At 45.2% G+C, this 121,694-nt stretch overlaps 4 protein-coding genes and 1 pseudogene across 8 annotated transcripts; 2 read left to right on the top strand and 3 right to left on the bottom strand.

The window, feature by feature from the left end:
• Window positions 1–4,985: 4,985 nt before the first annotated feature.
• Alg11 (ALG11 alpha-1,2-mannosyltransferase) lies at window positions 4,986–13,598 on the bottom strand. Of its 2 annotated transcripts, none has more exons than XM_036166746.1 (4): window positions 13,555–13,598; window positions 12,038–12,268; window positions 8,090–9,021; window positions 4,986–5,922 (listed from the first exon to the last, which is right to left on the bottom strand). In XM_036166746.1, exons 1-4 carry the CDS (start codon window positions 13,596–13,598, stop codon window positions 5,651–5,653), a joined length of 1,479 nt encoding a protein of 492 aa, XP_036022639.1. In that variant the 3' UTR covers window positions 4,986–5,650. The 2 variants fall into 2 exon arrangements, with proteins under 2 accessions (XP_036022639.1, XP_036022640.1); XM_036166747.1 differs by having other exon boundaries at window positions 4,986–5,919.
• Window positions 13,599–13,833: 235 nt separating this feature from the next.
• On the top strand, window positions 13,834–93,346 carry Atp7b (ATPase copper transporting beta). Of its 3 annotated transcripts, XM_036166835.1 has the most exons (22): window positions 13,834–14,151; window positions 14,244–14,340; window positions 58,264–59,512; window positions 65,313–65,570; window positions 67,015–67,178; window positions 70,986–71,147; window positions 73,249–73,325; window positions 74,921–75,095; window positions 75,329–75,562; window positions 76,196–76,287; window positions 77,062–77,189; window positions 77,299–77,453; window positions 77,903–78,037; window positions 80,513–80,707; window positions 82,136–82,318; window positions 83,372–83,525; window positions 86,299–86,442; window positions 88,232–88,374; window positions 88,955–89,158; window positions 89,239–89,356; window positions 90,545–90,647; window positions 91,265–93,346. In XM_036166835.1, exons 2-22 carry the CDS (start codon window positions 14,263–14,265, stop codon window positions 91,539–91,541), a joined length of 4,428 nt encoding a protein of 1,475 aa, XP_036022728.1. In that variant the 5' UTR covers window positions 13,834–14,151; window positions 14,244–14,262; the 3' UTR covers window positions 91,542–93,346. The 3 variants fall into 3 exon arrangements, with proteins under 3 accessions (XP_036022728.1, XP_036022726.1, XP_036022729.1); XM_036166833.1 differs by having other exon boundaries at window positions 13,834–14,340; XM_036166836.1 differs by lacking the exon at window positions 77,903–78,037 and having other exon boundaries at window positions 13,834–14,340.
• LOC118569124 lies at window positions 20,435–22,671 on the top strand (annotated as a pseudogene).
• Window positions 93,347–102,504: 9,158 nt separating the features above from the next.
• Window positions 102,505–103,889, bottom strand: LOC118569175 (tubulin alpha chain-like). The gene is given in 4 exon segments (XM_036166901.1): window positions 102,505–102,621; window positions 103,111–103,296; window positions 103,298–103,498; window positions 103,875–103,889. Coding segments are annotated over 4 exon segments (519 nt in total).
• Window positions 103,890–113,237: 9,348 nt separating this feature from the next.
• Ccdc70 (coiled-coil domain containing 70) lies at window positions 113,238–117,025 on the bottom strand. Of its 2 annotated transcripts, none has more exons than XM_036209349.1 (2): window positions 116,965–117,025; window positions 113,238–114,174 (listed from the first exon to the last, which is right to left on the bottom strand). In XM_036209349.1, exon 2 carries the CDS (start codon window positions 114,094–114,096, stop codon window positions 113,425–113,427), a length of 672 nt encoding a protein of 223 aa, XP_036065242.1. In that variant the 5' UTR covers window positions 114,097–114,174; window positions 116,965–117,025; the 3' UTR covers window positions 113,238–113,424. The 2 variants fall into 2 exon arrangements, with proteins under 2 accessions (XP_036065242.1, XP_036065243.1); XM_036209350.1 differs by lacking the exon at window positions 116,965–117,025 and adding an exon at window positions 116,139–116,271.
• Window positions 117,026–121,694: the final 4,669 nt, after the last annotated feature.

Raw genomic sequence — 121,694 nt, 5'->3', positions numbered from 1 at the left:
AATACTCTGGAAATTATTAAAATAGGGTATATGGGGACTGATAGTATAGCTCAGAGGTTAGCATGCACAAGAACTTGGGTTTGATTCCCAACACCAAAACCAAGTATATGAGCTATAACTATTTCTAACTCACTTAAAGCATGTATAAAGGGCTAAAGAAGGTTTGACTGCTAAAAAGACTTGTCTTCCAGAGGATTCAGGACAATGTTCTCCCCTCCCCCAAGAGCCATAGGCTAGCCAACAAAATCCCCAGTACCAGGCTTCAGAAACCTCCTTTTGAGTTGTTGGTCACAGGAGATCAAGAGACTCCCAAAACAATATAGGGTATTGCTATTGCCCTTGTTGCCTTGCAGAGTTGAAGGGAAGTCTCTGTTGCTGAAGACATCACACACTTTGGACACAAGACTTGCAGGTTCAGGGTGATCTGACTGGAAAGCTTCTTCCTTGAGAACTAGATTTCATAATACTAGAAAGTGCTTTGCCAGCTGCCAATGGAGGATAGCAATCATCAGTCCTGCCCACCTGTGATGCCTCCAAGCCACAAGCTGTCTCTAAAGGTGCAACAGTGGTACTTATATACTGGTGGTAACCAAAAGCTGCCAAATTGAATGCAAAGCCAACTCAACAAAAGGGAAATCATGCCTGGCTAGTGAGGTCATGGATTTTGGAGAAGGTATTACTGCCACTTTCATAAACCAGTGTAATTCCGAACTGCATTCTAAATACTTGTATTTAAACCCACAGATAAGGGTAGTTTTCTTCTCTGATCAAAGCAGCTTCCTTTTACAGAAGATGAAGACTATTACAGGAAGCTACATCTGGTCAAAATGTACAGAACAACCATCTGTGGGGTGCCCAGTCCCAATTGATACATCTTATACAACCCTTACACCTAAGGTTCAGTGAACATTGCAGAAGAGAGGGGCAGAAAGATTTTAAGAGCTAGAGGACCAGGTAGTCAGTTGTAGTATTCTTATCTTCTAGATATGACAGGGAATCTACACCCATAAAATCTCAACAATATGCCTAAACAAGACCTGAACAATGACCACACCAGTTGATAGGGATGAGGAAATCTTACATGGCTCAACCCCTAGATCAGTGGTTTTCAATCTTCCTAATGTTGTCACCCTTTAATATAGTTCCTCATGTTGTGGTGACCACCAACCATAAAATTATTTCATTGCTATGACATAACTGTGATTTTACTACTGTTATGAATCATAATGTAAGTATCTGATATGCAGGATATCTGAGATGTGACCCCCAAAGGGGTCTCGACCCACAGATCGAAAGCCTCTTCCCTAGATGAAGAGCTATAGATGACTGCTGAGAGAGAATTAGTCCTCCCCAGGGACTCTAATTGGTTATCCAATATCAAGTAGTCATCCCTAAAAACAAATACAAGCAACACCAAAGGGACCCAGCAGTTGTATTTATGTATTTATTTGCATACACATGGAGCAATAATAATTAAAGAAAAAGAGACCATGAATTCCAGAGGTGGGAGAGTCTGAGGGGAAAGAGGAAGTGGAAAAATAATGTAAATATTTTAATTAAAGAAATCACCCATCAGATTTAGATACAAGTGTATTTTGTATCAATAGCTCTACATCACAATTAGTTATAAATATATTATACAAAGGCCATGTAACACATACTTCATAGTTATGATCACTCACTGTAAATAGGAATGTGAATCCCCACTGCTGTGGACTCAAACTGGAATGCTTGGACCACTGAAAAACCGTAATTGTAGAGGATTTAACGACCACTCAGAAGTTTCCTAGAAACAGTTAAAGATGAGTCTCGACATTTTGCACAGTACCTGAAATCTAGTAAAAAAATAAATATCTGTAGTACCTTGTTAGGAACACTGGAAAATAATATACATGTAAACCATATTTTATGCTTTTGATACATGAAAATAATTTGGAAAAGTTGTTAAGAAATCGAGAATCCTTTCTTCTTCCATCACATCCTCTATGTTTTCTTCATTCTAATTTCTTTTCTTTTTGTTCTTTTCAAGACAGGGTTTCTCTGTATAGTTTTGGTGGCTGTCCTGGATCTCGCTCTATAGACCAGGCTGGCCTTGAACTCAGAGATCTGCCTGGCTCTGCCTCCCCAGTGCTGGGATTAAAGGCGTGCGCCACCACTGCCCACCTCATTCCAACTTTTATAATCTTTTAATTTTGTTTACTAGGTATGCAGTGTTCTGTCTCCAGGCTAGAAGAGGGCACCAGATCTCATTACAGATGGTTGTGAGCCACCATGTAGGTGCTGGGACTTGAACTCAGGACCTCTGGAAGAGCAGTCAGTGCTCTTAACCTCTGAGCCATCTCTCCAGCCCAACTTTTATAGTCCTCAGCTTCAACAAAACAAAACAAAACAAAAAAACAGAGTGGGCTGAGGGTCAGAACAGCAGGTCACAATCCTGATTCTGTCATTAAACAGCTTTGTGATAATAAAGAAATCTACTCGGTTCTTTTTTTTTTTTTTGAGCTGAGGATCGAACCCAGGGCCTTGCGCTTGCTAGGCAGGTGCTCTACCACTGAGCTAAATCCCCAACCCTCTAATTGGTTCTTTAAATTGTTTTTGTCTATAAAGTTGAAAATAAAAGACAATGTATAAGGTTCCTTCTACCTCCAGACTCTAAAAGTGAATTATCTCCAACTCAAGCTCTGTTGGTGTGCCACACTGGGGACTGTCTGTTTTCCCGCTTTCCCACTGTAGTGAGTCAACAATATAATTGGGAGTAGATAATGAAGCTAGCCAGATCAAAACAAACAAACAAAAATAAAAACACTGGAGGAGACAGCAAGGAACAATGAGCCTCTTTTTTATGGCCTAACACAAATGTCAGACAAACTGTGTGGGCAATTCCTTTAACTAGAAGGAACGCTGTATGTACAAAGTGACAAATACCATCATTACAGTCCTATCTGTGCACACATAATCACTTGTTGCTGTGCTGTGGCTCAAGCTTGCCTCACACACATTACAGCCAGCTACTTAGAGTCACATCCCCAGCCTCCACATACTTGCTAGTTATTCAGAATAGAAGCTGGATGAAATTTATACTGATTCCCAGCTACTGGCTAAGAAACCAAAAGCTACAGAGTTGTAAACACATCTTTAATTTAGAAGTACAGAAAACCTTTACTACTGGTTGTTACTTCTTTAAAAAAAAGTTTTAAAATTTGCTTGTATAGTGTTAAATTACTTGGTAAACAGCCAACAGGGGAATACATTCTGACCTCTATGTCAGGTGTTAGGGACCATATCTGTCTCACTCAGTAAGATTTCCAGAGGCCTAGGAGTGTCCGTGGTGAGGTGCATATTCAGAGGGAGAAAATTAGTAAGTTGGCACTAGAGTTTGTAGGCCATACTCGAAGAACTATACTTTAAGTTAGTGGTTGTTTATCAGTACTTAGTTAGCTAGGTTTCCAGAACCATGTTCTCCCTCTAGCCCAGCTGGTCTCAGTCCAGTTTAAGAGCTGTTGGTTACTGTTAAGTATGCGGTGCCACTACTACTGCACTCTTAAGGTTTTCTTGCCATGCTGGTTTTTATGTGGTTCATAGGTAGCATAGCTGGGTAGGGCTGTTGGTGGCCTCCCTCCTTCAGAAGCTTTCATGGCGCCTTCTTGTACCATGAAAGTTAGTTCTGGGTCAGCAATCAGGTTGCGTGTGTGTGAGCTCACGTGTGCATGCTCTTCAAGTTAGTTCTAGCTTAAGGGTTTCTTGGCCCTGTTTCTGAAGCATATGGGACTCCAGCAATTGGAACTTATTTTCTACTTCTAGACGGTAACCAAGGACAAAAGCAATAGGTTTTATGGTTTAGGAGTCTCTTGGACAGACCTGGCCAACAACTCAAAAGAGGCTTTTCATGTCTGGTATTGGGTTTTTTTGTTAGGTGGTCTTTGGCTCTTGGAGGAAGGATCGTCAGCCCAGATAAGAAAAGTTCATTAAAAATTAAAAGTATTTTTATACATAGAATTACAGGTAGTACAGTTCTTTTTGTTATTTAGTAATTAACAGTATGACTCCTTATGGTTTCTTTTAGATATCCTAATTTTATTTTACCAGCCACCCTCCTTTATTCACCTCCTTCCCCGTTCCTTTAAAAGCCATCCCCAACATACACACCACTTCCCCTATCGGGTCACTGGGATCTTCGGTTGTTAACGTTTACTAAAGCAATACTTAATTTTCAGAGTAGCTTCATATGCTTCACATCTTGTACCACAATTCTGAAAGGTATTAACAGCTTGATTTCAGATGAAACACCCAAGAATCAAAAAAATAAAGGTACAGCTTTAGTGTATGTCAGGTATTTGTAAAAGATGAAGCGAGGTCCAGCCCAGTATGCTAACTACCACCTGACACTTTTTTCAAAATGCCATCTCACTGTTTGTGAATTATGATATGACATGGTCAGTTTCAGAAAAGCAACTTAGCTTGAATATCTTCACTGTGGGGAGAAACCCATAGAAACAAACTGTGGTAGTCTCTAAACAAAACCCAACTTCTACACACACCTAGTTGTGGGAAAGATTGTTGCCTGTGTTTTGACTTCAACGTCTGTACACACCCATGAAGAAATCAGTCCATTCCATCTCTTGACTGATGCTTTGGAATAGGATTAGAGATGCCTATCTGAAGTTTCTTTTTCCTTTAAGAAAATTATTAGGTATACTTAAAAGGGTTATTCATGCTGTTGTTTCCCAGGACTCCTGGGGTTGGGGTAAAGCTCTCACTGGTTAGAACACTTGTGTACATGAGCATGACTCTAGGTTCAATCTCTAACTCTAAACCCACCCCTCAAACATTTTTTTTCCCCAAAATATAAAACTAAACTGTAAAGTGCCAGCTGATTATCCGCTATCTGTTTCTCTCAGCACACCCTTTTCCTCTGGAGGGAAGTGGTGGCTGAGGCTGGTTCAGTGCGTTCTGTGGTACTAGGAATCAAATGACCCTGCTCCTGCTTTACACTCCGAGTCTCCACATTTTATTGCTAGCATCATAAAACAAAGAAAAACCCAGCAAGTTTTATGTTTTCTAAAATACAGTGATTTGAAAACAGGATTTGGGGCTTAGGATGCAGCCCAGTTGGCAGAGTTCTTGTCCAACCTCCGTTAGGCTCTGGGTTCCATCCCTAGCACTGCATACACTGGACTTGTTAGTGCATTACTATGATCATAGCATTCTGGGAGGTGGAGGCAGGGACATTCAAGGATTAAAATAAGGAAAGGAAAAGATAAAGTTAAAATACGAGTATGTAAAAATCTGATTGGTAATTTTTTTGAGATTTGTATTGTTCATATTTTGAGGCCAAATACTAATGTAAAATCTGTACATTAAGGTACACGAGATTACTTTTCCCATTTAGGTAATTTTGCCATTTTGTTACATACTACCTTGTCTACATATACAATGCTGAGAATATTGCTCAGGCTGCCTTTATTACAATAGAGAATGAATTTAGAAAATATTTACATGTGAAGGTGTTTCCAAGTGAAGCATTTTCTTTGACTTTTTGGATGCTGGGATGGAATGCAGGACCTTGCACACACCGAGCACAGGCTCTACCACTGACCCACACCCCAGCTCCACTTTGTAGAAAATATCTAGAATGTGCACACATTTGGCATTACGTAAGTAACTTCTCCACAGAAGACAGGAATGATACTTCAAACTCCTGGTCAGAAAATCTGCTTACAGACGCTCTAGCAGTTTTCCTGATCTGAAGTCTCTTTTCTGAAGACAGAGAAAGAATATGAGCCATGGTTTCAGCATAGCCTTCTTCACTCTCAGCCAGAAATCCAGTTATTTGTCCTTCATGAGGAATGACAATGTCAAGCTTTGGGCCTCCTGAATTGTGAGCAAGGATAATTGTGCCAGCTGCCATACACTCGACAACTCCTGAGAAAGAAAACAACAACAACTAAACATACAGACCTTTACGTTTTTGATGAACACAAACTTTAAAAAATCATGAGACCCAGGAACATTTGATTAAATATGTGCAAGTCTGGAAATTTGCTTATTTAACACGATACAAAATAAAACAACTTAAGGGTTTTTTGTGTGTGCATGCCTGTGAAGGTACCAGTGCAAGCCAGCGGTTGACTTCAGCTTACTCTAGTGTTCTCCACTGATTGTCCAGACACTCCCTGATTTTGGAGCTCACTGTTTTGTCTAGATTGTCCAGCCAGTGAGCTAAATAAAGATCCATTAGACCAGCGGTTCTTAACCTGTGGGTTGAACTCCTTTTAGGAGATGGAGGTTGAACAACCATATCACAGGGGTCACCTAAGACCATTGGAAAGCATAGATACTTACCATTTCTAACAGTAGCAAAATTACAGTTATGAAGTAGCAATGAGAAGAATTTTATGGCTGGGGGTTACCACAACATGAGGAACTATATTAAAGGGTTGCAGCATTAGGAAGGTTGAGACCCACTGCATTAGACTCTCCACCACTACCACCAGTGGTGGGATTATAGGCATGCTGCCACACTTGCCTTTTTCATGGGTGCTGGGGATTTGACCTAGGTCCTAATGCTTACACAGTGAGTAGTACACTCAGTGGGTTACTTTCCCAGCACCCATGCCTTTAAGTCTTTTAGTCTACAAAGTGTCATAATAATGCTGCTTCATTCTTGATTAAAACAGACAAGTAGATGGAGGTCTATAGAAATCTTCTATAAAGAAATACATTCAGACTGAGGCTGTAGCTCAGTGGGTAGAATGCTTGTCTAGCACACATGAAACCCTGGGTTTGAACCCTAGCACCACAAAACAAAACAAACAAACAAACCAAAAAACAACATAAGATGGTGCACATCTATATACCATTGGGAGGTAGATGGAGAAAGATGAAGAGTTCAAGGTCATCCCTAGTTACACAGCAAGCTCCAGGCCAGGCTGGGCTATGTGAGACCCTGTCTCAAAGGAAAAATAAAGAATATACTACACAAGGTATAAGACCACACAATATTGCCAAGATGGTAAAAGATGAACAAGTATCAGACAGAAAGAAAACACCAAAAGTAAAGTTTTAAGAGGTTCAGTAACATCAGAGGATGAAAGTGTAAACAACCTTAGAGAACTAGAGTGTGCTACTGCTCACAAAACATACAGTTGCCTGTGCTCAGCAGCAAGGTGGAGTTGGGTAAGCTGGTTATTGCCTGTCACACGATGTACCTAAAGGTACAAATTACTCTATCCAGCCTTTCCTAGTTGCACTCTTCCTCCATTTCCTTTCCTAAACAGACCTCGCAATGATGCTGTCTGTACTCAGACTCCGTCGGAGTCACCTGGGCTTCCTGTTCTCTTCACACTCATCTTTCCCCAGGTCACTGGTGGCCTCTTCCTTTCCCCAGTGTGCAGCCTTTTCTTTTCGTCACTAACCACCAGTTCGTTGTCTGTGAAGCACAGTCCACGACCATCTCTGCAGCCCCCCCTCTTCTGTCTGCTCACCTGCTCCTGCTCGGCTCTTTACTGAGGCTCCTCTTGCTCTTAGACTTTCCCCTGGCCATCTCTGCCACATCTGCTGCTGTCTGTGTCACTCTGTATTAGTCATGGTTCTCTAAGGGAACGGAACTCATAGACTGAGTACATATATTAAAGGATTTATTAGAGTGACTTACAGCCTTAGTCGAGGCTTCTAGAACAATCAAAGGAACTGTGGTGGTTGGAAGGAGAATGTTCTCCATAAGCCCATATGTTTGAATATGTGGTTCCCAGGGGGTGGAACTGTTTGAGAAGGATTAGGAGGTGTGGCCTTGCTGGAGGAGAGGTCATTGGGGATGGGCTTTGACATTTCAAAAGATTCACACCATTCTCTGTGCATCTCTCTTCGACTCCAATTTGTGATCAAGATGTAGGCTTTCAGTTGTTTTCTGCCACCAGGACTTTGTGCTGCTAATATGGATTCTAATCCTGAAACCATGAGCTCCCAATTTTTCTTTTATAAGTTGCTTGGTCATGGTATTTGTCACAGCAATAGAAAAGTAATTAAGATAAGGACTTTAATGCATATCTTGTAGTATCAAACAACTTGTTTGAAAGGAAAGAAAACTCACCAATCCCAAAATGCTCATTCCACATGGTATGTAGACCAATTGTTGCTTCAGACAGGTAGTTCTTCAATTCATCAAATGAGATGTTTATTTTAAATTCCACATTCTCTTGAACTCCCAAATTCTCAGAGAGTTTTCTCAGTTGGTTTACTCGAAGCTCATCCTCTTTGTTTCGACACCCTCCAATAAGGGCAAGTTTAAGTGAAGGGCGTGACTCAGCTGCCTTCTCATTTAGCAATTTAGCAAAGGCTTTGATCTGCAAAGCATGATTCTTTTCAGGCCTGAACTGGCCAATGGAAACCAGCAAATGTCCAGGGGTCACCCTTTTCTCATGTAAGGGGATGTTCAGAAATGTCTGCACATCACAAGGTGGATAAACAATGTTAGTGCAATGCCTAACTTTCCACAGTGAGAGAATATGGTTTAGTGTCCAAGAAGAATTCACCATGACTACATCACTGCATGAACCAACAAGGCCATAAATAAAAGCAAATAAACAGTAGTAGATGAGCTTTGCTTTGCTGAGAAAAGCATTTCTGCTAATGAAAGCTGCATTATTAAATCCAGTGTTTTGATTCTTCACTACAGAGAGCATGTCAGTGCTGATAGTAGGATAATGAACATAGCTTCCAACTCGGCAACCCCCTACATATTTAAACAGAGGGAGTGTGAAAGCATATCCCATTGAATCGATGTAAACATCAGGAACACGCTGCATCAGAGCTTCCCAGCCAAGAAGAATGGATCCAAGACTTTGGCCTAGTAATGTGAAGTGGGGATACTGAGAATCTTCCACAAGGTAGCGTTTCCTTAAGAAAACAAACTCCACTGGGTGAACTAACTTGATGTTAAATCTTCTGAAAGCACCTTCTAGTATCTGCTGACCACTGACATTAATGTCACCAGTATACACAACATAAACTGCTTCAGGATACCTGAAACAAAATGTTATTAATTTGGGTTAAAATGAAGCCAAATGGTACAATTTCCTCATAATCACAAGCAATTTTTTTTTTCTTCCGAGACAGGGTTTCTCTGTGTAGTTTTGGTGCCTGTCCTGGATTTTGCTCTGTAGACCAGGCTGGCATCGAACTCACAGAGATCCTCCTGGCTCTGCATCCTGAGTGCTGGAATTAAAGACACATACCACCACTGCCTGGAGCAAGCTTATTTTTATACTAAATGTTTTCTACCCTTTTTCATTGATTGCATTTAAACTGCTGACTTCACCCTTCCTTGAGGTTTTTACTCTTAATTTTCCAAATGAGACCATGGGCTGTGGTTTGACCATCACCTGCAAATTCTGCAGTTGCAATATAGTCTCTAGTCAAGTGGCATGAAAAGCAAAGGGATGCATAATGAGGTTAACAAGGACTGTGCCTTTTTAAATTGACTTTTTGCTGCTGAAGACTGAATTCAGGGCCTTGTGCACGTGTAATACACACTTTACCCCTAAGCAACACTCAGCCTGTGGAGTGTAAGTGGATTAAAGGAGTCTGTTCACTCCATCACAACATGAAGATTCAGTAAGCAGTGGTTATCTACCGAGTGAGTCACATCCCTGGGCTCTGGATTGTGGGTTTCCCAACCTCTGGTATTATGAGCAATACATTTTTCTTGTTTATAAACTATCCAGTCGAAGATATTATGTTGCAGTCATCTGATGAGACTAAGATATCATGTCTTCTAATTATCTGCCATTCCTTCTACTATGGGTTTTAAATAGAACAAATTCCAACAGAAATTTCTGACATATCAATGAGAGGTTTTCACTTTTAGGAATTATTAAAAAAATTATTTTAAGTAGCTTAGCTGTAGTGCACTTGCCCATCTGCACAAGGTCCTGAGTTCAACCTTTAGTGACACAAACAAAATGACAAAGTGTAGGAGGCGACACACCCTCACTGTACATGGGTTTTTGTATAAAGCAGTAACGAAATACACAGAAAACAACTAAGATTCACTAAAGCTGTCTTGAGACATGATCAATTCTTTAAGATTTATTTTTGTTTATGTGTATTGTATGTGAATGTGTGAGTATATGCCATGTGTATGTAGGTACTTAGGAGACCAGAAAGCGTTAGATCCCTCAGGGTTAGAGTTACAGGCAGTTATAAACCACCTGATTTGGATGCTTGGAATTGACTTAAGGTCCTCTGGAAGAGCAACAAGCACTCTTAGCATTACTTAGTATTTTCCCCCCTCATCTATAATTACCTTCCCCCAAATATGTAAATCTACATGATGAAGTGTAACTGGCTGGGGACAGTTAATCACATTCCTTTAAGCACTTAATTCCTGGTTCTGGTGACATGTCTCAGTGGTTAAGAGTACTTGCTGTTCATACAAATGACCTGGGTTTGGTTCCCAGTGCCCACATGGTGGCTCATAAGGATCCAATGCCCTCTCCTCTGTGGGCAGTATATGCATATTGTGAACTTTCACACATGCAGGTAATAATAAGCATAAAATAAAAATAACTAAATAAAATCTTAAAAAAATTAATTCCCTTATTTTAAAGTAGTTACAAATATATCGTTCCCTTTTTTTGGTACCCCAATTTTCAGACAGACTTCCTCAGCTACTTAACTAATTCTAATGTAACAAATTCTCTTAACACATTATAAGTAACATACATACATAATACATAAATTATATCCTGATTAAAATATAATATTAAAACTATAGACTTGGGCCAAGGAGATGGCTCAGTGGATAAAGCACATGCCACACAAGTGTGAGGACCAGTGTTTGCAAACCCTGAACCCACATACAAGTGGTAACCATGAGTAATCCCAGCTCTCTGGAAGGCAGAGACAAGACGATTGGCAGGAATCCTGAGGTCTAGGTTCAGATAGAGATGCTACCTCAATAAAAAGTGGAGAGCAACTGAGTACGACACGCAACATCAATTCTGGGCCTTCATATGAATGAGCACACATGTACACACAAATGCTCCCCTAAACTATATACTTATTTATTTCATTTTCTTGTAAAGACTGTAAATCTTTCTCAGTTAAAAAGCATGCCAACTAAGGAAGAGGTTACGGCATTAAAGATAATTTGGGATGTTCTTCTAAGGGGATTTGGGGCTATGGTCTCTACTGGAGAGGTTTCATACAAACCCCAGAGATTTATATATTTTTAGACACTTGGAAAAGATTATTTTCAGCCAGACATATTGGTGCATTCTTTTAATCCCAGAACTTGGGAGGCAAAGGCAGGCAGATCTCTGTGGGTTTGAGGTCAGCCTGGTTTACATAGTGTATGCGTTCCAAGACAGCCAGAGCTACATGGTAAAACCCTGCCTCAATAAAACCAAGTATCAATGAATAAAATTATTTTCTACAATGTTACTATACACACAGAGAGATCGCATCCCTTGTCCCTATATCTTGTCATCTTCCCTGTCCCAACTGATCTCTTCTTCCTAGAAAATCTTTTTCCTACCTTCATGTCTTATCCTGGTGGGTGGGCATTTAATTAGGGGTGCCTCTGTGAGCACAGGTGGAGAGTTATTTACTTAAATAAGGGCAACTTACTTTGTGCTACAGCACAAAGGACTATAACTCCCCCACCTCCAGCAAGCAATAATTGCCTTTAGCTTCTCAGGAATGGGTGGGGCCTTCAGAGGCCCTCTGCATCTATGATGGAATGTGGAAGGGTCTAGTCTCATATAGGTTTTATTCATGTAGCTTAGTGTTTTTATCTGAGAAATGAGAGCATGTTTTAAGAGCTAGCTTTTTTTTTTTCCTTTTGAGAGGTTGCCCAGGCTGGCTTATGTTGCCCAGGCTGGCTTATGTTAACTCCAGGGCTCAAATGATCTTCCCACTTTAGCTGCTAGAGAAGGTGAAACGACCGCTGTGTAACACTGTGCTGAACCTGAAATTCAGTATGATCTTAGGAGGCAAGCAGCAACATAGCATATAGCTAAGAAAGATGCATACCTACTTTTTCTGCAGGGCTTTCAAGGCACACCATAGAACCCTCTCTCCTCCACCGCCCGCATTGCAGTAAGGATGAAAAAATGCAACCACCGTTTGAACTTTTCCATTTTTGCTGGTTGAAACTGACTTTTTCTTTCTCTGTAGATGTCGCCTGAGTATCCAAAGGACAATGACCAAATATACACACAAAACTCCACATATAATTAGTCCAGGGAAGAACAGTGAATAAAAAAATCTGAAATAAACAAAAGGTAAAAAATCAATCTGTTGTCAGTTTAAAAACAAGGCTACAAATTAAAGTTTACTTTTACACATTTGCTTAATAGCTTATCAGAGAGAATTTCTGTAGCTTATAAGTCTGATAACAAAATATCCAATTATTTTTTAATACTTTCCCTGCCCTCTCTAGTAATGGTGATTGAATTCAGGATCTCATACCAGGCAAACATTTAATCCCTAGCCAATATTTACCCATATTTAAGCAAAAGGCTTTAAAGAAAGGTAACTATAATCCAAGTTATGGATTACTCATCACCATTATAATGCAGAAAGTTAGCCATTATTACATACACAGTACAGTGCTGGAGGCATTCTCTATAGGAGGAAGAAACAAGAATGTGCTAGAACAAACTAGCCTATATATATATATATATATATATATATATATATATATATATATATATATATATTTTTTTTTTTAATGTGGAGCTGAGGATCGAACCCAGGGCCTTGCACTTGCGAGGCAAGCGCTCTACCACTGAGCTAAATCCCCAACCCTCCTATTCATATTTTTAACAATAACTTCAGAACTTGAAGCAGAAAGTAGAAAAATGAAGACGTAATACAAACTTTGGCAAGAACGCTGGTATTCACTGTTCTTCAGAACGCTATTATACTGCTCTAAATTTTCTTTCTCTCTCTCTCTCTCTCTTTTTTTTTTATCCGAGTCAGGGTTTCTCTGTGTAGCCTTGGCTGTCCTGGAACTCACTCAGTAGCCCAGGCTGGCCTTGAACTCACAGAGATCCGCCTGGCTCTGCCTCCTGAGTGCTGGGATCAAATGCATGTGCCACCACCGCCCGGCTGCTAGCTCTAAATTTTCAACGTGAACAAAAGTACGTAGGTGTTGAAGGAACTTAGGTAGGCCTTCCTAAGTCAGGAACATCTTGTGAAATCTAGAACTATTTCAACAGTGGTAATCACCAGGGGGCTAGCATTCTTACTGATTACTTCTATTTCCGAATTTTTACATAGGAAACGATATTTATCTTTAAAACAAAAATATATTTATAATGTAAACATCAACCAGGAAAAATAAGCAAATCAACCGATGGTCAAGAAGCAGAGAGAAGCGGCAATAACCGGTAAGGAAACAGCTGCTCAGCCCGGAGTGAGGCATGCGTAACAGCTGCGGTAAACTGAGGCATGACGAAGAAGGCTCTTCTGCAGCCTCGAGCTGGGCTGCCCCAAGTACCTCCACCAAGGAGGGGACGCCTCGTGAGCTCAGGCCACCAAGCTCCTCACCTCAGCAGCGCGAACAAGCCACAGCTCCCCGTGTCCGCCGCCATCTTACCCCCACCCCCAACCTCGCAGCCCGGAAGCGCTTGGCTGTTCCTCTACCCTATTGGCTCCCGAGGAAGCGTGCGTTGCTGGCCACGCCCCTCCTGCCTACACGCCTTCCTACGGGCTGCCAATAGCCGCTTCCCGCAGGCGGGGCGCACACGGGCCCGCCCACTTGGGCCGCACCACAGGAGTGGTGGGCGTGGGGAGCCGGAGGGCGTGGCCTAAGATGGACAGCGGGTTCTCCGGACCTCGACCCCGCCCCCCCCGCCGCCCCTAGTCTGGAAGCCCCTTCGCGGGCGTCCAGCCCCGCCCCCACCGCGGAACTAGCGGTCGGTTGGGACCCAATGGGAGGTCCCGGCGGGCGGCGAGCTGATCTTGCAGGACAGAGTCCACTCTTTCAGAGGTGGCCGCGGGTCCCTGGCGGCCGCAGGAGCCGGACGCGGGGTGTTGAGGGGCTGCGCAGGAGCGGGCGTCCTGCGGCTGTGACCCCGGGTTGCATCTCCTCTCCAGCACACCCGGGACCTCGCTGCACCGAGTCCGCAGCACCGGGGCTCCGAGGTCAGAGCCGTGTGTTCCCCAGGAACCACAGATGCGCGCCTTCGCGCCTCCTCTCCCCGGCTTGCAAAGTCGCTCTTTCCTCCCCTGACCAGGTGACCTTTGGGCTCCGGGATGGATCCCAGGAAGAAGTTGGCGTTTGTGGGGACGGTCCCTGAGCAGGAGGTCCCAGCCAAAGAGGCCACTCAGAAAGTAAGTTTCCTTCCCCAGACCGCGGGTGTGCACACCTGCTTGAAGCGCTTTCGTCCTCGGTTCCTCCAGGACTCGTGACTGAGGACACGTAACCCCCAGAGCCCAGCTCAAGGGGTGGTTTGGGAGGAAAGCCCTCTAGATCGAGTGTGCCTCTGGTCCTTTGGTGTTCAGCCGTTTCGACCCCAGCACTTTTCTGGGCTCTGAGCGTGGGGTTGCTGTGTAAAAGCTCTAGTTGTTCAAAACTAGTTCCCTGGGGGTGGATTAGTTGAAATCTGTATGGCTTCTTACACGGTCTACATTCAAGTCCTGTAGCTTAAAGCCATTCATTTTAACAATACAAGTAGTTAATTAATGCAATCTCTTAAAATGCAAACAGTACAGAAATATTTAACAAGAAAAGCAGATCTGTCTGTTTTCCAGTTCTTCACATATGTCTCCGGTAAGCAAATATTACTGAAACTTGTAGGTCTCAGGCATATGAACAATTCTTGAAGATTTGTGTGTTTGTGTGTTGTTTTAAAATATTTTGTCTTGCCTAATAGAAATCACGTTTTATATTCTCCAACTTTTTTTTTTTTTTTTTTTCAGTTGACTGTATTTTGATTTTGGAAACTGTTTCACAAAGTGCTATAGGTGTCCTCATAGTATGCTGATGATGATTCCTTTGTGGGTGGTCATACTGGTTGCTTTCTTTCTTTCCCTATTTCAAAGTTGACATGATCTTTGCACTTGAATCGCTTAAATGTGTGTGTGTGTGTGTGTGTGTGTGTGTGTGTGTGTGTGTGTGTGTTATGGAGGTCAGGGGCAACTTGCTGGAGGTAATTCTTTTCCACCATGTGTGTCCTGGGGACTGAACTCAGGTCATCAGGCTTAAAGGCAGGTAGGTGCCTTTACCCAGTGAGTCATCTTGCCTTATTTGTACTTGAATAAAAAAATACGTTTATTTATTTTATGTATGTATGAGGGAGAGAGAGAGAGAGATGGGGAAATCAGACTTGGTGGTAGGTTCCTTCACCCACAGAACCATTCAGCTTGTCCTATGCTTGATTTTTAATATATATACTTGAGTATTTCTTTAGGTCTGGGTGACTGGACTGGAGAGTAACTTGCTCCTTTTGTGCAGGTCTCTGAAATGAATTAATCCAGCAGTTTTATTGAGTGTCCCATTAGTGAAATTTATTAAACTCTGGTGTATAGAAATGAAAGAGAACAGGTTAATGGATGGGCAGAGAGAGGGGGTGGTGAGTAGGTTATTCGTAATTCTTACATTGTGAAAACGGCATTTAATGACTGAAGAGAGCACACACTGGGGAGGGGTGGCCAGAGCAGAGGAGGAGACATCGCCTATCTTTTGCAGTGTCCCCAGGAGAGAGCAAAGTCTTTATCTAACCAGATGAAAGTCAAGACCTGTGCCTCTCCTTGGAGCAGTTGGTTAACTGCTCTGGCCCATGTTGACCTCACCCTCTTGTGAATTACACCGATAACAGCTTTAGACAAAGTCACAGAGCTCACCATGGGCTAGATGTTGTGTTACCTTGTATTTCTCTGTGTTCACTCTCATTTAATTTTCACATCCCATGCCCCATGTCTTTATTCTGTTATTGCTGAAAATCAAATCCATGGTCTTGGGCTCATGAATCCTTTGATAGAGGTTTATAGGTTTTGAGTACGGTGTCAGAAATACTAAGGTCTGAGGATCCAGCTATGACCTAAGACCCTTTAGGGAATCGATAGGATGGTGATTGTAAACAACAGGGTAGGTTGTTTACAACCTACTTACAGAGAAGCACCAAGAAAACCAGGAATGTTAATGAAGCAGGGGTGACACCTCAGGGGGAAAATGAAATAAAATATCTGGAAAAAAAATATATACACATTCCATCCAGAAAGCTGAGAGTGGATATTGCTAAGGACCTTTTTGCTATCTGTGGAGGCAGACCTCACTCACTTTTATAGAGGCAGACCTCTCCCAAATTCCTCAGAATGATTATCCTAATTTTTTCCTTCCCTAGACCACTATCTTTAGCTCTCAGTAGAACCCACCCTTAAGGGGAATGTCACATGTATTTTATGGCCTGCTGACCTCTATGCTCTCTCAGTCAGAGACCACATTAGATTCCAGGCTGTTTGGCTCTAGAACCCACCCTAGTGGTCACATGTACGTTGTAAAGGAGTTTCTATGTAGTCATACCTTCAGCTTTATTGTGTACTTGGATTGAAATGATTGTTGCCTGGAAACCTTTTCCCAAATTGTGTTTTAAATATGCTGACAATGAACTGCCTGGCATTAGACTCCCTGAAGTCTGACCTGTAGGGTCCCCCTCAGGTAGTGGAGTGGGGAAGGATAAGGACAAAGAAGATTGTCTTTTAGTAGATGATCAGATAAGACTTCCAGGAGAAGTTCCAATGGAATCGAGATCCATGTGATTCACATTTCAGGCAAGTGTTCTGTGCTGAAGCCAGGAAGTGTCCCAAGTTCTTAGGCAGAAGTGTGATAATAGGAAATGAATATTTGCTCTTTGTCCTGGGTTCCTGATTGGAGCCAAACTCTTGGGATTTCTTCAGCGAGAGTGATAGGAGCATGTTTTATTGTTCACAAGGAGAGCCCGTCAAAGTCAGTGAGGTCTGTTAAGAAGCAGACCTTGCTGGGCGGTGGTGGTGCAGGCCTTTAATCCCAGCACTCAGGAGGCAGAGCCGGGCGGATCTCTGTGAGTTCAGAGGCCAGCCTGGTCTACAAAGTGAGTTCCAGGAAAGGCGCAGAACTACACAGAGAAACCCTTTTTCGAAAAACAAAAACAAAAACAAAAACAAAAACAAAAACAAAAGAAGCAGACCTTGATGTGTTTTTAGGTGGCTTTAGAACTGGAACTGGGTCTGGTCCCCAGAGAAACCAGCCATGTGGTTCAGGTGTTAGAACATACCCCCCAGCCCCCCACCCCCCAGGAGGTAAGAACTGAAGATTAGTTTAGTCACAAATGACTAATGATTTTTATCAACCCCACCTATGAAATGGAACCTCATAAAACTCCTAAATGATGAGTTTGGGGAGCTTCCAGAAGGTAAACCTTGTGAAGATTCTGGGTGTGTGGGTGGCCTGTCTGCAGAAGGCATGGAACCTCTGGGAACCCATCCCCTCCCCCTTGCTGCATGCATCTCCTCCACTAGGCTGTTTTTTTGGTTTTTGGAGACAGGGTTTCTCTGTGTAGCTTTGGAGCCTGTCCTGGAACTCACTTTGGAGACCAGGCTGGCCTCGAACTCACAGAGATCCATCTGGCTCTGCCTCCCGAGTGCTGGGATTAAAGGCATGCGCCACCACCACCCGGCCCACTAGGCTGTTTTTGTGCTGTGCCCTTTGTTAGGTCCTGTGAACTGCTGTAGTGAACTACCCATCCTAAAGTTGGGCAAGACCCTGCCGTGTAGCTGCTCACTCAGATGTTCAGGTGCCCCATGTACAGTAACACTCACTAGAATTAGAGACTCTGATGTGACCAGCCCTTGCCCCATGGGATCTGTGCTAACTTCAGGCATGCATAGAACTGCAAAAGGCATCCACGCCTTGTCAAGGGAAACTGAGGCAGCAGTTAAAGAGCTAGCTAGCTCAAGGAAGCTTGCTAACAAGAGCAAATTTAGTATTTGGTCCTAGGTCAGCCTGACCAGCTTCCTCAAAAACACACTGTCATTGGGACTTCATGATACTTGATCATACCGTCTGGTGTCACTGAACTATGATTTGGCTTAACTTTGCAACTCTGAGATGCTTAAACACAGGGCCCAGCATTTAAAGCATATCCTCCCCAGTATGTATGCTTTCCCAGCACAGAGTAGGTCGTTTACCCCCTACTCCAGAGGCCTAACAGCAATTTAGGTTGTAGTTATCTCTTAAGTGTATGGCTAATGTTGAAGGAAGTGAGAGTATTTAATACTATAGTTCTTTTCCTGAGATGGGCATCTTGCTATGGAGCGCTGGCTGGCCTTCTACTTACAACATCCTCCTACCCAGTGCTGGAATTGCAGGCATGCGTCACCACAGTGGGCTTCCTCCTTCTCTATAGTTTGTGAAGGTGCTCTTCAGTTGTTCAAGAACCAGTGAGTTATAACATTATTTCACCCATTGTGTTTTTCTTCAGGGGCCTCTCTATGGGGCAGTGACCACTGGGTGATGTAGTTCCTTCTGTGCCTGGATTACAGGTGTACACTCCCAAGCCTGGCTTTTTATTTTGTTTTTATTGTTTCCTTTGTAGCTTTAGTTGTTGTTGTTGTTGTTTTTAAACAGCTTTCTTTTATTTATTTTTATGTGTATGAGTATTTTTGCCTGCATATATATCTGTGCACCATGTTAGTGCCCGGTGTCCAGAAGGGAGTGGTGGATCCCCTGGAACAGGAGTTGAAGAGGGTTGTGAGCTGCCAGCTGGGTGCTGGGTGTCAAATCTGGGTCCTCTGGAAGAGCAGCCAGAGCACTTCACTGCTGAGCCAACTCTGAAGCCGGATTTTAGTAGCGGGTTTTAAATGCTTTACTGACAGTCGTTCCAGTTTGAGTCAGAGGGTGGCCACCGTGGCCACATGGTTGCTGCTCGCTGATAACCACAGCACAGGCAGGTATGAAGGAAGTATCCTGGGTCAAGTGGCGCCATGTTGTTTCTTTCAATCTAAGTGAGAAAAAAAAATGTTACCAGGTGAAATTCTGAAAATGCCTGTTAATGTTTGTTTGTTTGTTTGTCATGATGTTGGGGATGGAGGCCTTATACGTGCTAGCTGCAGCCTAACCCTTTGTTCTTTAGACTACATTACAGAAGAAAACAGCAGTTCAAAGGTGGACGCAATAGAGCAGAACAGAATGGCTTTGTTTTTCTTTGTGTGGCTAGGGGTGTGGCTAGTGTTGTGATAAACCGTGACCAAAAAGCAACTTGGGGAGGAAGGATTGATTCAGTTTACAGTCCCACATCACAGTCCATCACTGAGGGCAGTCAGGACAGGAACTCAAATGGGGCAGGAACCTGGAGGCAGGAGCCGATGCAGAAGCCACGGAGGGTGCTGCTTACTGGCTGGCCCATCATGGCTTGCTTTCTCATATCATCCAGGGTCTCCCACCCGCTATGGGATGGGCCCAACCACATCAATCATTGTTTAAGAAAGTGCCCCTCAGGCTTGCTGTAATTGAGGTTTCCTCTTCCAGAAGGTCTCCAGCCTGTTGTCAAGTTGACATAAAAACTAACCAGGGCGAGATGGAAGTCAGGGCTTTGTGCTTATACACAGAGCTAACCCCCAAGGTCGATGACCAGAAATTGTGAAATCTGCCCTTTCAGAATGTAAGTTTTGCTGGTGCCAAAAAGTCAGGCAACTGTGTAGCTGCTTCTGCTAGCAGTTTGTTTCTTATCTCGGTGTGCCTTTGACTGGCCCTTTATCTGTCTGGTTATGACCTTACAGACTGTCACCATTGTAGGAGAGACCCTTGGCTCAACCTTGTCTCTCCCTCTCAACAAGTGACCTCCGTTTTTACTTTAAGGAAATTGGTACCCTTGGGTGTTCTTCCTTTAACTTTTCCTCCTGGTTCGACACACCCCCTCCCCCTGCTGAGTTTTGTTTAGAGCTACAACTTGCGCCCCACCCCCACCCCTTCCTTTTTCTTTGAGGCCAGGTCCTGTAGCCTAGGCTAGCCTTAAACTTACACTCCTCCTGCTTTCTCCCCCTCCATGTCACCATGACACAAACTACTTTTTCTCCTTTTCTGTAGAGTGAGGACAGTTCAGCCTTCTTTTCAAGGTCCCGCTCTACCTTTGACCCTTCTTTCGACCTGTCTGGAATTTTGAGGACCTAGCCTCTCTTCACCTCCACCTCCCTCTGCCCATGAGGCTGTGGATTGTGCTTTTTATTCTGAAGTCTGTCACCTTATGCCCTCCTGTAGCTATTGTACTTACTTCCCTTGCTAGAAAGAGTCCTCTGCATGTCCTTGTTTTCATTCGCTGACCACTCTGCATTTTTCTCAGTATTTTGTCAGTCTGTTGGCTATGAAATACATACAAACATCTGTATCCAGTTATAAAAGGTCATGCTGTAGGTTATGCCTCTGCACCTCACTTGGCCTACGAATAAGAACATGGGGGCTGAGGAGATGGTTTGATGGGTAGGAGCCTTCGTGCAAGCGTGAGGACCTGAATTTGAATCTCCGCACCCACGTAGAAAGCATGGACACGATTGCCCGTTGACCCAGCACTGTGGGAGGTAGGGACAGAAACAGACCAATAGGACCTGGCTGACCAGCCAGTCTAGCTCAAATGGCTAGCTTCCATTTGAGTGAGAGAGCCTGCCTTAAGGGAGAAGGTGGAGAGTGACAGTGGAAAGCAGCCTGTGTCCTCCCCTTGCATGCATGCACCACATTCACGACACATACACTTTTATCCCCTGTGTCAGTCGGGGCTCTCTAGAGAATCAGAACTGATAGAACGACCCCCCAAATAGGATTTATTAGAGTGGGTTACAGACTGTGGTCCTACTATTCCCACCGTGGCTGCCTCCCAATGGAAAGTTCAAGAACCCAAGAGTTGTTCTGTCCACAAGACTGGGTGTCTTAGGTCTTCAGTGTACACCAGGATCCTGAAGAAGTTGGCCCTAATATTAGTGAAGGAGTGAACTTGTCATCGAGAGTGAGGGCAAGCAGGCAAAGAGCAAGTACTTCCTTCTTCCATGTCCTCTGTGTCTTCTGGCTGCCACCAGAAGCTGTGGCCCAGGTGTAGGGTGGGACTTCCCACCTCGAGTGATCCCATCAGGAAAAATCCCTCACAGGTGTACCCAGCAGCTTGGGTTTTAGTTGATTGCAGATGTAGTGAAATTGACAATCCAGGATAGCCCCCCCCCAAAGAAGAATATTAGCTAGTAATATGTCTGCCCTTTTTTCTTCTCCCCCTTTTTTGTTTCTCCCACTGGTCTGTGTCCCTAGCCTGCTGTCCTCATCTGTTTTTGCACCATCTATAGAAGTATCCACTGTAGAGGTCAACTGCGGGGTGACTGCCCACCAACCCCACAGCTCCCCAGAGTTTTCTTGAGTGTGAGCAGCAGGAAATATTAGATAGAAGGATTTATAGTGCAGAGACAAACAGATAGAAAATACAGAATAGCCTTGAGAGAGCCTGGAACCTATTCCAACAGGCCCAACTGTCTCTGCTCCAGGGTATTTATAGGTCTTTTGCTCCCCCCCCCCCCCCCAGCACAGCCAAGTGCAGACCATCTCAGACACCTGCGCTCAGGCCTGTGGTCCAATCACCCTCTCTAGAGTAAAGCCACGAGGAACCTGAAAACGGGCTCCCACGGGCAACTGCCTTTCTCTGTTTCGTGTTTGTTAGAACCCAGGTTGTATTGCTTTGGATTTGAACGCAGAGCTACAGGTACACCAAGCACATACTCCACCACCGAGCTATATCCGCAGCCCCTGTAATTCAGCCTTTTGCGTTTCAAAAATGTTTCATGTGTATATGGGTAGAACAGTATGTTATCTAGTTTTGCTACTGTCTAAGATTTAGAAAACAAATAATACCATTGTGGTTAGTGTTTTTCACTAGACATGGCAGCTTGAAGATTTACCCCTGGGTAATAAGCCTTTGGGGGAATTGGCAGGTAGCGGTAGTCTGTGGTTTTACCGTCATGAGCAGGTCTGCTCCCGGTCTTCATTGTACCTGCTGACTGCAGGCAGCAATCCTAACCCTGCTTTTCTGAGCTCTCTGCTTTTGCCTTCATTACTGTCCTGAAACCTCTCCTCCCTCTACCTTTCATGAATGCCAGGGCACGTCGGTCCCAGTGTTTATTTCAATGTCCTTAAATTCATGTTGAAATATAATCCCAGTGCAACCATACTAAGGGCCATGGCCTTTAGGAGGTGACTGAGCCGTGAGGGTTGAGTCCTCGTGAAATTGGGATCAGGTGCCTGTGTGAAAAGTCTTCATGGAAAGTGTTTGCTCCCTGCCTCCTCTCCCTTTCTGCCCCATCTACCAAGGACAGTGCAGCAGTAAGGCACCGTCTTGAATAAAATGGAACCCTGGTAAGTCCGGGCAGCTGAAGAGAGTGGTTAGCAAGATAAACAAAGATGCGCAGATGAGGGCAGCAATTAACCGAAGTTAATCGAAACCGGAGAAAGAGCTCCTCAAAGAGTGTGGCTGGAAGGATCAGTTGAAGGCACACTGTAAAGAGGTAAGTAAAGAAAAAGGACTAGAACACGTTACGGTGGATGACTTGGTGGCTGAAATCACTCCAAAAGGTGGAGCCCTGGTACCACCTGACAGTGTAAAGAAGGAGCTCCTACAAAGAATATGAACAGTCCTTGCTCAGCATGCCAGTCTTTAGGGGTGAACTAGAATGTGGTGTTCTGTGGGTTTAGTTCTGAAAGTAAAACTTGCCATAAATTAGAGGTGGATTTCCCAAAATAAAGTCCTTTTTTGTATGATGGTAAACAGTTTTCAGTAATGATGTATACATTGTATTGATTTTTTCCCTAAATGTGTTATTTTAATAACTAAATCTCATGAATGAGTTTCAAGAAAAAAACAAAACAAAACATAACTCTGACTAGAGACTGATCTAATGGCTTTGATCTTGGATTTCTTGCCTTCCTTAATGCTGAGATACATAATTCTGTTCTTTATAAATCAATGTTTTGTTAGTGGCCCAGATAGACGAAGAGACAGATGTTGAGGAGAGTGTTGTAACAAACACCTGGAATTGGGAAGTAGGGTGAGGCTGGAAGAGTTTGGAAGATCAGGCCAGAAAAACCATAGATTGTTCTAAACAAAGTGTTGAGAGTGATTCTGGTGAGGTCTCAGAAGGGAGCAGTATGTGGACAAAGCTGGGATCTTCTTGGAGACATTTGAGTGGTTGATCGGAGCGTTGGTAGAATATGAGCAGAGAGTGGGTTGGGGATTTAGTTCAGTGGTAGAGTGCTTGGCGCAAGGCCCTGGGTTCGATCCTCAGCTCCACATTTAAAAAAAAAAAAAAAAAAGAATATGGGCAGAGAGAGCCATTGTCATGAGACGACAGGTAGCCATGGTAAGAGTCTTACTGGGAACTGGAGGGAAGGCCAACCTTATTACAGTGTGGCAAAGAACCTAGGTAAACTGTGGCCAGAGCCTGATGCTTGTGGGAAGTAGATCCAGAGAGCAGTGAGCCTAGATACTTGGTGGAAACAGAACAAAACAAACAAACAAACAAACAAAACCACCAAACAAAGTGTATGGAGTGCTGCAGGGTTTCTCTTGATCTCCCAGAGTAAACACAAGAGAATGCACCCAGGCTAGACACTGTTGTGAAAGGGGAAGCAGAACTGAGGTGGAAAATTCTCAGCCTACCTGCACAGTAAAGAATAATGGGGCGCTGGTGCGAAGGCAGTGGGGTGCAGCCAAGCAAACACTCCATGGTGAGATTAACATGGGTGGAAGGAAGCCAGACATTTCAGACAATGGAAGAATGATCTTGAAGGCATTCCAGAGATCTACTTAAATTCGATCATAAAAGTGTTTGTATATTGAACCAAACCCAACTCGCTGCCCTTGCAAAAAATGTGTCTTCATTTGTTCTAAGCCATCAGGATTTTTTCCAGAGACCTTTGATTTTTTTTTGAATTATTATTTTTTTTTATCAGCTGATGCAAAACTCAATGATCACTTCAAAAGGGATACAAGATGGTTTATTCTGGGGCCAAGTCTGAGCGGCAATGGCCCAGAAACACAGACACCCTAGATACCGTACTCCGCCACGGTACTGGTTTCCTAATGCCTGCATAGAGACAGGACAGTGGGGATTATAAATCCATTACGGGAACGCCAGGGAGGTGGATGGCAGCAAAGGAGGGAGTCATCTACTCCGCGCCACAGATGCTGTCTCATGATATTCTCAGCCTTCCATTGGGAGAACTTACAGGTCCCTACATTCCAAAAGGATTTACCTGGTAGGCACAAGGTGAGATGTTAGATCAAGCAATTGTTATGAAGAAGGCTAACGATAACCCAAGACAATAGAGTTGACTCAAGACCAGCAGTGTTTCAGTTCTCTACAATCACAGAAGTTCATTCATGCAGTCAACAAATGTTGGGAAACTAAGCTCAGCAGTGTTTGAATACTAGGAATACATCAGGCATCAGAACAAATTGACAAAGGATTCCTGCCCCGTGGAACTGAAGTCCTACATATATATATTTGCTGACAGCCAACAAGTCAGTAATCACTGTGGCATGTGCTGACTGACTTCCGTGGGGGAGGAAACTATGGCCGAGAAGGTTGCTAGGGAGTTGGGAATATGTGTACTCTAAATGAAGTCGTTTTGGGGGAACTGATTTATGAGGCAACATGTGAGTGAGGATCTCTAAGGGGATGTAAAGAGGATCTGCATGTGAAATGTTGGTAGGATGAGTTTCTACACCGAGGAAGCAGGTAGTTCTAAGTCCCTCTAAGGAACAGAAACATGAGAATGGTCAGCAGAGTGAAGGACTAGTCTGGGAGTATGAGACCCCAAGACCAGGGAGAGTGCAGTCTGCTTTCTTACAGGTCGTTGTAAGGATTTTAGGTTCTACTTGTGAATGTAAGGAACAGCCTGGAATCCTCTCAGAGGAGTAATACCTTCCTATTAAAGGGCTTCTGACTTTTTGTTGACAAGCCAGAGGTCACTTAGGAAATTTTCTTTTTTCTGCCTTTTAAGACAGGGACCTGTTAGTTGCCTTTGCTGGTCTCGTACTTGCTATGCAGCCCAGGCTAGCCTTGAACTTAGGGCAGTCTTCCTGCTGCCTGAGTGCTGGGATGATGGGCACACCCTTCCAAGACCACTTTAGAAGTCTTTGAAAGACTACCAGTGAGATGGGCTGGCTCCAGGCTGGATCGTGCTGGAGAGATGGATGGCTCAGCTGTGAAGAACACTGGCTGTTCTTCCAAACGAACTGTGTTTGATTCTCAGCCCGGCACCTGCAATGGTCCATAACTCCAGTACCTGGAGATCTGGCATCCTTTTCGGGCTACTGAGGAGATCAAGCCTGTAAGTGGTCCACAGACATACAAGTAAGCAAAACACCCGTGCACATAAAACTATTTTTTCTTTCTTTCTTTCTTTTTTTTTTTTGGTTTTTCAAGTCAGGGTTTCTCTGTGTAGCTTTGAACCTTTCCTGGAACTCGCTTGGTAGCCTAGGCTGGCCTCGAACTCACAGAGCCTGCCTCTGCCTCCCGAGTGCTGGGCTTAAAGGCGTGCGCCACCACGGCCCAGCATAAAACTATCTTTTTAAGTGCTCAGGTGGTTGATCCTGGCTGTCTTTCGAAGGTGAGACTGACAGGACTTGCTGGGCTTTTACCTCTAGATTTGAGAGGAGATACTTCTCTCTCAGTGGTGAATCCTGGGCCATAGCCAGGAGGAATCTCATCTACTGACGAAGACTTCAGAAGGAGCAGGCAAGGGGAGAGTCCTGGGAACTCAGTTGTGGAAAAGCTAACTTTGTGGAGCTTAGTAAACATCCAAGGGAGATGGCGACAAGGCATTTGGGTTCCTAAGTGTGCCAGGGAACGAATTTGTGTCTTCTCCAGAGTCCTGTATTGGAGTCAGGTCTTTGGAAGCAATTAGCTCAGGAGGACAGACCTAATGGGATTGGTGTCCTTATAAAAGAGGCTTGAAAAGGGAAAGGAGGGATGATGTATTATGTCTAAACTCAGAAAGTTATCAATTTAGAAGAGAGGCTGGAAGGAGTGACTTCCTTAGCTCTTCTGCCATATGATGATGCAACTAAGATGTGCCTCTCCGAAATGGGGAGCAGTGCCCAACACACACTTTATCTGCTCTCCTTGATCTTAGACTCCTGACCTATGCTTTGAGAAGTCCATTGTCGTCATTTACAAAAGACCCGGCCTGAGGTGCTTTGTTATACAGCCTGATCAGACTAAGAAAGGTGTATTTCCATGGGACTGGATCAGATTAGCAAAGGATGTATACATTCGAAGAAGAGATCTATAGGATAAGCTGGGGGAAGGGAAGTGGCCAGAGAGTACGAGGGGATTCGGGCGGCAGTCCAGCATTTAGCACTTTGGGGCCTACAAGGCTCTAATGTAGGGCTCAGAGTGGAATAGAATAGGAGAAATCCCAGGAGTATGGGGTCTCCTGGAGGCTGACTGTGGCGGCCCAAATGGGTTATTCTGAGCTATGAGAAGAAAGCAATCTGGTGGGTGGTGGAGTCTAAGAATGCCCATGGTTTTTTTTTTTTTTTTTTTTTTTTTTTTTTTTGGTTGTTTCCCTGTTATTTCAGGAAGAGGGCCTGTTGGCTGGGACAGGGAATCTTAACAAGGAAGAGTGTCCTGTGGTGGGCAGAGTGAGTGGATTGGGAGGTAGTTGGGCCTCCAGGTGGCACCAGAGACCTCTCCAGGTTCCTGGTGGAGCTTGAGAGCGTAGACAGCGCCTGGACCGGGAGTTTTATCTCACCACTACTCAGCAGACTTGTGTGCACCCGCTGGAATTTACAGCAGGCTGGAGTTGTTTAGGTGGATCCAGGCGAGGCGAGTAGCCAGGGAGGAGACTGTACACACAGTGACCTGTGAAATAGAAGCTGTTCCTTTGATAGTCGAAGTTTTTCTCATTTTGGCCCTATCTGGTCCTCCTATAATGTAACTACTGTTATTTTTCCACTCCAGGCTGTTTCGCCAAATAGAACTTTAAGAACACTCTCCAGTGAGCGTGCCTGTGGTTGGCTGGCTTGTTTCCATCTCCTATTCAGACCCTAGTGTAAAAGTCCGACTGAGCTAGCTGTTCCATCTTGGAAACCACAAGTTTCCTTGTGCAGCGGTGTGGGACCGTGGGGGAACTCTGACCTGGCCTTGCTCCACCCAGGTGCCTGAAGATTCAATGAATATTTTCATCCCCGAATGCTGCCCTCTACTGTTCTAAGGGCAAATGTTTCTTATGCTCTGGTAGAGATGTTTTGTTTTAGTATTCTTCCTTCCTTCCTTCCTTCCTTCCTTCCTTCCTTCCTTCCTTCCTTCCTTTCTTTTTTTTTTGAGATTTTAATATACTTACATCATTTTCCCCTTTTGTCTTAGTGTTTGTCTGTTGCTGTGATAAAACACCATGACCAAAAGCAAGTAGGGGGAGGAAAGGGTTTATTTTGCTTATACTTTCACATCATTGTTTATCATTCAAAGAAAGTCAGGGCAGGAAGTCAGTCAGGGCAGGAACTTGCAGGCAGGAGCTGAGGCAGAGGCCATGAAGGGGTGCTGCTGACATAACCCACGATCACCAGCCATGTGGTGGCCCCATCCATCCACAATGGGTTTTGCCCTTCCACATCAATCACAGTTTTAAAAATGCCCTACAGGCTTGCCTAAGCATAATCTGATAGAGGCATTTTTTTTTTTTTCTTCAACTGGGGTTTCATCATCTCAGAGGACTATAGATTGAGTCAAGATAACGTAAAAACTATCTACCATACTTTTGTGTCTTCAAACCCTCCCATATCACCCTCCTTGAGCTCTTTCAAATTTGTAGCTTCTTTTTTCATTACTGTTCCATGCACATATGTTTATACGTATATTCCTAAATATATAAATGCACTCTGCCCAGTCTGCATAATGTGATTTGGATATGTGTTTTCAGGGCTGACCATTTGGTATCCGTAACCAATGGGGGCGCTCTTCTCTGGGGAAGACTATTCCTCCTGCTCTCAGCATTTTTTAGTTGACCGTAGATCTTCATGTAGGGTTGAGGACTTCTGTGCTTCCTCCCAGCCCTTCATCCACTTTAGAGTGTCTGTTATTTTTCTTGTTCAGCTCATGTTTATGCACTCATGTTGTTGAGACTTTATGGGGGTAGCTTCGGACATTCTAAGAGACGCAATCTCACAGCAAACTCCCCAATCCTTCAGTTCTTACAGTCTGTGGGAGCCCATTTAGGTTTCCTAGTGCCTTTACCCAGCAGGTCTGCATAAAGAGAGTGATTGGACCACAGGCCTGAGAGCAGTGTCTGGGGTGGTCTGCACTTGGCTGTGCTGGGGGGAAGTCTTTTGCTTCACTCCTTGGCATTCCTTTAAAAACTCTTTGGCAGAGACAGTCAGGGTCTGGTGGATTAAAGGTGGATCCAGGCCCTCCTGAGGCTATCCTGTATTTTCTATCTGTTACTCTCCCCTCTATACTTCTAATATTTCCTGCTGCTTCTACTCAAGAGTACCCTGGGTACAAGTGGGGATGAGATGGCCACCACAACAGTCCCCCTGCTCCCCTTCTCTTTTGCTATATTCTCTGAGCGTTAGGTGCTGGAGTTGTTTTGTGGATATATCCATTGGGACTGGGCTTCACAACTCGGCATTTTGATTGGTTGTGTTTTTCTGTAATGTTCTCCATCTGTTGCAAAGAGAAGTTTTCTGGTGAGGAATCAGGACTATACTTATCTGTGGGTCTAAGGACAAATATTTAGAATGTAGTTAGGAATTACACTGGATTAGAAAAGTGGAAGTTATAGATTCTCCTTCAAGATCCATGACTTCACCAGCCTTGGGTAGTTGGCTATGTACTGGCATGATTTCTCTTTTGTTGAGTCCAATTAGAAAACTATTGGTTACTGCCAAGGTATTTATACCACTAGTGTACCCCAAGGGTTATCTTGCCATGCTGGTCTTGTTGTGATTCATAGCTTACGTGATGCCTTCTGGTACCATGAAAGCTACCCCTCAAGGAGGAAGCTTTCAGATCAGTTTCCATTTTGGGGCCTCTGGGTCTGAAGCTTGGTATCTTCAGCAGTAGCGGCTTACCTTCTACCTCTGGGGGCTGTCAAGGGCAGTAACAAGAGCCTGTAATGTTTTGGGAGTCTCTTGGACAACCCAGACCAACAGCTCAAAGGAGGGTTTCTCATACCTGGTGTTGGGGTTTTGTTAAATAAACTTTGGGTCTTGTAGGGAGCATTGTCAGCCTGGATGGAAAAAAAAAATTCATTTACACTACGTATATAGTGTAGGCTTATGTGTACCATAGTTTTTTTTTTCTTTTAAAGGTAGTTAAAAGTCTAATTCTTTACGACTTCTTAGTCATCCTTACTGTGATTTTTACCCTCCTCTTGGTCTTTTATATCTATCTTCTTCCCTTCTACCTAATTAGAGCCCCCCCTTTCCATTTCTCCAATCAGATCCCTGTGCCCTGCTATTCCCTTCTCTACCGCTCCCTAACACTTCTATCCCAACTTTGATCTGTTTTTACTTTCCTGGTTTCTGCAGTTACTCTAGGATATGAACTCACAGCTGAAGATTTGGGGGCTAGGAGTCTCCGATGAGAGAGAACATGTGTTCTGGGTCTGGGTTACCTCATTCAATGTCATCTTTTCTAGTATTCTACAGTGTATACGTACCACAGTTTCTTGATCAGTCCTTCTACTGAAGGACATTGAGGTTGTTTCCGTGTCCTAGCTATTGTGAATGGAGCAGCGATGAACATGGCCGAGCACACAGCTGTAGAGCAGGATGGTGAGTCCTTTGGGCATGCGCCAAGGAGTGGTATAGCTGGGTGGTATGGTATGGTAGATTTCTTTTTAGCTTTTTGAGAGTTCTCCACGCTGGTTTTCAGAGTGGCTACCAGTTTGCAATCCCACCGACAGTGAGGGAGCGTTTCCCTTTCTCCACACTCTCCACAGCAATTGTCCATTATTTCTTCTGTTCGGTGGGCTGCCTCTTCACCTGCTTGGTTGTTTCTTTAGCTGTGCACAAGCTTCTTGTCAACTGTTGGCATTAATTCTCTTTTTTTAATTTAATTTTTTATTTAATAAATTTTTTATTCATTTTACATACTAACCACAGATCCCCCTCTCATGCCTCCTCCCACTCTCCCCCCCAATCCTTCCCACAGACCCCTCCCCCAACCTACTCCTCCAAAAGGGTAAGGCCTCCCATGGGAATTCAGCAAAGCCAAGCCCCTCTCCCTGCATCTACAATGAGCAAGGTGTCCCACCATAGGTAATGGGCTCCAGGAAGCCAGCTCAGTTGGCATTAATTCTTTTTTTTTTTTTCCCCCTGAGACAGGGTTTCTCTGTGCAGCTTTGCGCCTTTCCTGGAACTCACACTGTAAACCAGGCTGTCCTGGAACTCTCTTTGGAAACCAGGCTGGCCTGGAACTCACAGAGATCCGCCTGCCTCTGCCTCCCGAGTGCTGGGATTAAAGGTGTGCGCCACCACCGCCCGGTGGCATTAATTCTTAGACAAATGGAGTCCTCTTCAGAAAGTCCTTTCCTCCACCTGTGTTCTGGAGAATACTGACTATGTTTTCTTCTAGTAGTTTTGGTGTCGCAGGTTTCACATTGAGGTCTTTGATCCATTTGGAGTTAGTTTTCATGCAGGGTGATAGATACGGGTCTAATTTCTTGGACATATGGACAGCCAGGTTTCCCAGCACCATTTGCTGAAGATGCTTTTTTTTTTTTCTCCAGCATATACTTTTGTCATTTTTGTCAAATATTAAATTGCTAAAGTTAAGTGTACTTTATGTTTTAGTCTTCGGTTTTCTTCCATTGGTCTACATGTCTGTTTTCCCTCATCTGTGCCTCTAATTCAAAGTTTTTTTTTAAATGCTGTCCCACATTTTATTTATGTTCCTTACCTTTCCTTTTTTTTTTTTTTTTCCCCTTTTGAATGATTTATTTGTATTCCTTGCTTATTTGGTCTAGATTGTCTACTTTATCTTCAAGTCCTAATGTTCTGTCTTCTCTTGATCAATTCTACCTGTGCCTTAGGTTTTCTAGTCAGGTTTTCCAGTTTCATCTTCATTTTGGCTGGTCTTCCTCCATGTTTATGGATCTTTATTGCATTTGCTCCTCTAGCCCAGGATGTCTTCATCATTTCCATCAGCCTCTTGTTTATCTGTGCTTTCTCCCCCACCCTTTCCTGTCCTTTTTTCTTTTCCTTTTTCTTCTTCTCCTTTCTGACAAAATCTCAGATCTCAGGACAGCCTGGACTGTCCTGGAACTTACTATTAGGCCAGGCTGGCCTTGAACTCACAGAGATCTGTCTACCTCTACATCCGAGTGCGCCACGCCTGTCCATTCACTGTTTGTTGATCATCACTCAGAAGTCTGTGTCTGATATGGACAGGGCAGCTTGGGGCAGAAGGGAGCACATGTGAGCATGTTGGACCTAGAAGAGAGCATATGTGAGCGTGTTGGAAATGGCTTAGGTGGAATGAAGTCAGATGGACAGATAGGGCTGGGTTAATGTATAGTACGCATGCCCCAGTTCCCAGTTCCAGTCTGGAGTCAGATATGGCTGGGTGCAGAGGTTTTGTGTGGTATGGAATGAACTTGTGAGTTAGGGGATAGGCAGAGCAGGTCATGACAGAAACCTAGAAACTGGTTGTGATGTAGGTAGAGGTGGCCAGACTAGGCTGGGACACTAGATGTGGGACCTGGGTTAGATCTGGCAAGTTTTCGAGCGTACATAGACGAGAGGGTCAGGCAAGATTTACAGGGCTAGACCCCAGAGAAAGAATTTTGGGATCTTATGCTCTGTGTACACTTAACAGTTGGCTTTCAGTCATACTGATCTGTGTTCTGACATGCAGGGCGGATGAGCTGTGGGCCTGTAGCTGTGGTGAATGTGGTGTTTGTACTGACCATATATTCTCAGTGTGGGAAACTTCCAGGCCTCTGTGTCCAGCTTAGTGTCAGATTCTGCCTTCCTGTCCTGTCATAGAATCTGAGACTCTTCTTGTTCCTTAGAGGGCTGGCCTGGCCCGCCCCAGGGTCTTTCTTGGAGGCTCCACTGGGTTGAGCTGGTAATCTTTTTGAGTGCTGAAATGTTTTCTTCGCCAGATGTCCCTCCCCCGAACAGGGCCCTTTTGTCCTAGGGACTCATGGAAACATGAGCTGCCCATCTGCCTTTGGGGCCCAGGCTTCTCAGCTTGCAAAATAGTTGCTTGGGACAGCAAAGGGTGTGTGTGTGTGTGTGTGTGTGTGTGTGTGTGTGTGTGTGTGTGTGTGTGTGAATTTTGTTTTAGGGAACAGCAAAGTTTGCACATGTGGGAGTCAAAATACATGGGTGCAGGAAGACACTTTGAAGACCAGTTGTTCTAGAAGGAATGAATAAGAGAACAATGGAGTTTGCCCTTGGATTTGTATAAAGGGGACAGAAAAGCACTATGTAATTCTAGGTAGAACTTATAGGCATAGTGAGACATGTCTATAATACTGGCACTGGGAAAGCAGAGGCAGGAGGATTGTCACAAGTTTGAGGCCAGGCTGCTCCACGTGGTAAGTTTAAGGCCAGCAGGGGCTATAGTAAGACCCTATCAAAAAGAAAAACAGAACCAAAACCCCTAAAGAATTCTCGGTAAGAAAGCACACTCTTCTCTGTACATACAGCCCAACTCACTTATTTAAATATATTGAAACTGACTTACCTAACACTGATGTTTGTTCATTACCATAGATGGAAGAGCCTCATGTTCCAGCGCTTAGCCATTTCTCAGAACTGAGCACCCGCTAGGCAGGAGAAGCAAGAGTGGAGAATCAGTTTGCAGAGTTAGTGGACAAAGGGCACTGGGCTTCTTGGAAAGATAATAATGGACAGGAGATGATGAGACTATTTATATAATTACAGAAATCTCTAATAAAACTCAATTATTACTCTGTTATAATAGCTTCCTACAAATCTTTGCCTAGTAACCAGAGGGTTATGTAGAAGTAGACTGAGTTGGTTCTACTGAAGTGTGCTGATTTCTGCCTGCTTGTTGAGACCCCTATACTTCTTTTGCTGGGAAAAAGAAACACTACCCTGGAGGAGTAATTCCCACAGCTATCTCAGTAAAGGTCACATTGCAGATCCTATTTGCTGAGAAAGATGTCCTTGTACCTGCCAAAGTTTGTATGCCCTAATAACTACTAATGTTATTGAACTGGGGGTGGGGAGATGGAGGGTAGGGGTGGGGTCACAATCTGTGCACCCAGTTATGTCTGGCCACCTGTTCTCAAGAGGCCAATTAAAAGACCCAAATTAAAAGTGAAAATCAGAAAAAGGAGATTGAGTTAGTGTGGTCACATTGGGAAGATGCTTTGGGCCATTCACTTTGTCCTTCTCCCCAATTTGGCCACATTGAAGTTTCATAACTCTAATAAATATTTATTTACTTTTATTGCTACCTGTAAAACATCTCTGTACAAAATATCTGTTCCTGTAAACACGCCTGATGGAAATTCCTTTTGGTGGACACGAGACTCAAAGAGCAACCCTGTTAACTAGACCTATGAAAGTTGCAGGACGTTTTCAAAGTGTGAGCTTGGGTCCCACGCAACCTCTTATAAATAAGGAGTTTCTTCTGTCTCTCCAAGTGCATGCTCTGCTCTTGCTGGTTGGAATTCCCTTAACAGTACAGTCTGAATAATGTGCAGATAGTGTTGACCTCAGCACAGTTGGAATTCCAGTGGGACAGAGACAACTTGGAAGAGAGGATGCTAAGTCAGAGCAGTCTGGGGGATGGGATTGAGAGAGAGGACTGGGGTCAGATGTGAGGGGGTGATGAAAGAGGAGTTTGGACTAGATAGAAAATGACCTGTGCCTATAATATCCCCCATCCCCACCCCCTGCCTCGTCTTCATGTTCCAATAGAACTGTATTTCCACATCACAAATAGATTACAGTTTTGTAAGTCTTCTGCTTAAAAATTCTTCCAGGTGTGCTTGCCCACTATGCAGGAGGTCCTGGGCTCTACCTCAGTACCACAGCAATAAAAAGTAAAAACGAAGCCCAAACACTCAGGCATACATCCATGCCTGCAGCAATGACAACAGAAGCCTCCTGGTGATTTACCATCAACTTCAAGAAAAGGTCTACCCTTTCTTTCTGTCCTTCCCAAACTGACCCTAGCTCACTTTTCTGGTTGTTTTCTGGATCTTGGTGATTATCTAGGAGACACTTTGGACAAGAATACATTTACATTTCCCATGTTTCGTGAGTTAACAGAATGAACTATTTAAAAGCATCTAGGGTATAAATCCCAGCCTGCTTTAGCCACCTTTCTGAAAAAATCTGGTCCTTGAAGATGCGGATCAGTCATAAGGCACTGTGAAAAGGGTGGACATATGGGGTTGCATAGAGTGCTGTAGCTGGAGTTTTCTCTCCGGGTCCCACCAAGCCCCGGCAGTCCGACAGCCCACTTATAAAATAAACACACAGACGCTTATATTATTTAAACTGTTTGGCCTAATGGCTCAGGCTTCTAGCTACCTAGTTCTTATATCTTAAATTAACCCATTTCTATTAATCTATAAGTTGCCACGTGGCTTACCGGTATCTTAACATCTTCTCATGGGCTGCTGGCAGCGACTCTCTCTGACTCAGCCTTTCACTCCTCTCTGCTTGTCCCGCCTATACTTCCTGCCTGGCTACTGGCCAATCAGTGTTTTATTTATTAACCAGTCAGAGCAACACATTTAACATACAGAACACCCCACAGCACTGTGCAGTGTATCAGGGGCTTACAAAAGGTAGGTTGAGGGCGGTAGCAAGACCAGTGGATCCCAGCAGTCAGGGTCAGAGCTCATAGCACAGTGTAGACACAATTTAGCCTACTTCAGTCTCTAGCTTTGATCCTTTACCCTCAACCCCCCAACACAGCATAGTCAAGTCAGAAGTAACTTCATCCATTTCAAGTATATCTGATTGATCTCAAGCTAGTATCAACGATGTCAGGCACATCCCCAGGTCAAGGTCTGGTTATAGAGTTCCATAGCACTATAATGGTTTTTACTACTTGTAACATGCAGGAAATTATTTTGGAGAAGCCAACCGGGATAGAATCATGGTGGTTTTGACTCAAGATGGCTGCAGACAAGTCAGGTTGAATCCAAGTATATATTCCCAGTCACAATGCTAAAGCATTTGTGTTTGTAATAATCTTATATCATTAAGGAAATGCTAAAACTTTAATAATTCATATTTTTTTAAAAGATTTATTTATTTATTATGTATACGGCATGTATGACTGCAGGCCAGAAGAGGGCACCAGATCTCATTACAGATGGTTGTGAGCCACCATGTGGTTGCTGGGAATTGAACTCAGGACCTCTGGAAGAGCAGTCAGTGCTCTTAACCTCTGAGCCATCTCTCCAGCCCAATAATTCATATTTTAAAAGAAATGATACCCCTTGAGATGATTTCTACCAAAATGTCTAAAAATTTGCAATAGTCTAATGGGTTAAAGGGATAAACTTCAGTTTGCCCAGTACACCAAACTCAAGGGTCATCAAGCTTGCAGGAACCTGACATCCCACCAGGAAATAGGGCTACTAGCTAGGGAGAGTCAGAGTAGTCTCAGCTGCTGCATGTTGGGTCTGACAGGAAGGCTGGGAGCCCAAGCCCTTGGTATCCTAGTTGTCTTTCCATTGTTGGGTCCTGGCTTGGTCAGTGTTTTTTAGAAACTGAGGCAGGTTCTGCTTTGGTTTTGATCATATTTGGGAGATAAAAATAAAATGCATACTTAGTGTGGAAGAGTTGACTGACGGAACATGCTTCACAAGTTATAACCAGGTCTGATCCTTAATGGGGGGGGGGAAGAACAGTGAATGCCTTTGGCAAGTGGACCACCGGTAGGCTTGCTTTCCCTCAAAGAAAACAGACTTCTTGATGGTTGTTGGGTTGGGTGGTTATTGGGCTGGTTGTTGAGTTAGTTAGTTGTTGGATTGGTTGCTTGTTGGGTTGGTTGGTTGTTGGCCTGTTTGGTGGGTTGGTTGGTTACTGGGCTGTTTGTTGGGTTGGTTGGTTGTTGGGCTGTTTGTTGGGTTGGTTGATTGTTGGTCTGGTTGTTGGGTTGGTTGGTTGTTGAACTGGTTGTTGGGTTGGTTGGTTGTTGGGCTGGTTATTGGGTTGGTTGTTGGGCTGGTTATTGGGTTGGTTGGCTGTTGTGCTGGAGCTGGAACCCAGGGTGAAGCTTGCTAAGCAGCTCCGCCTGAGCTCTATCCTTGAGCTACCACTAGCCCAAGGGCAGATTTCTTGGTCCAGAGTTCTTGGAGTCATTTTCAGGTAGACCTCAAGAGAGGTGTCATTGTGTGCTCCCAGAAGGGCATGGGTTCTAAATACATGTTCCAGTGACCTGAGCGTGATGCATTCAGCTGTGGGGAGTAATGCAGAAATGAGCAAAGTGGATGCTTTACACACTGATTCAGTTCACTCTGCACTGTGCACCTTCCACACCAACAGTAGGTGTTGCCAGGATCAGTGACCTTCCGAGTTTTCCTCCCATGGAGTCACCTTCCTTTCAGACTCTGAATGGGTCAGGTGGGGGATGGGAAAGACTGCCCTGCCTGACAGAGGGCAACTGCCTGGATTTCCACACGGTTCTGTCTCTGTCTGGTAATCCTCAGGTGGAAGAGCAGGTAGCCTGAGAAACCTGAATTATGGATTAGTTCCTGCCGATTGTGCTGGTATAAAGGATGAAAGCGCCTTGTCAGCCGTGAGTTTGTGCAGTCAGCTCTTATTGAAGTCAAGGGAAAGCAAGGCTGAAGGAAACATGGAGCTTTCTAACACTTGTTTGGGAACGCAAATCATGTCATCTGGGAAATACTTTGCTTCCCCAGTAGGCTGCCTTCTGCCAGTGCTGGAGTTCTGGGAGAGGCCACTGAAATTATTCCAGGAAAACCTTTGCAGCTTGGCACTACGAGGAAGTGGCCCATCACTTTTGTCTCTAGCCAGGTTTCTAAGGAGTACAGGTGGCCAAAAGGAAGCCGTGCCTGGCTTTGGGAGATGAGTAGGTGCTGGGCTCCTGACTGTTCAGGACTGTGTGTATGGATTTTGTGCTGGGGCCCACAGTTCCCCACACCTGTGCTGAATGAGAAGCTGCCAATTGGGTTGGGTGGAGAGAAAATAAGCAAACACGCACTCAGCGACGGTATGCAATGTGTGCAAGTTCCTGAGCTGGCTACAGACTCAAGACTGCCTCTCCCTGCCTGCAATTTGCCCAGCTGGGAAGGGTGCCTGTCCCTGCTAATGCTTTTGAAAGCATTTTCCTCACACTTCCAGAAGTGTGGTGAGGCTGAACTGCATTAGTGGGAAGGGAAGGAGCGACGATGGACCTGGCTATGGAGAAAGCTAAGGGCAAGGTGCACCTGAACCCGGAGCAATCTTTCCTGGCTACTCTAAGTAACCCGCAGGTGACATTGCTGTCCGTGCACAAGAGGTGCTCTTTCAGGAGGAGCTCTGGGGTCGTGAGCTTGGCCAGACTGGAGTCTTCGGAGGAGAAAGACTCTCCCCATCCGGAGGGAGAATTGCCGCCAGGTGTTTTAACTAGAACCCTGGAAAGGAGTTCCCAGGTCAGTGCACTAGAAGACCAGCCGAGGCTCTGGGGACTGGACTAAGTTTGCTCCGGGTCTCCTGTGGGGAGAGGCTTGTCGGGGTGTGTGTGTGTGTGTGTGTGTGTGTGTGTGTGTGTGTGTGTGTGTGTGTAAGTGTCTTACTGACAAGAGTCAAGTCTGAGGTGTTGGGGTCGAGATGGGAGTGTGAAGTTTGGGTCTTGTTGCTTTATATTTTCAGAAGAATTTGTGAGGCATAAACTTTCCCAACTACAAGCTGGACAAACGGCTCTTCCTTTACTTCTGTGTATTTGTGACTTATTTGTGACGAAGCATGCTATACAAGGGCTCTGTGTCCCCGCTCATGCTTCCTGTTTCTTCCTCTTTTTTATAAACGATGATCTCAATTTCTCAGATAAAATACTTTAAAAATGTGGCTTCAAAGGGAAGCTGCTTTTCTTAAGCAAATACATTTAAGTTTTGTTTGGCCAAAGGTCATTTTTACTCAAGGGGCAGAGGGCAGTACAGGGTTTTGTAAGAGTGGTGTTTTTCTTCTTCTTCTTCTTCTTCTTCTTCTTCTTCTTCTTCTTCTTCTTCTTCTTCTTCTTCTTCTTCTTCTTCCCCTCCTCCTCCTCCTCCTCCTCCTCCTCCTCCTCCTCCTCCTCCTCCTCCTCCTCCTCCTCGAGACAGGGTTTCTCCACGTAGTTTTAGTGCCTGTCCTGGATCTTGCTCATATAGACCAGGCTGGCCTCGAACTCACAGAGATCCACCTGGCTCTGCCTCCTGAGTGCTGGGATTAAAGGTGTGCGCCACCACTGCCCGGCAAGAGTGGTGGTTTTAATGGCATTTCCTAATGGGGACTGGTTGATGGTCTACATGGGATTTTTTCCTTGAATAGGCAGGTAGCAGGAAAAGTCATTCTGAAGTCATCTACTAGTTAGAGACAAAGAGAAATCTTCAATAAACACCTTTCCTCTTTTAGGAATTTTTCTGCTGTTCATTTTGGTTGTTTTGCTGTTGTTTGTTTAGGTTTTATACGGGATCTTACTCTTGTAGCCCAGACTGGCCAAAACCTCACAGTGTAACCCTTGAACTTACAGCAATCCCTTCTGCTTCAGTATCCCAAGTACTGCGATTACAGGGTTGCCACCACCATGCCTACCATGTGGCGTGTGTGTGTGTGTGTGTGTGTGTGTGTGTGTGTGTGTGTGTGAGAGAGAGAGAGAGAGAGAGAGAGAGAGAGAGAGAGAGAGAGATTGGCGAATGCTAAGGGCCTATTGTAATTGGGTATTTGATAACAGCAACAGTTTTTACTTAAAGATTCTATATTTTCCTATCATCTCTTTAGCCAAGACCCAGGATGCTCTGAAATATTTATTTTTAAAATATTAAAATCTTTTTTTTTTTTTTTTTTTTAAAGACCAGAGATGAGGCTTAGTAGGTGTAGATTATGGGGCCCTGGGTTGAATCCCCAGGATGACCCTCCCCCCCGAATTTTTAATTGCTTTTTATTTTTGATGAATTGGTAGCCAATTCCAAGAGAGTCTTTCCCAGTTTTTTCCTGGGGAGGGATGTGTGAAATTGACTCTTTTGGGTAGGTCTCAGGCAGGCCAGACATAAGCTCATGCTCAGTGTATTTGAGTTACTTTGCTTTCCAGAGAGAGTCACAGTTTGGTTTTCATTTTGTAGCTCTTGAAACTACAGTAAACAGGCAGGCAAACTGTTCGATCTTTTAGAACTCTAAAGAATAACAAAGTGTTTATTCTGACGCCTCCTGTGTTGCTGGTGGGCATGACTCATAGCTGACGTTTTTCTGTCGTTAGCTAAGTGTTTAGGATAGAAGAATAGTAACAATTTTCTGGGGAGAAATGCTTCAGATTCCCAGACTTTGAAAACTCAGCCTCTGAGGTCTGGGCTGTGCCACATTGTAATGGTCAGTGCTGATCTCTTGGACTGAGGGATTCCTCTGAACCTGGCTAGGGTAGCAGCCCCCTCTGAAGAGAAGCTGATGAAGAAACCTTAGTTAGTAGGCACTCACATTTCATTATGGGATGTTGGACCTGGACAGGCGAGTTGGAGGCTCAGCATCAGATTTCTCATTTCAAAGCTGGATGAGAGATCCCGCTTCTTACGACTGTTGAAAGCACTTTGTGGAGTTCTGTAAATGGAAATCAAGGCTTTTATATAGAACTTGTCATTCTTGTGCTATGTGTTTAGTGGCGAGTAAGACTGAGCTAGCATCAGAGTTGTCTGAGCACAGTTACTACTCCATTTTGTGCGCATGCGTGCGTGCTAGCATTGCAATATGTGGTGTGTGTGTGTGTGTGTGTGTGTGTGTGTGTGTGTGTGTGTGTGTCTGGTACCTTCCTCAGTCACTCTCCATCCATCTTATGTTTTGAGACAAGGTCTCACTGAACCTGGAGCTCACCAATCAGGCTAGACTAGCTGGCTGCATGCCCCTGGGATCCCTTCTACCTCCGTCTCACTGGTGCTGGGATTGTAGCTGTGTGCGGTGCCATGCTTTTTGAAAATGTGTGTTCTGGGGTCAAATTCAGATCCCCGTGCTCAGGTGTTTTAGACAGGCACAGTAACACAGCCTCACAGAGTTAAACAAATGCAACATAAAAGAATGCAGCACATCTTTGCATCATTATAGCAAATGTTTCACAGCATAAACAAATGTAACGTATATTCGAATAATATTCTACAACATGTTATTAGAGTGTTAGGTTATGGATTTACCATTTTAGTTGATTAGTCAGTTAATTAAATATTTGCTATGTTGATGATGGAACCCAGATCCTCAAGCATATTAGGCAAGCATGGGTAGTAGGCATGCACTGTCCCTCTGAGCTAAACTCCTGGTATAGTCTACCACTGAGCTGAATTCACATTCCTAACATTTTTGGAAAATAGGATTCAGAATCCTATTTTTGTCGTTGAGAGATAGTCCAGGCTAGCCCGTGTTCTTCCTGCTTCTCTGGTGGGAGTGCTGGAGTTTCTGGGGTAATACACACACACACACACACACACACACACACACACACACACACACACACACACTGCTTTTCTGTAACTCTTCTCTCTTAGCAACTGTGGATGTCTGTTTTGTTTTTTTTTCTTTTTCGAGATAGGGTTTCTCTGTGTAGCTTTGCACCTTTCCTGGATCTCACTCTGTAGACCAGGCTGGCCTCGAGTTCACAGAGATCCGCCTGGCTCTGCCTGCCAAGTGCTGGGATTAAAGGCGTGCCTGGCTGTGGATATCTTTTTATATACATTTGCTCATTTGAAAATCATGACACAGCTTTCTGTGGGTGGGCTGTATGTAGCTAATTGTCTACCTTTTAGTTGGTTTCCAAATATTTAACATTCAAATGTGAAATTGATCATTCTCATCTAAACTTATATCTATATAATGAAATTCTCAGAGTCTTAGAGGAAATGTTCTGGGATCTAGGATAAAGGCAATGAGCATATAACATTTTGATAACTATTACCTATTTGATAACTGCTTTCCAAAAAGTTATACACTTACCTTTCTGTAAGCAGTGGTTGTGAACTGTTTCTGCATGCTCTTGCTTGTGGCACCGTTAAACTTTAAAATGTCAGCCTGTTGGTGAAAAGTGGTTTCTTATCTTCCTGTCTTTATACTTGAGATCATACTAATTAAAAAATGGCTTTGTAAACCACTGCTGTAGTAGTGAGTTACCTTCATGCATTTATGCAGTAATGTTGCTGTAAACATTACACTAGACTCCCAGTGAAGTTTTTAAAGATGTGTGTCTGTTTTACAAGAAGCTGGTCCTACCTATGATTCCCTGCAGAAGGAACTACATTCCTTTGCAGTGGTTCTCAATCTGTGGGTCACGACCCCATCGGAAAATGCAGATATTTACATTATGATTCATAACAGCAAAATTACAGTTATGAAATAGCAACAAAAAAGTTGTTGGGGGGGTCACTACAACCCGAGGAACTGTATTAAAGGGTCACAGCATTAGGAAGGTTAAGGACCACTGCATTATAGTTTTTTTCCGATAGGATAGTTTTTTGTAATAATAAAATACATTGTTTCATCAAATATGATAATCATTTGACAGTCTAGCAACAAAATAACTCTGAGTCTATTGGTTTCTGTCATATAGTGTAAATATACCAGTTAATGTCAGTGTTGACATTCCTTCCAATGATTTGGTTATGTGTTTTTCATATTCCATTTAGCCCTTTTACATAATCACATTGCTTGATTTTTATTTTTAGTTATGTGTATCTGTGTAGGTATGCACAATGCTTGCAAGTTCAGGCATAGGCCAGGAGAGGGCCTCAGATGCTCTGGAGCTGGCATTATGGGCACTTGTGAAATACAGGCCCTTGGCATGGGTACTGGGAATCGATCTCCAGCCTTCTGAAAGATCAAACCATCTCTCCAGCCCCACCTTGTGGTTTTTAATTAGATTGCTTCATTCTTCTTCTTCTTCTTCTTCTTCTTCTTCTTCTTCTTCTTCTTCTTCTTCTTCTTCTTCTTCCCCTCCTCCTCCTCCTCCTCCTCCTCCTCCTCCTCCTCCTCCTCCTCCTTCTCCTCCTCCTCCTCCTCCTCCTTGTAAGACAAAAGTAAACAGTTACTTGATAGTGACTGACTTATCAGTTAAGCTTTGATTGGTAGGGAAAACCACTCTTCTTTAAAGTGGAGTGTTATTGGAGAAAATACACACTCCGAAGCAGAAAAGTAATGTGTCTGATGGTGTAGTTGTTCCAGTAGAAATAGAAGCAGTGGGATTCTTTGAAATGGTTGATATAGTTGTGCAGGAGGAAGCTGTGAGGCAGGATAGGAAGGGAAGAGGACGTGGTATGGGAAGAATCTGGAGCTCTTCACCAGCGTCTGCTTAAAAGCCTCTTACCTGCCTGCTGAGAATCAAGGATCCCAGCACGATTGACATTTGCTTAAGGCCTTTCTTCCTTTTCAGCCAAAACCTTTTATAGTAAAAGAACATGTCCTAACCCCTTTGTACAATCCTAATTTTTAAAAAACCAGAATGTAATCCCATCTAGGGTATCTCTAAAATCACCCTATCCTTTCATTTATTACAAGAAAAGGATGGGGCTGGGGAATCAGCTGATAAAATGCTTGCCACACCAGCACGAGGACCTGAGTTGGACCCCAGCATCCATATAAAAAGCTGGGCACATGGCCTCTTGTTGTCTGAAACCCCAGTGCTGGGGAGTCAGATAGGAGGACCCCGGGACCTCTGGCCAGCCAGTTTTTCCAAATCAGTAAACTTCCTCCCCTCCTCAGATTCCAGCCTATGTGTGAGAGGTTTTATTTTGATTTATTTTAATTTTTAAAAAGAGATAAAAGAAAAGGAAAGGCTGTTAGCAACGCTTTGAGATGTAACTTGAGAAAGGTGGTGCATATGGCTAATGCCAAGACACTTAACTCCTCTGAGGATCCCACGCCCTGTGCTTCATTCTTTCCACGAGCACCTTGTGTTTTTACACTAGACCCTGCCTTAGGTCAGCGTGTACGGGACTTCTATTCTGCCCTATGGCCAAGGATCTGGTTTTGCCTGTGTCTAAGTACCTAAGAGATTAAGGGGATTTATCAGGCTGCTGCAGGTGACGGCGTGGAGCCCTGTCTGCTCCTGATCCCACTGAGACAGTGTAAAGTGCCATTTGGAGAGGGTACCACTGTATTCGAATTTTTATTTTGTGAATTAGTTTTGTTAATAATGTTTTATATATATAATATTATTTTCAATGTTATATATATTATAATCAACATGTAACATGTGCATAGGTCTATGTAGAGAGAAGTTTGTTAATTTTATTTATCAGTTTTACTCACTTTTGCTAGGGAGATGGCTTAGTGGCTACTTACTGTGCAAGCCTAAGCACCTAAGCTTGCATTCTCGGCACCCATGTCGAACTGGGTAAGATGTGTACTATAACCCCAGCATTGGGGTGAGGACAGGCAAATCCTGGGGGCTCTCTGGACAGCAAGCTGAAAGGCAAGCTCCAGGTTCAGTGAGAGACTGTCTCAAAAGTAAGGAGAACAGTAGAGGAAGATCCTTGAAGCTCAGTGACCTCTTCATGTGCATGCATAGGGAAGCATGCTGTATATATACATGTACACATGTACACATGTACACACAAAACAACACACACATACATACAAAGTAACACTGGTCTTTTAAATTAAAAATTTAAACATTTCAAAATACATATTTAAAACATTATTTTCTAATACTTCAAGAAAACCTCAGAAGGTATGTACTAACAAATAGGTGTATATATATTCCTGCATATTTGCAGTGTTCAACATAGAGAATCAGTTCTTCCACATTGGGAATATTAGAGATTGACACCTAGCCATCTGTATGTCTGGGGTGATTTGGATGAGATCCATTTCTCCTTCCTCCCCTGTCCTCTGTTCCTCTCCTGGATGCTGAGTATTCACTCTGTCGCCGAGCCACACCCCCTGCTGCCGTGAGTCTGACAACCATTTCTGCCCTCCGTCCTTTTGAGTGTGATAACCAGAGAATTCTGAGGAGAGACTGAGCAAAGCATCACATCTGTAACCTGCTCGGGGTGACCGTGCTTCTGGGCTACAGTGACACCCTGTTACAAACAACATAAAAACAAACAAACAAACCATAAAAGATTCAGTCAGGGGCTAGCAAACATTCTCTCTCAAATTGGTGTAGGATCTGCAACAAAAGCTCCCAAATGTTCTCAAAGAGATAAGCTGGAATGAGATAAGTAAAGACTTCCACAGGCCCTTCCCTGGACACAGTTTCAACCCTAGCCTCTGTCTAGTTCCAGGATTGTTTGACAGACCTTTCAAGCTAAACCTGTGTTGATTTTAAATATAAAACTCAGTAGGAGGGTTCCTTTTTCTTCTCTCTACAAACACTGCATTAAAGAATGGAATTAAGAGCATGTACACATCATACGTCTACACTAAAAGCTATCCAAACACTGCATAACTGTCACCAGATTGTTCTTGCTGAGGTGTGGTTTGGGTAGGATGCTCACACACACAGGAGGCCCCAGGCTTGTTCATTCAGTACTGCAGCAGACGAGAGAAGGCGATGGTTCTCGATGGCCAAGCGTTTCTTAAGTGTTGTTTGAAAAGCTTTGTCTCATGAATGCCTGTGGTAGGAAACCTGCCTGTCTTGAAGCGGGTGGGTCCTGAGTATTGTCTGTCACTGACAACCAGCTTCTAACACTCCCACAAATCCTGCTGGGAACATGTCGGGTCAGCTGCTTGGGGCTTGAGAGCCCACGCGGTGGCCTCGACATTGGTGTATTGTAGGGCAGAGCTGGGACCAGCGTGGACGGTGGGTGTAGAGAAAATCTACAGAGCTTCCTTTCTCCAACACACTAGATGGTTGAAGGGTATATCTTGTTGCCAAGAGGTAGTTTCTACTTCCTGTGGTACAATATGGGAGTAACTGTTCTTAAATCGATTCTTAATTTTTCTTCCTCCTAACTTTTTTTTTTTCCCAATTGAATCAGTGTTGAATCATTGCCAACCACAATCGAGTCACCGTTCTTGGCTTTTGTTGTGCTCATATTGTTGTGACTTTAAAGTTAATTAGTGATTAGAATGGTAATTTTTGTGCACTGCATGTAAACTGTGTAGTAAAAATGACTTCCTTGTATCCCTGCCATGTGACCTCAGCTGCCCCCGTCTCCTTCATATCATATTGGTTTCTCAGGCATTTCCTTCAGGATAATCCACTTGAGTAACAGTCTCTAGTCTCACAGATACTGCTTTCCTTTTTTTTTTTTTATTCAAGCCCTGAGTTAGTTCCCTTCCATTCCCAACTTTGTTTGGCTGAGACCGGCATTGGCCAGTGGGAATATTGATAGTGCCTACACATTGAGACTTGCTCTCTGGGAATGCTTACTATTCTGACACCCGCTTCCAGAACTCAGGGTCCCCTTCCTATGAGATCCAGTACCTAGTCATGAGGAAAAGCTGCATGCGGAACCAAACAGCGCTGCCCACAGTCTCAGCTGATCTTCCAGTTTAGCAGTTTAGCAGGCATGTGATGAAGGAACTGTCATCTTCTCCAGCCCCATTCAGGCCGTTGCACATGATGGTATGTGGGGCAGAGATGAGCTCCCACTGCCGACTCTCATCCACGGTGAAGAACCGAGCTGTCATTCCAAGCCATTAAGTTTGAGTTGTATAGCAATAGAGAGCCTCAACATGAAACACTCCATATTCTGTACCTCCTTCTTTTCACTGAACAGTATAGTAGGTATCAGTCTATATCAGTATGTGCAGTGCTACCCAACTCATTTTAAGAGCTGTGTGACACTTTTCTGCATGGCTATATAATAACTTACTTCGCTAGACTCATTGATAGAAATGTGCTGTTTCTACTTTGGTGGAATTTAATGTCTTTGTTGCTCTAGGTACTTCATTTTACACTGAGTTGCTGAATCAAACCTATATGAATTTGTTATTTTAGTCAGTATTGCTGGATTGTCCTCCAGAGAGGTTCCACTGATGTCAGGGAGCGGCCTATTCCTTTCTTTAAAAAAATGTTTTTAACCTTTATTTATATTTTATGTGTATGGGTATTTTGCCTGCCTATATATGTCTTGTGTGTCATATGCCTGCAGATGCGAGCAGAGGGTGTTAGATCTTCAGGACCTGGAGTTGGGATGGTTGTAAGCGGCCATGTGGGTGCTGAGAACCGAACCTGGGTCCTCTGAAAGAGCAGCCAGTGCTTGTAACTACTGAGCCATCCCCCTAGTCCCCCATGCTTTTCTTTTGAGATGAGGCCATGCTGTGTTGCCCAAGCTGGGCTGGAACTCTGACCCTTCCACTGGAGCTTCCCAGTTACTGAGGTGACAGGTTTGAACCACTGCGACTGGCCTAGCATTTCCTTTTTGATAATTTATGTTCCCTTTTTTTTTTTTTTTTGGGACAAACTGTCTTCCTTTTTACATTGAATTATTGGCATTTGTCTTTGAAGGGATTTTATAATCAGTGAACCAGGTTTTGGTGTGTACTGTGTGAAGCAGGTTTTTCTGTTTCACCTTTGCACACCTCCACAGCTTGTTCACAGGCATGTCTTCCACCTGGACATTCCAGTGCTTCTGGGCCTTGGGGGTGTGGATTTGCAGCCTGTACCCAAAGGTGATTAAGTACAGTTAACATTTCCTAAGATATACAGAGTTAAGGTGGTGCCTGTTCCAGGATTTGCATGTCAGCGGTCCCGTCAAAGTTGGAGAGAAAAGGGCTGATGAATTCTTCAGGGTTCAGTAACAAAGAAGGCTGGGGCCCCTCCCACAATTTCTTTTTTCGTGTGTGTGTGTGTGTGTGTGTGTGTGTGTGTGTGTGTGTGTGTGTGTGTGTTTGTGCGTGCGTGAGTACATGTTGAGCTCAGGATGTTCTTAGTAGGAGTTGGTTCTCTCCTTCCACCAAGTGGGGCTTGGGGATTTGACTCAGGTGACCATGGTTGGCAATAGGCACCTTTACCTGCTGAGCTCTCTTGCAGGCTTGAGCCCAGGAGTTTTATAGATGTTGTCTTTAGTTTTCTTCTTCTGTGTTCTTTGTTTTTACACCTTGAGATGTTTTGATACCGGTGGCATTGCTCTCCATTTTCTTAGTTCCTGCAGGGGTGATGTAGAAAATACTTAGTGGGGTTTTGAAATTGAATATATGTCATTTTCCCCTTCCCATTCTTCACTCCAACTGCTCTCTTGTCTTCCCATTGCTCTGATCTCTCTCTCTCTCTCTCTTTCTCTCTCTTTCTCTCTCTCTCTCTCTCTCAAATTCATGGTCTCTTCCTCTTTGTTATTATTACATACACATATGCATAAATATGTAAATATAACCTGCTCGACCCACTTAGTGTCACTTGCGTGTATGTGATCTCAAGGCTGACCCATTGGAATATTGGATAGCTAGAAAGGGGGCATATCCCTAGGGAAGGCTATTTCTCCCACTCTCAGAATGCCGTAGTTGCCTGTAGTTGTATTTTTAGGGGTGGGGTCCTGTGAGGGTCCCCTTCCTTTCATGTTAGCATGTCTGTTGGTGTTTCACTCTTAGGGATGTCTTGACATGCTGGTCACTGCTGTGGCTCATAGGTGTCACAGCTAGGTAGTCTGTTGATCGATCCCCTCCCTTAGCAGCCTCGTAGCACTTTCGGGTACCTTGAAAGCTAGTCCTCAGGGAGGAAGAGGTTCAGGATCCAGCTCTGATCCTCCAGGTCCGTGTCTGAAGTGCACGGTATTTTTTAGCAATAGACTTATCTTCACCTCTAGGAGGAAAACGAGGGCAAAAGCAACAGCTTGTGTTTTTCAGGGAGTCTTTTGGATTCTCTTCACCAACAACCGGAAAGGGAGTTTCTCATACCTGGTACTGGTGTTTTTGTTGAATAATCTATGGTTCTTGGGGGGAGCGTTATCAGTCAGTGACATAACCTATGTCACTGACATAAATAAACATACAACTAAACTACACACACACACACACACACACACACACACACACACACACGTGCATTATGTGTAATTTTAGATATATGATAAATAATGTGATTCCTATGTCTTTTTCCAACACCCTTTGTGTTACTTATCCCTCCTTCCTCCCTCCCCTTCTGTACTGGTCTCCCACCCTTTGCCCCAATTAAAGCCCATTTCTTTTCCCATTTCTCCCTTCTTCTCCTTTGTTTTCTGTTAGTACCCTCTCTAGGACTCTCCCCCACCATTGTCCCTTTTTACTATCCTGGTTTCTGTAGTTACTCCAGGATATGTACTCACATCTGAAAGTTGGGAGCTAGGAGCCTCTGATGAGACAGAACTTGTGATGTTTGCCTTTCTGGGCCTGGGTTACCTCACTCACGATCTTTTCTAATTCCATCCATATATGTGTGAAGTTCATGATTTCTGTTTTCAGTATTCCATTTTGTGTATATGTACCACATTTCAGTTATTTATTAAACAGTTGGAGAGCATTTAAGTAGTTTCCGTTTCCTAGTTATTGTGAATAGAGAGAGCAGCAGTGAACATGGCCAAGCCAGTTATCTGTGGAGTAAGATTTCCCATCTCTCGGACTATGCCAGGGAGTGGTACAGCTGGCTCATATGGTAGATTCACTTTTAGCTTTTGAGGGTTTCCACAGTGATTTTGAAAGCAGCTGCACCAGTTTTCAATTCCACCAACAGCAAATGACAGTTCCCTTTCTCCACGTCCTCTCCAGCATTTGCTGTGGGTTGATTAGTTGATCTTTGCCATTCTGACTAAGGTAAGAGGAAATCTGAAATTTTGTACCAGTATCATATTATTTTTTATTATTATGGGTCTATATTTTGAAGTCTGGAATTGTAATCCTTCTGGCTTTCTTTTTTTGTTCAGGATTGTTTTGACCACTGGGGGTCTTTTGTGGTTCCATATAAATTTTAGGATAGTTTTTTGTAGCACAAATCTTAAAAGTTCTTATTAATAAAATCAAACCTGAGGCCAGGTGTTGGGGTGAACACTGGAAGATCAGAGAAGCAGAACAAGCCACAGCTACCTCACCTTGCCAGTTCCTCAGCTGGTCTTGTTTCCTTAGACTGGAAGCTTCTGAGTCCTCATCCACATGAATCTCAGCTGAACTGTGCTGCTCCAAAGCCTAAAAGATTAACCAGCCCAAAGCCTCTAGTTTCTGGTCTTCATACCTTTTATATCTTTCTACTTTCTGCTGTCACTCCCTGGGATTAAAGGCTGGATTTCTGGGATTAAAGGCGTGTGTCACCATGCCTGGCTCTTTCTAATGTGGCCTTGAACTCAGAGATCCAGAGGTATTTCTGTCTCTGGAATGCTAGGATTAAAGGCGTGTGCTACCACTGCCTATCCTCATGTTTAATATTGTGGCTGTCCTGTTCTCTGACCCCAGATAAGTTTATTTCGGGGAACACAATACCACCACATTTCCCCTATTTTTGTCTAAAATTTAAAAAAGGTTATAACTAATACAAAAAAAACTATCCAATAAGTATATACAATATGTATAGTCAAGAATTACATTAACAATGTCTAGTCCATTAACATTTGACAAATTCAGATAAAAACTCCATTATATATAACAATGTCCAGTCCAGTAACATTTGATAAACTCAAACAAAAAAATTTTTCATTACTTATCCTATTTAAAACAAGTAGTTCCTTTTAAAATGTAGATCCAATATTTGACCTTTTTATCTGATCATATCCATATTCTCTTTTTCTTTTCATAATAGCTTCAGTAATCTATCTTTTGTCATTTTTATATTTTTCCCTTTTTCTTTTTAGTGTAGATTCAATGATAACCCATTTATCCTATTATTTCCTTACCTTTTTTCTCAGGGTAGATTCAGTGATCTGTCTCATATCTGTATTCTCCTTTTTCTTTTTTAAACAATAACTCTATTTTTGATTTTGTATCCTGCCATTTCACTGAAATTTTTATCTTTTCTAGAAGTTTTTTGTTGGGATTTTGGGGGTTTCTTCTGTATGCCATATTAGCTACATATAATGATAGTTTGACTTATTCATTTTCTATTGATATTTTAATTTTTCCTTTCATGCCTTATTGCTCCAGAAAGTGCATTGAGCACAATATTGAAAAGGAGTTGAGATAGTGGACAGCCCTGTCTTATTCCTGATTTCCAGGCAGGGAGCCCTTGGAGTTTTGCTACTGTGGAGGTAGTGAGTATGACTTTGAATTGCCCATTCCATTTTCATTGTAGGGTATTTGGGATGTGTGGAGTACTGAGATACATCCACTGTCCAGCCTCAAGATGTAGGTTTAGGCTGAGTAGGGGGTGTGGGAGTGTTTGGTTCATGTTGGTCCAAAGGCTTTGTCAAGTGTTGAATGGAGGGAGCTGGCAATCCCAGTGTTAACAAGGGACCTATCTTCTAAAAATTGAAAGGCCCTTGGGCTTATGAACTTACGCAGGAGGGAACAGACCTTTAGAGGACCAGTGTGATAAATTTGGTCCACTCTAAATGTAAGCGTATGGATCGTTTGTTAGAGACTCTTTTAGTATACAGTTCATTTGTTCTACTTTGCCAGAGGATTGGGAATGGTATGGGATGTGTAGGTTCCATTTGATGTTAAAGAATGTGGTTAGACATTTGGTGATAAATTTGGGGCCACTGCCTATTACAGAGAATAGGAGAGGCCCAAACTGAGTATTATGATGTCTGTGGTGGTGACTCTTGGAACTGTAGTGACATTTTTGTTGGTGGGTTGGTGGTGGGGAATGGTTTCACCATTATCCTGTAAATGTGTCTAGTAGAACAAGAAGATAATCTGTACTTTCTAGACAGAGGCATTTAAGTTAAATCTACCTGTCAGCCAGAAGCTGAGAGCCCAGCCTACCTGATGGGTTGGGAAAGGCAGAGTTGGGGTTAGTGGTTTGACTGGTTTTTGCAAACAGAGGAGACCTATTACAACAGTTGTTTGTCCTGTGGGATAGGTAATCCCATGTTCGCAGGAACTGAGTGAGTGCTGGAGGAGATTATTTAGAGCTGAAACGGTGTTCTGTTTGAGAGTCTTGGGTAAGTAAGATAGCAGTTGATTTTAATAGCCCCATGACCCATCCCAGTAGCCATCTTGTGAAGTGATTTTGTTTTGCTCTGCTGGAGTAGTGGGGGAAGAGTATTAGTTTTTGGATGGGTGAGTGTGTGGGGGATTGTTTAACATATTTGTAAGCCAAACAATTAGTGGTGAAGACATTCAGAATTTGGCTGATGTCCCCTGAAGTGAATGCTATAGTCTGGTATTGACTTCTAGGCTGCTTGTAAGAATTTGTGTATAAAAGTGCCATTTTAAATTAGAGTGTTACATTGGGTGAGGAAGCCTCATTCCCACAAGATGTCTGTATCAGAGTATCTGATATTGCTTATATATTTAGAGTCTGTGTATAGGTTGATTATGGTATATTTAGCCAGTAGGAGAGCTGTAGTGAGGGCTATGAGTTCAGCCTGTTAGGAAGTTGGGGATGGGGTATGAGTGATATGCTATAACACATGGCTTTGTGTATTTGGAGCTATGGATTGTTTTTTTGTTGGTTTATTTATTTATTTAGTTTTTCAAGACAGGGGTTCTCTTTGTAGCTCTGGCTGTCCTGGAACTTGCTCTGTAGACCCAACAGACCTCGAACTCACAGAGATCCACCTGCCTTTGTCTCCCAAGTGCTGGAATTAAAGGTGTGAGCCACCACTGCCTGGCTTGGATCTATGGGTTGTATAAAAGCATAACCAGCTCATTTGTGCCCTTTAGAGGAGCATCCATCTAAGAACTAGATGCATCTAATGCATCTTGTCAGGTGTTGTTCATTGTCTTGGTGTTCTTTTGCTGTGAAGAGACACCATGGCTGGGCCAACTCTTTTGAGAGAAATCATTTTTTATTTGGGGCTTACTTACATTTTCAGAGGTTTAGTCCATTATCATCATGGCAGGGAGCATGGCAGCATGCAAGCAGACATGGTGTTGGAGAAGGAGCTGAGAGTCCTACATTTGGGTCTGCAGGCAGCAGGAATAAAGAGATGCTAGGACTGGCTTGGACTTTTGAAGCCCCAAAGCTTACCCAGAGATACACTTCCTCCTAAAAGGCCACAGCCACTTCAATAAGGCCACACCTCCTAATCCCTAAGTAGTGCCACTCCCTGATGATCAAGTATTCCAAATATATGAGCCTATGGAGGCCATTCTTATTCAAACCACCACATTACAGTTTGTAGACATATTATAATGTAAAAATGCATTCACTCCAAAAAGTCCCCATAATCTATCACAATCTCAATACTGTTTAAAAGCCCTAAGTTCAAAGTCTTCTCAGACTCATGGTCATCTCTTAACTGTAACCCCCTGTAAAATAAAAATTAAAAAGCAGGTCATATACTTCTAACATACAACCAGATAGATAGATTATGCATTGCTATTCCAAAAGGGAGAAAAGGGAGCATAGTGAAGAAAAACACTGGACCAAAGCAAGTCTGAAAACCAGTTGGGCAAACTCCAAACTCCGAATCTCCATGTCTGATGAGATTCTCTTCACATCTCCAACTCAGCTATGTTGACTGCAACATGCTTCTTTCTCTTGGGCTGGTTCCACACACAGTCTGCAGCTTTTTTTTTTTGGCAGGTATTCCATAACTCTGCCATTTCCAGTGTCTTGGAGTTTCTAAGGCAATTCAGACTTCACTTTCACAGCTTCTCACAGTGGGCTCTCTGGGCCTCCATGCAGGGACACCCCTGACACCCACCGGTCTAAGTGGCTTTCCTTAGCTGTGGAGGGAGGTGCCAAACCCCCTTCTTATATCCATTACTCTAAAACCAGAACTACATGGCCAAAGCTCTTCCTTCCTTCTTTCCTTCCTTCCTTCCTTCCTTCCTTCCTTCCTTCCTTCCTTCCTTCCTTCCTTTATTTCAGAGCTGAGGATTGAACCCAGTTCCTTGCGCTTGCTAGGCAAGTGCTCTACCACTGAGCTAAATTCCCAGCTCCAGAGTTCTGCTTCTTGCTAGGGCTGGAACATAAACCCCTTGTTCAAGTACATTTGCACCAGATTTCTATTTTTGATGGTTTCCTTGGGCATTTAAGCTCTTCTTTAATTCCTTCTCCTGTATTGGAAGCTTAGCTGGGTGGGGTCTTGCCCTAAGGTCACCACCCTTTACTCCATTTATCATCAGACTCTCTTGAAACCTTTCTCTCCTTGAGCGCTGGACTTAACTCCATTAAACACCCCGGTACTCCCTTTCTCTTCAAATTCTACATTTGTAGTTTTCCTTGCTCAGCTTGCTCTTTTTTGTTGTAGATATGCATAAGAGTGGCCACTAATAACCATGAGATAGTCAATACTAGGTTATCTTGAAACCTCCTCTGCCAAAGCCATTAACCCAAAACTCTCTAATTTAGTTTAGTTACAGGCAGGTATTTTGGACAAGGGTAAAAAGCAGCCACATTCTTTTCCAGTATATCACAAGGATAGTCTCTAGGCCACTTACTAATATTCTTATCCTCTGAAACCTCTTGAGCTGGGTAGTCTTTCACATCCCTACTAGTATGGCCCATTAAACCCCACTTAAAGCATTCAACTTCTTTCCTAATCTAAAGTCTATATTCTGACAACAAACAGCATGGTAAATCTGTCACAGCAATATACCAACTTCTGTCATAGTCTGTTCTATTGCTGTGAGGAGACACCATGACCAGGCCAACTCTTATAAAAGGAAGAATTTAATTGGGGCCAGCTTACAGTTTTAGAGGTTTTTGTTCATTATCGTCATGGTGGGGAATATGGCAGCATGTAGGCAGACATGGTACTGGAGAACTAGCTGAAAGTTTTACATCTGGATCCACAGGCATCAGGACGAGAAAGACTGGGACTGGGTTGGGCTTTTGAAACCCCAAAGCCCACACTCAGTGACACACTTCCTCCAACAAGGCCACACCTCCTAATACCTCACAAGTAGTACCACTCCCTGGTAGCCAGGCATTCAAATGTATGAACCCATGAGGGGTATTCTTATTCAAACTAGTACATGTTTGCTGAAAGGAGTATAGGGCGGGGTCCACTTTCAAAATACAGGAATGAGAACAGGAAGTTAGTGGAGCCAAGGAGACACTAGAGAGTAAAGTTGTAGGTTGAGGGTTGAACATGAATAAATGCAAGGAGATATCGAGGTCTATGAGGTGGGAGTGGATTCTGTGAATATGGGAAGAGGAGGAGAGAAAGGCTGTGTAGCTCAGGAGATCAATATGCTTGTGAGAAGGCCACAATTGAAGAAATGAATACAGAAAAGAAAAGATACAGATGTCCCCCCTCCCCCTTTTTGTAGCAGGAAGAGGAAGATCATGAATTAAAGGTGTGTGGTGAGGGGATATGCATCTTTGTTGTGGAATAGGGTGATTCCTGCGTGGGTCACAGAGGCTTGGTGTCTCCAGGCAGAGAGGGTTCAAGGAGCAGGGTGGCCTACCAGTCAGAACTCGAAGGGCTGTAAAGAATATTGTGGAGCCAAATGTACCCAATTCAGGCCAGGGGTTTTGGTTATCAAGTGGAAATTGAGGCCAGATCCGAATAGAAAACTGAGTGAAGCAGGGGACATGAAGATACAATCTGAGGCCCATTTGTTTGAAAAATTTTAGAAGGTAAGCCAAAGGGCTGTATTTGGGTATAGAGGGTTATTGCCCACATTGTAGGCCGAAATGGGGCAGGGCTACTCTGGATTGTTCCCCAGAGTTGGATATTTCACTGGAATGAAGTTCTTGAGAGTTTTTAAGAATAATGACACACTCCTGGGGTCTGAAATGAAATGAGTCTGAGTTCCCGATGCCACGGTAACTTGATTGGGCCCTTACACACTGAGCAGGAGAATGGATGGTGTTGAGTGTAGGTCCAGCACAGGCAAAGATCTTGGGTTAGAGGATAAGAGAAAGAATGAGTTTACCATGCCTGCCAGTAAAGACTAAAGACCTGCTCTGTTCATGTGGCCCCAGATGAGGTAAGCTTTACTGTTGTGGACTCCAAGCTGATTGGCTCTAGGAAGACTAAGGAAAGATGAAAAACAGGATAGAGGATAGCATAGAAGCCTGGTGAAGAGGAGGCCTGCTGGGACTGGAACCCCCCCCCCCCCCCCCCCTTCTAGGAAGCCCTTCCTTGGTTTCCACACCAATAAATGTAAGAATTAAACTTGTAGGAAGAAATACAGGATGAAAATATAGATGATCTCAGTAGCCAGAGCAGCTTTACCTAATCTAAGAGTTGGTGTCCCAGATCTGGCTACATCATGGTCAGGGTGCAGGACTTAGCCACACAGTGACCAGAGTTTGAGAAAATGCAGATTTCATGCTTCACACTGGTGTTTTACACCTAGGGATAGAAGAGGTGGGTGGGGTTTCTTTAAGGGCAAAATGGGGAAGTTGGCTGTTTTTCTAGATAAGCTGTTTTTAAAACTTGCAAGGTATGTTGGCTGATTTGCCATGACCAGAAGTCAGAAGGGCTGCTCTATCCTTCAGTCTTCAGGAGTCTGGGGTCAGCTCCACTCTATCCTGCAGTCTCCAGGAGTCTGGGGTCAGCTCCACTCTATACTGCAGTCACCAGGAGTCTGGGATCAACTCCTGTCCTGCAGTCCCCAAATAGCTGCCTTTCTGGAACTGTAGGCTCAGCTGATGGCCTTTTCATGGGTGAGGGGTGGGGGTGGGGGTGTCCTTAAATCATAAGTATTTTTATGATTGTTTCAATCTCCTTATTTGCTCTGCATCTATTTAGGTTATTGATCTTTTCTGGTTTAACTTTGGTGGTTTGGATGAATCTAGAAATTCATTCTTTTATGTTTTCCAACTCCATTAAAGGAGTACAGTTTTTTTCTCCTTTAATGTGTCTGTATAATATTCAGAATTTCTTTGATCTTTGTTGTGATGTTTCCTTGTTCATTTCTGAGTGTTAATTTGGGTCATAATTTCTTTCTTTTGGGTTAGTTGGGCCAGCCATCTGTCAATCTTGTTTATCTTCTCAAAGAACCAGCTCCTACATTGTAAACACTTTGTATTAGTTTCTTTGTTTTCTATTTCTTTGATACTTGCTTCCATTTTTAGTATTTCTTAAAATCAACCAGGTGTGGACTTGATTTCTTCTTGTTTTTCCAAATTCTTGAGGTGTGTGACTAAGTCATTAATTTGTGCTTCTTGTGTTTTGGTAATTACAGCTTCCTTTGTTTTCTTCCTCCACACTCTTGGCTGTGCTCATTCCCCTCTCCTGTCTTCAGTGGTGCTTTCCTTATATTGTGTAGGCTTGGCCTGCTGGGTGTGAATTCTTTCAGTCTGTTTGTAGCACGGCAAGCTTCCCTTTTCCTTCAACTGTGGCAGATAGTTTTGCTGGGTATAGTAGTCTAGGCTGGCAGTTGTGGGCTTTTAGAACTTGTAATACATTGCTCTGGGCAGTTCTTGGCTTTCAAAGTTTGCATTGAGAAATAAGCTCTTATTCTGATGGCTTTTCCTTAACATATGACATGTGTTTTTTTCTCCTCCATTTTCCTTGTTCTGCATACTTAGTGTTATGCTGTGGAGATTTTCTTTTGGGGGCTTGTCTATTTAGTGTTTTATGTATGTACTTCTTGTATCTGTATTAGTGGGTGTGTCTTTCCTTAGTTTGGGGAAGTTTTCTTCAAAGATCTTTGTGAAGATAGGGGCTATACCATAGGCCCGAGATTCTTCTCCTTCACTTGTGACTGTTTTGAAGGTTTAGTCTTTTCATAGTGTCTTGCATGTTCCTTCCCTTTATTTATTTATTTTTTCTTCATATTCTTTGCTTGTGTGGTCAGTCAATCTTAATCCTCTACTTTATCTTCAAACCTTGATATTTTATATTCTATTTGGTCCATTCTACTTGTAAGGCTTCCCTTGAGTTTTCTGGTTGAGATATTGAGATTTTTAGTTCCATCTTTGTAGTGATTTGAAATGAGAATGACCTCCCTCCCCCCATAGACTCATATATTTGAATGCTTGGTCTGGAGTTGGTGGAACTGTTTGGGAAGATTAGTGGGTATGGCTTGTTGGAAGAAGTGGGTCCCTGGGGGTGAGCTTTGAATTCTTTGAAGTTTATACTTATTTTAAATTCTGTGTCTTGCAGTTCATCTAGGTAATCCTCACTGGAGAACATTTCTGTAGGACTGGTGGATTTGGGGGCGGCTGGAATACTGTATTGATTCTTCATATTTGTGTTTTTGTCATGAGACCTGGGCATGTGGACTTCTTTTGTTAGTTCTGGGTCTGATATGGACATAGTATGCTGGGACACAGCACAGGATGTTTGGGCTGGGTTCGGCTTAAAGTTTAAATATGGTGTGGGTGGGATTAGGTCGGTTGGGCACAGGGGGTGGACTGGTGCACAGGATGTGTATTCTAGTCCAAGTCTGGGGGTTGGGGGTGGAGTAGGCTGGGACCAGACTAGGAAGCAGCAGTAGATTTGGATGTGGGTTAGATCTGGGGATTGAGGAAGGCGTGTGGAAGGGCGCAGCTGGTAAACTCACCAGGATGAATCCCAGTGTAAGATATATGGGGCCAGACTGGGCCTGGAAGTTGGATATAGCCCAGGAGGGATGAGATCGGGTGGGAGGAGGAGGGGATAGCTGCACAGGTATGTGCCCTGGCTGAAGCCTGGAGGTTGGGGGCTGCACATCTGGCATCTGGCCAGATGAGGCCTGGGGCATTGGCTGTGGGACCAAGGCTGGGTCTAGGGGTTGGGGGTGGAGCCTGTTGGGGGAAGATCTGGTGGGCTCACCCTGCTGATCCCTAGTGCAAGCTGTGTAGTACTGGGCAGCCTGCTATGAACATCTTGTTTCTCTTGTTTTTCCAGCTTTGTTTCCGGTTACCACAACATGTCAGGTGGCTTATCAGCTGTGTGGGCTTAGCAGTCGGTCTTTAGGCAATTTACTGTTGATCTTCAAACAGGGTTTTAGGAGTAGTTCCAGCTCAACTCAGGTTAAGTAGGATTTCTAAGCCCAGGAGCAGACCTTCTACAGAGTTACAGGACTCACAGTCAATCTTCAGGAGCCTGGGGGAGGTGCTCATGACTTTTCCTCAGGCAGTAGGTGCTTATGGAACTGGCAGTCCAAGTGTGGAATCCCTATGAAAAATACTTAGTTTTAAGGATAAAATTGTTTTTTTTTCCTTTTCTTTTAGATCTCATCTAAACGTGCCTTGCCTGCACGTCCCTGGGAACACGCAATGAAACAGAGGTTTGCCTTTGACAATGTTGGCTATGAAGGGGGTCTGGATAGCAGCTGCTCATCCCCAGCCACCACCAGCGTGGTTAGCATCCTGGGCATGACTTGTCATTCTTGTGTCAAGTCCATCGAAGACAGAATCTCTAGTCTGAAAGGCATTGTGAACATTAAGGTTTCTCTGGAACAAGGCAGCGCCACTGTGAAATATGTGCCCTCAGTCACGAACCTGCAGCAGATTTGCCTTCAGATTGAGGATATGGGCTTTGAGGCCAGTGCCGCAGAAGGAAAGGCTGCCTCCTGGCCTTCTAGGTCCTCCCCAGTCCAGGATGCAGTGGTTAAGCTCCGGGTAGAGGGCATGACCTGTCAATCCTGTGTCGGCTCCATTGAAGGCAAGATCCGGAAACTACAAGGGGTTGTGAGAATCAAAGTCTCCCTCAGCAACCAAGAGGCAGTCATCACATACCAGCCTTACCTCATTCAACCTGAAGACCTCAGGGACCACATCTGTGACATGGGGTTTGAAGCTGCCATCAAGAACAGAACAGCTCCCCTAAGGCTGGGACCAATTGATGTAGACAAGTTGGAAAGCATTAACCTAAAGAGACCAATAGTTTCTCTTAACCAGAATTCCAATAACTCTGAGACCCTGGGGCACCAAGGGAGCCACATGGCCACCCTCCAATTGAGAATCGATGGGATGCGCTGTAAATCGTGTATTTCGAATATTGAAGGAAATATAGGCCAACTCCCAGGGGTTCAAAATATTCGAGTGTCCTTGGAGAACAAAACTGCCCAAATTCAGTATGACCCTTCCTGTGTCACCCCCTTGTTCCTAAAAAAGGCCATTGAGGCACTGCCACCTGGGCACTTTAAAGTTTCTCTTCCTGAAGGAGCCGAGGGGGATGATGGGGTAGAGGGGGGTGAGCCCCAGAGTGCGTCTTCCAGTTTTCCCTCCCCTGGCTCCTCCCAGAGACACCAGGAGCAGGGCCCATGCAGTACTGCGGTGCTCACCATCCCTGGCATTACTGACCCATCGTCCGTTCAGCCCATCGAAAGCATGCTATCCCAGCGGAAGGGTGTACGGCAAGTATCCATCTCTGTGGCGGAAGGGACTGCAAGAGTTCTTTATGATCCTGCAATAGTTAGCTCAGATGAACTCCGAGTGGCTGTAGAAGACATGGGATTTGAGGCGTCAGTGAATTTTGGTATGTCATTGGTACATGTTTCAAGTATGTCTGGGGTCCTCTCTTGATGGTTCATGGCAGTTCTTGGGTGGTTGAATAGGTGGGCCCTGTCACTGCCTCACACGTCAGTGGGTATAGCCAGGTTTGCTAAGCTCTGCTCACTTGTCATTATTAGTAGCAGGACAGTGGCAATGCAATTTCCAGTTCTGCCTCTCACAGAGCCGACGCTCAAATGATAGACTCTTGATTTGGGCTCCTTTTCTAGAGAGAATTCTGAGTGTGCATTCTAGAAACCTTCACTGTAGGACCATTAGACTCTTCTCCTACTGAAGGAACAGTTGTTCCTTTCTCTGGAGATTTCTCTGCTACACAAAGCAAAATAAAAGCAATAGAATGTTATCTAGTCCTATGGCACGTGCCTATAACCAGTACTTAAGATGCTGAGAGACCACCAAAACAAACAAACAAAAAACTGATGCAGTAGGCCTTGTGTTCAAGGACAGTCTGGGCTATGGAGCAAGACCCTGTTTGAAAAACAAAAAACAAAATGCGGGCTGGAGAGATGGCTCAGTGGTTAAGAGCACTGACTGCTCTTCCAGAGATCCTGAGTTCAATTCCCAGCAACCACATGGTGGCTCACAACCATCTGTAATGAGATCTGGTGCCCTCTTCTGGCCTGCAAGGACACATGCAGGCAGAACACTGTATACATAATAAATAAATCTTTAAAACAAACAAACAAAAAACCAAAATGCCATGCATTGTGGCACATTGCATTCCTGTAATTTCAGACCTTATGGGATGGTGGAGGCAGGAGGATCAGGGACAAGGGCTCCCTCAACTAGATGGCAAGTTCAATCCTAGTCTCAGCTACATTAGTCCCCATTTCAAGCAAAAACCAAACAAAGCCTCAAAACCCAGAACCTCAAAACTTGCAGCAACTAGAAGGTTGTCTGTTTGAAGTAGAGATTAAGGGGAGGATTTTACAATGACTTTTTCTGCTTTCTTTGATGGCTATTAGAGTCTTTATGGAAGGGTGGCTGTGACGGGGCTCACAAAGAAGGGGGTCTCATTTTGAGATGGCCCATTATCAGGTGGAGCTTCCTGAGTGGCAGCCTCCCCTTCTCCTCCTTCCCACCCAGCACTGTAGCATCAGTTGTATGCCTCTGCATACCGTGTGGTCAGGGCCTGCACTAGCTGTGGGGCCGCTGTATGAGAAAGTCCATCTGAGAGCTTACTTGTGATAGGAGGCTGCGGAAGAGTTAAACTACTGCTTGATCTGTGTGTGTCCAGGCTGTGGTTTTTTCCCAGGAAACTGGATGGTGGGAAGTGGGAGAGAGTGAAGGAAGGCCCCGAGAGTGGAGAGTGTCGGAAGTGCTTTGGGCAGTGGAGTCGGTGCTTTGGGAGGAGCTTTAGAGGAATGCAGGGTGACCTGAGCAGGACCAGAGGCTGTTTCTTGACCCAGAACATCAGGAAGTCAGAGGTCAGAGCCCCCAGGCATGGGTCAGAATGAGGGCTGTGCACGATGGGAAATAGCCCTGGGGGAGCCAAGAGTACCGGTAGGTACTCTTCCCTGCTGCTGAAGGACAGTGTGGAGCTGGGGATGTAGATGGAAGTGAGGGAGTGCTGGAGGACAAGTGAGTGAGATGAACTAAGTAGGGTTGAGAACACAGGTAGCATTTCCCAGAGGGCAGCTGGAGGAGAGGACAGCTGGAGGGGAGGGCAGCTGGAGGAGAGGGCAGCTGGAGGAGAGGACAGCTGGAGGGGAGAGGGGAGGGCAACTGGAGGAGAGGGCAGCTGGAGGGGAGGGCAGCTGGAGGGGAGGAGGGGAGGGCAGCTGGAGGGGAGAGGGGAGGACAGCTGGAGGGGAGAGGGGAGGGCAACTGGAGGAGAGGGCAGCTGGAGGAGAGGCAGCTGGAGGGGAGGGCAGCTGGAGGGGAGAGGGGAGGACAGCTGGAGGAGAGGGGAGGGCAGCTGGAGGAGAGGGAGGGCAGCTGGAGGAGAGGGCAGCTGGAGGAGAGGGGAGGGCAGCTGGAGGAGAGGGCAGCTGGAGGAGAGGGAGGGCAGCTGGAGGAGAGGACAGCTGGAGGAGAGGGGAGGGCAGCTGGAGGGGAGGGCAGCTGGAGGAGAGGGCAGCTGGAGGAGAGGGAGGGCAGCTGGAGGAGAGGACAGCTGGAGGGGAGAGGGGAGGGCAGCTGGAGGAGAGGAAAGCTGGAGGGGAGGGCAGCTGGAGAAGAGGACAGCTGGAGGGGAGGGCAGCTGGAGGGGAGGACAGCTGGAGGGGAGGGCAGCTGGAGGAGAGGACAGCTGGAGGGGAGGGCAGCTGGAGGAGAGGACAGCTGGAGGGGAGGGCAGCTGGCGGGGAGGGCAGCTGGCGGGGAGGGCAGCTGGAGGAGAGGCAGCTGGAGGGGAGGGCAGCTGGAGGGGAGGGCAGCTGGAGGGGAGAGGGGAGGGTAGCTGGAGGGGAGGGCAGTTGGAGGGGAGGGCAGCTGGAGGAGAGGACAGCTGGAGGGGAGGGCAGCTGGAGGAGAGGACAGCTGGAGGAGAGGACAGCTGGAGGGGAGGGCAGCTGGAGGAGAGGACAGCTGGAGGGCAGCTGGAGGAGAGGCAGCTGGAGGGGAGGGCAGCTGGAGGGGAGAGGGGAGGGCAGCTGGAGGAGAGGAAAGCTGGAGGGGAGGGCAGCTGGAGAAGAGGACAGCTGGAGGGGAGGGCAGCTGGAGGGGAGGACAGCTGGAAGGGAGGGCAGCTGGAGGAGAGGACAGCTGGAGGGGAGGGCAGCTGGAGGAGAGGACAGCTGGAGGGGAGGGCAGCTGGCGGGGAGGGCAGCTGGAGGAGAGGCAGCTGGAGGGGAGGGCAGCTGGAGGGGAGGGCAGCTGGAGGGGAGAGGGGAGGGCAGCTGGAGGAGAGGAAAGCTGGAGGGGAGGGCAGCTGGAGAAGAGGACAGCTGGAGGGGAGGGCAGCTGGAGGGGAGGGCAGCTGGAGGGGAGGGCAGCTGGAGGGGAGGGGCAGCTGGAGGGTAGGGCAGCTGGAGAGGAGGGCAGCAGGAGGGTAGGGCAGCTGGAGAGGAGGGCAGCTGAGAGGCTGTGGAAGCCAAGTTGAGCAGCTTCTATCACAGTGAGCTAGAGAGAGGCTAGCAGTCCTCTACACACAAGGAAAGTAGGAGCCCAGCCTTTGTCAGGAGGTTGAGGAGACTTTCAGGAGACGGGGCATGCAGAGCGGGGACAGGGTAGCATGTACCAGAGGCCTAAGATGAGGAAGAACAGGGTACTGGTGTTCCTCCCTCCCTTCTCCATCCCTGCCTCCACCCCTCCCCTTTTGTTGCCCAGGCTAGTGTCAAACACTTGGGACTTAAGCGATCCCAACCTCAGTCTACTGAGTGGGGACTATAGCGGCAGGCGTATTTGCCGAGGGGACAGTTGTGTGAGTGGTGGCATTGTGAAACGCCTTGGTTCCCTGCCTGGTCTCTAAATTGGGCTAGAACATAGTGGCCACTGAGCCCTTTGCCTGGAACCTGCTGCTGCTCTTGTGTTCTGCGCTGGTCCCCTGAGCTACTTACAGTGCACTTGGTTCCTATACTGCATGGCCTCTGACCACTGCTCTCCTGGGATACTTCACCGACTCCCCTCTGTACCCAGCCACAGCCCCCACCCCAGCAGGTGCAGCTGTGAAATGCAGAGGCCACGTGCTTTGTTCTCTGTACCAAGGGCTGTTCTGTTTTCTCACAATGTTCTGTTTTCCACACCCTGGAAAGAATGTGGAGTGTGTGTGTGTTTAAACAAAGTCAATAAAGATAATAACAGAACAGTAAATCTTGTACTCCAAAGAACTATTGAATATGTTCACTATAAACTGTTTTGGGTAAGGCTTACTCTTTCAATGGTACAGTCACTTTATTGACAGCAAAAGAGAAATGACCATGGAACTACATATTAAAAGTAATTGAACTTGATTGAGCAAACATAGGAAGAAAAGAACTAATTTATATTAGGTAAAATTATGAGGATTATAGTCACTAAGCCCAAGAGATGCTTAGAGTATGGGATCTAGTGAATAAAAATGCAAACACTTGGCTGAATTTCAGATAAGTACTCAGTGATTTCTTTTGTATAAATATATTCACATTGAAGGTATTTGCAGTAAAGAAGTTTGGCAATGATCTATCTAAAAATGAAATTTAACTGGGCATCCTTTATGGGCAGTTTTCAGTTAGGTTTAATTGTCAGTGAGCTTATGAATGTACTACTTGCGTGCTGAAGAGCTGTTACACCCTAAGGTCAGTGGAGGTTATTTACCAGGTCACCGAAAATGAGCAACACGTACTGACAGACATGTGAGATTCATTCAGAAGAACGACTAGATTGATGAGACATTTGAGACTGTTAATTTTGAATATTGGGAATGGGGTTGGGAACCTCTTTGGAACCTAGGTCTTAGACCTTAGTGGTGTGTTTTTTTTTTTTTTTTTTTTTTTATATAGATTTATTATGTATACAGTGTTTGCCTGCATGTATCCCTGCAGACCAGAAGAGGGCGCCAGATCTCATTACAGATGGTTGTGAGCTTCCATGTGGTTGCTGGGAATTAAACTCAGGACCTTTGGAAGAGCAAGCAGTGCTCTTAACCGCTGAGCCACCTCTCCAGCCCTGGAACCTCTGTAACTGATTTGCATACTATAATACTTTGTGATCTTTAAGCTACTAAGTTTGTGGAAATGTATAGTTACAGTAGCAACAGGAAGCTAATTTAACGTCCTTTAGAATTGGAGAAGTACTTACCCTTCAGATTTGTATATCTTATTCTTTTTTTTTTTTTTTTAAGATTTTTTAATTTATTTATTATGTGTACAGAAGAGGGCACCAGATCTCATTACAGATGGTTGGGAGCCACCATGTGGTTGCTGGGAATTGAACTCAGGACCTCTGCAAGAACAGACGGTGCTCTTAACCTCTGAACCATCTCTCCAGCCCCTTGTATATCTTATTCTAAGTAAGTTGTACCTTAAGAAAAGAAAAAGAAAATGCTGTAGTAGTCCATGGGTAGACAGAAAAGATCAATAGACATTACGGAGCCAAGAGGCAGCTCTGTGTATATATTACCTCCCCATCTCATGCCACTGGAACTCTGAGGAGAAGATAGTAGTCTTTCTAGGCTATGGAAGAAGACTGATTTCTTTCCAGCTAGTTCTGGGTTTACTGAGAGATGCTACTTTGGTAAATAAAGTGAAGAATAATCAAAGAAGACACGTGATGTCAACGTCTATCCTCCATATCCCCACATGTGCCCCCCCCACATGCATGTGTAGACATGTGATATCAACCTGCATCCTCCTCATGTATTTATGCCCACATGTAACCCCCCTACACACATATGTAGTCATGTGATGTCAACCTCTGTCTTCCACATGCATGTATATCCACTTACATGTGCACCCTCCCCCCACCCACTTACAGATCACATGTATGCACAGAGAAACTTTCTGGGGCTTTTAGAGGAAAATTGCATGAATATGTTTGCCAAGTTGGGATAGAATCTATTAAAAGAAGTAAGCATTTGCGAAGGTTGATTTTCATTAACATATGAACTTTGTTTACCAAAAGGCATCATCAGAACGATGACAACACAAAGCACAGGCTTGGAGGACACATTGGCAATGCTTGTCACTGACAGAGATAGCTAAAAGATACAGGAGGGAGAGGCAGTGTTGGAAATACCGGTCCCCATGCCACGTCTCTAGGAGCTTTAATCTGAATATTGTGACGTTTGAAACTCCTGTTGTAACAAGCAAAATTGCTTTCTAGTTATTTCTCACATTTTATTATAGAAAACCTTCCCATCAGCCCTGTCAGAAACCTCAGCTCTGGTAAATCTGTGCCACACAGCATGGGTGGTCCACCAGTGTCTGCACAGAACATGGCTTCCAACACTGGAGGGGACCCCACACACCATGATCCCGGCCACTCATCAGATACCCCACCATCCCCGGCAACAGCAGCATCACAGAAGTGCTTTGTACACATTAAAGGCATGACCTGTGCGTCCTGTGTGTCCAACATAGAAAGGAGTCTTCAGAGACATGCCGGTAAGAGAGAGGCCTGCGGCCATGTTGAACTTGGAAGTACTTCGTATCAACTTCCCATGGACTGTATTTATCAGTAACCCAGACAGTCTGGCAGCAAGCCTATCACATGATAATGCAGATGTTTGTCTAATATCCCTGTGTGGTTGGCATTCTGTCCCTTAAGCATTTTGTCACAAAGAGTATCTCTGAGTACATTAGCCATGAAAGTCTAGTCAGAAGATCGTGGTATGTTCTATGGGAAGATTTCTTCTCAATTAGCTCTTCCCGGTATTATTCAGTCTCCCACCCACATCCCATCAGTTCTTCTCTAGAAAACACTAGCCCATGATTAAAATTTCCAGTTTTGGATACCCTGTGCTGTTGATGACCGAGGCTATAAATAGTGTGTCTGGTGGGTTTGCCAACCCCAGGATGTTGATAATATTGCTCCTTACCTGAAAGTGCAACAATAATCTTGCTCTTGTTTTTGTCTGGGAATACTTTGATTGAGACTCTACCACTGTACCACTGGAATGGAGTCAACCCTGTGCTGCATGAGACTTTCTGCTTTGACTCCTGGCCCTTTTAGTCTTAATTTAGGATGTCCTGTTTCCCAGCCTCCTGATCACTCTTTAAAATTACTGCAGCTCTGGGGTCATCATCCTAAATGGGGGTGTATTGCAGGAGGACCTTTATCAACAGTGGTCTGGTTGCAGATGAGTTAAAATATAATTTCGTAGACCTTATGTTTCTGTGCCTGACTTTAACTTCTTTCTTCTATCTTTTATGGTGTATTTTCTAAAACCTATCCCACCGTTCCTTTATTAGAACATGACTCTTTCTTCTCCTTAAACTAATTCAATAATATTAGCTGTATGGTTTTTAGGTTTTTCATGTTTCACTTTTGGAAATCCTTGAAAATTTGAAAAGAGTAATAAATAAAACCGTTTTTGAAAATCTTTATTTTTCCCCTTGTATGCCAGAAAGGGAAAGGAGAGTATGCCCTTCCCATGACATGGCTGTGACCCCTGCAGCTGTATCCCTTGCTTCGATGCACATGTAACAGTGGGCCTTCTAAAGGCTTGGCATGCCCAGGGGCTGTGTGGGCATTGGAATCTCAGACCCACCAAATCAGAGTCAGATTTAACAAGGTCCTCAGATGGCCATTAGTGTTTGAGACACATTGTTCTGGAACAGTAGCTCACTAACCTGAATGTAAGTTAGAATCACCTGAAAAACCTTTTTAAAATGACATTGGTACTTACTGGGAGATACTGAGTTGCCTGGTGTGTTAGTAGGCATCAAAGTTATTCACGGCTCCCCAAGTGATGCTCATGCCTAGCCAATTTTGAGAGCTAGCACTCTAGAGGATTTTCAGGGGGTTGCTTTTCTTGGTTAAACCGTGCTGACAACAGTGGCAGCCCAGTTGCCATGCCCAGCCTCAGCTGTGACCCGATGGTTCCAGGTATTCTCTCTGTGTTGGTTGCCTTGATGTCGGGAAAGGCAGAGGTCAAGTATAATCCAGAGGTCATCCAACCGCCCAGAATAGCTCAGCTCATCCAGAACCTGGGCTTTGAAGCAACAATCATGGAGGACAACACAGCCTCTGAAGGTGACATCGAATTGATTGTAAGTACTATGGCTCTCACCTAGGGAGTGCTGGCTGTGGAGGGGGAAGGGGTGAGTTTATGACAGATGTTGTCCTTATACTTGCCGGCTGCTGGGCTGTATGCTTTGTTTGATCTGTTTAGTTTGGGAAGGAGTGAGAGCAGGCTATTCTGCTGGGTATAACCAGGGTCAAGAGGGAGACATGGTGAGCATAAGAGTTTAGAGATGAGAAGGCATGAGTGGTGGGCTGTGGTAAGTATGGTAAACTGGGAGGCTCATTGGGACACAGTCCTTCAAGTCTAAAGCTCAACTACCAGCAGGTATTTCTAGACAGAAACCTAAGTCCTCGGAGTAGTGAGCTCCATTCAATGACATATCAAGGGCTGGAGTAGGTAGACCTTGGCCTAGGATGCTTAAGACCTCGGATTCCATCCCAGTTCCCCCAAAATGAAACAATACAAGGATGGAGAGGACTTGTAGGCATACCAGTGTCTACAAGATGAGTGACCAAGAGTCCTAAAACAGTAGGAGGTAAATTCCTAAGGGAGTGGTTGTTCCCACAGTGTTTTTCTGTGCATCTGCTATTATAGCTGTGCGTCAATAAGTTATTGAAAACCATAGCTAATTCTGGTCTTTGCTGTATCCTCTGTTCAAAGCATGTTTGTAGAAAATGCTTTCGTGTAAACAAAGGGAGATGTAAAGACCACCCCACCCTCCAAAATTGAGTAATATTGTTTTACTGAGGTAAGTGGGGCCCTTGCTTCCTTATGTAATTTGTTTCTGCCATTAATGGTAAGTAAATGTTTGAAGAAAAAATATGGAGGACGTGAGGTACATTGAGCTCCTGATAAGTGGTATTCCCTGAAGAGGCCTACCCTTCGTGCTGGTTCCTGGGGTTGTGTGCTAAAGGGCAGAGTTAATATTTACTGGTTACAGCAGGCATCACAAGATGGAGAGGAACCCTGATGCAATCCTGCAGGACTCATCACACATAGTAGATACCTTGGCCCCACTGAGACACTACACAGAAAACCTAAATCCAGAGACAACTGGGAGACGACTCAGGAATAATATTGCATTTTACTATGCATTCCTGAGGACCAGAGTTCAGGTTCCCCACACAAAGCCAGATGGGCCTGGAGGACTTCCTGTAATGCCAGTGTTAAGAAAATAGACTATCCCTGTGGCTAGAAAAGCTGAATTGGCAAGATCTGGGTTCAGAGACATACCTGCCTTGATAAAAATAGTAGAACGCACTCAAGGAAGACAGCTGATGTCAACCTATGTTTTCCACTCACACGTGTACACTGTGCATGCATACACACACAGTAAATAACTAAACATGGCCGGCAACAGGTACAGTGGCTAAGCGTGCTTGCTACCAAGCCTAATACCTGGGTTTGATCCCCAGAACCTACATCGTGAGAGTAGAGAGCCAACTCCCACAATTGTTCTCTGACCTCCACATGTAGGCCTTGGAAAGTGCGTTCCCACATTCATAAACACACAAGTCAATAAATACAGAGAAACCGGAAAAAGTGAAAACCCTTTTAAGCAATGTGCTTTGCTGTGGCCTTCTTTCCTTAAGCTAGCCCTCGTACCCTTTAAACAGGGTCTCACTATGCAGCCATGGCTGGTGGGGTTTTTTGTTTGTTTGCTTTTTAAAACAGGGTCTCACTATTTAGTTCTGGCTGGCCTGGAACTTGCTGTGTAGACTAGGCTAGATTCAAATGCACAGAGATCCGCCTGCTTCTGCCTCCCAAGTGCTGGGATTAAAGGTCTATGCCACCGTACCAGTTGTACATTCTGTGTGAACTTCTGTATCTGTTTATTTGTTTGCACAGGGTAGGCGTGTGCTCTGCCTCTGAATTATACCCCAACCTAGAACTTTGCACTTAATTTGTAGTCTAGGCCATCTGATATGTCTCACTTATGTCTGGCAGTGCCATGTCACACTTTAGATATGTTTTTCAGGGTCACAGGACACAAGGGGATGGCAGAGGTGCCATAGTTAAAATTCTTGCCCTGTCGCTGCTGGGACATTTGTTAGCCTGGTCTCCAGCAACTTGCCTCACTGTGCAGACCGCAGCTGCTCGGTGTAGACACTGGAGCCAGGTTTTCAGGGTTCAGGCCTCAGCACTACCCCTCACTGGTGTGAGACAATGCACAAGTTAGTAAGCCTGTCAGCACTTAGGTTAGAGGCCTCCCTCCTAGGCGTGATGAGAATGATAGAGTGCCTAAGGGCAGTACCTTAACATGTTGCAAGTGTGTAATAAATTATTATTGCAAAAATGAAGGAGAGCTTAGGTGTTCCAGTGAAATACCTTTGGATTTGTCAAGTGTCTGTTAGTGCAGGGCTGAGCACAGGTGAGCTGTTGCCTGATGGTCCTCCTTTCTTGTCCTGTTCTTGGGTGCCATGCGGAGCTGACTGTTGAACGTGTCAGTGACAGGTGAATTCCCTTCTTGCTCCCTAATTCTAAATGGATCTCTCGTGGCTCATGGGGCATGTGTTCTGGAATTCTGCTGCATACTTTTTTTTTTTTTTTTTTTTTTGGTTTTTCGAGACAGGGTTTCTCTGTGTAGTTTTGTGCCTTTCCTGGATCTCACTCTGTAGACCAGGCTGGCCTCAAACTCACAAAGGTCCACCTGCCTCTGCCTCCCGAGTGCTAGGATTAAAGGTGTGCAACACCACCACCACCCGGCTCATTTTTCTTTATTAAGAAATTTTCTACTCACTCCACATGCTATCCACAGACCCTGCCTCCTCCCTCCTCCCACCCCCAGCCTTCTTTCCCAAACACTCCGCATCCCCATATCCCTCAAATTGAGGTCTCCCATGGGGAGTCAGCAGAGCCCAGCACACTGAGCCTAGACAGGTCCAAGCCCCTTCCCACTGCACCAAGGCTGTGCAAGGTGCCAGTGCAAGGTGCCACACCACAGGCACCGGATTCCAGAAGCCTGCCCATAGACCAGGGCCTGATCCTGCTCCCCCTGCCTGGGTGCCCCCCCAAAGAGTTCAAGCAAACAACCATCTTCCACTGCTGCACACTTTGAAGTGCAGTTCCAATCACATCGTCCTGATGGTCATCACCTTTCCAGTCGCTTTGCACCAGCCGCCAGCGTAGCCACATTTTCAGCTGAGTGCACACCTTCATGCCGTGGGTCCAACCAATGCCTCAGGCTTTCCTCCTCCTCCTTGTGCACCCGGTGCCCTGCCAGACCTGACTGCTAATGGCTGCCTGAACATCTCCTGCTAGGGTGCCTTTTGATCTTTGCCTCTGTGGTTATCCTTACCATCACCTGTCCACACCCTCTCCATGTTTTAGGAGCCGCCCATATTCTAACCCCTCCACTAGTCATTGTTTAAATCCTGTTCTCTTGACGATGTGGCCCTGTCATTATCTCCATTGGAGCCAGCGGGGCACCAGAGCAGAGGGTTCAGATAAAGGTCCAGATGTCAGTGACACTTGAAGAGTTCCAAAGATTGTGCAAAGGTGCACTTGCGTATACTTGATATGCAATGATTGCTGCAGTGTTGCTGATGAGAAAACACGATCTAGAGTCGTTCCCAAAGCTCATTCTTAGAAAGCCAAACGCCAATCCTTGGTCTGCAGCCATTGGCTGAATGATTGCCACTGCCTATTGTGGAACTGGAGGAAAGTCACTGAAGCCACTGAGGCGCTGATAGGGATAGGATTTTGTACATGGATTTAGGAGTAGGATCCTGTCCTACTGTGGAGGAGGAAGTAACTCCCTGTCCCTCAGATCCCTGCGGTACATTGGAAAGGCTCCTCTCAGTCCTGGGATTTTTGCCCTCTTGTCTTGCAGATCATGGGGATGACCTGCGCTTCCTGTGTTCACAACATAGAGTCCAAGCTGACGAGGACAAATGGTATCACTTACGCCTCTGTGGCCCTGGCCACCAACAAAGCCCATGTGAAGTTTGATCCTGAAATCATTGGTCCACGGGATATCATCAAGATTATTGAGGTAGTTAATTCCTGTAAACCTTGTGACCACTTTTACAAATCGTTGAAGAAAGGCAGTTAAGCCGAATTAAAAAGTCATCTAAAAGCTAGTGACTTTTCCAACACGTGGTAAGGTCGCTTAATTAGTTGAAGAAGGTTAACAGGTGCCCGAGCAGAGTGTCTGTCAGTGAATGGGTAAGAAAGAGATGAGGCCCGGCTGGCAAGGGGGCCCAGCAGGTGAAAGTGCTCTCTGGGTAAACCTGACAACTCATTTGATCCCTGGGACCCATGGTCGGCAAGAACTGACTCCCCAAAACTGTTAATGCCCTGACTTACACATGTGCGCACATATTACACTCAAGATAGTTTTTTAAGAGGAAGAGATGAGAGGAAAGAGACATTTTTTTTTTTTCTTTCTGGAGCTGGGGACCGAACCCAGGGCCTTGCGCTTGCTAGGCAAGTGCTCTACCACTGAGCTAAATCCCCAACCCCGAGACATTATTTTTAGTTTTAAATATTCCCTGGAAATCGTCAGTCTCGACAACAAGCTACCTGGTGTGGAGAGCTAAGTTGCCCAGTCACCATTTACAAATATTTTTTCTGTCTGTGCCAGGTGTGTGCAGGCATTAGACAGATAATTCCATGCTCACCTCCCTGTGAGGCTTGTAGGGGAATGTGGTCATCTTTGCCTCAGGAAACAGAGGGTTCATGACTCTTCTCCTTCCCGCTCCCTCTGTCTGTCCACAGACCTCCCATTTCCTCCTTCATATCGATATTATACCAGACCTTGAGAGAATGACCATCCATGGTGATTGGGATGGTTAAGACAGTCCAAACTAAGTAAGATTGATCTGTAGCAGTCAGCAGTGAGGGTTAATTATTTAGTGAAACTGATTGCTTATGAAATGAAATGTTACGTCCGACTTAATGCCACGTTATCCTTAAGTTTTTCTTCCTTGGTCATGTGTATATAGAGAGATGTTTGTTGTGTGGCCCAACAGAGCTTTTGGATATGGAAATGCTGCTGATGTTTTTATACAAGTAGGCTAACAAACTTCACAGCCGGTTCAGTGAATGAAGATAGTTAAGCTCACTGATACCCAGTTCACACGAGGCAACATGGCGTTCTCAGCTCGATCCCATTCTACTGTATCCTAAATCTAAGAGACTAGTGTCCACACATCACTCATAGGGCGAGGGTTCTCAGTGGGAGTCTTCAAACATGTCTCACTTCCACTTGGACGTCTAATACCCTTAGCTGCCTCCATCCTGCTCAGTGATTGGTGCAGCCTCCTGAACCTCCGTCCTTAATAGAGAAATATTAGGTTGTTGCCTGGCTTCCAGGCTTATGACTCTGGAGCATCTTTTCCTGATACAACTAGGCTGGAATTAGTTAATGAGAGTATTTATCTTTTATTGCCTTGAATGCCCTTATACTATGACATTTCACTTTGGAGATGCTCGAAACAGCATTCTGGGCCCTCTCTATTATGCTGAGAAGACACCTTCTGGCAGCTTTCCTTGTGTGTATTCACAAGAAGCAGCAGAGACGTAATGCTCAGATGAAGGGGGTGGCAGCTGGGCTTGAAGAAAGCATAGGGTGGAGGTACAGTCTGTGAGGACACAGAGAAAGCCACTCTTCAAGTAGAGAGCCCCCCCCCCCCAACACAGTAGGAAGTTGCTTGGCCTGAAGCCTAGAGACCCACACTGTCCCCAGTCCTTTAGCATCCTTGTTCCCTGTGGCCCTCACTTTCCTCATGCATGGGTGAAGTACCAGACCACAAGGCATCTGAAATTCCAGCTCGAGAATCTTTTGAAGTCAACCCTGGTCTGCTTTGGGACCCATTGAAGTTAGTGTGCCAGTACCAACTGCCTTTGCTCACAGTAACAAGAGGAATGGCCATTCAGTGCCACATCTGCAGGGTGGTCCAGTCTCTCAGCACAGAAGTACTGAACCTCTGAACAGGCTTTGGCACAAGATTTGGGACGAAGAAGTCCTGGAGAGGGAAACCTTAGGTCACCAGACAAGACTTTAATTTCCAGTGCTGGAAACACTTTCCACCTGTGCACATTTTAACCAGTAACTTTCCCCTTGTTCCCTACCCGTCTCGTTTAATCACAAGGAAATCGGCTTCCATGCTTCCCTGGCCCAGAAAAATCCCAGTGCTCATCACTTGGACCACAAGATGGAAATAAAACAGTAGGTAGAAACCAGAAGGTGAACGGTAGCCTTGTCTAAGTCTCCATCCTCTTCTCACTGACTCTGGCTCGTGAAGATGCCACCATGCTCGACTATGGCCCAGTCACCACAGCTTCCTGGTTTGCCTTCCACCTGGGATGTCATTAGCTGGGACCATACTGTCTGCGGAAGTTTCTGGCTGTTGGCAGCATCTGTGTCTGTACTGCCCAGCTTGATAGTGTACCCAAACTCTAGTCACCTGTAGTTGGTGGCTGACATGCTGGATGTGCTTTAGCTGGGATCAAGGGAGAGGAAGGTTGGCCTTTTCTTTTACAGTCTACTTAGGCTTGATTTGCGTAAGTTCTAGCGGTAGACTCTGAAGCCAGTCCTCAGAGCTGAGTGGAAAGGAAACAGCCAGTGCAGAGAAGGACACCTGGCTCAGTGATAGAGCATATGCTTAGCATGCACAAGGCCCCAGAATCTCCCATCACAAAACAGGAGTGTGTGGGGGGGTTGATCCAGGATGCAGATATAGGTTAATTCATAGTTTCAGATGGTCACTTAATCTTTCATCACACTTGCAGGCTGCTGTTGTATGTAGCACAGTGCCTTAGAGTGGCTCCTTGCCTTGCTGGGAAAGAATGAGTGAACTATGACATCAGTGGCTTAGGCAGATTCTGGAAGGTCTAGGAAGCAGGAGACCCAGTGTTTGCAACTCAGAGAAGTGTGTTAAGTGAAGGAATCAGCAAGGAGTGAGGGTCCTTCTGGGGTTTTTGGAGTACCTGTAGCTTGGTCCAGTTGGCGTGCCCAGGGTGCAGGGGACTGTCAGGTGGGAGTTTGGGAAGCAAGTGGGTCTGCCTCTTGGATGGCCTCAGGCAGCAGCCTGAGCACACAGGATTGCAGGATCTACATTTGGATACAGAATTTAAAAGTCCCTACAGTAAAGGTTCCATACTGCCTTTTTAGAGTATCATGCATGTTGTAGTTCCCATGAAGCCCCAGAAGGCATCTGCAGCCCTTGGTTCTAAGCTGTTGTGTTTATTGACAGCCTCTAATCTTATACTCTTATTGTAAATAGTTGTTTAAAAGTGAATGTGTAGCTGGGTGGTGGTGGTGCACGCCTTTAATCCCAGCACTCGGGAGGCAGAGGCAGGTGGATCTCTGTGAGTTTGAGGCCAGCCTGGTCGCCAAAGCTAGTTGCAGGAAAGGCACAAAGCTACACAGAGAAACCCTGTCTCGAAAAGCCAAGAAAAAAAAAAAAAAGAAAAAAAGAATGTGTAAATAAGCTTATACTAATAAAATAGTATTTCCATCTATTTCTTGCTTTGAGGGGAATCTGCGTAAGATGACAAAGAGAACTCTGGAACTCTAGGCTGCTGTAGGCTAGGAGTGGTATCTAGCTCCTTGGAGCTAGTTCTCATTTTCCAGGCCTCAGCTTATGCAAAGGCAGAGCTAAGCCCAAACATCTTTGTAGCAATGCCCGGACCTTTCGATTGATGGTAGTGTCAGGGGTGAGCCTCACTTCTGTTTCAGTCCATTTTAGTCCATTTTTAATCTAACCTGGTACCAGTGCCAAGTGGTTCTGATGTGTCTGTGTTGCCCATTTTGCCTTGCAGGTGGAAAAAGTCTTTCCTGTGTAGCCTGGTGTTTGGCATCCCTGTCATGGGCTTGATGGTCTACATGTTAATCCCCAGCAATATGCCCCATGAGACGATGGTCCTGGACCACAACCTCATTCCAGGACTGTCCGTTCTAAATCTCATCTTCTTCATCTTGTGTACCTTTGTCCAAGTAAGTAAAGCCGGGCAAACCATCTCTGCTCTTCAAGTGTGTCAGCCAGTAGTGTTCTGACCAGAAAGTGTGCTCCATTGGAGGCTGAGGCAGAGCGTGTGCCCTCCATGTCAAATAATCACCAAGAACAGTGTGATTTTCAGATCCATATGTGAACCTAACTACTCATCATCCCGAGGGCTCCTGGACCGCCCCCTCTTTGTCTAACCCTTGCCTCCCTCCCTGTCTTTCAGTTCCTTGGTGGATGGTACTTCTATGTTCAAGCCTACAAATCTTTGAAACACAAGGCAGCCAACATGGACGTGCTCATCGTGCTGGCCACAACCATTGCCTACGCCTACTCCCTGGTCATCCTGGTGGTTGCAGTGGCTGAGAAGGCTGAGAAGAGCCCTGTGACCTTCTTCGATACGCCCCCCATGCTCTTCGTGTTCATTGCCCTTGGGCGCTGGCTGGAGCACGTGGCAAAGGTAGCTACAGCTAGCTACAGGTTAAGAAAAGAACTCTTCCCTCGGGTAATCTGAGACTCAGTGCATGGGCAGCATGTGTTGAGAACTGCTAATTACACACGCTATAGAGAATGACAGGGGAATCTGAGCCCCCATATAATTAGGGGCTGTAGTCACTAATCTCCCAGTTGGTTGTTCCTTCTGAAATCCTAGCTAATCTGGCTAATTGGTAAAACCTTTGTTCGGGTAATTGTGCAGTGGCACAAACTCTGAACTTTATGCCAGAGGTCACATGCTCTCTTAGTGCCGAATGGATTGTAGTTAAGGTAGAAATACACACCTCCACCTCAGGCTTGGGTGATGTGCAGAACTCTGCGCCGAACCCAGCGTTAGAATGGAGCCTGTAAAGGAGGGGTAAAGAAATTATATTGAGGGTGAAAGAAAACAGCCATTGGGCAGACTGGGATAGAATTCCAGGATCTGCTTCGGCAGCAATGGCCCGGGTTTTCCTTGTGGCGCTGGCATTCGTGGCTGCCTTAGTGGTTAGTGGTGTGGCTGTGGTTTTGCACCAGCCTACCTTTGACACCATGCTTGTGAATGTCAGCCCGGGTTTGGACAGTCAGCTCTCATTTTATATTTCTGCTTACTTCCTAGAGCAAAACTTCAGAAGCCCTTGCAAAACTCATGTCACTCCAAGCCACGGAAGCCACAGTTGTGACCCTTGGAGAGGACAACTTAATCCTCAGGTGGGTTGTGTCCCTCAGCTGAGCTTGACCTTTCTGTGTAGTTGACAGCAAGTGTCCATCCTGTAGTGAATGATGTTGTTCAGGGCGCCATAGTCATTAATTACCCCAAGGCACTATCCTATGCCTGCGTTGGCTGCTGTGTACTGGAAGCCTTCAGCAGCTCCCTGCTTTTTTAGGGTAAAGTCCAGCCCTTAGCATGGCAGTGGAACTCTGGTTTCAGCTGTACACACCCCTCTCAAGCTCACCCCCTTTCCATTGTTCGGTGTGGAACAAGTATAGCTACCCCCCAGCATCCATGAAATTTGGTTCTAGGATCCTCAGATACCAAGTCATCCCATGCTCAAGTGCCTCCTCTGGAATAGTATTTGCATGGAATTTTAAATCCCTCTGCGTACTTTAAATCATCTATAGAATATCTATGATGCATTTACAATGCAAATACAATGTAAATACAATGTAAATAGGTTTTGCACTGTATTGTTTAGAGACCAAGGATGTAAAAATATGTGTCTGTTGAGTACAGACAGGTCTCACTCCCCTGCCCGTGTGTGTGTGTGTGTGTGTGTGTGTGTGTGTGTGTGTGTGTGTGTGTTAGTTAGTTTTACTGAGGATGGGACCCAGGGTCTTTTATACCAAGCTACATCCCAATCCTTTTCCTGAATATTTTTGATGCAAGATTGTTTGCTAATTTAGAACTCTCAGATACATAGGGCTAACTATAAAAGATCCAGTAGTCAGTCTAGGAGGATGCTATCTGGGTTTCTTCTGTTACAGAGAGGAGCAAGTGCCCATGGAGCTGGTGCAGCGAGGTGATATCATCAAGGTTGTCCCTGGGGGCAAGTTCCCAGTGGATGGGAAAGTCTTGGAAGGCAATACCATGGCAGATGAGTCCCTCATCACAGGTTAGGTGGCTTGTTTCATGTTCCCTTTGGTGGGTGTCATGGTAGTCACTGGTCCATGTGATGTTGAGTGGGCTGAGTGAGTGACTGACATTTATCTCTTCTCCTCTAGGAGAGGCCATGCCTGTCACTAAGAAACCTGGGAGCATAGTGATTGCTGGCTCTATAAATGCTCATGGCTCTGTGCTCATTAAAGCTACCCATGTGGGCAATGACACTACCTTGGCTCAGATTGTGAAATTAGTGGAAGAAGCCCAGATGTCAAAGGTAATGATGGAACTTAAAACTCGTGATGAAATCCCTCCTTTGAGAAATGTTCTCAAGGGGATTTAGCTCAGTGCGTAGACCATCAACCTAGCATACCAGAGGCCTTGGATCCTGTCTCCAGCACTGACTAAAATGGAGTGGTGGAGCCACATAGTCCTTTTATCCCTAGCTAGTCCAGAAGTGGAAGCTGGAAGGTCAGGACTTCAAGTTCATCCTTGGCCTCAGCCAGCTCCAGGCTACCTTGGCTACACTATACTCTGCCTCAAAACGAAACAACAAAACAAACCAGAAGGTGGGAAATGATCTCAAAGGTTCACAGCACCACCCACCGATTATCGAGTAGAGATTGATTCCTAAACGTAGTAATGGAGGGAGCTTGGACCCAACCCTTACTCCTGTCTGTCTTTGTGGGTTTTAACTTCTGTGGTCTTAATGCTTTATTTTCATAGGCACCCATTCAGCAGCTGGCTGACCGGTTTAGTGGATATTTTGTCCCATTTATCATCATCATTTCAACCTTAACGTTGGTGGTGTGGATTGTCATCGGTTTTGTCGATTTTGGTGTTGTTCAGAAATACTTCCCCGTAAGTTGGATGCCTTGGACAGGATGGCTGTCATGCTTTAAGTAACTTATTACCATTAACCCTATTCTTTTGTGTCTTCGATTCATTGGGCTTTGTTATCCATTCTGTTTTATTTGCTTCTTTGACTTATTGGTAGCAAAATCTAAGTCCTAGTGGGAGAATCAGCCTACTTCTGAAGGTCTTTATTGAGGATGCTCACTGAAGGTCAGGAATAGAGCTCAGTGGCAGAGTACTCACCTAGTATGTGCAAGGCCCTGAGTCCCATCATTGGCACTGATACCCAAGTACACAAATGCCCTTTGCTGTCTAATCAGAGATAATGTTCATGGCGTCATTTGGCTCCCAGTCAGAATGCTTCAGGGATTTGTTGTCTGTTACTGAGTTTATAAGACATATGTTGTAGAAAATAGACCACAATTTTGATGGCACAATACTATGCTAGAGTTTAGGGGACAATGTATTTTTTGATACCTATATCTACTAATAGCAGCTTCAATATCCTGCCTTCCTAAGCAATAATGCTTCTTTGTGTTACTGAAAGGGTATATGTCATTATAGACAAAGCTTTTTGATGCTTAAACATTTATTTAACAGCAGAGTAAGGAGGGGATATCCATTTTCTAATTTTAAGAAGTAGGTGAAGAACTCTATCTTCAAAAACCAATGGAAAATACAGTGTATCCTCAAAAAACTGTATGTGCTTAAGAAACGAGAATTAATTCTCAAGGACACTTCGCTAAAGACATTGTGGTTTTTATGAATGGGGTGCTACGTGCGCCTGACACTTGGAGGCCCACAATTAAGAGGCCAGTTGTGCCAGGAATGAACAACAAATGAGCCACCAATGTCACCAGCTGCCCCATGAGTGGAGCATCATCTCACCTTATCTCATGCCAGTGCTTATTTTAGCTTAGAGTCATGGATTAAAGAACTAGAGACAGAGCCTGTTTCCTCTTTTAAAGTAGTTTCTGCCTGCAGATAAAGGTTTATCAGACATGGTGCATGCCATTTACTAAGATGTAGCTTTTTCCCTCAGTGCTTGTATTTTAAGTTGAAAAAGTCTAAGCTGAGTACTTTGTGGCATCTAAGAAGCCCCTTGGTGCTGTCAAGAGTGACCTGTGAATGTGTTACTAGAATTGCCAGCGGCAGCGCCCAGCCTGACTGTCAGGGGAGTTGGGAGTGTGTGGCTCTCTGCTGGTCCATGCTTTGCCTTCTTACTTTGATTCTCGTATTGATTTGCAAAATCAGGATGTGTGCTAACAACTGGGGTACTGCGTGTTTCTTTCAGATGCTGTCATGACTGTGGCAGGAATGTCATTTGTAGGGAGGGTTCGTTCATGTTAGTTTCCAGAAGTTTATCAGTGCCAGTAAAATGCCAAGTGTCATTTTAGTAAGAATGACTGTAAAAAAAAAAAATCACATTAAGTAGTTTTCCCTTTTACGTGAATACAGTGGTTTCTATGAACATTAAATGACTCTTACAGTATACCTTATTTTAGAATTGTGTCTTTTAAAGTGAAAGGATAAAGGATGTAAAGAAGTTGTGATTTATTTTCTCAATTCAGAAAACACACTTTTTATTGCAATTAGTGAATGTAGCGGCTCTCAGAATAACGGCCTCCAGCCATAGCCATTATGAAAATGCAGCAAGATGAGTGAAGATCCCAGACAGCAAGATCTCACTATGTGCCACCACCCTGTAAAACAGGCCTCTATTTTGTTTTCTTTAATGAAGCATGCACAGAAGAGCAAACCTGTTAGAAGTGCCCACTGATGCCCTTTGCAGCTTTTTCTGTGGTTAACACATGGCCGAGAATTTAATAGCGAGACTAAAACCATAGCACGTTTCCTTATGCTGCCCTTGAAATTTTACCATGTCGCTGGTATCTTTCCTCATCAGCACATGTAGCATGTGCATCATCTTCTGGAAAATTGCCCAGTACTCGACAGTGGTAAATATCCTTGTAACATCTGAATGTAGGTTCTTTGGAGAGCTATTGAAGCTTTCATAATGTTGAAGCCAAAAATGAGGATGCAGTGGTTGTCATTTCTAATCTGCTGTGCCTGGGCCGTTCCATGCAGACATCTCATTACGTGCATATCGCCTCCCTTATGAGCACAACACCCTTTGTGAGATACTTTAATCACCATTTTCTACCCGGGGAAACTGAGGCAGAGAGGGGTGAGGCTAGCAGCAGAGCTATGACCCATGTGGTCTAACTTGTGAGTTTGTGCCCTGTCAGGGTCTTACATGACTCTGCTCCTGACCCACCTTGCCTCCTTGAGGGAAGCTATAGGAAGAAGTTGAGGAAGTATGAAGTAGGTCAGCTCTGATACTGAGGCCGCACAGAATCCGGTCACGTTCCCTAAACTCCGCTCGCTGCGTTCTCGGTTCCCACTGCCCCCCACTGTGACAGTCTGAGTGTGGGATTCCTCCCTGAACGCCCCTCCAACTGATGTTTCTCTCCTCCGCAGAACCCCAACAAGCATATCTCGCGGACAGAGGTGATCATCCGATTTGCCTTCCAGACGTCCATCACTGTGCTCTGCATCGCCTGCCCCTGCTCCTTGGGGCTGGCCACACCCACAGCAGTTATGGTGGGCACTGGGGTGGCTGCCCAGAATGGTGTCCTCATCAAGGGAGGCAAGCCCCTGGAGATGGCTCACAAGGTGAGCCCCTATCGGGTTCTGGATGTCCCCTGTGGGAACATGGACTAACACCTTTTACAAGTCCTCATGAAACTAATATCTGTACTGTTGCTTAGAGGAAAGCCTGAGGATGCGTGTTGCCGACTGGAGTCGGAAGCCACGACTGCCTGGGAGTAATGCAAAACCAGCAGCAGTTAATGGTTGAGCAATTCACTGCTTCGTGGCTAGCCGCTGACTATCTCATAGGGTAGATGTGATTCCTATGGTCTTGACTCTGGCAGAAGGAGGAGGTTAGGTAACCTGCTCAGAAGCCTGCGGCTGTTAGCAAAGTTGCCAGCTCACACAGTTGGGATTAGCCGAGACCTGTGACTTGGGCGGAAGAACGATAATTAGACTCTTCGTTCAGGTCGCTGTGGTGATGCGGACCTATAGTCTCAGCTCTCTGGAGACGCAGGCAGAGAGGTCACGAGTTCAGGTTTTACCTGAGCTGCTTAGTAAGACTGTATCTAAGAAAAGCAAAAGTCTTGCCTTTTGTCCAGCACACCAGTCAACGCTCCTGTTCATTTTTGGCGCCATTTGCCACACGCGTGCCGCAGGTGGGCCCTGCACCGGGTTCGCCCACTCGTCCTGGCTCCTAGCTTCCAAGGAACTTACAGCACAGTGGGAAGGACAGGTGTCCCGAAGACAGGGTTAGGACTCCAACTCCATGAGGACACACTGTACTGGGGCCTGGCCTCTTCAGAAGTTCGTACGGAGTGCTGGTGGTGGTCTGGGACGCTGAGTAAGAGCTAGCCAGGTCAAGTGGTAGTGGGGGATTGCAGAAGTGAAATAGCCGGTAGGTGAAGAGGACCTGAGGGGACCGTGCAGCTGTGTTGATCATAAGCCCCATGACATCTGCTGCATTTTTCTTCACCGTGCTGACCCAAGCACTCAGCCTGAAAGCACTCTTGTTGAATAAACTAAATAAACAATTAGAAGAAAATCTGAGACAGAGGAAGTGCTGGGGGGGGGGGGCAGTTACGAAAGTTTTGAAGGATCACATGGTGTAGAGTAGGTTGCTCCTTTGAGCCACTAGGTTGCATGCTGGGAAAGTCAGACTGGCCGTACAGTAAGGGTGGATTGGGGCAAGCAGGGATCTCTGGAGGGAGAAGATCAGTTAACAGTGTTGGAGGCAGGGGCCACCACGGAGTTTGGGAATCCAAACAGTGTATCTGCTGGTCTGAACAGAGAAACCTGCTGCCCTCCATTTGGTCAAAGGTAAGGTACAGTGAAGCTGTGTAGACTGGCAGATGGGTAATGGTTTCTTGGTAGTAGCAATTGTTGCCTGCAGAGTTAGGAAGGTAACAGTAGTTTCCTGCCCAAGGCAGGTTGGGAGAAGCTCTGCCTTCAGCCATGGGGACTGAGAAAGCTGCCTCCATGTTAAGTCCTGACGTGAAGTTGTTCTTGCAGATCAAGACTGTGATGTTTGACAAAACTGGCACCATTACTTATGGAGTCCCCAGAGTCATGCGGTTCCTGTTGCTTGTGGACCTGGTCACACTGTCCCTCAGGAAGGTTCTGGCAGTGGTGGGCACCGCAGAGGCCAGCAGTGAGCACCCCTTGGGCGTGGCAGTCACGAAATACTGCAAAGAGGTACGCAGACCTTGGCCCTGGCATTGCAATGACCCTCTCACCACCAGCCTTGTCTTCCCTACTCTGCCGAATACTTGCCTGCTCAGCTGCCTTGGAGGAGGTCTTCACTTGTAGACAGGGCTTGTGGTGGCCCTAACATGTTTATTTGTGGAAAACATGGATAATACCAGTCTCAGGACAGAATGAGTGAGATGTGACCCCTCTGCCTTCTGAGAACCCAAGTCTGAGGCATGGGGAAGACGGGTACTCCAGTAACTTCTTTATACAACAAGGGTGAGGGGACACAAGCATTCAGTGGGGTTACCGGCGCAGAGCTAGCACAGGTGAGCTGAAAAGCCTGAATTTGGGGGTTTAGAGAAGTACCATACCCCTCCATCTTCCCTAAAACAGGTTTTGTGTCACATTGGACATGGAGGAAGTGGAGTGCTTTGGGGGACTATGCTGACAGCGTCTAAATTGCTTGAGCAAAAATTTATCATTGATATATGGGGTGATGTGGGTACCTCAGAAAAACAGCGACAAGGGGGATGTTTGAGACATTTCATTCTGTGCTTGTCCCTCATAGGGGGTCAGCACACTGCTGTTTGACATCTTCCCGTATGGGTCAGGAGGAAGACCTATGCTTGCTGGCTGTTCTGATGATGTCCACCACTTCTGATCCCTTCCCCGGGCATCACACGTGGGGAATGATCTGTCTGGCAGCTGCAAAGTAGCTTTGCCGCTCACTCACCACTTACTTAGCCATTGCTCTGGTGTAATCACTTTTGACATGGAAACATCTGTGTGGTCTGAGGTGCATTGACTTTTCTCTTGGATCTGCAGCCTGCTGGGCCATTAGGTATCCGCCTAGGGAGGATTTAGCTGTTTAGCCCGGTTCAGGTTGAGAACTAACAGTGAGTCTGAAGAGGGAACACTGGCTGTGTCGTCGTCCTCACCCTCGTCGTCCTCATCCTCACAGTGCATTTCCTTATCTTTGCCTCTACTTCCTCCTCCTTCCCTCTTTCTTCTCACTGCCCTCACCCCGGTCTCTGTCCCTCTCTCCTGCTTCCACAGGAACTTGGAACAGAGACCCTTGGATACTGCACGGACTTCCAGGCAGTGCCGGGCTGTGGAATTGGCTGTAAAGTTAGCAATGTGGAAAGCATCCTGGCTCACAGTGATCCCACCGGTCACCCGAATGGGGTTGGCAGCTCTCCCACAGGAAAAGGTATTCCTCACTTTCATCCCTCCCGGATCTGTTGGTGGCTGGAGCCATCTTGGGTGAAAGCAGAGGCGAGCCAGACCACAGCAGACCCACCTGTGGGATTTTCCCCTCCTATAGAGACGGGAAGCTCATCGCTGGCTACTCCATGCCCTGCCTACCCCAGGAACGCCTGCTTTTCCTCTTGCATGCTTTGATACGTCTAAGGGTTTTTGTTTGTTTGTTTGTCCATGCATTTTGTTTTGCTTTTTCTTGTGCATTGGGTTTTGCTGGGTTAGTTTCCAGCTTGTGGACTCGAGTGACCCTCCCACCTCAGCCTTCCAGGTAGCTGTAAGAATAGGTGAATACTACCATCCCTGGCCAGACGCCTCCAGATTCTGATGCTTATGGAAAGCCAAAGTGGCATAGGACTTGGAGTCATAGTTCCTCCTTCCCTGGAGTGTTGTATTTCTTACTCGGTACTGATTTTCCTTCCCGTAGCTACTGGGTGGCAGGTGGCGTTGCATCTGTTCTTCCTGTTGCTTTCCCATCCGGGTGATCTCCAGTGTATGTGGAGTGTTTTCAGAGCTGACAGAAAGCCAGGGAATTGGGAAATGGTCTGCTTACACCAAGCAGAGAGACACTGCTCAGTGGCAGATGCCGTTCTCATTTTTACTTTTTTTTTTTTTTTTAAAGACACTGTAGCCCAGGTTGGTCTTGAACTTCTGGGATTCTCCTGCCTCAACTTCTGAGTGCTGGGATTGCCGGCATGCGGCACTGCCTGCACCCTACCTTGTCTGCCTGCCTGTCTGCCTTCCTTCTTTGTTCCTGTGTGTATATGGTATATGCACAAGTGTGCACATATATGTGTGTGTGTGGCGGGGAAGAGCATGCTTATGTGTGTGCATACAGAGGCCAGGGGAGGATGTTAGGTGTCCTGCTCTATCACCGTCCATTTTTATCCCTTGAAGGATCTCTTGCTGAACCTGGAGCTCACTACTGTGGGCTAGGCTAGCAGGCTACATGGCCAGGCTTTTATGTGAGTGCTGGCGATCAAAACTCAGGTTCTCGAGCTTGTATAGCAAGTACTTCTAACCACTGAGCCATCTCCCTTTTTCCTGAGGTCATTTTCCAGCCGTTACATTAAACTGATAGAGAGTTCTAGATGCCCCAAATGATAGGTCTTTATTTAGGCGATGTTATTAGATGCCATGTGCTGCCTTTTAATAGTTTCAGTCCCTAAGGTGACCTTCCCATTAGAGCATTCAGAAGCATCAGGGTCGCAGATTACTAGAAGGTGGCAGATGAGCAGGCCCTTGTTCTGTCTGGAGCCATGGCTCCAGAGCCTATCACAGAGGCTGGGCATGCTGCAGGCCTTCAGTCACAGGACTTGGGAGATGGGGGCAGGAGTATAAGACTACCGTAGACTACATTGTTATGGAAGAGTTGAGCCAACAAGAATCAAGCATGCATTTAAAAAGACAGAAGAAGCTATTGATGTGTGGCCAGAAACCCGAGGTGATGCTTTGAAAAGGTCTAGTACTGCTTGTGTGCGTGCGTGCGTGCGTGTGTGTGTGTGTGTGTGTGTGTGTGTGTGTGTGTGTGTGTGGTAATTAACGGGTGGCCTTTGAGCTCTGTGCCCACCAAAAGGAATTTGTGTCACCCACATGTTCGCAGAAACAGAAATTGCAGAAATAAACATCTCTGCAAATAGTTGTTTTGCCGGCAGCAATGAAAGTGTGCAAACATTTGCAGGTAGCAACAAAGAGAATTGCTTTCTTAGCAGATAGTGTGTGGCCTTTGTGCAGAGAGCTTCGAGAATCGCTTCTTTAGGTCTTTGTAAACCGTTGTCTTTCACAGATGAGAAGGGGCCTCACCATGGTTTCTAGGCAAGAATTTCTATTAGGTTGTCATGAATAGAGCAGTAATTGATTTTGTTAGATACATATGTAAGAATGTTTTCTTGCCAGGCGGCAGTGGCGCGAACTTTTAATCCCAGCACTCGGGAGGCAGAGCCAGGAGGATCTCTGTGAGTTCGAGGCCAGCCTGGTCTACAGAGCTAGATCCAGGACAGGCACCAAAACTACACAGAGAAACCTTGTCTTCAAAAAAAAAAAAAAACAAAAAAAAACCAAAAAACAAACAAAAAAAGTGTCTCTCTTTCTATATGTATATATTTTCATATCCCCTCATCAATATAAGACTATCTCAAAAAATAGTATGTTTATGTATCATAGAAACAGACTTACCTGATTTTGTTGGTTCTCTTTGGATCATCTAATCCTGCCAGAAAATAATTTAGTCAACACATTCTTTGGTCTGACCCAGCTTCTGATGCTGTACAAAAAGAATCAGGGCCTGGAGAGATGGCTCAGCTGTTAAGAACACTTGCTTCTCTTGGAGACGACCCATGTTCTGTTCCCTGTACTCACATGGGGGCTCACAAATGTAACTTCAGTTCTGGAGGATCTGATACCCTCTGGCCTCCATGAGCGTCAGGTGTGCGCATGGTGTGCATACATATGCTCAGGCAAACTCCTTACTCGCATAAATGAAATAAGTACCTCTAGTGGCATGTAAGGACATTACATGATGTTTAATATGCTGACAGCATTTTCACACATGAAGAATGCATGAAACATTGCCTTCAGTTCACAGTGGTGTTCTTTATACCGTATCTTTCTGGTCCGACAAGGGGAGTGTCGCGAGAGGTTATAGTTTTCAGAACGGTCCTATGTCCCTGGGTTTTAGTTGATTGTGAAGCTGGACTGTCCAGGAGTAACCGGTCTCTTTTGAATAGGTACAGACCCCCAGACCTTCTCTGTGCTGATTGGAAACCGGGAATGGATGAGGCGCAACGGTTTAACCATCTCCAGTGAGATCAGTGACGCCATGACAGACCACGAGATGAAAGGACAGACAGCCATCCTCGTGGCTATCGATGGTAACCTCTGCCTGAGATTAGAACACAGTTCACTCCTCCGCTTTGTAAGAGGCCTCCTCTGCCCCTCCCCCACCCCTTCCCCTCCCTTCTGTTCTTTTCTTTTCCTTCTTGCCCGCCTTCTCTCCTCTTCTCTTTGCTTGTCATTATTTTCCTCTCTTCTTTCTTCTTATTTGGAAAGCTGGTCTCCCTTTCTGTTAATTTAATGTCTTTTCCCAGGGTCTCTTGCTGTCTTTTCACTCGGTCTCTTCTCTTGAGGCCCTTTCTTCTTTTTTTAAAATTATTTCTTTTATTTTTGAGATTATAATAGAATTACATCATCTTCCCTTCCCTTTCCTCCAATATACCCCTCACTTGCTGTCTGTCAACACCATGGTCTCTTTTTCATTAATTGTTATTACACACAGATCTGTATATACTGACTGGTTTTCTGTGTCAACTTGACACAAGCTAGGGTCATCAGAGAGGAAGGCGCCTAAGCTGAGGAAATGCCTCCTTGAGGTCCAGCTGTAGGGCATTTTCTCAATTAGTGATCAACGAGGGAGAGCCCACCCATGGTGGGTGGTGCCATCCTGGGCTGGTGGTCCTGGGTTCTATAAGAAAGCAGGCTGAGCAAGCCAGTAAAGCAGCACCCCTGCATGGCCTCTGCATCAACTTCTGCCTACAGGTTGCAGCCCTGCCTGAGTTCCTGTCCTGACTTCCTCCAATGATGGACTATGATCTAGAAGTATAAGGCAAATACACCCTTTCCTCTCCAACTTGCTTTTTTGTTTGTGGTGTTTCATCAGAGCAATAGAAACCCTAAGTAAGACAATGTAGATGTGTATATTTCTAAATATGTAAGTACAGCCAGCTCAGTCTGTATAATGTTACTCTTATGTACGTTTTCAGGGCTGACAGGCTGACGGTTTGGTACTGGGTAACCAATGGTGTCTCTTCCCTGGGGAAGACTATTTCTCCCACTCTCCACTCTGAGTTCCTTAAGAGTTGAGGCCCGTCCTTCCTTTGTCACCGTCTCCATCTTGATCCAGTGCCAGCTCTGCTCCCGAGGTGGCAAGTCAGAGTCATCCCTCTCAGTCATCACTACAGGCAGGACAGGAATCTACCTCCCCGGATGCCCTCGCGCCTTCCTGCTGTCCGACTCATGGATGGGCGCGGTTTCTCCTGACTCTGTGTCTTAGCACTCAGGGGTATACCAGGCAGTAATGCTGGAGACATCGGAACTTGTGTTTTGTTCACTTTAGCGTTCGTTATTCGAACGAAAACTGGAGTTGAATAAAAAATAGTTTACAACACTGTCTTTTGAATACTCCAGTCAAATATGTCTTCCTGCCCCAGTCTCTGCCCCCCATAATGCTTATAAACCTTAGCCCCTGCAGCTCCTTGTGGCAGGATTGGATTAAGTAGAGGACGCCTGCTCTGTTGTGTTCCTCTTACTGTGTCACGAGCTTTCCTAGGTTAGATGTCCATCATTGTAAGCACCATTTGGATACTTCTCATATTTTAATAGCAAACACACACTAGTTCTTATTATGCAAAAGGTTCTTGGCAACCATATATGTTTCCAGTGGAAACTGTGGAGAGTCTGTAGGGCTTTGGAGGATGTGCGGTTGTCCCTGTTCCTACCCCTTCAGGAGCCACTGTGCACAGTTTGCTATCATTTCCAGCACTGAGAGCCCAGACACTGCATCAGGTGCTTCAGAGGGTCACTTCCTGTGGATGACGTGTGAAGAGAGCCATCCTCACAGGCCCTGCCTGTTGGCTGCTGCTGACTGCGGCTGCTTTGTTTCAGGTGTGCTGTGCGGGATGATCGCCATCGCAGATGCTGTTAAACCAGAGGCTGCCTTGGCTATCTATACACTGAAAAGCATGGGTGTGGATGTGGTTCTGATCACGGGGGACAACCGGAAGACAGCCAGAGCCATTGCCACTCAGGTATGGCAGTGGCCAGACGTTCTTTTTCCTTCATAATTACAACCAAGCCCACTGATGCAAAATAAAGAAGCAAATAAGTAAAATAAAAATAAAAAAATAAAAGTAATCTAAGCTAACTTGGTATAAATAAAAGCACGCCTTTAATTCCAGCACTCTGAGGCAGAGGCAGGTGGACCTCTGTGAATTTGAGGCCAGCCTGATCTGTGGAGAAAGTTCCAGTCAGCCACAGCCACAAAGAGACCTTGTCTCAAAACCAAATCCAAGTAAACAAACAAGAACAACAAACAGCCTGTTATTTAAGCATCCTTTTCAGGAGTGCTTTTTTGGTTCAACTTGCTTTATGGACGGAAGTGAATGACTTGATCATGACCCACGTAGTTCTGAGCTTGGAGCACAAGGACAGTATTACTGGGTGGTTGCCTATCCCCATAGACCAGGGCTCTAGTGTGAATGCCCACACATTGTATCTCCACCCCTGCACACGGTACTCCAACCAGCCAGACACATGCAAAGCCCTGACAATGTCATTGCTGCCATGGATCCCTGCTTCTGCTCAGCTCTTACGCCTCCTTCCTTCCAGGTTGGCATCAACAAAGTCTTTGCTGAGGTATTGCCTTCTCACAAGGTGGCCAAGGTCCAGGAGCTCCAGAACGAGGGCAAGAAAGTAGCCATGGTGGGAGACGGGGTGAACGACTCCCCAGCCTTGGCCCAGGCCGATGTGGGAATTGCTATTGGGACTGGCACAGATGTTGCCATCGAAGCAGCAGACGTGGTTCTTATCAGAGTGAGCTCAGCGGCGTCCAGGTCAGAGGAGGGGCTGGGGTTGGCATGAGTCCGTTACTCAGGTATGCTCCTCTCCTGTAGAATGACCTATTGGATGTGGTGGCCAGCATTCATCTCTCCAAGAGGACTGTCCGGAGGATCCGGGTCAATCTGGTGCTGGCATTGATTTATAACATGGTCGGAATACCTATTGCCGCAGGTAGGTAGGGGCAGCGCTCAGCTCATCTGTTATGTCACCTTTGGTCTCTCTACTGAGTCCCCGATGAACTATCGAATCATCCACCTCTTGGACTGGCTGGCCAGACACAGTGTGGAAAGTCCTGGGAGGGCCCCACAACCTCATTCACTCTGACCCTCTATAGATAGCTGATCAAGGGGCTTGGCCCTTCATTTAAGGTGACCCTATTCTCTGAGGAAGAAGTATCATGGCATGTTCTGAGGTACCTGTTGTGTCAGACACAGTGACTGTTGTCTCAGAGCCTATCTTAAGAGTGAGTACTGCCCAGACTCCAGTCTACTTCCCACAAATAACCTGGACAGAAAAGGTATTTTTCTGCTTTGGAACTGCCCTTCCTCCCCTCCCACTGTGGCGGGGGGGACAAAAAAAGGAACCAGGCAATCAAGGCAAGGGGACATGCCAGACACTTCTGCAAGACTTTGTAGGCTAAAAGGTCCTGAAGGTTATTTTTTATTACATTTTATTTGTGCGTGTGTGTGTGTGTGTGTGTGTGTGTGTGTGTGTGTGTGTGTGTGTATGCATGCATGCGCACATGGGTATTGAGGTCAGAAGATTCCTTGCCAGAATCAATTCTCCCATTCCATTATGCAACCCCTGGGACAAACTCAGGTCATTAGACTTGGCACAAGTACCTTCACCCACTAAGCCGTCTTGTTGGGCCCTGACCCAAAGTTCTTAAGCACAGCTTTCCTGCCTCAGTTTCTCTTTTATGTCCACGTGGTTAGTCGTGACTTCTATAATCGAGATTATCCAGCCTGCCTCAGCCTCCTGGGCCTAGAGTCAGACAAGCGTCTTTCTGTCTCCAGAGTCAGCTCAGGAGCTTCATTCCATTCTTAAGACTCCTGGGGATGTCTGGGACCTGGCTTTCAGCCCTCCCTAGAGACCGGATCATTAGCTTTGTAGACAAGTACTGTGGCCATCCATAGTGTTTATCAACTTGGTTCCCAACCCCTGAGCTGGGTGGTGCTACCAATACATAGTTCTAATCAGGACAGGCAAGAGAGACCCATCTTCCCTTCACAGCACCTGCTAGCTTTTGAAGGTGGTCTGACCTTGGAAGCTGGTGGGCACTGTCTTTCCTAAGTCCTCTGAGAGGGCTCTCAGTATTCCCTGGCTGTCAGGTGACACTTGCCTATTTTTTTTTTGCAGGTGTCTTCATGCCCATTGGTATTATCTTGCAGCCATGGATGGGCTCAGCAGCTATGGCAGCCTCCTCTGTGTCTGTGGTACTCTCCTCTCTTCAGCTGAAGTGGTGAGTCCTGGGCCTGGAGCCGCTGCAGGCTTCACTGTCTGTGTTCACAGCAGGCAGGGGCACACCAGCATGCTTCCTGGTTCTTGTTCCCCATCCTTTATCTGGGAAAAACACAAAGGAACTTGCAGATTTCTGGAGTGATTTTTCACCACCCTGGACAAGAAACTGCCCACTTACCAGTTGTTGTAGGCTGGGCCTCTCTCATGTGCTCATGGCTATTTATATGAACACCTGTAGGCACATGATCCCTGTGTATTACCATTTTTTTCTTCTTAACAAAAGATGTGCATGGACTAGGGATACAACTCACTAGACGAGCAACTGTCTAGCATGTGCAAGACCCTGGGTTCAGTCCCTAACACTGCCAAAAAATAAAACATTGGTTTATTTATTCATTCATTTAACAAAAGTGAGTGACAGACTACTATGTACATAGGGACTATTTACATAGAAAGTTTTTGGATCAGGTGAACTTGAGCCATGGGAATTCAGAGTCTTTTTCCCTTCAAAACCCATGAAATTTTGCTACATGTGTTACTGAAAAATGTAGATTTCACCAGAGGAAAAGAGCCTTAAGTCCAGAGTGATTCGAGTACTCTTGGATTCTTGCCTTCCAGCTATAGAAAGCCCGATCTGGAGAGATATGAGGCACAGGCCCATGGCCGCATGAAGCCTCTGAATGCATCCCAGGTTAGTGTGCATGTTGGCATGGATGATCGACGGCGAGATTCTCCTAGGGCCACACCGTGGGACCAGGTCAGCTACGTGAGCCAAGTGTCTCTGTCCCCTCTGACGTCAGACCGACTGTCTCGGCATGGTGGCCCAGCAGCAGATGACAACGGGGACAAATGGTCCCTGCTTCTGAGTGACAGGGATGAAGAGCAATGCATCTAAGAGCTCCAGGTGGCAGCCCTGGGCAGGCCAAGGTGCTCCTTCTAGGGGAGCCTGTACCCACTCACTGTGGGTGAGCCGGCAGGTGCCGCCCCAGCAAGCAGCGTCGGGGAAGTGAAGCTCATCCCGAGCCCTGAGCATCCTGCTAGCCTTCCCGCAGTAGGTGGCAACTTCCCTGGTGTTTCTGCAGAGACTGGGTAGGACTGTTCCCTCAGAAGCCTGCTAAGATGGGCAAGGTACACTGCTCTCCCTCTTTTCCATTTGGGCAAGGTCACACCCTGCTTGGGTTCTAGTACAGGAGAGGAAGCCAGCACTCTCTGCAGAGCTCTGCCTACTGTATTTGCATGGCTGTCTGCAAGTTGAGGAACCATCAGTACTGAAAAACCTAGCCAGGCCCCCTGGAGAGTTTCCCCTCCAGAGATGTTTCACACAGCGAGCTCCATCCAGAGCTTTCCCATACCAAGAGCTCCCAGAAAGCTTGGAGTTCCATAGCACACACGGGCCATGTAAGCCTCGGGCCACCTCAGATGTGCCTGTCGTTTTCTGGTTGACATCCTTGGTACCAGGATGTGGTTGCCCTCTGTCTTCTGAGGACAGAGTTCTTGTCGTGGGCTAGGCGTTCTGGCTCTTGCATTTTCTGCCTAAAGGTGGCTCCCTGCTTTGCACCCCAATCCCAAAGCTTCCTGGCACCCCTCTTTACTCTAAGGGGAGAGTTCTGTCTCACTTAGAGCCCCTTCTGAAGATTTGAACATGCTTCTCCCAAACAGTTGGAGGGAAGCCAGAGCCCATTTTCCTGTAGGGTCCAGGTCCTTGCCACCCAGGGCACCCTGTATGGCCCTGTGGTGACCTGTGGTGCTTAAAGCAGTGTCCCTTGGGGGATGTATGCATAAGGGAACCTTCCTGTCACCTAGTGGGGTCCAGTGGAGTTTGTCACATCTCCTAGTGTGTGTACCTAGAGGGAACTGTCCCATCAGAAGAGAGTGGTTCTTGAGAGATCTGTCTGCTGCTGACATCTAAGAGGGACCTCCACAGCTCCCCAGTTTAAAAAAAAATGCTTTTGTCATCAGTGACGATTTGTGATCGGGTGGCATCAGAGGGCAGAAATGGGTCCAACTTACCTGAGTGGCTGAACTACCTGGAACAGATTACTCTCATTTATGACATAAAAAAATATCGCCTTTATTGAATGCCACTTATTGCTAGGGGCAGTGTTAGTGCTTCTTGCAGACTCTCTCTGCCACCCCCACTCTCCAGTAGCACAGTAGCTATTGTCTGCATTTCTAAAACAAGGAAACAAATTCAGAGGGGCTCAGTGTCTTCCCAGAAACTCACAGCCAGTGTTCAGTTCAGTAGGCCCTGAAGGATTTTCTGTACTTCTCCTGCAACCTTAAATATCAAATTTGCTTGGTAAGAGTAAACTGGACTAAGGTCCTTGTCTCTGGAGGAACGAACGTGCCAGGAGATGTATGAATTGTATCAACTTAGAATGCAGTGGGTCATGAGGTTGCTAACTTCACTTTGGATGGCTGGTTTCAGTTTTGCATATTAGTTTTTGCTGAGTTTTATCTTCTAAAATCTCAGTATAGGGATTTGTTGTGCCCTTGTTGTTTTTAACCCTCTACCCACTTCTCCAGTATTCTCTTCCCATTGTTCCCACCCATTCTGTCTAGAGCTTTGTTTTGGAATTTTTCTTGCTTTGGAATAAGGTAATCATTTTGTAAAGACTCTAATTGTATTGATTTTTTTTAAAAACCTAAGAACAGAAGCATCACATTCACATGTAGACATGAAAATATTTATATAATTGTACAAACAAACAAATAAATAACTTTTTAGATTTTCAAAGAGTCAGGAATCTTTTATGGCTGGAGAACAGTTCCCTCTTCAAAAACTTTCAATGAAGCATGAGGATAAAATTGCATTTTTTTTTTTTTTTTTAAATCTAGGAGTTGCCTCTGGCTTGCTCTGTCTGCATGGCCAACTCATGCAACCTGACTGGGGAGGACTCTTTTGGAGGGACAGAGAATAATAGGATTGTAGCAGTGGGGACACGAGGTGGTGGGAACCCCATTGCCCTGCCCTGGTTGGATCCCCTCAGCTGCATCTGCTGGCTGCTGCCTGAGTGGCATGCAGGACTGCAGAGAGGCCTTTGTTGAAGTCACTGCCCCCAGGTTGACTGACGGGCTTTGATCTGTAGTAATCGGTACCGATATATGTTGGGGTCTTTGCCTTGAAAGAGTGGGATAGAAGACAGTGGAAAAACCAAGACCAGGGGCTTCTTCTGGGGAACTAAAGTTCTGCTTGGGGTGGCCAGGTACCTTAAATGAAGTGTACCCTAGTGGTGTAATTTGTCATCCAATCCAGGACACTATGAAGAGTAGAAAGAGTGTCACCAGAGGTATGCTGGTGTAGACTGAAGTTTCTTGGTCCTGCCTGGTCCTGTTTGGGCGGCAGCTGTTTTTATAAAATAATCACCCAGAGGCTTAATATTAATTACAAACTGTTTGGTCTATGGCTCAAGCTTATTGCTAGTTAGCTATTACATCTTAAATTAACCCATTTCTATTTATCTATGTATTACCACATGTCTCGTGGCTTCACCTGTGTTCTATTACATCTTGCTCCCCTGGCAGCTCCCAGTGGCTCCCCGACTCCACCCTTCTTTTCCCTGTATCTCTCTTGGATTTCCCGCCTGACTATATCCTGTGTTGCCATATGCCAAAGCTGCTGCTGCTGCTTTCTTGTTCTTCTTGTTCTTGTTCTTCTTGTTCTTGTTCTTGTTCTTATTCTTCATGTTCTTCTTGTTCTTGTTCTTGTTCTACTTGTTCTTGTTCTTGTTCTTGTTCTTGTTCTTCTTGTTCTTGTTCTTGTTCTTGTTCTTGTTCTTATTCTTCATGTTCTTCTTGTTCTTGTTCTTCTTGTTGTTGTTCTTCTCCTCCTCCCTTTTCTCCTTTCTCCTCCTCCTTCTTCTTTTTTGGGGTGGGGGGAGGGTTGGATACAGTTTCTTTGTGTAGCTTTTGGAGCCTGTCCGGGAACTCGCTTTGTAGACCAGGCTGGCCTTGAACTCACAGAGAGTCACCTGCCTCTGCCTCCCGAGTGCTGGGATTAAAGGCGTGCGCTACCACCACCCAGCCCAAAACAGCTTCTTTATTAACCAGTAGCAGCAACACATATTCACAGCATACAGAAAGACCATCCCACAGCATGCTGGTGACATCATCCTTTACCTCTTGGTATCTGTTTCTCAGTGCCAACATTCATCTGTTGTGGCTCGCATGACCACATAACCAGATGGCCAGCCCTTGTATATTCCTGAGTACTGTGCACTGCGTGGTCTCTAGCACACCCTAGAGGACTTCACAGTCCAGGCATGGAGCTTCCATGTATCATTGTGGAAAGAATGTTGTTGCTCACTGTAGGGAGGATTTAGCAAGCTCCCCTGAAGGCTTCCTCAGGCATCAGGCTAAATCCCAGCATCTTCCCATTCCTGAGGTTCCTGATAAAGGGAAGAATTGTGATGGGAATACCTTTATAATAGATTAATGATAATTCTGATTTTAATGGCATCTGGAAATTGGCATGTCATAAAATAGATCTCTAAACTGTTGTGCTAATTGAATATGGAACTGGGACTAATAAAGGTGACTTTCACTTTAAGGAAATTCAGGACAGACTAAATTCAACCAATCATACTATTTAAGTAGAAAAAGATTATCTGATTAAAAGATTTGGGGAGATTGGGGACTTTAAAAACCCATGTCAGGGGCTAGAGTGGTAGATCACTTGCTTGGTATCCCATAGGTTCAATCCCCAGCACAAATAAAATAAAGGATTTCCAAAGACAAATTCCCTAATGTACTTAAAGTTCCTGAGTTAGGAAAGGTGTATTTGCATACCACCAGAATCCCATCTTTCCTTGGAGCACAGATACCAAGTCATACAGTAAGCAGCCTCCTGGTTCTTTTTCCCTTTGCAGGTATGTGTGCAAACTGGTTGGGTCTGGCGGAGTAGGAACTGCTCTGTGTCATTTTCATCCTGGACTTGAGCCAGGGGGGAGCACCATTGTCTGGGGTCACTCATGGTGAGATGTCTGCTGTCTGCTTGTCCTTTGTGTGAGGACAATGACAACAGCTGAAATGACAGGAGAGAATCTGAGGTTAGTCAGGCTGAGAAATCCCAGAGTTGCCTTTCTTCCATTCAAAAAAAATGAGTAAGCAAATGTAAAAGCATCCATCTAAGGACCAACATGAAAATGAGATCAAAGGAAATTTAACCTTTTTTCCTCTGAAGTAGAAATGGCTATTACATCTCAGCATCAATAAAATGAGCCAAGAGGGTAGAGCTCTTCCCAAACATGTACAAGACCCCAGTACCAGCCAAACCCTCTAACTCTTACAACAAAAATTCTAAGTGTAGAAATAGAGAAAGCTGGTGGAGAAAGAGGCCCCATAAACCACCCTAGTGTCAGGAGGGGAGCTCAGGAGCAGGATTTGGTAGAGGAATATCCTTGGTCTTTGTAGGGGGATGCATCAGGATGCAAAAGTGGCAGCGTCTCTATGCTTCCTGTGGTCCAGCCTTCACCAGCTATAACCACTGAGAACGGAAGAGATGCAGTGACTGTGGGAAGGGCCAGTTGTGACATGCTACAGGTCCCATCTCTCGTTTTTGTGCCTCTGGTCCTCACAATGCTCATAAAAGCTCCGTGCATACATTCCGTTTTCACTGACAGGGAGCTGGGCTTCAGCCTTGTTGAACTCGTTACCTGGTAGCTTGGTTCACCAACCGCCTCACTCTGGCCTCAGCTTATAATCCACTGTACTCCTGGTGAAAAGCTCTCTCCTCCAAGAGCAATGCTGGGCTTTCCTGTTCAGTAGCTGGGTCTGTCCTTTGGCAAGACAGTGCAATTGAGAGTCACCAGATGTCTCTCTGACCAAACAGCACCCTAGCCCAAAGCTAGAGCTCAAGTTCTCTTGATTATTATTTTTAAAGCATCTGGGAATGGATTGATTGATGATGATGATAAGGAAAAGGAAGAAAGAAGAAAGAAGGAAAAAAGAAAGAGAAGAAGGAAGAAGGAGGAAGGAAGGAAGGAAGGAAGAAAGGAAGGAAGGAAGAAGAAGAAGAGGAGGAGAAGGGGAAGGGGAAAAAGGGGAGGAGGAGGAGGAGGAGAAAAGAAGAAGAAGAAGAAGAAGAAGAAGAAGAAGAAGAAGAAGAAGAAGAAGAAGAAGAAGAAGAAGAAGAAGAAGAAGAAAGAAGGAACAACTGTCAGAGAAGGGGAAGAGTGAAGCTAGGGCCTGGGTCCCTCTAAACTTCAACATATTTAACATGTCTCTGAAATCTGGGGTTCCTAGCCTCCCTGTGTTTGTAGACTTTAAGTACATGTTGGGGTGATGCCATGGTCATTGTAACTATCACCATCACATCTGAGTTTTGTATTATTCAGGGTGATAAATATGGATCTGTTTGCATTCTTCTATGTACAGCCATCTAGTTGGACCAGCACTGTTTACTGAACATACTGGGTTTTCCCCTTCCCCCACCAGTGTGTATGTCTGACTTATTTGTCAAAAATCAGGTGTCCATAGGTGAGAAGACTTATATCTGGGTCCTCAATTCTATTCCATTGGTCAGCCTGTCTGCTTTTTTCCTATACTAAGCTGTTTTTATTACTATAGCTCTGTAGGATCAGGGATGTTCTTTTATTATTCAGGATTGTTTTAGCTATCCTGGATTTTTGTGTGTGTGTTTTCCATATGAAGTTGAGAACTGTTTTTTTTTTTTTTTTTTTTTTTAATTTCTGTGAAGAAATGTTTATGGAATTTTGATGGGGGTGGCATTGAATCTGTCGATTGCTTTTGGTAGGATGGCCATTTTCATTATATTAATTCTACTGATCCATAAGCATCATTCCATCTTCTGGTGTCTTTCATTTTTTTCTTCAATGTCTTAAAGGTTTCATTATACCAATCTTTCACTTGATTGTTTACAGTTATTGCAAGATACTTTGTGCTGGGGGCTGGAGGGTGTTGTGAAAGGTATTGTTTCCTGATTTCTTTCTCAGTCTGCCATTTATATATAGGAAGGCTACTGGGTTTTGTGTGTTAATTTTGTATCCTGCTACTTTGCTGAAAGTGTTTATCAGCTATAGAACTTTCCTGGTGGAACTCTTAGGGAATATGAATACAAACATATTAAATCACACCATCTGCAAATAAAGATACTCTGACGTCTTCCTTTGCTATTTGTATCCTCTTGATCTCCTTCAGTTGTCTTATTGCGTGGGCTAAGACTTCAAGCACTGTTTTGAATAGGTATGGAAAGAGTGGACAACCTTGTCTTGTTCCTGATTTTAGTGGAACTGCTTTGAGTTTTTTTATTTAGCATGTAGGCTTGTTATATATTGCTCTTATTATGTTGAGATTATGCCCCCTGTATCCCTAGTCTCTCTAGGACTTTTATTATGAAGGGATATTGGATTTTGTCAAAGGCCTTTTCTGAATCTAATGAGGGTTATATGAGGGATTTTGTCTGTCAATTTGTATATGTGGAACCATCCCTGACTCTTTGGGATGAGGCTTACTGATCATGATAGATAGTCTTTGATGTGCTTTTAGATTTGGTTTGCAATTATTCTATTGAGAATTTTTGCTTCTATGTTCATAAGAGTCTATAATTTCATTGTTGGGTATTTGTGTAGTTTACATTATCAGGATAAATTTGGCCCAGTAAAAAGAATTAGGCAATGTTCTTTCAGTTCCTGTTTTGTGGAATAATTGCAGGAGTATGGGCATAATTCTTATTTGAAGATACTATAGAATTCTGTGCTGAGTCCATTTGGCCTTGGTATTTTTTTCTGGTTGGGAGGCATTTAATGACTGCTTGTATTTTAGTAGGCTTTACAAGTCTGCTCAAATTGCTTACCTGGTCTTGTTTTAACTTTGGTAGGTCATATATATGAAAAAAATTGTTCATTTCCTTTGCATTTTCCAGTTTGGTGAAGTACAAAGTATGTCCTTGTGATTCTCTGGGTTTCATTGATGTCTCCTTTTTGTCTTTAATTTTATTAGTTTGGATCTTCTCTCTGTGCCCTTCAGTTAAGTTGGCTAAGGGTTTATCAGTGTTACTGATTTTCTCGAAGAACCAACTCTGTTTCATTGATCCTTTATATTTTGTGTTGTCTCTAGTTTATTGATTTCGGCCCTGAGTTTATTTCTTGCCATCTACTTCTTTTGGGTGTGATGTTAATTCTTTTTGTCCTAGAGCTTTCAGGTGTGCCATTCAGTTACTAGTACAAGATCTCTTCAGCTTTTTTATGTAAGCACTTAGTGCTCTGAACTTGCCTCTTAGAAGTGCCTTCATGGTTGATAGCTTTGGGAATGTTGTGTTTAGTTTCCATGAGTTTGTATATTTTTGTTGTTTCTATTGTTGTTGATATCCAGCTTTACTCCATGGTGGTCAGATTTGATGCAGGGTGTTGTTTCAATTTTTTAAAAAATTATGTATACATGTAGCATTCTGTCTGTATGTATGCCTGCACACCAGAAGAGGGCACCAGGTCTTATTCTAGATGGCTGTGAACCATCATGTGGTTGCTGGAAATTGAACTCAGGACCTCTGGAAGAGCAGTCAGTGCTCTTTTTTCTTTTTAATTTTTAATTAAAAAATTTCTCATTTATTTTACATACCTACCACAGTTTTCCCCCTCTCTCCTCTCTTCCCGTTCCCCCCTCCTCATCTACCTCCCCTCCCCATCCACTCCTCCTCCATCTCCATTCAGAAAGGGGCAGGCTTCCCATGGGTGTGACCAAAGCATGGCACATGAAGTTGAGGCAGGACCAAGCTCCTTCCCCTGCATCAAGGCTGGGCGAGGTAATCCAGCATGGGGGATAGGTTCCCCAAAACTAGCTTGAGTGCCAGGGACAGGTCCTGATCTCACTGCTAGGAGCCCCACAAACAGACCAAGCTACACAAGTGTCACACACATGCAGAGGGTCTGGGTTTGTCCCATGCAGGCAGGTTCTTTAACTGTTGGTCCAGAGTCCATGAGTTCCCATGAGCTCAGGTCAGCTGGCTGTGGGTTCCCTCATCATAACCTTGACCCCCCCCTGGCTCTTACAACCCCTCCTCCCTTTCTTCAGCAGGACTCGCAGAGTTTGGCCCAGTGCTTGGCTGTGGATCTCTGCATCTGCTTCCATCAGTTACTGGATGAAGGCTCTCTAATGACAATTAGGGTAGTCATCAATCTGATTACAGGAGAAGGGCAGTTCAAGCACCCTCTCCACTATTGCTAGGAGTCTTAGCTAGTATCTTCCTTGTGGATTCCTGGGAATTTCCCTGGCACCATGTTTCTCCCTAACACCAAAATGCCTCCCCCTCATTGAGATGTCTCTTTCATCATTCCCCCCTCCGTCCTGTGCCCAACCCTCCCAACCTGATCCCTCATGTTCCCTTCCCTACTACACCCTCACTCACAGGTTACCCAGGAGATCTCTTCTCTTGCCCTATCTCAGGGGAATCCATGCATCCCTCTTTGGGCCCTCCTTGTTACCTAGCCTCTTTGGGGCTGTGGATTATAGGTTGGTTCTCCTGTACTTTATTCCTAATATCCACATATGAGTGAGTACATACCATGTTTGTCTTTCTGGGTCTGAGTTACCTCACTCAGAATGAATTTTTGTAGTTCATCCATTTACCTGCAAATTTCATGAGGCTGTTGTTTTTTGTAGCTGAGCAGTATTCCATTGTGTAAATGAAAATGTACCACATTTTCTTTATCCATTCTGCGGTTGAGGGGCATCTAGGTTGTTTCCAGGTTCTGGCTATTATGAATAATGCTCCTATGAACATAGTTGAGCAAGTGTCCTTGTGGTATTGAGCATCCTTTGGGTATTTGCCCAAGATTGGTATAGCTGGGTCTTGAGGTATATTGATTCCCATTTTCTGAAAAACTGCCATATTGATTTCTAAAATGGTAGTCAGTGCTCTTAACCTCTGAGCCATCTCTCTAGTCCTCCTCAAATTTTTTTTTTTTTGTATCTGTTGAGATTTGCTTTGTGTCCAGATATGGGGTCAGTCAAAATCTCCATCTCAATCTTATGGAGCACAAAAGTCCCCAGATAGCCAAAACAATCCTGTTCAAAAGAAACAAGGCTGGGGGATTACAATTCTACCTCTTAAGATATATTACAGAGCTGTTGTAATAAAAAACAATATGGTACTGGCACAAAACAAGGCCACTGGAACAAAGTCAAAGACTCAACCATGCTACATGTGACTTCAGCCACTTAATGTTTGACAAAGATGCTAAGAACAAAAGCTGGAGAGGAGCAAGCATCTTTAACAACTGGTATGTCCACATACGGAAAAATGAAATTAGACTGTATCTGTCATCACTGTGCAAACATAACTCCAAATGGATCAAAGGCCCCAGTGTGAAAACTGTAACCTTGAAGCTGCTACAAGAAAACATAGGCAGTGCCCTCCATGATGTAAGTGTAGGACAGGACTTTCTGAATAGGACTGTATTTGCTCAATAATTAGAGTCAACAATTGACAAGTGGAATATCATAAAACTTTAACATAGCTAAAGAAACAGCCAAGGGCTGGAGAGATGGCTCAGAGGTTAAGAGCATAGGCTGCTCTTCCAGAGGTCCTGAGTTTAATTCCCAGCAACCACATGGTGGCTCACAACCATCTGTAATGAGATCTGGCGCCCTCTTCTGGCCTGCAGGGATACATGCAGGCAGAGCACTGTATGCATAATAAATAAATCTTAAAAAAAAAAAAAAAAAAAAAAAAAAAAAAGAAACAGCCAGATGTGAAGAGGAAGCCCCCGGAATAGGAAAAAATTCTTGCAAGCTATACATCTGACAGAGGAATAATATTCAGAATATATAAAGAACTCAGAATAAATAAAGAATAAATAAATAAAAAGGACCCATTCCAAAAATGGTCCTGGAACCTGAACAGAGAGTTCTCAAAAGAAGAAAATAGCTAAGAAATACTCCAAAGTGTTCATTGTCCCTGACAATTAGGAAAATGCAAATCAAAACAACCTGGAGATTCTATTTTAGCCCAATAAATTAAAGAAAATATGCACAACAAATTAAACATCAAGGAAACAGTGGACAACAAATTCTGAAGGTGGTGTGCGGAAAAGGGAACCTTAATTCACTGTCAGAGGGATTGCAATGTGATGCAGCCACTATGGAAATCAGTGTGGAGAATTCTGAAAAAGCATATGCCCAGAGGACTCGACACTCTACTCCACAGATACTTGCTTATCCATGTTCATTTCTGCATTATTCACAATAGCTAGGAAATGAAAACAATCTAAATGTCCTTCAACTGTCCAATACATAATAAAAATGTTGCACACATATACTATAGAATATATTCATCTGTAAGGAAAAGTGAAATCATGACTCTTACAGGTGAATAGGTGGAACTAGAAAGGTGAATTAACCCTGACCCAGAAAGACAAAGGTCTCATGTTCTGTCATCGAAGAGTCCCAGCTCCAAATCTTCAGATGTGAGGACATGTCTTGGAGTAACTGCAGAAACCAGGGAAGTAAAAAAACAAAACAAAACAAACAAACAAAAAACCAAAAAACAGAGCAGGGACCTTCGCCAGGGTAGGGTGTGATAGAGCATTAGAGAGGGGAATATCAGGGTACAAGTGATCTGGTTGGTGAAATGGGAAAAGTAGGGGAGGACTCTAGCTAGGGAGGAAGAGGGAGATAGATAGATAAGAATAAGAGAATGGAGGGTAAAACAGAAAAGATGTCTTGGAAAGTTATTTAAAACCCATCAGTGAAATGGACGGCTTAGGTCTATGACAAATCGTAAGTCAGTAGCTGTATAAGAGCACACATTGCCATTTACAAATTAACTGGTCAGACCACAGCTTTCTGCACGGGCACAGAATAAACTGCCCTGTAAAAGCAGCACCTTTGTGACATTTAATTTAGTATTCTTCTTCCTCACCCTCTCCTTCAATAGAATCCACACCAACTTCCTCATAATCTTTCTCTAGGGACACCATGTCCTCATGGGCCTCAGAGAACTCCCCCTTGTGGTGATACTGTGGTCCCCAAAATATTGTGCACCCTAATAACCTTATCTGGGGTCAGAGAACAGAACAGCCACTAGATATAGAGGCCAGAAAATGGTGGCACACACACCTTTAATCCTAGCATTCCAGAGGAGAAGATCTGTCTGGATCTCTGTGAGTTCAAAGCCACACTGGAAACAGCCAGGCATGGTGACACATGCCCTTAATCCCAGGAAGTGATGGCAGAAAGCAGAAAGGTATTTAAGGCATGAAAACCAGGAACTAGAGGCTGGTTAAACTTTTAGGCTTTTAGCAGTACTTCAGCTGAGATTCATTCGGATGAGCACTCAGAGGCTTCCAGTCTGAGGAAACAGGATCAGCTGAGGAACTGGCAAGGTGAGGTAGCTGTGCCTGGTTCCGTTTCTCTGATCTTCCAGCGTTCACCCCAATACCTGGCTCCCGGTTTGATTTTGTTAATAAGACCTTTTAAGATTCATGTTACACCCCCTCCCCCATGACCTCACCCACATACCAGTGCACAAAGGCATGCTTGCCATACGTCAGATCAAACTTGTGATCTAGGTGAGCCCAGGCCTCAGCGATGGCTGTGGTGTTGCTCAGTATACACACAGTTCTCTGGACCTTGGCCAGGTTTCCACCTGGTACCACAGTGGGAGGCTGGTAATTAATGCTAATTAATTAATTAATTAATGACAGTGGGGCACCAGTCCACAAACTGTATGGTACACTTGGTCTTGATAGTGGTAATGGCAGCATTGACATCTTTGGGTACCATATCCCCATGGTACAACAGGCAGCAAGTCATGTATTTCCCATGGCAAGGCTCACATTTCACCGTCTGGTTGGTTGGCTCAAAGCAGGCATTGGTGATCTCTGCTACAGAAAACTGTGCATATATAATTTTAATGGTTTTTCCTCTTCAGGGCTGACCTTCCTCCAAGAGCCAAAGACCACCTAAGAAAACCCCATCACCAGGCATGAAAAGCCCTCTTTTGAGCTGTTGGTTAGGGCTGTTCCAAGAGACCACCCTCCCCCCAATAAAGACAGTAGACTATTGCTATTGTTATTACCTTTGTTGCCTACCACAGAGGTGGAAGGTTAAGTCCCTGTTGCTGAGGACTACCTTTCATGCTATCAGAATGCACTATGCAAGCTTCTGAAGGAGGGAAACAATCAGCAGTTCTACCCAGTTATGATGCCTATGATCCACAATAACAACCAGCATGGTATAACCTTAATGATGCTGTATGAATGAAGCATACTTTGGTGGTAACCATCTCCTATTTTATTGAACTCAAGACCCACTCAATAATATGCTTTATAAGGGAAACCTAGTTGATTTCTTAGGGCTAATGAAGTCATGGATCTTGGAGAACCTGTAACCACCACTTTACCAAACCAGCACAATCCCTAACTACAGTCTTAATATTTGCCCTTATGCCCACAGATAAGTGTAGTCTTGACCTCTCATCAAGGATGTTTCTCTTTGCAACAGAGACCTTGACAGAAAACCACAACCAATAAAATTGAAGAGTTGTGGATCCTGGTCCTTATAGATATATTTACCAAACAACAACTGCACTTGAGGCTCAGGGTTCATTACAGAAGATGAGGTGGAAAGATGGCAAGAGCCAGAGGGGTGGAGTTTTCTGTGAAACTGTGTCTCCTGATGATCTCAGAAGCGATGTCCATGGAGTTCCACCAATAGGAATGCCCACACTTAAGCTGAAGGAGGACAACAATATGACATGCAAAAGTCAAGGAAACGCCTACGAGGCCTCAGAGAACTTCAGGTAACTAAGGAATGCTGAGAGTGGGCGAGAGAGTTTTCTCCAGGGAAGTGACCAACTGGTTATTCAATACCAAATGGTCAGCCTTGAGAACATACACATAAGAACATTATACAAAATGAGTCAGTTACATTTAGGATATATGCATATACATGTACAGGTGTAACAACCATTAATGAAACGAGACCATGAATTTAAAAGAGCTCAAGATGTGTGTGTGTGGGGTGGTCTGTGGGAGGGTTTGGAGGGAGGAAAGGGAAGGGAGACATGTAATTATATTGTAATCCCAAAGATAAAAGTGAAAATTTGTAAAGAAGGAAAAACAAAACAAAACAAAACAAAAACTGGTCCTTGAGTGATGGCTCAGTCATTAAGAGCACTTGCTGTTCTTGCAGAGAACCGGGTTAGGATCCCAGCACCCACATGGTGGCTCCCAACCATCTGTGAGCTCCAGCTCCAAGGAATCAGATGCTGGGCACCAGACACACACATGGTGCACAGACATATGTGTGGGCAAAACACCCATACACACACACACACACACACACACACACACACACACACACACACACACACTTTTTAGCCCAGTTTGCACTTGCCTTCCTTTTTTCTTTGAAATGTTGAGTTTTCTCAGTGTTGCCACCGAACATCAGCAGGCCCCATTGATTCGGGCCTGCAGATAGGCAGCGATAAGAGGTTGCTCACTTCAGAAGCTGGGGTCAGGCAGGGGGAGGAATGAGAGAGACCGTACTAGCATGCTGCCTCTTTGAGGCTTTGTCCTCAGCCTGGTGCTGCTCACACTCAGGCTGGAAACACCCTTGTGGACGCCCCCTTCCCCCAACTCTGACTCCTGCTGTATCTCTCTGTATATGTGTTCCCTGCTTTCTCCTACTTTGCATAGCTTTCTTTTCACACTCTCTCTTTCCACTCTTCCCACTTCTCCCCTGCCATCCCCTTCCCCACCCCAGCCCAACCTTTCCTGGCCCATTATTTTCCTTTAACCCTTCATGCCACTGCATTTTATTTCTCCTTCCTTTAATAACACCCCATTACCCTCTGCTAAGTTCATGACCTCTATGGCTGTTCAGAATAAAACACGTGTCTAAAGATTCAAAGCTAATGTCCATACACAAGAGGAAACATGTTTTTTCTTATGAGTCTGGTTTACTTCACTCAGAATAATTTCCAGCTCAGCCCATTTATCTGCTAACTTCCTAATTTTTTCTTGGTAGCTGAATAGTATTCCATTGTGTGCATGTACCAGGCTTTCATTGTCTATTCCTTAGTTGATGGACATTGGGTTGTTTCCACTTCCAGACTGTTGTAAACAGAGCAACAATGAACACAGATGAGCAGGTGTCTCTAGAGTAGGATATAGAGTTCTTTGAGTGTGTTGCCAAGAGTTTTATAGCTAGATTACATAGTGATAGATCTATTTCTTACTTTGAAGAACCTCTACCCTGATTTCTGTGGTGGCTTAATGGTCTGCACTCCCCCATCACCAGTAGGTCCAAAGTGGGCCTCATCAGTGGTGGTGCGGTGCTGGTGATAATTTCCTAAGCAGAAGGACTGGGTAAATAGGATTGTTATTGGGTAAACAGAAACCTAAACTCAGCATTCCATAGCAATCTCATGAGGCAGTTTCTATCTATCAGGAAAACTACTACCTCCCTTATCTGCCCCCAGTGGTCAACTACCTCTGGCAAGGGTGTCTAGTTCCTGATTCATCTGAACAGCCTGCATCTACTCAAAGACCCAACCCCTGCCCCCAACTATTACAAAACCTGCTTGCTTTTTCACCGAGCTGTTGTCTGTTGTTCTTGGGAACAGCTTGGCAGTTTGTCCCCCCAATAAACCTTTGTTTCTGCCCATGAAGTGGTCTACTTGAGTGGTTTCACTTTTCCCTCACAGTTACTTGTGGCTGGTGACCTAGGTTCCTGGTGCACTCAGATATGAGGTGGTGGTCTCTGATTATCAGTAGCTCCCTGAATAGGAATTTTCCTTTGGGAAAGCAGACCTAGCAGGGTTTTGGCTCCATTATCCACTAGAAACTAGATGCAATAGATTCCTATAGATGGTGTAATCAAGGCTTCCAGGATGCCTAGGTGAGCAGAGGCCCTTCCATCTGACTCATTACTGATACCCCAGTGGCTGGAAGGACCAGGACCTTCTTGTGACAGCAGAAACATACATTTTTCTAGTACCCTTTTTGCTTACAGTAATCACATTGGTCTTTTTTCTAGTGGGTGCTATCTTATTTTCACTGTTTTCTTGTCAAGGTTTACACTCTAGACTAGGTCATCCTGTGGTCCCGAATGGGCCGATTCTGAAGATAGCAGCCCTGGTTTTAGCCTGTCTTTGTGCTGCCCCATCTGCAATCTGTGCTCTGCTTTTATTTCTCAGCATCTCAAGTATGGAAACCTTTTGGCACTTTTAGAAGCTGAGAAGTGTTTGTGTTAGTGCCCCGTGGAACCCTCAAGGTTTGGGAGATTTGTCTTGATATCTAGAGAAGATTGGATAATAAAAGCCACATTTAGAGCCTATCTATTCTTGAGGGTCAAAAGGAATGTATGTTTTGAAGCTTCCCATTAAGCATTCAAGGAATTGCCTGGTGGGCATATTAGGGTCCCATTTGGAGTGGGTGGAAGGGAAAACCTCCAGTTTTTTTCCCCTACCAACAGGCAGCTGTGGCCAAGAAAATCTCAATACATTTCATTTCTCAGAGGTGAATAGTCAAAAGCATTTGTTGGGAATCATCCCAAGTGGGTACGTGGGCTTTTAGAATAGACTCAGAGAGGCCAGGCCCTGGGATTTTTAGAGATTTGGGTACTTGGAGTCTGTCTACCAATTACAGAGTCCTGCTGTAGAGGAGGACACATGAACCTGGACTGAGTGAGCATTCCTCTTTGTCTGTACCTGGGCTGGATGGGCTTCTCTAAGGAGGAGAGCAGGAAGCAGGAATTGGCCAGGCTTGGGCTTATGACAGACTGTAAGCCACAGGGAATAGTGGAGATGAGATAGGTTGAGGTGAGAGGCGTGATGGGGTGGCTGCCTTCTCATCCTTACTGTGAGGGGAAGGATGATGGCGTGAAGTAGAGAAAAAGTTAGTGAGGAAGAGGTCTTTGGGATGCTGGCTGAGCGTGAGAATCAGTGGGAGGGAGGGGTCATGTTAGGGCTAACCATTGATCAATGTAGGGGAAATGGTCTGCTGTCAGGGCTCCCTATAACCTCGAGACAGGCAGCTCGAGGGATAGGTGGGGTCTAAAGACCCAGCCAAAGGCCAAGCTGCACCCTAAGAAAGCCAGTTCATGAGCTTTCTCTTGGAATGACTCCATAGTCATCACTAAATCCCAAGGTGAAACTTATCCAACATTCACTGAAGAGGAGCCAGTTTAAAATGGCTGACCCCCGTCCCCATGTCTGAGTGGAATTAAACTGCAGAGTGAGCAGAATGACAGGTGAGACAAAGGAGAGGGGGGAGGGGCCAAGTGCGTACTCCAGTGGGACGAGTCTGGAGGAATCAGAAGGTAATCCCAAGAGTCTCAGAACCAAGAAGACAAGGATTTAGGAGACGAGAGGGGAAATATGGTGGAACTGGGAGGAAATAGAGAGTTGTTTACCATACCCATTAATAGAGCCATAGAAAAAAGAGAGCCAGTCAGTGGCGGTGCATGCCTTTAATCCTGGCACTTGGGAGGCAGAGTCAGGTGGATCTCTGAGTTTGAGGCCAGCCTGGTTTACAGAGTGAGATCCAGGACAGCCAAGGCTACAGAGTGAAACCCTGTCAGAAAAAAAAAAAAAAAGTTTGGGTTGTCCCTCCTAGTGTAGGTGATCAGGGCAGAGGAACTCCCCCAGAGGGGAGAAGGGAGAGTACTCAGTCAGTTTCTGGTTGCCATTTAGCCAAAGTGAGCTCCGAGAGAAGGCTGGCTCTCTGGTCTCCAGGGAGGATCAGGGACAAGTGGAGAGGCCCAGAACAATGGCTGAAACAGAACTGGTAAACTCGACTGTCCAATTAGCCACTCGGCCATCCACAGAAATAGTCATAAAAATTTCCAACCAGTGAGGGGTTGGGAGGAGGGAGGACAGGGGAATCCATGGCTGATATGTAAAATTAATTATAAAATAAAAACAACAACAAATTTCCAACCAGAACTTCCGGCAACATCTTGACTTTTGGAGGAAGGTGCCAGAGAGGAATCCCCATGAGGATTTGTTAGACCAGAGCAGAGATAATAGCCTATATATCAGACTCTACCTCCCAGGAGGACCGGAAGGACTGTTTGTGCCAAGAAACAGCAGGCATTCTAGGACTGTCTCCAGCCCTGGTGTGGAAGGCACAGGGCCCTGGAATGTCCCGGGGTGCCTCCCCTGTAACAGTTCACCAGTGGAGAGACCCAGAGTGAAGGTGAGTATTGAATGGCCATCTCGCTAGGGCCTACAGATGTCTTACCCAAGGGAGACACAGAAGAATGTTATTCAATGACAGATCGAGTCCTTTCTTTTCTGTCAGTTCAGAGCATGCTCATGACAAAAAGTCTCCTGACCTTGGAGAGAGGCAGGTTGTAAAAGCTCCAAACCTCAATTATACCATCCCAGGGTCCGAAGTCTCAAAAGTGTCTGTTAACAAAGATTTAAAGAGCTCCGGTTTATTAAAGCAATGGACTTGGAGTTGCAGGGGTGGCAGATTAGAGGGTTCTGCTCAGCAGGATGCTGTTAGCAGGGTTAGGAGGTCCTTGGGTGGAGCATATAAAAAGCAGTCAACTAAAGCAAAATGGGGTTACCTTGGTCAGTTCACTATCTTCCTGAGTTTCAAGACTCTGACTAACTCAGAGCTTTGATTATTACAAGAAAGTGGAGCATCTGAATTGGGAAAGTAAAAGGATTAAAGATAAGTTAAAGAAAAAAGCCATCCAATTACCAGACTAGGTCAATCCGGGCTTTCTCTCGACCATTGCCAGTAGTCTACAGAGGATGTATCATTGTGGATTTCTGGGGACCTCTCTAGCACTTTGCTTCTTCCTGTTCTCATGTGGTCTTCATTTATCATGGTTTGTTTTTCCTTGTTCTCCCTTTCTGTTCTTGATCCAGCTGGGATCCCCTGCTCCCCTAAGCTCTCTTTCCCTCGAACCTTGCCCTTCATTACCCCCACTCATGTCTAGGTTGTTCATGTAGATCTCATCCATTTCTCTGTCATTGGGCGATCCCTGTGTCTTTCTTAGGGTCCTGTTTTCTAGGTAGCTTCCCTGGAGTTGTGAGAAGGAGTCTAGTCATCTTTGTTTTACATCTAGTATCCTCCTATGAGTGAGTACATACCATGTTTGTCTTTTTGAGTCCAATAACTGATGGAAGTGGATGCAGAGATCCTCGGCCAGGCCCCAGATGGAGCTCCAGGAGTCCAATTGGTGAGAAAGAGGAGGGATTGTATGAGTGAGAATTGTTGAGACGAAGATTGGAAAAAGCACAGGGACAAATAGCCAAACTAATGGAAACACGTGAATTATGAATCAAAAGCTGTGGAGCCCCCAATTGGATCAGGCCCTCTGGATAAGTGAGACAACTGAATAGCTTGAACTGTTTGGGAGGCATCCAGGCAGTGGGACAGGGACCTGTCCTTAGTGCATGAGCCGTCTGTTTGGAACCTTGGGCTTATGTGGGGACACTTTGCTCAGCCTGGAAGGAGGGGACTGGACCTGCCTGTACTGAATCCACCAGGTTGAACTGAGTCCCCATGGGAGTCTTGGCCCTGGAGGAGATGGGAATGGGGGGAAGGGTCTGGGGGAAAGGCGGGGGCGGGAGGGGGGAGGACAGGGGAACCCATGGCTGATATGTAAAATTAAAACACAAATATCCGTATTAAAAAAAAAGCCATGATGTCTCCATACACTTTCATTTGGAATACCAGTGCAGAGATTCTCACTGACTCATTTAAAGGCAAGTGGCATTGCCGAAGAAGAGGCTCAGAGGTTAAGAGTGTTTGCTGCTATTGTGGTGGGCTAGAGTTTCATTCCCGCTGCCCATTTTGGGTGGTTCATAACTACCAACAGCTCCAGCTCCAGGGGATCCAAGCACTGACCCAACAGGTTGTGGAGCCCTGCAGTCTTGCATGTCCTTGATTATACCCCTCATCTCTCTGGAGCCTTCTTGGATTTTTTTTTAGTGACAGACAGGTACAATGATCCCTCCATCATCTCTGTGAGGAGCCTACATGTCTTGGTTATCTGCTTCTTCTGTATGCTCACATCCCGTCCATCCCTCAGCAAGCAGATACTGATCTACCTCTCAGTGCCTTTCTAAGATGTGGTTCTTCCCTAGCTTAACCCACTGCTGCTTCATCCCAATCCAGCACCATTTCCTTGGACTCTGCTTTGACCAGATGAATGGTCTCACCATTTCTTCACTTCCTCCTCCTCTGCTCACTCAGATTACAGAAATATGCCATCAATTTAAAGCCACACAAATAACCCAAGGACCTTATTAAACAGAACCCTAATTCAATAGATTGGAATAAGGCCTATGATCCTGTATTTCTTTTTGTTGTTGTTTTTTGAGACACGGTTTCTCTGTGTAGCAGCCCTGGGTGTCCTGGAACTTGCTTTGTAGCCCAGGCTGGTCTCGAACTCACAAAGATTCACCTGCCTCTGCCTCCCAAGTGCTGTGATTAAAGGCGTGAACCACCATGCCTGGCTTTGATTCTGTATTTATAAGAAGCTTACAGGTGAGGCCAATGCTGTTTAACTGTGTGTCACATGTGACTCCTCACATGCTGTTTCTAAGATTTAAGGCTGAACTAGAGGTGTAACAGTGTTGGTGAATTCTTCTATCAAACATGAGGCCTTGGATCTGACCTCTGGTACCAAATAATACCTTAAATTTAAATACAAATACATCATTACTTTCCTTGCCTCTTCTCAGTGGCTCCCTTATGTCAGTAGTTCTTTTATAACTCATCAGTCTGTATTCCCCCCACATTCAATCAATTATTTGCAGCTCCTTAAAGTGCTGCGCTCCGCCGTTCTCACCTGGAATGCATCTTGCATCTCAACCTCTGACTCATTCCTACTCTATTGGTAAGCTTCTCCGAGCCATTAGCTCCTCCAGGAAGGCTTTCTTTTTTTAAAGAAATATTTTTATTTTAGAATTAATTTAATTTTACATATCAGTCAAGCGTATGCCTTTCTACAAGTCTCCACTCACCCTCCCAAATAGCTTAAGAGAAAAGCAAGGAATCACGCCAAGACAGACTTGTCTCATCCAGCCATCGCTGTCTGGAGATACACTTGCCCACTGACCTGCCCATTTCCTTACCCAGATCTGGAAGAGCAGAACCTGAGACAGTGAAAGGTCACAACCGTGTGCTGGGTAAAAGGAGGAGTCACAGAGACCCACCACTCGTCTCTGGGTAGCTTCTCTAAGCACTTGTCAAATGACAGCTGTGTCTTCAGTGGTCTCTTAGGGAGCATTGAGAAGTGGGTTGTTTCTACTCATTGTGTACTCGTAATTCCTGCCTCGAACTGGTTTACATTTTCCCCTTTATGTTCTATTTCCTTTCTTTGCATTCTCGGAATCAAAGCCATGACCTCACACATGCTGAACAACTGCTTTACTGCTCAGCTGCACTCCCGTTCCATACCTTTCCTTTGGGGTTCACTACTCTCTCCTTTTTGTTCTTTGGCAGACTCTGGGGCCTGCTTGATTTCTACCTTTTGCTGCTCTGGAGGTTCCTGTCATTCCACATGCCGCACCCAGACCTGACCTTGGGTATGAGCCTCAGTGATCACTCTTGAAATCTGAGTGTCTAAACCACCATCTTGATCTCTCCATGTGTCAGCCAGGTTTTTTATTACTATACACCATACCCAAGATAATCACTCTACAGAGTGAGAAGTTTCTTTGGGCCTACAGTTTTACAGGTTTTGATCCATGGATGGTTGGTTGGTCTATTGCTCTGAGGCCTGTGTTGAAGCCTGTCCCGTTCAAGGACACAGTCCCAGTGACCTAACTTCCTCACTAGACTCTCTACCTCTTAAGGTATGTGGCCTCTAAAGACAACTGCTGTGAGCCAGGTTGCGTTAGAAAAGGATCTGAAGCCCAGGGCAGAAGAGACGCGTTCTGTTTCTGGCCATATGCAATTACTTTGCTTCTCTGGGTCTCTGTTCCCTCATCAATGGAGGTACCTCCCTTGTCACCCCAGAGTAATGGGAAAGCTGCCACAAGGCAGCATGGAAGGGCTAAGGAGCCAGTGACAGAGACAGGTACAGCGAGGACCCATCCTGGTGTGAGGATACAGAGGCAAGACAGGGAAGACTCCTGGATTCCTGGAGCATCCCACCAGCTATTTGGGAGGGTGAGTGGAGACTTGTAGAAAGGCTTCCTGGAGGGGCTAATGGCTTGGAGAAGCTTACCAATAGAGTAGGAATGAGCTGGGGTCTGAGACATAAGATGCATTCCAGGCAAGAATGGTGGAGTGCAGTGCTTTTGAGGAGCTGCAAATAATTGATTGAATGTGGGGGGAACACTGACTGATGAGTTATAAAAGAACTATGGACATAAGGTCAGTGGGCAACAGGGAGCCACTGAGGAGTGGCAAGGAGTGTGGCAGACTTCTAGAAGTCTGTCATCCCAAGTCGGGCCTCCCAAACTGGCCAGAATAAAGAGATCACCCCCACAGAGTGACAGGCAGGCTGCCTCGGCTCTTCTCTGTCTCTGCTTGACATTGTCTGAGTGTCTTTTACACAACCTTACAAATCCCCACACAGGCAGAGGACATTGGGAACTGTCTGGAGCCAGCCCTAGTGGTCAGCAGGATGGGATAAGAGAATCACAGAATCAGATGGTGTGGCAGGATGGAGGCAGCCAACCTTCCTGGAAGAGATGCTTTTTCAAACCTCTCCTCAGGACTTTATTAATCTTTCATGGCAAAGAGACAAGTTAGTGTCCTTTTCCTTTAGTACACGGGGTCACCCTGGACTTGGATCCCAACCAGTGATGCCTGTACCCCATGGCCCTGTGTGTACAGTGTTCACTATGCACGACCTCGGGGGAAGGCTGTGGACTGTGGCTCTCCATTGGCATTGTAGGGGCCATTTTGGTGCCTCTGCTCCCCAAGGATCTGGAAGCCACCACCTTCCACCCAGAGGGCTTTCTCTTCCACCCAGAGGGCATTCTCTTCCTCCCAGAGAGACTTTTTATCCTCCCACAGAGCCTTCTCCCCAGCAAGCAGGGCTCTTTCCTCCATCCACAAGGCCTTTTCCTCCTCCCACAGGGCCTTGTCCTCCTGAAGGAGATGCCTGTCTCTTTCCCATAAGGCATTGTCCTCTCTCCAGAAGGCCTTGTCCTCTTTCCAGAAGGTTCTGTATTTTCTCCAGAAAGTCTTTTCTTCTTCCCGGAAAGATTTTTCCCTTTCCCAGAAGGATTTTTCTTCTTTCCAGAACATCTTCTCTTCTTCCCAGAAAGGTCTTTCTTCTTCCTGGAAATCCAGGATCTGGCTCCGAAAAGCCCGGATCTTGCTTCGGAAATCCGATATCTCTTCTCTAAAGTCTTCTATTTTCGCGTGGAAATTTTTCATCTCTTCTCGAAAAGCCTTTTCCTCTTGCAGCTTGTTTATTAGTTTCTTCTGACGAATACTGGGTGAGGACAGCACCAGAGACCGGAGGCATGCCATTCCCACCCATTTGCTCACCTTGAAGGGAAACATCTTCCAATCAGCCAGAGTGGTGGGTGGCTGTGTTGGAGGTCAGGGCTGTTGGCCACTTCCAGGTCAGTTGGTCAAACCCTGTGAGTATACCAGAAAAAACATGTCCATGAGTATGGGAGGCACTCTGCCTGATATGGGAAAATTTAATCACTGCTCTCTTAGTCCTATTAGTGAGAGACATGATTTAGTACAGAAGAGTGCTGGGTGGTCATGGCTTTGAGCCGGTTGATGCATTGATAACCTTCAAGGTCTAGTGTTCCACAAACAATCTCGCCCAACAAAGACAGTGGTGCTAAGTTAGGATCAAAGTACACAAGGGTGATGTGATAATGAAGGTGTTTGGTAGAGGAACAATTGGGGAGCAACATAGAGCTAATTTGTGAGCACCTTAGAAGGGCCTCAGGCTGGCAGCATCCTCTTTCTTTGCCCGGGAAGTGGCTGCATACGTGTCATAAAAATATGTTTGTAAAATATTTAACCAGTTGAAGAAAAGGAAAGAAGAGAGGAAAGAGGAAGATGAGGAGGAACGGGGTGTGCGGGGGAGAGAAAGGGAAACAGGGAAGGAGAGAAGAGCAAAGGAAGGGAAGGGAGGGAGGGAGGAGGAAGTAGGGAGGAGGAGGGAGGAAGGGAAGGTGAAGGGAGGGAGGGAGGGAGGGAGGGGGAAGGGAGGGAGGGGGAAAGGAGGGAGGGAGGGAGGGGGAAGGAAGAGAAGTGCAATAAAGGAAAGAGGAAAGGAAGGAAGAGGGACAGGGAGAGGCTAAGGATTCTAAACACGGTCATATATCTGAGGTAGCGGATTTCGGGACATCCACAATTCAGATAACTACCAAGGTCGTCCTAGGGTGAGAAAGATGAATGCTTGGAGTGTGGGGAGCTGGATGTAGCTGGTGTGTGCAGAGACCCCATTGTGTGCTTCTTGGAAGCTGGGGTGGGTTTGTCTCAGGAGTCCTCACCAAAGCACACACCATAAAGCAGCATGAGCCATTTGCAGGAAGTGTTCCAGACCTTCTCTGGGTTTTTCTTTCTCTTCTGGCTTGGGATCAGGGAATGAAGACCCTCCCTCCCTCCTCTCTGTCTCCCTCTCTCCCTCCCTTTCTCTTTCCTCCTTCCTCCTCTTCCTTCCTCCTTCTCTCTCCCTTTCTTCCCCCCTCTCCATCCCCCTTCCTGTGTGTGTGTGTGTGTGTGTGTGTGTGTGTGTGTGTGTGTGTGTGTGTACCTGTACCTGGGTGTATATGCATACATGAAAAGATAGTGGCTATGGTGTGTATGGCTGTTGACCTGGCCTCTCTCCAGTAACACAAACCAGAAACCTGAGGCTCACTTCTGATCTCCTCCTATACCAGATTTCTCCTCAACCACCAAGCTCTGTTGGTTCTGATCCTTTACATCTCTTGGAGGTACACACTTCCTGTTCCATCTTCCCACGCCCATTTCTGGGTAGGATGTCTTTTCCTGCTTCCCTGGTCTCTGGTGTCGATCTTGCTGATAGGAATTCCAGCCACACACCCGGGTCGTATGCCCTACTAACCCATGCGCTGCGTGGTCACGTAATCGCGTGGTGCGACCACGTGATCTATGCACATGTGTGGAGTAGCCACGTGGGCCTGTGTGTGCTGGTGCGGACTGGCCCTTAAAAAGGCAGGTGCCATGTCCCCCCCACCTGCCCCTCTTTCTTCCACTCATGTCCTTTCAGCAGGCCTGATCACATCTGTCCCTTTCTCCTTGACTTTTCCTCTCAGGGTAGAGCGCCGCTAAAAACCACCACTTGCAGTCCAGATTATCTGCCTACACAGTGTAGCCTTCCCCCACACCCCTGTGGATTTCTAAAATTTTGTCCTGTTGTATCACACCCGCTTACAAGCAGTCAAAGACTCCATAGCCTGAAACTCAGAGCCTCCTGACAACTGCTTGTCTATCTCTTTACTTTCCTCTGTCTCTCCACTCTGTTCCACGTGACATAGCATTATTTCTCGAGATGCAACCCAGACATTTTTACCTCTCTACCAAAGCCCCGACTGTGTCTCCTCTAAGGTTTCCTTCACCTTCTGGGAGGGCTTCAGTTCTTGTTTTTCCCTTCTTCTCTGTGTCTGTCTGCCAGTGTTCTATCATTGCCTGATATACTTGACATTATGTGTGGATGTGTTTTTCTGCTGTCTCTGTCTCCTGGCAGGTAGTAAAAAAAAATGTTGGATGAATATAACTGAATTTAGAACTTTGATTTTGTTTATGTCGTATGGTTCTTGATCTAGAATCCCTAGAATATGCTAAGTTCTCCATCAGTACCCCCCACCCCATATCTTGAACTAACTGACCTGATTCTTCCAGATTTAGGCAAGGAGGCACCCTTTCCTCACAGCTGCACAGACTCAGGCTCAGGGCTGCTCACCTGTCTGGTTAGTAGCACCCTGTCTCCCATCCCTAGGTACAGCCTAGCATAATTTTTTTGCCACAGAGCAGATGTTCAAGAAATAGCAGCTGAATGGATGTTAGTTTCCTGAATTAGGAAAAACCATCCCCTAGTTTTTCTCAAGTTACCACTACATTATCTTTGAGGGGAAAAGCACTTGCTGTCAAGCCTGAAGAAGACCTGTGCTTGATTCCTGGAAGCCACATAATGGAAGGAGAGAGCCAACTCCTACAACTCCACACATGCACTGTGGTGATACTCTCATACCTACGCACACCAACAAATGTAAAACAAATTCTCTTGAAATAAATAAAATAAGTAAAATTGAGTATATATGCATTATATATCAAGAACAATAGAAAACTGCCAATATGTGTCTACGTAGATACTTTTAAATGTAATGAAAACATGCCTGGTCTTCATAACTATACTAGGCTAGGATTTTGTTTAAGGTTACTTACTGCTTAGCTGTTTCCCAACTGAGAAGGCTCCGAAGACCTCAGAGGGCAGGCAGTCATTGTCACATCAGAATGCCAGTGATGCATCTCTTGGGCTCATCCCAACACTCCTCACAGTGACCCCTTGGTACTCAGTTCTGAGTCACAGGGTGGAGGCTAAGATGGGGCCCTACATGAGAGACCTATGAAAGGAGAGAGTGCCCAAAAAACTGGAAAGATGTTGACATCTTTCACCTTGTACTTCACCAATAGTAACAGATTCCATCTGGGTTGTTTTGGGAAGGGCCTCTGGGACCATGTTCCAGGGGGGAGATGTCTGTGATGAAAGACTCTTGCTACTTTGTTGTATTTGTCTTTGCCTTTTGGTGGTTTGACTAGGGTGTCTTTTGTTTTGTGTTTCTTTTAGTTTATCCTAGTTGATTTTGTTGGGATTCTTGGGCATTTGAAGACTTTCTGTGGTCTTTCATCCAATTTCAGATGGGTTTGGTTGTTTTTATCCCCCCTTTTCTCCCTCTGGGATTTTTATTATTCCTGTGTTTGCAGCTGATGGTGGCCCAGGACTCTACAGTTTTCTTTCTTTTACCTCCTTGTTTCTGTCTTTTGGACGGGATAACTTCAGTGGACCTGCTTTTTGAGTCCATTGGCTCAAATCTACCGTTATGCTCCTCAGTTTAGTCGTTCATTTTCAACACTAGAACTATTTTTTTTAATATAGTGAAATTTTTACTATAGCACAGAAAATTAACAAATTGTTATTTCACAAAGGGGTGTAACCTTTGAGGGACAGTAAGTTAAGAGCACCCCAAATTTGCTTTCTTGGCAAAAATCTTCAAGGCAAGACAATTATATCAAGAAATATGTATCCCAGGCTACCTGACTTACTTCATGTTTCACCCATTTCTCCCCCACAATTGTTTTATTCTGATTTTGTGCTTCCAGGTGCTTTTTTCTTCTGAGATGCCACATATAAGTGAGACCAGACAATATTTTTCTTCTGTGTCTGGCTTGCTTCATTTCATATAATATCCTTCAGATGGATCCAGGAGTCAAATGACAAGACCTCCTTAAGGCTTAATTTATTCCTTTGCTTAAGACAGTTTCTGTCTATATTTCTCCAAATTTTAAGATTTTAAGTATCATTCAATAACTCTGTTCTGAGGTTGGCATGCCAATGATCCCAGCACTTGGGAGACTATGCAGGGGGATCACAAGTTGAAGGCCAGTTTGAGCTACCAAGTGAGCTCAAAGATAGTTCTGGTTACAAAGAGAGGATGTATCAAAAAAGAAATATCTTTTCCTGATATCCACTGTAATTTCATTTTTGCTACTTTTACATTTGCTATTTACAATTATATCTTGCTTAATTTTTGAATATGTGAAACATTTTCCAATTATATTGATGAAGTTAGACTCCTCATGATCTGATAATTCAGCCTTTAATACATGGTTTTTGGGGGATATTTTTAGATACAAATGATGGGGATGTACTCCTGACACTTCCATCCTGAGGAAATCCCATAGCTGACTTCTAAATTTGTGGGCATCAAAGACTCGAGCCTAGTCACCCCACCTTACCATTCATGCACACACACAGGGGTGTCTGCTCCCACTTGAAGGTGTCTGAGGCAGCTGACAGGAAGAGCCTGTGGGGAACCATGGCTATCAAGATGCCATCATATGGGCTAGAGCTCTGGGCACATCAGCAGTTGTTCCTGAATGCTGGAGAGCAATAGCGAGGCCTGCATATCCACGAAATGTTGCATCCATCTTTATCTTAATGTAGCTAATGATTTATCAAATATTGATAGACGGAGTCCCTGTCATCTTTCCTTCCTTCTCTGAATCTTGTTTTGTAACAAACTTAGAGTCTTTAGATACCTTGCTATATATAACTTAAAAAACAATATAAGGAAACTGTGTCAGTAGGAAAACCACAGAAGTCTTAGAATGTCGATGTTTTAACCTCCTTGTTTGTGTATATCAGCATGCTTGCTTCTCACTCAAGATGGAGTGCTGGAAGAGGCATGTATATATTCCTTCCCTCTAATGGAGACTAGCTCCAACCTGGGTTAATGCTTGGCTTTTTGTTTCCTTGCCTCTAAAGTAAAGTAATAAGATGAACCCTAAAGTAAAATCTATTTCCCCTGTAGAGAAACATGGGTGAGGTGTGCAAGGTAATGTTTATACATGTCAGTGCCTAGAGGGGACCCTGAGTGATTGGGGGCTCACCTTCAGCACACTGAATGGACTCACTAGCAGACATTGGTTACTGACCAGGGTGAGTGGTTTTGGGGAGGCCTAGGCAAAGGCTCTGCAGCTGTGCTGTCTTGCTTAATCCAGAGCTGACATCCAGACTGTCTGTCCTTCATGTGAGCACCTGGCTGAGGGGCAGCATATTGATAGGAATCCTGAGGGGAAAAAATGAACATGAGATTCCTCAATTTTGCATGTCCTAGGAACAAATCCGTTGTTTCTGACAAAGGTCTGCGGCAGAAGAAAATCACATTTTTCAGGCTGTTTCAATTTTTTTCACTACAATGGATGTTACCTTGGTTAGGTTTCTGTTGCTGTGCTAAACAGCACGACTCCCCTAGTTGGTATTCTATTTCTGTGAAGAGACACCATGCCCAAGGCCATGAAAAACATTTAATCAGGCCCTTGGTTTTAGAACTACACAAAGGTTTGCCTGAAACGCAGAATTACAATCCTAGAGACTCAGCTGCAAACTCAGACCTCACGGGAGATGAACTGACCTGGTTAGCTCATCTTGGTTGTGACCAGGAGAACGATACAGTATTGCCTGCAATAGTCTGTGTTATTTCCATCTGTTCCAGGATGAGGAGAGGCAAAATGGCTAGCAACTTTCATTCTTGTTTGATTGAGTCATGTGGTTCATTTCTTTGTGGCATGTTTCCATCATCAATGTACTACATTGGGCAGTTTGCCCCCCAGTGCCCACTTGGGTACCCTGGGGAAGAGAGTGGTTGCAGTACCTAGGCTAGTTCACTTGTTCTCATCTCCTGTGGGATCCAGGAGGGGATGTGTGGCATGTGACCAGATGCTGACCCCATCAGGCCTGAACTGGGAAATCTGTGCTCCATTCAGCTCATAAGCTTCAGGTTCTGGCACAGTTTGAGCAGGAAATGCACCCCCACAGTCTCATGTGTTTGAACAATAGTCCACAGAGCCTACAGTGCTGTTTTGGAAGGTTGTGGATCATTCATACAGTGGATAATGTCACTAGGGAAGTGGGTCACTGGGGTGGGCCTTAAGGTTTTAGAGCCCTGCTCCACTTCCTATTCATTCTCTGCTGACTACAGATCCAAAGTGACCAACTGTTCCAGGCTCCAGCCATCAGGCTTTCCCTGACATGATGAAAGTATCCCCCCTACCCCACCCTCAAACTGTGAGCCACAATGAAGTCTCCCTCTAAGTGACTTATCAGGCATGACGAGAAAGTATGCAATGCAGATACATACAGGGTCTTCACCCTTCTCAGTAGCACTAGTGATGACTCTTTTATGAGTCAACTAAGAAGAAAACAGAGCTCTCATTTTCAGAGTTTGAATTTCAATAATTCACTTCTCAGATCAGTCTAATTTCATAGCATTCACATTATTTTTGACATTCTGTGAAACCATTTTGCTGTTGGGAGTAGAAACAGGAGGAGGGTGTTTATCAAATATATCTTCTCCCTTTGGCCTCCAGACTATGCCCTTTGTTCCATCACTCAGAAATTCAAGATTAAACTTACTGCATTGCCCAGAAGTAAAGCTGTGCTTCCTGAGCCTGTACAGGCAAGGCTTAGAACACAACTTGTTCTAAGCAGGCTTCTCATAGCTTTGTGGCTCAAGCAGGCCTGTGTGCTGATCACTCCCTAGTAGCCCCACTATTGTGGAAGAGTTCCCTGGCTTAAACAATGTGAGATGGTGGAACCCCAGATCTCTACACCAGACAGGTAAGATCAAACAGTTAGATGTCCTCATAGCTCAGGGCAGTAGCACACAGCTCACTCAGCAGACCACAGTGAACTAGGCAAGACTATGAAGTTCATGCTTTGTAGCAACAAGAGTGTGGGGGTGTACTTGGGTCCCCATGGAGGGAGTGGTTGACATGTTTGCATTATGCAAGACTTACAGAGATGTCAAAACCAGAGAGCTATTGACCAGGTGAGGTGTAGTCCGTAGATTATTAGGGGTACAGGCAAGTTGGGGAACATGTCCCACTGGACCAGAGGCATTCCTTGTGAGTGCAGGGTTGCTCATAGTGAGGCCTTTGGGACCTAGTGTGGCTAAAAGACAGCAAGACAGCCAGGAGAAGTTTAGTCCTTACCACACTCCAGCCTAGGGAAATCCTGCCCTTTGTTGCCCTTATTCCCTGGGTTTGAGATTTCAATTTTCATACGCCAAAGGGAGATATAATCATTGATGATACACACCTTGTCTATGAAGTAGAACAAGCAAGGCCACAATGTGCCCCATGGCTGCTAGGATACCAAACTCATTACCCTTTCCCCGAGCTTCAGTAGAAAATGTGTGCGTGATTAGGTTCCGACAAACTGATCTTTTCTTTCTACTTTCATTCATGGCAAGATTTTGCTAACCCCTCACACTCCCAGGACTGAGGCGCTGAGCCTTAAACTGCACTAGGCCTTGCTATGTTGGAGCCTGAGGGTGGGCATGTAGGCTGTGGCTGGAGTGGCAGGCTGGCTGAGAGGAGGTGATGACAGCCAG

This window comes from Onychomys torridus, chromosome 17 (genome assembly GCF_903995425.1).
Source record: "Onychomys torridus chromosome 17, mOncTor1.1, whole genome shotgun sequence".
In the NCBI taxonomy this organism is placed as follows: Eukaryota; Metazoa; Chordata; class Mammalia; order Rodentia; family Cricetidae; genus Onychomys; species Onychomys torridus.
The sequence above is the reverse complement of the archived record's forward strand: the minus strand, read 5'-3'. Positions and strand labels throughout refer to the sequence as shown.

What these genes read in the sequence shown, in the direction of transcription:
- Alg11 (XM_036166746.1), bottom strand. Translation starts at nt 13,598, where the DNA reads ATGGCGGCGGACACGGGGAGCTGTGGCTTGTTCGCGCTGCTGAG. An exon ending in GGCTTGTTCGCGCTGCTGAG is followed by an intron (nt 12,269 to 13,554) that starts GTGAGGAGCTTG and finishes TGTTTATTTCAG; the next exon opens with ATTTTTTTATTCACTGTTCT. An exon ending in GAATGAGCATTTTGGGATTG is followed by an intron (nt 5,923 to 8,089) that starts GTGAGTTTTCTT and finishes TTTCTTTCTCAG; the next exon opens with GAGTTGTCGAGTGTATGGCA.
- Atp7b (XM_036166835.1), top strand. Translation starts at nt 14,263, where the DNA reads ATGGATCCCAGGAAGAAGTTGGCGTTTGTGGGGACGGTCCCTGAGCAG. An exon ending in GAGGACAACTTAATCCTCAG is followed by an intron (nt 76,288 to 77,061) that starts GTGGGTTGTGTC and finishes CTTCTGTTACAG; the next exon opens with AGAGGAGCAAGTGCCCATGG. An exon ending in CAGACGTGGTTCTTATCAGA is followed by an intron (nt 89,159 to 89,238) that starts GTGAGCTCAGCG and finishes CCTCTCCTGTAG; the next exon opens with AATGACCTATTGGATGTGGT.
- Ccdc70 (XM_036209349.1), bottom strand. Translation starts at nt 114,096, where the DNA reads ATGTTTCCCTTCAAGGTGAGCAAATGGGTGGGAATGGCATGCCTCCGG.